At 41.0% G+C, this 120533-nt stretch overlaps 5 protein-coding genes across 10 annotated transcripts; 2 read left to right on the plus strand and 3 right to left on the minus strand.

Annotated features, from left to right (window-relative positions):
• Nucleotides 1-7364: 7364 nt before the first annotated feature.
• On the minus strand, nucleotides 7365-42110 carry ndrg2 (NDRG family member 2). 3 transcript variants are annotated; one of them, XM_073474934.1, is made up of 17 exons: nucleotides 41821-42018; nucleotides 41644-41698; nucleotides 17904-17986; nucleotides 15410-15451; nucleotides 14459-14564; nucleotides 14236-14356; nucleotides 13708-13770; nucleotides 13364-13424; nucleotides 13157-13243; nucleotides 12924-12980; nucleotides 12358-12461; nucleotides 12234-12272; nucleotides 12087-12138; nucleotides 11893-11940; nucleotides 11759-11794; nucleotides 11303-11354; nucleotides 7365-10466 (listed from the first exon to the last, which is right to left on the minus strand). In XM_073474934.1, the coding sequence occupies exons 3-17, from the start codon at nucleotides 17973-17975 to the stop codon at nucleotides 10303-10305; spliced, it is 1104 nt and encodes a 367-aa protein (XP_073331035.1). In that variant the 5' UTR covers nucleotides 17976-17986; nucleotides 41644-41698; nucleotides 41821-42018; the 3' UTR covers nucleotides 7365-10302. The 3 variants fall into 3 exon arrangements, with proteins under 3 accessions (XP_073331035.1, XP_073331034.1, XP_073331033.1); XM_073474933.1 differs by having other exon boundaries at nucleotides 41644-41829; nucleotides 41903-41924; XM_073474932.1 differs by having other exon boundaries at nucleotides 41644-42110.
• Nucleotides 42111-60765: 18655 nt separating this feature from the next.
• Nucleotides 60766-72719, minus strand: LOC141003682 (heterogeneous nuclear ribonucleoprotein C). 4 transcript variants are annotated; one of them, XM_073475102.1, is made up of 10 exons: nucleotides 72620-72719; nucleotides 70034-70067; nucleotides 65282-65331; nucleotides 64466-64737; nucleotides 63590-63662; nucleotides 63431-63478; nucleotides 63164-63324; nucleotides 62968-63081; nucleotides 62388-62536; nucleotides 60766-61830 (listed from the first exon to the last, which is right to left on the minus strand). In XM_073475102.1, exons 3-10 carry the CDS (start codon nucleotides 65284-65286, stop codon nucleotides 61729-61731), a joined length of 924 nt encoding a protein of 307 aa, XP_073331203.1. In that variant the 5' UTR covers nucleotides 65287-65331; nucleotides 70034-70067; nucleotides 72620-72719; the 3' UTR covers nucleotides 60766-61728. The 4 variants fall into 4 exon arrangements, with proteins under 4 accessions (XP_073331203.1, XP_073331205.1, XP_073331204.1 ...); XM_073475104.1 differs by lacking the exon at nucleotides 65282-65331 and having other exon boundaries at nucleotides 61636-61830; nucleotides 72620-72705; XM_073475103.1 differs by lacking the exon at nucleotides 70034-70067 and having other exon boundaries at nucleotides 61636-61830; nucleotides 72620-72689.
• Nucleotides 72720-80361: 7642 nt separating this feature from the next.
• On the plus strand, nucleotides 80362-88473 carry LOC141003813 (uncharacterized). Its single transcript, XM_073475278.1, has 7 exons — nucleotides 80362-80570; nucleotides 82281-82382; nucleotides 83399-83488; nucleotides 83719-83793; nucleotides 85535-85605; nucleotides 85688-85859; nucleotides 86003-88473. The coding sequence occupies exons 2-7, from the start codon at nucleotides 82314-82316 to the stop codon at nucleotides 86213-86215; spliced, it is 690 nt and encodes a 229-aa protein (XP_073331379.1). The 5' UTR covers nucleotides 80362-80570; nucleotides 82281-82313; the 3' UTR covers nucleotides 86216-88473.
• Nucleotides 88474-91363: 2890 nt separating this feature from the next.
• Nucleotides 91364-96380, plus strand: LOC141004091 (uncharacterized). The gene is made up of 5 exons (XM_073475587.1): nucleotides 91364-91619; nucleotides 91752-93221; nucleotides 94069-95008; nucleotides 95112-95279; nucleotides 95858-96380. The coding sequence occupies exons 1-5, from the start codon at nucleotides 91364-91366 to the stop codon at nucleotides 96378-96380; spliced, it is 3357 nt and encodes a 1118-aa protein (XP_073331688.1).
• A 1485-nt stretch (nucleotides 96381-97865) lies between these two features.
• LOC141003885 (uncharacterized) lies at nucleotides 97866-104582 on the minus strand. The gene is made up of 5 exons (XM_073475359.1): nucleotides 104490-104582; nucleotides 100271-100680; nucleotides 100128-100193; nucleotides 99054-99182; nucleotides 97866-98441 (listed from the first exon to the last, which is right to left on the minus strand). Exons 2-5 carry the CDS (start codon nucleotides 100650-100652, stop codon nucleotides 98161-98163), a joined length of 858 nt encoding a protein of 285 aa, XP_073331460.1. The 5' UTR covers nucleotides 100653-100680; nucleotides 104490-104582; the 3' UTR covers nucleotides 97866-98160.
• Between the last annotated feature and the right edge of the window lie 15951 nt (nucleotides 104583-120533).

Below are 120533 nucleotides of genomic sequence, written 5' to 3' on the forward strand. Positions count from 1 at the left end.
CTGTACTGTACTTCAGTAAAATGTTGAGGTACTTGCACTTATTGCACTTGCACTTACTTATGAGTATTTCCATTTTGCTACCTTATATTTCCACTCTATTTTGGAGGCAAATATTGTACTTTTACTCCAATACATTATTTTAATAACTTTAGTTACTGGTTTTAGATTACATGCAGCATCAGAGCCAAATGAGTGCATGTTTAACGTAACTGATTTTATCGACAGTCAGATAAAAAAAACACTGATTCCAATAATCAGAAAAATGCAGCATATCAGACCTGATAATCGGCCCATAGTATACAGAATATGCATACATGTAAATATATGTGTAATTTACTTTTACTTGTTCATTTAATATCAGATACTTTAAGACTTTTACTCAAGTATTTTTTGCATGAGTAACTTTCACTTTTACCAAAGTAATGTTTTAACGTTTACTTAAGTAAAAACTTTTGGGTACTTTTTACAACACTGACTTTATAAGTGCTAAACATTTTAATTGTGAGTGAGACCTGTTGAATATAGTGTAATTAATTCAGATGTGTGCTGCAGACACGTGTGTGTGAACAACACATTCATTAGTGAATTCAATTTATTAACTGTATGTGTAAATTGTGCACTGTTTTAAAGACACAATTTCAAAATGTAGTTTTGATTCCATTTCTGTTTTGAACAGATTTGACTGTTTTTTCCACAAAATGGATGAATCTGACATGGATACCAGTAATGAAGAACTGGATAACAGACTCAGAACTTTACTCACTGCTCACGGTTTGTTGTCCCCCAACAACAATGAAGAGCAACTTCTCAACAAGCTGAAAGGACTGGTTACAAACATCAAATGGAGCCCAGCTGATGTTAAAGAATTGTTTGTTGCTCTTCTGCAGCGATTTGAGTCAACAGCAAAAGACAGATCCCATCTCCTGTCATGGCTGTTGAAAATGTTGCACTGTATAGAGATTAATTTCATTACTCCCAGCTGGAAATATCAAAAAGGAAAGACCCTCATCGACCTGGTTCGAGATGAGACGGTAACAGACCAAAACCTCAAGAAATGTTTAGCTGCTGACGCAGAAAAGGAACTGGATGAAATCCTTGATGAAATCCGACAACAAAAGCAAAACCAAGTTGATGGGCAGCTGTTAGATGAAGTGAAAGACATTGTGTCCTCTGTTGTTCAGGATCTTCAATCACACAAGGATGGATCACAGCGGACTGGCTTGAAAAAAGACTTGCTGAAGCTCTGTCAGGCAGTGGAAAAGACTCACTTCAGACCACGGCTGACACAGATGGTGAGCTGGTGTATTATGGCTCTTTCTAAAACAGGACGGTTAATTCAGGTCGGCACTGGAGAGGGGAAGTCGTGTATCGTGGCAATGTTTGCAGCTTATCGAGCTATGAGAGGAGAAAGTGTAGACATTATGTCCAGTTCATCAGTTCTTGCAGAAAGAGATTTGGATGAATGGAAAAAATTTTATAAAATTTTGAACATCAGTGCCTCCTGCAACACCAACAAACAAGGCAAAGACCAGTTAAAAGAGTGCTATAGGTGTAAAGTTGTTTATGGTACTGTAGAAGAGTTTGCTGGAGACTGGCTTCGACACCACTTCAAAAGAGAGGACATATTTGGGAAAAGAACATTCCAGTGTGCAATTATGGATGAAGTGGACTCCTTGATGCTGGATAAGGGTCTCCATGTTGTCTACATAAGTAGCGAAATGCCTGCTTTGCAACATCTCAATCCACTCTTGGCATTCATATGGGCCACTGCTAATCAGTACAGTAAGATTGGCACAGGGACAACTGTGGGGCCGAAATCCCCCTTCCCTCATGTTGTGCTTAAAAACATAACAAAGGGCAAAGATATTGATGAGTTCACCATCCTTCAAATGGCGGAGGACACAGGTATTCTGGCAAAAGGTTCAGTCAAGGACCTCAGAAAGAATCCAAGCCTTTTAACTGAAAAGACTAAAGGTGTTACTGTTAACCAGTTAGCCGAGTTCTTTAAGACAGTAGAGAGGAGATTCCCATCGTGCCAGTTTGTTCTGCACTGCATGAATGATGGTTCAGTAGAGGAAGTGAACAAAGGGCCACAAAGAGAAATGGCTGAAAGACAGAGAGTGCCACTGCTTTTAAGTAATGGAGGCTTCTGTCAGTACATGTATACTAACAGAGAGAGTATGCTGAGTGATGCAGAAGCAGAAATACAACGTGGCATGGATTTCACACCATGTGAACTGAGCCAAGACAAATGTAAGTGCTATGTCCCTGGCTTCCTCTCAGATCTAGTCAAATCTAAACTAAAGGTTTGGATTAAAAATGCGTTCTACGCACAAACCATGACAGAGGGTCATCAGTATATCCTCGAGACACATGGGATAGTGCCTGTCGACTACAGCTGCACAGGTGTTGTTGAAAACAACATGAAATGGTCAGATGGGCTGCAGCAGTTTCTTGAAATAAAACATCAGTTCAAGCTGAGTGACATGACAGCCATCACAAACTACATGTCCAATGTTGGCTTACTTCAAAAGTATGGAAATCAGATCTTTGGAATCTCCGGGACTCTTGGCCAACAAGTAGAGACTGAGACCTTGCAGAAAATCTATGAAGATATCGAGGTCTGTCAGATACCTACGTTCAAACGCAGAAAGCTGTTTGAGGTTGAAGGAGTAACTGTCAATGATGAAATCAAATGGATTGAGAAAATCTGCCATGTTGTCACCAACCACACTCAAAGAGCTGTGCTGGTCATCTGTGAGACAATCAGTCGAGCAAAGGTTCTTCACGGTGCTCTAGGAGATAAAGTCCAGAACAAAAGGCTTTACATAAGCAACAACATGGACAATACTGCAATCTTTGCAAAGAAGCTTGACGCAGGAGACATCATTATAGCAACAAACCTTGCCGGTCGAGGGACAGACCTTCAGGTTTCTGACCAGGTGAAGGAGGCTGGAGGTTTGTTTGTTGTGCAGACCTTCTTGCCAAAGAATGCTCGTGTAGAGGCGCAGGCATTTGGTCGCTCTGCTAGACAAGGATCTCCGGGTTCTGCTCAGCTCATCGTCTGCACCAGCCATCTGCAACAACAACTCCAACAACTGCTGGTTTTGAGAAAAAAACAAGATGTTTTGATGATGAGGTTCAGGTTGAAGCAAAAAAGCCCCAGCAATGTACAAACTGAAGAAATGTCCTCAACACTGTCAGATATTTTGACTGAAAACTCCAATTCAGAACTAAAGATGGTTAAAAAGATCAGAGATGACTTAGTAGCTGAAAGACTAACCAGCTACGTAGAGTGTGACATCCCAAAGATAAAGAAGAAGGAAGAGCTATTTAGTCAGTATCTGAACGTACTAGATGAAGTGTACAAAACCAGTAACAACATGCCAGCAGATTCAGAATTGTCTGCACTGAATGAGTTTTGGGGTATGTGGCTACTCACAAGCTTCAGTGAGAAAGAGTCTATCATGGACTTAAAAACCAAACTAACCAAAGACCTGAAGACAGCCAGGGAAAAACTGAAACAGAAAGAATCACCCTCATCAAACCTGCACCACTACACTGCATTTGGCAATGAGCTGCGCAAAAAGGGAAATCTTGTAGAGAGTATCAAGATGTACACTAAAGCCATACAGCAGGACAAGTGTTGGGCAGCAATTGCATATTACAACCGCGCTTTTGCATCTTTAACCCAACAAGACAGGCGTCAGCAACCAGACTGCATTAATCAAGCTCTGGAGGACTTGCAAAATGCACTCAAGTCAGTTGAGCTCTACTGCGAACAGATTGAGTTGGTTTGTAGATACTGCAGACAACAAATCAAGGGCCTCCACAGCAATTCTGACACCAGATTTGAAAGTCACATGAAAACCAGACTTGAAGTGTTGCTGTGTTTTAAGGAAAACATTAACGAGGCCATTGGGAAGCTTGAAAGGGCCAGGGTCACTGGTAGGGATGTTCAACTAAATGAGAAGCCAGTTTATTTTCTCATTTCAGCAGTGCATTATATTCCCATGGCAGCACGTGCTTTACGATCATTGAATACAATCCGCTCCAGAGACCCTGTGAAGATGCGCCAACTCATCAGTCATCCCTCCTTTGACATTTCCATTGAACTGTCCTGTCTGAAATCTCTGGGGCTGACTCATGTCTATACCTTAAACGTACTGTCCTTTTTCTCTACACTTTTCTCAGAGATAGCCCGCCGTGCCCTGAGTCTACTTATTGCCCTGTATAAAGTTATTGACAGGTTAATGAGATTCATATGGATTGGAAAAACTGTGTAAGCCACAAACCTTCAGGAACTACAAGTTCATGTTTTTTAGTTCATCTTTTTATTTTAAAGTATATTTATCACTTTTGAGGAAACTTCTCACACAACAGAAAACCATGTAATCCTAACTGAAGAAACAAACAAACAAAACTAACATTAAGGAGTGCATGAAAGAAAAAGTTTCACTTTGTGACATGATGCTAAACAGTGCAGGTTCCATGTCCTTTACTTTAAAGTACTTAAAATGTTATGTTTTCATTAATTACTGTGTTACAACCTCAGAGATTGTATGAACATTTTTTTTAAACATGTATGCACTCTAATCTCTCACTGTTGTGTTACCTGTGAGTGTGATTGGCTGCAGGTCTGTTTGCCTATTGAGTGAATGATGACTGATTGTGAGTGTAGGTTGTCCCAGGGAGCTGATTGGTTCCACCCTCTCAAGCCATCAGTTTAAAGGCCGGCCCCTCCCAGTTCCTGTGGGCTCTCCTGTCTCTCTCTTCCAGCCTCCTTTTTCATGTCGTGAAGTTTCCGAAGTTTTCCCACAATTAGGGCCCCAACCTGGATTGAATGTCCATGAGGTGAGGTAAATGTGTGAAGTTTTGTATATCTAGTGGCCTTTTGTTTGTGCGTGGTGGTCATCTCTTCATTAGATAATTTGTCGTTGTTGCTGCCTGTTTGGCTGGGTTTTGGTTTTGAGCACCCTGACTAGAAAGCCGCCGGGTAAGTTCTGGAGCTTGCCACTTTATTATTTTGCCTTTCTTATTTTTGGTGGTAATCCTGAGTGGGGGCACGCTTCAGTGTATTGCAGTTGACTACATTCCTGGTCTTCATTGATACACTGAGTTCAGCTTTGAAAGCTGCCTCGAGCTCGGCAAGCCACTGAAGACTAGCTAGGTGAGTTAGCCATCTGAGTAGGCAGTAAGGGGTTGGGGTGTCTCTAAGCAGCTTGTTTCCCTTTATATATTGTTTTATATATACTGTATTGTTTTCCCTAGACGCAGGTCATAACAACTATCAGTTCAAATGAACAATTGCTAGGCAAATAAGTCTTAATATTACTGATATATTTTTTTCTAAGTACTTTTTACATTTTGACCACATGTGAAGTGTGCCACTTTAAAGGCTTGCTGTCGTATCTTACAGTTGTCAATTTTTTTTTCTATCATGGTTATGATTGGTTTTGATTTTCACAAGATCAAATCTTTTATGTATTAAAATGACAATAACAAAGTAATATTGTGTGATGATAATGAACTAATGTTGTCTTTGCTCTGATCTGTTATCTGATATCCAAAATAATGATTGACAGGATGTGTATTCAGTGATTTTTTTTAAAAAAAAATTTTATTACTGTAACTAAATTTTACTACAAAATCTCTTTTATTTTATACATTTTTAAGGAATTCTGTATAATAAAAATCAACTTATCACCATATGAATCTGGTGGTTATTATCCTTTTTTGAAAAAACATCATACTTACTCTACACTACACAGCATTTGCATATGTGACAAATCAATTGCAAAATACTACTGTCTTGAAAATTCTTTTGAGGAGTAACTTAAGAACTTTTAAGTGATGGGGAAATATTCACAGCAGGAACACAGCAGTGAAAGGTGAAAAGGACTTATTAATCACTTCATTACTGCCACTGTGTGGTGGAATGTGGACTTGACATTTGCCTGCTCTAGACACTGGATTAATGACACTTTGTAGGTTGTTCAAAGTTATATGTTGAGCCCGGCATCATACATTTTTGTAAGATATACATTAATATTGAATTTATCTAACAATGCTGCATATATAAATGGTTACAGTTAGTATGTTTAAGGTAATAAGTAGGGTTAAGAGCTAGCTGATTTAGTCAAGGTTAATAAAAAACTTAGACAGTGAAAAAGGCAGTTTTCTTTAATTAGATGACGTTTCAGCCTTTAGACCATCTTCAAGATCAAACATCATCTAATTAAAGAAAACTACATATGGAGTCAGAGTGTGGGATACTTTTTTCACTTTAGTCTACTTTCAACACAGTAGCAGTATCAAGTCTTAAATTTGACACTGGTGGAATAAAGGTAAATAATGTTCCATCTCATTCCATTCAATCATTTCATAAGATTTTCACTTTTTGTTTGTTGAGCAAAACATCAATTACTTGGATATTAAATGTTGAGCTCATTTGATAAAATTGTGTGAGAGCAGCAGTTGTCAGTTGCCAAGGGTATTAAAAATTCACTGCAAATGCATTTTTTGACTTAAAAAATATATGAATTTACAAAGGGCCAAAATGAAATCTACGGTAGCATTTAGATTTTCTTTGTATTGGTTGTGAATGCTGAGTCAGCAACATATGGTCGACATTTTTTTTCTTCTACTTTCTTTGGCACCGAACTCCTTTGACATTTTTCAACATAGAAATTCCATTCGAACATCTAAATATTTAGCTCAATTAGCAGATGATTGCTGTTAGTTTTCTCATTGATATCTTTCATACTTTCCGAAATATTTAACATTTTCTGCGAACATTTTCCCCATTTAAAATGAATGGTGGAATGTCCAAAAATCCTACATTTTCACCCTTTTTCAAGCATTTTCAACTCTTAACTTCTCATTCCTGCATTCAACTAGAAACGTCATTCAAACTTTGATGTATTCTACATCTTGTCTACATTGAAACTTTCGTTAAACTTTCAAATCCCATAAAAACTTTTCAAATTATTCATCCTTATTTGAAGCTTAGTTATAATGGACGTCAATTAGAAATAACTTCAAACCCACTCATTTTCAAGCTCTTCCCAGTCTTTCTATACATTCACATAAAAACTCCATTCAAACTTTGAAACGTGGACGAGGACTTTCTCATGTTAATTCAACTTTTTCATATCATTCATAATTTTTACACAGTAACAGTTCAAAATTCAATTTTTTGTCGCCATAAGCTAAGGACTAAACTCCAAAGAAAAGAGGTGTGTCTGATTCAAACAGAATAGGAAGACATTTGGCATTATATTTTTCTTGCGCTTTGAGGTGCTCATAAACAATATTTTCCTCACATCAACCCCTTTTGAAAAGACAACACAGGAGACAGAACATTTCTCTTAAGCTTTTATTAATATTTAAGTTTGCTTTTTTTTAGGATGTCCATTGTTTTACACAGAGAAATTAGCCACACATGTAAATTTGATTGTATTCTCTTTACCTTTAATCTTTTTTTTATTATTATTGTTAATTATATTATTCTCCCTTATCTGCGCTAATGCTAAAAAAGTTACACAAGAACTATCACACGGTTAACTAACTTGTGAGCACATCGGGACGGTAAACTAACACTTCACAGAGATAAAACAAACAAACAAAAATTAAAATAAAATTCCAAAACATAGAGGGGAAAGAAAAATATGATCGAAGTAAAAACCAAGAGACGAACAAAACACGAAATGGACAAGCATTTACAATCACACAGCCCTGCTCTAAACTCTTCACAGAGAAGTACCACTCCTTTTTCCTTATTTGGCAATTTAATGCTCTAGGCTCCACCCATTTCCCTTATTTGGTAGACGTTCCCATGCCCGATTGTTTAAATTTAAGTCTGAGACGAGCCAAACATTTACATTCTACACTGGACAGCAACACAAGTGCCTAAAACATTTAGCACAAATCATTGAAACATCAAGATTTGCATTTGCCTGATTAAATGCAACAATAGTTAGCATTTTAGCAAGTTGCAGCAAGTGATGGTCCAGAGAAGAAAGTGCCTTAAAACAGATTACTGTCGCCATCGTCACCACCATCATTAACACCTCCCGAGTAACCGGTCTATTCAAAGCTCAAATCTGAGACCCTCCGCTGACTTTCCTGTCACTGTCGTCAAGATCACTGCTCCGTCTCTGCTTCATCAAACGGGTTCGGGGAAGGAGCGCTAGACAGCGTGTGAAAGAAACCTGCAACTGACTCGTAAAACTGATACTGCTTGTTAAAGAAGAACAAAATCATCGGAAACACAAACGCGTGCACACAGGTGGCACGCTTACAAATGCACATGCGCTCCAAGGACATCGGATGGGGTCCAAATATGGGTCCTTTGAGAGTACGGTCAGTCCAATGGCTACACGTCGCAGGGCAGTGGCGAGCTTTGTGTTGAAATACGAACTATTTCAAAGGAATTTAAACTTTACAAATTTAGCTTACAGCATTTCTGAAGGCAGAATTTTGACAAAAAGGACCTCGTCGTATTTTGAGGCTCTTAGTTTTGGCAGTACGAATGCTTATTGGCTGCATTTCCAAATCAGTTGATTGAAGGTGCAGATATTGGCTGATCATTTTTCACTCTCAAAACTAAAAGGCTGAGGCTTTACCAAAAAGGTGCCGCTCTTACGGAAACACCTTTTTTTGTTTTTCTGAGCGTATTGGCAGTGAAGGGGCTGGTACATTGTCATCGATAAGTCACAGGGGGGTTTCGTTGGTCTCAAAACTGAAACTTTTCCAATAGGACCCTGGGCCTCCGTGCTGCATTAATTGTGCTTACAGGATACAATCGCTTCCATACACCTGACGTTTACTTCCTCAGACACACACACACATGCAAACGAAACTCTTTTGTCCCTCGGGCGCGTGTTCATTCTTACCTCGCATCGCACAGAAACTCAAGTATGCTAGCTGGGTTTGTTAGGAGGTATCCATGCATGGGCAAGGCTAAGAGCTTACAAACCCCAGATGATAAACACAGTGATCCCTTCTGGCCACGCCGAACACTTAAATGCAATATCCACAATTAGCATGCTACCGATGGAGTAGTACACCAGCGTGGATATTACACAGTGCGAGACCGCCAGCAGTATTGGAAGCACTATTTACTGTGCGACTACTGTTAACGATCGGGTGCTAGCTAGCGAAAGCGCGCAAACACCCGCAATCTTACCTACGCTCACCTTCTGACCGTCGCGTTCACCAAACGCTCCGAGCGAACAAAACAGCACACGCACGCACGCCCAAATCCACACAAATCATTAGCAGAATATAAAAGAAAAAATAATATCCAGTCAATATTCACATGGGCTGAGACCAGGCATGCAACTTCCAAACAGTCCAGAAGAAAAAATAAAAATAAAATTATAAGCTTCCTGCCCACTTCCTCAAATCCAATGGGAAAAACAAAAACAGTCACTTAGAGACGGGGCAAATGGAAGACATAACGACCCGGCGACATCACGGAGGAAGTAGTCACTAAAATGGCTCTCATTGGCTGTTACTGTAGCACGTGACGGTTCAACCAATCAGTAGCTGCAGCCCCTTCGCTGAGGCAGGCAGGTTACGAATAAGAAAATAAAAATCAGATTAATGAAAAATAAAAGTGAACACAATAAAAACTAGCTTAAAAAGTAGTAGACACACATCGTTATAAGTATCTCTGCTATAGTACTTTTTTTTTTTATCTATGTCGTTTTAAACTCGTCGCGTAATAAAGAGAAAAGTGTTACTGTTTTTTTTTCTATTATCATCATCATCATTAGCTTCATCATCAACAAACATAATCATCATCATCAACAACAATTACCATTTTTAATTATTACTATTGGTTAACGCAAGGTGTGTGTGGTCTCTATAGGCCTCCGTATCTAAATTAAAGGGCTCTATTGGCTGACACAGGCGCCAATGGAGGGAGGGAGAGAGGACTGGACGCCATTTTTCCCCCATGCCCTCCCCTTTTTTAATCAATCTCTTTAAGCTTATACATCTAATGTTTAATGTAGAGCAGCCCGATCCACTTTGTTTGCAGCTGGACGGGGGGATGTGAGGAGAGGGGCTGGGCTTTAAATGTGGAGGATCTCATCTTCCTCTGTCTCCCTCCCTCTCGTCCTACTCTGCTCTCATGGGGAATGATGGGAGTTGTTTAGTGACAAATAAGTAACCCATTCGTCTTGTTCCTGCATTATCGTCACGCTTCATCTTTCCCTTCCGCTCGCCCTCTTCTCTTTCACTCTTACACTCGCTCTCATCTCTCTCCTGCTCTCTGTATCTATGGTTTCTCCTTCAGCAGGACACCTCCATCGTTTGGGAGGGGCTGGGCGGCATCTGGCCGCCCTGCGAGCCCTGGGACAGGGTGCGGGAGCGAGAGCGCGAGCCATCCATGGAGTAGGAGGAGGAGAGGGAGGTGGTGCGGGAGCGGGACAGGCGGGTCATGCAGGACGAAGCCACTGTGGAGAGACGGAGAGAGAAGTTAGCGTATTAGCTTCAGCATCTCACGGATAAGGCTGCTGTTATTCTGTATCTGTCCTATTGGCGACTACGGTGGCCCTGAGAGCTCAAACATTGACTGATCATCCATAGTCTTGTATAGGTCTCATTTTTTGTGTAATGTTACAATCTGCTCACATGTTGCCAATACAAAAGTGATTAACACATGTGAAATGACACATTTTGGCTACGTGTGTCTTAGTTTCATAGTTTCTTTGCACATGTTTTCTAAAAGTTGTACATTCGTTGATAAACCGGTGAAGACGTTTTCTTAACTTGCTTGTGTTCTGTCTGTTCGCATGTGTCCAAACCCAACAATGTGTTAGCTTGTCTCTCAGATATCCTGCTCCAAGCTGTTCTTTAATAGCAGTAGATGAGTTTCCTGAAACAGCTGGTCATCATAGTTGTCAGTAAACATTACTCAAACAAGGGCAAAACAATGACGCATCTGTTGGGGAGTGTTTACAGCTGCAGATTAAAACACGCTCGGTGCTCTGGTGAGCAGCAGGATGGAGTATGTGGGACCGAGTTTAGCTCAAAAACAAAGGAAGCTCTATGGCACAGAGGGATTAAGCTATATCTGGCTTCGGCTACATGAACAATACTTGTTAGCGGGACAAATTCATTGTTGGTTTTGGTCGTTTGATGGGATTTGTTGACAATACGAGAAAAATAGAATTGAAGGTTGGTGACACATAAAAAGCTTGTTTTGAGCAAGACTACAAAATAAAACACATTATTTACAGTAATGACGCATGTTTGTGACAAAATCCTCCTTTTTTGTTGGGTGACTTACTGTAGCCCATTCCCTGGATGAAATACTTGAAAGCCTCAGTCAGTTTGGCCGGCTGCAAACACAAAGAGAAGAGATGCTGTTTTACATTCAGTACACACAAACCACTTATTATTACCTGAAGTAGGTAATAGTGCAATCTGGCGACCCCTGATGGCCGCAAAGGGTTACAGTTTTAATTGAATCCCTGCTAAATCAATCAAATTTGCACTGTTTTGTGGATTGAGGAGATAAATAAAACCTCAGTAGCGACTTATGTTTGTTATTCTGTGTTTTTGATTCGTCAACCACGTCCACAAGAGAGAATTAATGCATTAATTTGGACAAACTGGATGCTTAAGTGAGATTGAGAGCACCTTGTGATGGTTAATTCATCTTTTAACACAATAAAACGTGCTTGTCGCGGCGTTAACATCCGTGTTTGAAGCATCAGTAAAGAGGCTGTTGGTTCGTTGTTACCTGGGTCAGCTGAGGGAGACCACCTGCATCAGCCATCTGTGGAGGACGGAGAGAGAAGAAGAAGAAGAAGAAGTGCGTGAGAAGATATAATGTGAAGAGAAAAATGAATCAAGACAGAAAGGAGGGGTAGTTACCTTTAGGAATGAGGTTGTTGTCGGGTCCATTTTGCTGTTGCACTCCACCTGGTGGTCACAGAGGGAGAAACAGTAAACGTCACAGCAAGATGCTCTTGAATAGAAACGACAAAACAACTTGCAATGTTTCTTAATGAACCAGAAATAAGAAAAAAAATGTTAAACTTTCAAGTTAAAAGACATTTTAGACTTACAGCAGCGTCCTCATATGGAGCCTGATCACCCACCACCAACATTACTGGACACCTGATGTCAGAAGAAGACAAGAACAGTGGCTATTAGAGTTGTTTAGATATAGAATATAAGAAAGCTTGAAGATGAAAAGTTTAGAGGATATTTACTTGAAGGTGTTGTTGCGGTCAATGTTCAAGTCTCTGCGACTGAAGGGGGGAATGAAAAGAGAAGATTATGTGGGTTGTCGTCTGATGTGATGTGCTCATGCAGTGATGTGCGTGGTAGGCGTACCTGTTGTAAGTCTTCCAGAGGAGCTCTATGTTGACCAGATTAGAGGCTTTGGAGATGCGCTCTCTGTGAGACTGCACGAGGTCTGTGTTTGATGACAGCTCCTCCTGCGAAAACAAGAAAATACAACTTTTTTAGTCAACTGCAACCCGAAAAACAAAGAAAATGATGCAGAATAAGTGGTCAGGTAGGAGTTTTTTCTTCTTATGTCTTCATCTTAATCTTCTAAATCTAGATTTTTTTATTTTATCTGTGAAAACACATGAAAAACTGTTGTTGTTTTTTTTTTGTGTGAAACCGAGTGAAAAAAAACAGGAGAAGGAAAAAAGTTAAGGAACTAAGAAAGATTATCCCTAACTCTCTGGAGTTGTTAAAAAGTCTGATAATATTCATGTAGCCTCAACTTTACCTGCAACCCTGCAGAAACACCAGGTTTACACTGCGCAGCATTCAAATGTCGATTTAGACTTCAAGTGTAAACACCACGAATGACGCTTTAAAGTTGGTTTTGATACAATTCTGACACACATGTTGCATATACACTTAAAAAAACAACATTGTGGCTGTACCTGACTGAAGAGGTGGGACAGGATCTGTTCGGTGAGGGAGGACGTCACGGAGCTGAGCTGGAGACGCAGAAATCAATAAGTCAGTTTAATATGACGTAATCAATGCTCCTCGGGGACCGTACATGCAGTCCCATAATTTCATATCCACAGCTAATCTTAAACTGATGGAGAACTCCCAGCAGGACTAAGCAGATTAAAACATGTTTGCGTGACTCAGAGGGAGAGAAACGAACCTTCTGAGCGGCCCAGTCTATCCATCCCCGGGCGTTAGTGTCGATGTTGACCAGAACCAGACCCTCCACTGAGTCTGGGTTTGCGAGCTGGAGGCGGAGAGGAAGCAGCAAAAGTTACAGAAACGTGTTGTGCAGCACAGCGCGATCGACAAATCAATGAAGTGCCATTAAAGCTGCTGAGAGCTTCGAACTGACGATGACACTCACTGCGAACTTGGAGAGGATGTACGCTCCCGCTCCCACGCCCACTCCGATTACAGTACGGAAGCTGACAGAGGGACAAAATTAGACAGTTACTGACACAAACAGTAGATATAAACACACAGTACACCCAAAACTAATGTTGTTAGCAATGTTGCTCGGCTAATGTTGCTAACGTTACTCCCAGTCTGGGAGGAGCGGGAGATGAAAACATAGTGCCTCAAGGGGGAAAACAGCTGCAGCAGTGGACAGTACGAGACACCTGATGTGTGTTTTTGAGCATAATGTCTCCTCACTGACTGATGATATCTGTGATATGACACATGATATAATAAATACTGTTTACTCACTTGAAAAACTGCAGGACGGCAGGGATCATCTCTGACACGGTGTCCATGGAGGGATACTGGTAACTGCAACACAGACATTTCATTTTTTAACGTGTGTTCACTCGGCTGAAGAGGCCTTCACACCCATTTTACAACTATTGCAAATTACAGAAGCGATGACTTTAATTTTTACAAGCAAAGAGAATAAACTTCAATTTCCAGAATCACCAGCAGGAGTTAAGGGTCACAGTGGAGATGCTGTGACGATAGGTGCAATAAAATCCTCCTGAGCTCATAGAAATAATCATGCAAGTGCTTGAGAAGTGCAGAGGAGGAAGGAATGAGACGAGCGTAAAGAGACAAAAGGCCGGATTTTTCTTTAAACCTCTGACAAGAGCGTATTAGAGGCCGGAAAGGAGGGAGATGTGGGAGATGGGAATATTAAGTATTTTTGGGAGGGATTAGGTTTTAAGCCTGCTGCAGAGGATTGTTTCCATTTCTCAGAAAAAAGGTTACTTCAGGGCGACGAACACATATATAACGTCGTACCCAGCGGGGTAGGCGGCGGCCCCGTCCTCCTGCCCCGGAGCGTCGATGTGAATCAGGGTGAAGTTCTTCACGATCTCCTGCATCTCCTCGAACTTGAACAGAGGGGAGAAGCAGCTCTTACCTGCCGGACGAGGAAGAGATTCAATCAAACGCAGCAGGTGAGAAACAGTCGTGAAGAAGAGGAAGAGTTGAGAGGAAGAGAGAGAGAGAGGGAGTTACTCACTGTCCAGACCCACGTCGTGGAAGGTGAGGATGGCGGGCCTGCGGGTGGTTCGTGTGCCGTGGAGGGTCACGTGCAGGACGCCGTGTGGGGTCTCGATGCTGTGCTCCTGAACGCAACACAGGCAGAGGGTGATGTTGACGTTTGTGTATCATTAAATCATTATTCTCCTGCTTATTTTACATTTTTGAAGGCATTATATCTATTTTTTCATTTTTATTCTGAACCAGTGTTTGAATCTCAAAGACTCCTTCAGTCGTTGTTAAGTATTTCTGTTCCTGCTCTGTGCACGAGTGCCTGAAGCTTGTGTTTTCTGACCCTTTTCCTCAAGAGCACCTGTGTTTACCCTGAGTTTGATGATATAAAGAACGTCCCCGAGCACCATCACCTGTTTCTCAAACCTTTTTTTGCGGTGAGGTTGTTTCCATCAAGATGAAAAAGATGTTAAAGTGAGAGTTTTTCCTCACAGGCTTCACAGGTGGAGGTAAAACATTTGTGCTTTCTGTCTGTCTGGTCACCCTGAATATACAGCTGCTAACATCTTCCAAAGACAGATTTACTGCCACAATCTCAAAGCTTACTCCTGACCATTTTGAGATCACAGTCACACATGAGCATATATATATATATATATATATATATATATATATGTTCCTACTTCTGAATGATGAAAAAGTCAATAATAATCTTGTAGTTAGGCAGCAAATAATAAAAAGGTGTGTTTATTACTTTTAATATGAAATAATGAAAAATTAATTTTTTTTTTATCAATTAATTTTGACCAATAAGTGGATCATTATTTGTAAATGAGGTTTAAGAATATTCTACCAAGCTCTTCTTCTGTCCTGCCTAGTGTGTATTTTGTTTGCAGTCCATATCATACAACTCAAGACATCTTCAGTCTGTAAACCAGAATCACGAGAGAGAACATCTTTTTTTAAATGGATTTTTCACCTGTCCTTGGTCCAGGAGTATCCTGGCAGCCAGCTCGGCATCCTGTAGGAAATGAAGAAATGAAGTGTTATTATTAATGAGACTGGAGATGCCGCTTCACTTTCGTCTTTTGAAAAACATAAGAAATGACGAGTAGGGCTGCAGCTACCAGGTTAAACTCTCACAAAGCACGAAGAGGAAAGAGTCCAGAGCTCCTGTTCTGTCAGACCAACAGTTCATAAGAATAAAAACATGACGCACAACTCTTCAGCAGCGCGACAAGTGTTATTCACCAAACATTTTCAGCTTTCTTTCCTTCATCAGTGTGCTGCCCAAGGCCAAAGATAATCACTTTACTGTCATGTATTACATGGACAAGCAGCACTGTCTGGAAACCATCAAATTTATGCCACTTCCGATCGACAACAGAATATGTAACCTATAAAAATCTTTGCATTTGTAATCCGACTCGCTTTATTCCCTCAACATTAGCATTAAAATGGATTCCGTCTCTTCCTCCTCTCTTTTTATTGTCTTCAAATGAAAAACAAAAAGCATATGTGACAGAAATTTCTCCGCCTTTTGTTGCTTCACGGCACTTTCATGTTAAGTGCGGCCTTGTTTCCTAATTAACACCCACAGAGTGAAGACGGGGCGACGTTGCGCTGCTGATACAGCAGCAGAGGAGCTCTTCAGAGGCAGCAGGTGGTTCTGGCTGCTGAGGATTATATGGAGGAAGTCTGTCAGTGGGAGGTTTTAAATGGGACATTCATTCACAGCCTTGGATCCATTCAGCTCGTAATGAATTAGAGGCATCGCAAGCTTTAAAGGAAATTAGCGATCTGGAAAGTTGAAGTGGAGGTGGGCGTGTGGAGACGGGTGTCATCGCGGAGGAGCACGCGGGGAGTCCTTCTGAGAGGGACGGCCCCTGGCTGGATCAAAGATCACCAGTTTATAGAGTCTAGCAGCGAGGGGATGGATGTTAAATGCACGAGGGTGGAGTCCGGAGGTCGCAGTGAGTGATGGAGGTTCAGGGTTAAACGTAGAACCTCCCAATCGTTATTACATTTCCTCCTCAGAATCAGCCTCCACGCCCCCGCGGGTCGTGTTGCAGGCGAGAGTGATGAATTGAGAGCGGACATGATTATTTGTCACCGTCACAGATTCACTCACGAGCTCCTGCCCTTCCGTTTCCTTTTCTTTATCTACATACATAAGATAGGTTTTAATGTTTCATTCAACTGCCGCTGAAGGAATCCTCGACCATGTGTTGTAGAGACGTTGTGCTGTATGACTGAACGCCATCTGGATTTGAGTTATCGTAACATCGTGATATGTCTGTAGTGAAACGCTGGTATGATGTCGATATGACTGTTGTGGTAAAAATATTCGAGACGCCGAATCTGGAGATGAAGCACCGCTGCAGCCTTCGCTTGACAGGCGACTACTCACGCAGCCTGTTAGAGGATAAAGACACGATATTCTTCATATTTCTGTCAACAAATCCCATGAAAAGAGCAAATCCCAGTGATCTCTGTGAGAAGTAACACAAATTTTAATCTAAAAACAACTTCTTTTGCAACTAAAATTGAGATCTTATGCGTCAAACGCTCCTTCAGTTCCCTGCTTCAGTTCCCCCCATATAATCTCATTTTCTATTGTATAATAAGCTTATACAGAGGCTACGTCTACTGCTACGTCTATCGAATCTTCCAGAAAACACCTCAAAGACGACTGGATAATGTTAAAAACTTCACCTTTGGACACAAAGGGTTTTTATCCCATTCAATAAATCAAGACAGTAGTCCAAAGATGAATGAATTACGTGCAGTTCTGATAAAATGCTGTGCTTTTGTCCCTCTGTAGCTGTGCTGTTTTTGTCTTAGTGCTGCGTTTCCCTGTTTGTCCAGCAGGTGTCAGCAGTGAGAGGCGGACCGCTCCGCTCTGCAGCGCTGCATCTGCACGGCAACATCAGCGCAGCAGAGCAGACGAGCTGCTCGCGCTCCCTCGGGGCTTTGACGTCAACCCCAACAGATCTGAGCCGGCGCTGCAGCTGTGCACTGACACACACACACATGGTCGTTCACACACACACACATGTGTTTGAGACACATGTTGTCACATGTAGGCTTTGTTCAGACTCAAAAGTGCACACACACACACATATATACACACACACACACGTGCGTGGCAAGGACTCAAATGTTGACACGCACAAACCGACCCTTGTGTTTTGTGTCTCCTGGGACACATGGACACACACACACACACACACACACACACACACACACACACACACACACACACACACACACACACACTTCTGGCATTCATCTGTGGTTTCAGATTATTCACGTCACACACTGACATCCGTGCAATTAATGTACTTACGTGTGCTCATGTCTGTTTCTCCATGCTTGGAAACATTAAAGTCAGCCTACATGTGTGTGTTTGCATGCATCCGAGTGTGTGTACAATATATAGTTGTGTGTGTGTGTGTGTGTCGCAGTCTGACCTTGGTATCAGCCTGACCCGTGAGTAAAGGCTTCTCCTCCGTGATGGCGATCTCCTGCATTTCTGTCGTCATGGTGTCACCTCCTGCACAGGTAGAAGAGAGCGGAGCATGAAGGTCTGCTGTTTGTCCGTCCTCTGACAACGAATGCATCACATTCCTACTGACATGTCATGAAAAAACACGTGGGAGCAGATGCTTGTATGCACGTACACACACACACACACAGAGTGATTAAATACTGTATGTTTTTCCTGTGGGACTCTTGCTCGAGCTGTGGGACATCATGGAAGTTAATTAGCAATTAGTGCCAGCAGAGACGAGCAGGAAAGGATTGTGGGGACAGAAAAGGAAAGCGAGGTAGACGAGACACATTTATACTAAAAAACACACAACAGATGCATAAAACTGAAATAGCGAGACGTTGACACTAAGCAAGATGAAAGTGTGATAATAGCCCAGGAAGATGAAGGTGGGTGAAGCAGGGAAGAGACATGATTGTGACAAAATGACAACCGCCCGAGGGGAGGACTGACTGTGACAAATAAGAGGCAACAAAGGCGACACTGTGTTGACATGGCACCTTACTTTCACACACCTTTATGCCCACAGGGTGCGTTACTGCGAGTGCATCAGAGGAGCTAAGAAATTAAATTGCTGCGCCCGAGGGCAACAAGGGTGGTGGTGGTGGCTCAGAGAGGTGGAGGTGGAGGTAATTTAATTTGGCCACATTGATCCCTTCACAGGTCGGAGGGAATTCAAACTGGAGCCTGAACTCCTGCAGACATGCCGGTCTTTACGTGTTAAAGTGCAGCCATGCAGGCCAAAGAATGAGTCACTCACAACTGCGTTATATATTTTGGTGCCCGTCATCGGACATGAATCACTTTTGGTAGTTTCAGATCTATCGTCTTTTTTATTCTACATTTTCTTCTCCTTTGCTAAAACCTGGCGCCCTAAATACCCACAATGCAACTCGACTGGTGATTCACGTGTTATGCTAGCAGCGGCTAATGCAGCCTCAAACCGAGGTATGCCGACAGCACAGTTCGAAAGAAGCTTGCATACGTCAAGTTAAGTATTTTAAGTAGTTAAAGGTGTTATTGATAACATTAACGTCACGACACCGCTGTTGTTCGAATCATCAGTAGTTTTTGTTCAGTCCTGCACACAACCAACACACACACGGGCGGAAACATACAACCAAACAACCAAACTTTATCAGATTTTGCTCCTTCTGGAGGCACAAAAGGCTCTGTAAAACTTTTTTCACAGATACAGTAGAACTCTCCGTAAACAGACTTCAAAGAATCAACACTTTCAGAGTGACGTGGAAAAACAGTCATTCAAAAACAAGAACGATGTGAAGCAACTAGATTACGGAGGAATTTCTGATTTCTTTATTCCAACGCTCAAAGTGTTATTGTGTAAAATCTCCCAACCTGAGAATCCCAATTGTCGTACAGCGGCTTCTTCGAGCCAAAAAGACAATATCAAACCTAAGTGGGCAAGCGCAGGTTGTTATTGTGTCCAGCTGACAGCCCGATCTGACATTTAAAGCTGAAATACGGGACCGTCTGACATCACGAGTAAGTGTGTGCACAATTCATGCTCCCATAAACCGATGACTGTATTCTATCTGCAGATTTGGCATCGCAGGATTACATCAGAGGTGTGTGTGTGTGTGTGTGTGTGTGTGTGTCAGTGTGTGTGTGTGTGAGTATGAGTGAGTGAGTGTTTGGGTGCGTGTGTGCACTCATCAGAAAATGAACTGCTGCCCCAGGGGGCCTGTGTCTCTCTGGGTCCCAAACGGAAATGATTAGTCACCACAGCAACCCCCACCCCCTCCAACACACACACACACACACACACACACACACACACACACACACACACACACACACACACACACACACACTGCTTCCATTGTTCGCCATCCATCAGTCCTGCCCTCCCTCTATGTTGTATTTTCCAGCGTCTGTCTGTCATGTGTCTCCATCATCTTCTCTGTCTTCTTTCTGTCTCTCTCTCAGGTTTTTCTGTCTACTTCAGGCTTCAACTCTCAGTGAAAACAGCAGGTGCGTGTCATGTCGTTGGTGCAGGATGTCGGACTTTCCCCACCAGCACAGAACCGAAAGGAAATAGTTTGGGCAACAAACAAAAATAAACAAAATTAATCATCTAATGGCGGAAATCCTGCAGCCAGATTGCACCCGAAATTTAATCAAGTGATCTTTGGGGCGGACGGACATCAAGCCAAATCCATTTTAGTGCAGAAACTAACTATTTCATTATCAGTTCATCCATTAAATGGATCATAGCAGGCACGGAAGAATCACGTCTGTCCATTGTGACAATTCTAACATGTGGTGCTTTTAGAAATTAAGATATTTAGATATGTATGTCTGACCAAGAGTCCAAAACTTCAAGATAATAGTTTTATGATCATATGATGAAAGAAAAAGCAGCAAATTATCACAGTTAAGAAGCTGGAGTGTGAAAATCTTTGGCCATTTTGCCTGAAACAAGAATTACTTGATGATCTTTCACTGACAAACTGATTAAATGAGCAAAAAGTTGCATCGCTAGTCGACTGAGAAGGGTCGAATCGAAATTTGACTGCCAACACTCTTTCACTCCTCGTGAAATCAATACACCAAACACTGACGGGTGAAGAATAATTCTGTAGCTCGATACAGAGGTAACACAAGAGGCCACAACAGCTGTTTACAGGGATAGGGTGTCTTCGCCTACAGAGCCTCTTCAGGAATGTGCTATACATAGCCTGAGAGCATGTGACACCAAATCTCTACTACTATTACAGTTACAAAGCATTCGGGAATAAATACAGGAGGATAAATGATGCATTTTGATCTGTCGTCCTAATTTTCCTTCATTTTCAGATGAATCAATAATGACAATAATCCTAAACTGGAGTTGTGTAAACATCTGAAATACTACAGGATCTTTGATAACGCTAGTACGCTCAATCCCGATGACAAAAGACAATAATAATGAGACAGATATAAAATCTTTTGGTTCTGATTGTTGTCTCCTCCTCATCCCCCGCCCCTCCCCCCCGTCTCCTCCATGACCAGCAGGCTTATCGAGCCTGTTTCTGGACCGCGGCTTTGCCAAGGACTTTGGTGGCTCCGCTGCAGTTAACATGCCTTCAGGATCCAGCACATTCAAACATGCACCAATGCAAAATGTGCATGCGAGCACTCGCGCCGGACACCCCACACATGCAAACGCAACTACGAATGAAGTGACATGCATTTTCACTTCAGGCGTTATTAAATCACGGGTGACTGAAATGAGTGAAACAAGAGGGCTGATGAACTAGAAACTTATGCTCACACATTTATTAAGAGTTTTTTGGTTAGACAGTGAAAATGTTGGTTGTTTTTTTTGCAGCATTTAACACCAGAAAACACCAAACAATCCTCAAGTAACTGAAATATCACAACAACAGTATCTGATTATCTAGAGCTGGTCTGACTTCAGCATCTTGCTCAAAGACACTTTGTCAACAGACCCGTCAGCTGATGACATGTCGCCTTGAACCTGACCTCTCTGGTTAACCGTCACTCTCTCCCTGACAATGTAGACCTTTGAGCCCCCTCACCCACTATTTTTATAGGTCTGAGATGTCCTGACTTGACTCTAGAATAAATGTGTTTATAGGCTCCTCTGTGTATATTAATAGGTCTCTGGTTTAACTCCATGAGGATGTTTGGGAAGGTTCAGCTGCAACAGGATCTCTGGAGTGTTTCTGTTTTTAACATGATATCCACCAGGAATCTACACAATGAAATTCTTCTCTATTCAGCTTTATTTAGCTTAGTAAGACCACCCGATATAAATACAGGAAGTTACATATCATTTCTGATTACTGTTCTTTTTTCTTCTAGTCTAGTGTGAAAAATGCCACTTTTCTCAGATTTTGAGCATTGTTTTCTCCAACCAGCACTCCAAAACATAAAGATAGTTAATTTACAATGATTTTTAAAAAAGAGAAAAATAGCAAATCCTCACATTTAAGTATCTGGAACCAGTAAATATTGAGCAGTTTTGCTAAATATGTTACTTGTTTGATATAGCAAACTTATTAATAACTTCACTTGGAATGCCAAAGGAAATATCTGGCTATTCAGTAGCTTAATGCTCCACTATGTTTGCTAGCTAGCTGCTAACTTTGTCAGTCTGCAGTTTAACTTTTTCACCAAAAGCAGCTGCCTGCTATTGGAAACAATGCTGACGAACTGGTAAAAGCAAATAAAAACAGAAAAGTTGCGGGATGTAAAACCAAAACAATTTGCTTAAAGAAGCTAAAATGCTCAGCAGAACTGCAAAGTATAGTTTACTTGGGTGGGCCGACCAGGTATGTTAACATTCTTTATTTTCTTTTTCTTATTATTTATTATTTATTTTCTAATCCATCCATGAGAACGACGCCATCTGCTGTTATAACAACAGTATTGCGTTTGAAAAAATCCTAAACACGAGTGTAGAGTTTGAATTATTGTATGATTATGGGACAGTTTAAAATTTGCTAGCGCTCTCGTTAGCTAAATCAACTCTATGGACTTCATCAATGCCCTGTGGGAGTCCTGTATGATAAATTATTTAGTGTTGTAGACTGAATATTGGTGAAATATCACAAAGTGGCCAAAGACGTGTGCTGCTAAAGCCTGCAGACAATGTGGTAGAAAAGTAGTCACGTGACCAAAACCCTGCATTAAGCAGCATTGATATTAGTCTCACATAACTCAACTATTACACTTAATCTGCTGTCTCTTGGTTACATACACACCCCCTCTCTCCTGCACATACACAGTTTCCTAATGCTGTAACGTTTTAATCGGCCTAACTCCCTCCATCATCCATCATCCATCTTTCTCTATCTCTGCCTCTCTGCGAGCCAGAGTGTTTTTGAGCGTGTAATAACTGCTAAACTGCACAGGAGGCACCGTCTGTCACCATTGGAAAGAGAAGCGCAGAGATGGAGAGAAAAAGACAGATTTGCATGGAGAGCAAGAAGGGAGGGAGGCTGAAAACCGGGGAGGAGAACGTGTTCCTCGCTGAGAAATGGAAAGAAATGAAATGTTTCTGATTTGAATCTACTCTGCTTCCACGTTTCAGCTGTCGGACAACAGTTGTTCGGTTCATCTGTTGCACCGAAACAGGTTCAGTGTCTCAGATATCAGGCTGCGTCGGATAATCACTCCAGCTAAATTAATCCAAGCTTGTTTTATGCGCATTTGTAATCATGCACAGCACTGGCAGTTCAGTCGTTCATTGTTATCAGGCCGTCTCATTCCAACATGTCACAATCTGTTTTCGTCAATCCTTCCCATCATTCCTCTACCCAACCCCCCCTTTTTTTCCCTCCTCATCCTCCTCTCTCTTGCTCTGTCACGCTGACTCCATCTCTTCATCCTTTGATGCGCCGCAACGTCACCACCCAGCAGCTCTGGGTTCTGGCTGCCAACAGCCGCTCACAACTCTCCGCAAGCTGATTTGAGCTACGTAAGACTGAGCTGCAGGTCTGGTGATGTTTCAATGAAAAGCCAGAGCGGGATTGGCTGCTGCATGATGATGATGATGCTCTAATGTTTGACTCAAGCTCATAATTTCATGCTGGAAAACATAGAAAGTTGAGGTTGTGAATTATAAAAAGAGAGAGTGCTGTTCACTGTTCACTGCACCCGACAATAACAGAGTGATGAAGCCAAACTTCATCAATAAAGATGTGCACTTTATCCTGCAGCATACTTAATTAAGGGTTTATAAAATGGATTTTTGATGTTTAATAATTTATTAATGCTTTAAAGATACGCCAGAGATCACTCACGAGGATTTAGTAAAACATCTATAAACTATGCCTGATGAAAGTTGTACCAAAAAGGGTGTTCTCGGAGGAACTGGTTCGTGATACGATAAATCCAGACAAAAACATGAGTATTTTCTTGGCCTGTTCATTTTCCCAGGATCCGTTCAAGATTCTTGGAACCTCAGTGAACCAACCTGTGTTTCCACCAGTTTAGAGCAGAACCGTTGTAATCAATGCAGGGCACAATGCAAAATGACCTGAAACATATGGCACACCCACTTTGGTTTGCACTTCAGGTCAAAGAAAACCTGCCAGTGACCCAGTGATGTTGGTTCCCAGCTGGAACCAACATCACCGGGTCGAAAAGCTCTGAACGGTTCAAAATTAGGAGCGTGAACTGGAAGTGAACCATTTTGGTGGTAACGGGGTAAAGGGGGGTCACTTGGAAATAGTAGTACAAAGCTTTTGTTGTGGATTTGGATTCCTTCGGTGTATTATTGTGTTTTTATGACCAAGAATATGTTGTGAGTCTCCTCGTTGATGCTCTTTCCATCACAAAGAGGCATTTGATTAAAATTTGAAGTGATACAGTGCTGTCGAGTTTGGTATTGGATTAGGCTTGACTGTTGGGAGCATTGGGAAAGATCTTTGGACATAGACTTTTTCCCGTTCTGTATGAAGCAGCGCTGCGTAAATACCTACAGCTTCCAAGAAAAAGCCACAAACTCCATCTCAGAGTCCGACACCGACTAAAGCCTTGCCTTCTCTCACCAAGTTACTACCTTCAACAGCCTTACGAACTCATCTTAGTATTTTGTGAAGTTTAGCTTGCTTTAAGCAGTGCAAGTGGTGACTGACTGATTCATGTTGAGACCATTCCACACTGCAAACCTGAACTCTATGCTCGACTTAACTGGTACAAGATACAAACCCTGATATATACTCGCTGTTGAAACTCCTTACATGATACCGAAGATACCACTTGGAGCTCAATATTCGAAGCGATATGTTTGACCTGTTGATGAACCTACTGCAGTATAAGACTACATATACCATGATAGAAGATTGGATCCATACTGCCAACCCCAAGAGCCGACTGCCATGACCTTACCCACAGCTCCAGTGATCAGATGGGAAGGCTGGCGAGAAATTGAAGCCAAGATCTTTCTGAACAAACTGAATCAAAGCAGAGTAGCGATAACTGTTACAAAGAGGCAAATAGCGCCTTCCCTGCTGTTACATTTCGATCGTGTTGACCCTCCTGCGCAAACAAAAATAGGTGTTCAGTGTCTTGCTACAGTAAAAGAAACTCCAGCGAGGCCAGACAAGTCAGCCAACAGCAGTGCATTTCTATCTATGACACAGCCCGCTGCAGCAAGAGGAAGAAGCATCTTTTTGTTGCCAGCAATGTTTGAGACATCAGAGCTTGTATTCCTGCCATCACGAAGTGGCATTTGTTACTATTTTTTCTTGCACAGGAAGAGAAACGGCTCCCTCAGACTGGAAAATTGCAAGAGAAAACTCATACAGAAATAAAAGGGCTTCAACTTGAAATTGCACCTTGTGCACCTTGTTTTTCTCTAATCAACCTCTAGATTGTTGTTGGCGGAGCTGAAATAAAAAGCGGCCATCAAACAGGAAAACTTTCTCTCCCTCCGTCGCCATCTGCCCTCCTCCTCTTTATTTTAATCTCTTTCTCACAGCTCCGCACTCATCCCCATCTCTCTCCATCCATCTTTTGTCACGCTGCTGACTTTTCATTCTCTCTCTCTCTCTCTCTGTTTCTGCTAGTCATCGCTCCTCGTTCTGTCTCACTGCGGGTCTTTGTCTCATTTCTGCCATCCTCTTTTCTGTCTCTCCCTCTTTCTTTTCCCTCCACCCCAACAGCAAGTGAAAAGGGAAAATGGGCAAACAGTTCTGCTGGCAGACTTCTTTCATTTGCTCTCTCTCTCTCTGCTGCCAACCAGTATTTGCAGCTCTGAACAAAGAGTCGCACTCAGACACTGAGATACACACACCCAGACACATAAACAGTGTGCTAAAGTAGGGCACTGAGCATTAAGGTCACCTATATCGAGAATGTAGGGCTGAAGGCTGAAAGGTTAAACTGGTGGCATTCAGAGGACAAGTGAGTGGTTGTGTCAATGTGTGAAGGCGTTGGTGTTGAGGTGTTTACGGCTGGATGACATCAGAGGGAAAACAGAGCAATATATTTAATGGTTGACCTCATCAACACGTTTCAAACTAGTTGGGGCATGAGCAATGAAAGACTGGACAGTTGTTGCTCCAAAAACACCTGTTTGGATCATTCCACAGGTAAACAGGTTCATTGTTATCAGGTGATAGTGTCATGATTGGGTATGAAAATGGCATCCTTGAAAGGCTCAGTTGTTCACAAGCAAAGACGGATTGTAGAAAGGATATTACTACATGGGCTCAGGAACATTTCATAAAAAAACGTGGTTAAACACAACTTGTTTGCAGATGATTACATTCTGTTTTTATTTATGTTTTAAACAGCGTCCAAAATTTTGAAACAAAGATTGTAATTAAAAAGTAAGAAAATTCTCACCAGGACTGGTGTTATTTCAAAGGTTTCAACAGATTTTTCTTACTTTCAAAACCCTCTTTTGTGAGGATGTCAAGGAAAAAAACAACGGAAAATATAGTCGCATGAACTATGAAAAATGTATTAAAAAAATCTATAACTGAAGGCCAGTACTGTACATCTGTATCGGATACCAGTTCCAGCTCGGGCTATAATAGCATCTGTATGACTAATGTGGTAGCACATATTTACAATTCCAGCAGACACTGATGAATCCAATATTTACTCTCCTTTTGGCTCCGTTTTTGGTCTCCACCAACTCCAAAAGAAAAAAATACTTTTGTCTTTAGCATCTAAATGCTCCACAAGTTTTCCAAACTTGCTGCAGTGGGCACATTTTAGTCAAAAAGTAATGAGATTCAATACCCAGCCCAGATGATACCCAGTAGTCACTGGAGATTTACATGCAATCGCTTCCATCACAAGTCACCCTGCTGACACACAAACACACACATTCATACACACAGCAGAGAGACCCAGGTGTTGAGGACGTAAACACTCTCAAGACCGGATCTGTTCTCTGTCCTGAAGCAAATCATGTTAGTCTGCAGAGCTTCACCGCTGTAACACCTGGGTACCCCAACGTCAGCTTTATATGCACAGCACAGTGATGTGAGGTCTGCGTTCAGACTTTCTGCTGAGGCTGACTTTTCTTTTGACAGTTCAGCACTGTGACACTGGATGGTATACACATGGAAATGGACAGAAAGTCAGGCTTTTTACTGCAAGCTTCTTAGAGCACTGGCTGGAGGAGTCATGTTCTCTCTTTCTTCACTAGAAGTTACGATGATGTTTTTTTCAGCTTCTAGTTATCTTCATGTCTACTGTGAATATAGGCATAACATGACATGTTGACGTAGTATGATGTCAAGAAGTCACAGAATTAAAGGCAGGACTACTGACGATGTGTTTGAGGAGCAGTGCACAAGAACCCATATATCATGCTGAAGGAAAGGATACAAACAAAAACGCATTAGGTTTACAGGAGACGTTGGCTTAGCTTAGCTTAGCTTAGTATAACAACTGGAAGCAGGGGGACACAGCTAGCCTGGCTCTATCAAAAACATCCATCAGACTATTTCTTGGCCAGGCGCAGTGACTTTTTGGAGTCTTGTCCGTAGTTTTCAGATTTAAACTGACATTTCTTTGTACAGCCCAAAGTTTTGGAAGACTTCACAACGTGCACATAATGAAAGAGTCAAGAGAAAACTAACTAGAAAACAGTAGCTACAGGCAGTATGTAGTTAGACTTGCATACTGCCCCTTTAAAGGAGTTATTCGTTTGCTTGAGTGTTTGGTGGTAAATTCAATTTGTGGTTTAAAATGTCAACAAGAATCAGACCTCACATCAACAACTACTGAAGTGTGGTCAGTCAGAACGTCAGGGTGTTTTGGTTTGGGAATCTGTTGCCATGTCTGCTGGACAAAACAGTCCGAGAGCATAAAAACCGAGAGAAAAATGAGCGACAAACGTCTGGTGAGAAAGGAGACACAACAGCAGCCACCATGGAGACCCGGAGAGAGGCCAAAGCTCCCCTCGTCTCCTCTCTGAGCCAAAGCCTTTGCTCACTCACCCCCCTTCAAATCTCCCGTGCTGCTTCCCACGGCGTTGGATGGGCATACGTGGATCACCTTGGCTCTCCCCAAGAGACGCAAACAAATGAAAGAGCGGCTTAGAAAAAGCCTGTTTTCTCTGCCGGTCTCTCGGCAGATCACTTTGGCCTCTTGTCTCCTCAAATCCTCCGTCGTTCATCACTCGGCGGCTCAGCTCAGTTCTCCTTTTCATTTTCCGAGCCGCCTATTATTCCCTCCATCGTGATATCACCTCCACTCAGACATCCAGTCTCTGGGTGTCTTGAAAAGTGAGAGTTCTCTTTGATTAAAGGTCGTTTGTTGGAAGAGCAGATGACCCATCGCATCCTCAGAAAGATCATTATGAAAGGAGAGTAAGGAGTCTGTAGTTATTAGTTATAAGTCGATCAAAAGAAAATAGATTACCTGTAGTTTTATATGTTCTACTAAAGTTGACATGTTGTATTCTAGCCCTCAAATGTCCAATGAACATAACCCATAGGCTTGAAGCTTAGACCCTGTTTATACAGATGTCCCAAAATGATTTTATCAAATATTTCAAATTTCCAGCTGTTCCATGTAAATCCAGTCTTCTATCTTTGAGTTTTGGACTTGGTCAGATGCAAAAAGCAATCTACAGACATCACCTTAGACTTAACTGAATCCTAAAATGGGAACTTGTGCATTTTTAAATATTTCTGAATGTTTTAAAGACAGAAAAAAGACATTCAGTAGCTAAATGTGTTACTCCATCTCACCCCTTCCACCACTGTTGTACGAATCATCTGCTCCCTCAAGTGGTTGCCAGTTTCTTGCACTACGTAACGTTGCTAATGTTAGGCAGTAAGTAAGCTATGCGCATACTGTAGAACTGAGGCATTTTTATCTTTTTTTCCACAAACTAGCAACTAAGACTAATCATTTTTAAAAGATAATTTGTCTACATAAAAACGTTATCAATATGGCCTTTAAAAAGGTAATAATTTGCTTTATTTCTTACTTGATTTACTGGCAACTACGTGCAGCACAAACATGGACTTCCAGGAAGTCCAATCCACAGAACAGAAGAGCGAATGTGTTTCTTGTTTGCTGCCTTGTTCTCTCTGTTTATCTATGAAATTCAGATTCTCTCTCCTCCAGCGCGATCGGCCCTCACAGCCTACAAAGGCTTTTAGTTTGCTCGCTCTATAGCTTTGAGAATGCATCAGAGTGAAGCACCGAGCCAAACCAGTAATTACCTCGACTAATTATGTAAAATGTACAGAAGACAGCGGTTCAGTTGTTTCAGGTCAGATCTGTTGGAGTATATTCAGCTACATGAAAACCATCGACCTGAAAGGGACTCAGACGGTTGAATCGATTGTTTCGATTCAGCTCGCAGACCAACAGCCGAGCACATGATCACAGACGCACAGAGATCCATGCAGTCACACACACACTAACACTAATTGACCTTCAAGCTAGGGTGCATTTACATGCTGGAGCCATTGGCTAAAAGCTTATAGAGATAAATGGCTCGGTGATGGGGGCTGGATTGTCGCTGCAGCTTCTCTCAAGGCAGCAACTCCCAAAACATGCAGTTTTATTAACACAGTGCCTGCATTAAATATACATGCTGGATAGCTATTTTCCAGTGGTTTCTTGTATGCATATTTACTTTTTACAAAAGTTACATTAAGCAATCATTATCTGTACTTTCTAAACTTTAGGTTTCTGGGGCATACTCTTATCAGCAGCCCCTTAATCTTGTACTGTGGGTGTTTTCTTGACATCTATATATAAATGTCTATAAGTCTATAAATGTCAAAATTAAATAAAAAGTTGCTTATTTTGTCCTAACAGTCCAAAAACCATAAAAGTAATACATTTATCTACTGCTACATGACCCAAAGTATGTGGATAGCCAAACATTATACTCATGTGTGATTGCTCAACATCTTATTCCATAAACCATGGGCATTAATACGCTGCTGCAGCAATCTTCTTTAGGTTTTATAACCTAGCTGCAGGGATTTGCTCCCATTCAGCCGCAAGAGCTCCAGCGAGAGCGGCCACTATGTCCTGCGATAAGGCCTGACTCACAGCCGGTGTTCCAGTTCAATCCAAAGGTGTTAGGATGTGGATGTGACCAGGGCCCTTTGCAGACCAGTCAGAGTCTACAACAAACCAAGAAACCTAGAAAAGAAAGGAAGGCTCGTTACGTCACTGAATCTCGCTTTGGTGCCAGACGGCGGTGTAGGCTGTGTTGAAGTCTATGGGGGACACACTAAAACCCAACATGATGAAGAAATGCCTCCAGAAAATGAGAGGACACACTTCGGAGAGTAGGTTATTAACTCCATGCATCTCCCATAGACTTCAATACAGGCAACACAGTCTGGCACCAAAGCAAAATTCAGTGATAAAATCACCCTTCCCTCAATTTCAGGTTGCTTGCACCAAATTGGTAAAACCATCTCTTTATGGACCTGACTTTGTGCACAGGCTCACTGCTCTGTCAGAACAGGAAAGGGCCTTCCCAAATTGCTACGAGCAGAAAAGTTGGAAGAACATTAGAGTTCAACAGACAATGGGCTTTTGAGGGAGATATAATAAGATAGTTTGGAGCAGGAAAAGGGGTTATGGCCTACTCCAGCTGCACCTCTAGGTCCAGCCCCAACCCCAACCCCTAACCATTAGGTCCAGAGAGGAGGAATTGGACCACCCATGTGGCTCTGCAGTGAGCACTACTTGAACTAATTGTACCATATCACCCCCACAAAAAAGTTTTAGAAACTGAATAACTGAACACATCAGTCAACTAATAATTGCCTTAATAGATAAACTAGATGCCTAGATGTTGTATGCCTCCGCGCACCAGTCAAGTTCCTGTTCCTGAGCTGTGACTGACCCTTTTTTGCAGAATATAACCTCCAACCTTTTTTTTATATCAAATGTCATAACTTCATCATTTTATCCTATTAGACATTTGTGCAAAATGTTTTCATAATTAGTGTATGAATTCTGGAGATATGGAGAAAAATATGTTTTGTGGAGGTCACAGCGACCTCAACCTTTGACCACCAAAATCTGATCAGATTTCCCTCAAGGCTTCCTTGAGATATTGTGTTCACAGGAATGTGACGGACGGAGGGACAACTTGAAAACATTATGCCTCTGGTCACGGCTGTCGCTGAACATCAAAGTCAAAGACATAAATACTTAAATAAATATATAAATCGATCATGTACATCCCCTTGTGACTGGTGCAGGCTGTGCAGCCATGTGTCACTCCCGGAGCCAAGATCTGCCATAAAATATCATTATATACTGCAGCATTAAGATAGCCCCTGTCCAAATTATGTAAAGATGGCATTAAAACGGGGGTGTCCATATACTTTTGGCCACATAGTGTACAAAACAGAAAAGCCGCAAATCCTCACATTTTAGAAACAGGAACTACTCTGTCAATTTTACTTGGAAAATAACTTTAAACTGAAAAATACGGTGCATGTTTGGTCACAAGCCTTTTTCGTCTTCTTCAGCGAATTTCCGCCTGCAAGCTGCTCCAAGCGTCTATACATTATCCCAATGAGTCACGCGGATCATCCTACAGCATGTATAGTGCTGTTAAATGAACCACATGAAGATGGCCGCCCCATGCTGCCACCACTCAGCCTCACTGGTCCAACCTGAAATGTAACAGACGTGCTCTGTTTACACTTCCTGTCTCTACCATCAAATGTTATACCTGCGCCATAAAAAACACTTACAGGACTAAACTAAGTCAAATGTTATGAGCTCAAATATGAACAGCTAATGAGGGGATTACCGTGTGGGTGATAAATTAAATATGTATAAATGAATAATAGATCAGATGTCCAGACTCAAAGCTAAATGGACACCAAGTATCTGCTCCTCACTGTTACTGTGTCTGATTGTGAGCTTACGGCTGATAGAAATGAAGCCATGTGGAGTGAACGATAGGAGCTATTATTACAGCAGGCGCCTAATTGCTTTGATTACTGTATTCACTAAACAGCTGATTGATAACTGTGAAAAATCAAGTAGAAATGAGTCGATGTCGCTCATCCCCTTCAGTTTATTAAAGGCTAATTGGTTCTTCTGGATGTCTGACGGTAAATACAGAGTGGCATTTCTGCTTACGTAAGGTTCAACATACGCAACCGACACAGGAAATATCATTAAAACACAACGTGACTTCAATACCAGAGCTCCGTTCATCCTGATTAGGTCTCAGATCAGATCGGTTATCGATTTAGCTCGTGTCTGATGAAAGTGCTGCTAAAAGTTTTTAGATTTCAAGGCAGTTGGACAAAAAGCTGAACAATTCACACATTTTCAAAAATAGTTTATTTCCTCTAGTCTCTCAGCCAAGAAATACATCCAACTGAGCCAAAGTCATCCTTTAATTCTCCTCTTTAAATATTACTTTCATCAGAGAGCTTGTCCAGATTTTTCCAGGACTCTTTATTAGAAACTTGAGTTGAGCTTTTCCATTGGCTTGTATTATTGTTGGTTTTTAATTTATTGTATTGTGTGAAGCAATTTCTAATTTGTAATCCATCCACCGTCTCCTCTAAATGGACTTTCAATCATCTCCTTATATAACAACTTCAGCACATCTACATCGAGTCTTCTCGTAGAACATTACGTGTCCTTTTTGCAAACACTGAAGCTGTAGTTGTTCCTGGGAGGGCAGTCTAACTTTCAGGTATCTGTTCGTACATATTTATCGATTAGTAGCCTACAGGCATTTTTTTTTTTGCAGTGGACCTCCATCATGGCGGCAGCCCGTGTTGCTAGGAGATCTGCAGACACACTACTTTGTATAAATACGCTTCACATGGATATTGTGCGTACCAGCGGGGGACCAACATGTTTTGTTTTTTGCTGCCGTTTATTTTCTGCCCCGCTCAGCTCTTCCTCTGCCTGTGGATCTATTGACAAACACTCAGGATTATGTAACCGTGCGCTGTGGAATGCTCCCTCGGTGAACCAAAGCGAACAATGTGAACCATCGCCTCTGACGGCACCAGACTGAATGCACATTCGGACGCATTTAGGATCGCTTTCGAGTCAAAATCACAGTGACAGAGCGTAACATCTTCACCGCACCGTTTAGCTTTATTAAAAAAAAAAAAAAAGATACATGTGTATACTCCACTCTACACTTCCAACCTGAGAAATATGAATGGAGTTTAGGCAGAGCGTTTGTCTATAAATAGGGTGTTGTGAAGAGCTGGTGGACTCGTGGGAACAGACAGGGCATTGTGCTTCCCGGCCTATCTGTATCTGGCCTCTAGCCATCGGGAAAAGGACTAAACACCCCCCCGCAAGCACACACTGGCCTAGATGCTACCGTGTACTAGCGTAATCTCAAACACCTACACATTATAAAATCCATACGCACCGACCCAGATGCTGACACTCTTACGCTCCAGTACACCTACACAGAACATTAAAAAAAAAAAAAAAAAATCCACATTTTAACAAAAGCCCAGACTGATATGCACTAGACACTACCACTGGCCAAGAGTCTGATGATGACAATTCAGATGAAAATTTTACTCACTTTTACTGACTAGACTGATCTCGAACACCAACGCAGGGAGCAACATTGTTCACCGTTGCATCAGTCATCAGCTAACCTGCTCTTCTTCACTGTACGTACAGTAAAAAACACATCTGAGCTCATGTTGCTGCCAAAAATAACAGGACTCTTATCAAAATAAGTGACCTGCCTTCAGTTACAGGCACTGTGCTTTCATTTCCCCTGTGCATTTTTATTCACCGCTTCTAGGAATCAGTCTGATTTGTTTTGTCTGTCACATGCTGGCAGAGATGTAAATGTAACTCTTTTTATTACTTCTATATACGCTATTAACAAAAATATAGCTCTTAACACAGCCAGTAGATGCAGGTCTGAGTGGGAAAAAAAACATTTCAGCTGTTCTCGCTGTGCTTTGGTTTCCTTCCAAACAATTCATTTTTAGTAGCCTGCGAGCACAAATTTCAGTGTTTGTTTTCTGTTTTCAATGGTCTCTCGTGTCATGTTGGCCAGGGTTTGAACACACCGGGCTGAATCCACTGTCAACAGAGAAGAATCAATGTTTCTGTTGGTGCCAACATTAGAAAATGCTACACTGGCTACATTCAGATGGGCCAGCATGGATACAATTGGAGCGTGTAAATGAAGGCTAGGAGGAGGGTTTTTTCTTATATATATATATATTCACACAACTCACCTATGAATTTTCATATATCTAGATACAGATTTTATTACATTGAATTGTAAATAAAATGTCAGAAAATAGTGAAAAATGGCAATCACAGTCAAAGGTGGCATCTTTAAGTCCTCGCTTTTTGTCAAAAAACTTTAAAATAGTCACATTTGAAAGCTGTAAATCAGTGAATTATTTCCAAAAGTTCATCTAAACTATCACTGTATTGGCTGATTGGCCATCATTGGAGGTGTTCAGTAAAATATATCCAAATATGGGATTACTACAATCTTATAATAACATTAACATTAAAAAATTCTGTTACAGGACACATTTATAAGAGCTGTTGTATGCAAGAAACAGTGATATGTTTGTGTAACTATGGAGTCATAAGAAAAGCTGTGTTTCTAATCTCTTTGGCAACTAGGGGGCATTGCAACAAGCTGAAAACACAACAACAAACTGTTTAGACATCCAGCATCCACGTAGCTACAACAGCATCTATTCAGAGTTGTGTTGTGGGTCACCTGATGACTGGCACTGTTAACGATTATTTTCTGATTAGTTGTTTGGTCTGTTAACATGTCAGAATCAGTGTTTCCCAAAGTCCAAGATGGCCTGTCTTGTTTCATCCACAAACAAGACATTGCTGTCCTTGTAGAGTGGACAGCGACTTAGATAAGATATTTATGAGCATTAATCTTGATAACAAGTCAGGTAAAGCAATAAAATACCACACTTCATCTTTGTTGCGTCCATAATGTTTCCAAATTACGTCTTGAAAGCCCATGAACACAACAAAGTCTGAAGAACGACTTCCCAACTCAGGAAATTTGACCATCAGAGGAGCATGTGAATGCACTTTTATCTCTGTTTTGGTCTCCTCCAACTCCTGGGTAAAAAATGTGGCTGCTAAATGCCCCGCTGTGTTTACGAGATAACTTTGTCTTTGCCTTCAATTACTGGACAAGGAACACAATTGATTAGAGCAGAGTTTGCACGAGTTAAAATGTTTCAAAACAAGAAGCTAAAAGATGTTAAAGCGTTATGTTATCAGTGTTCACTGATAATTTCCTGTGGGTTTCTCGTGACTAGCAACACCTTTTCCATTACATATGGTGATTTGATCCATTTTTAATATAAAAATATGGAAAGGGCCGGTTTCAAGAATGTACTTTACCCTCTTTTTTGTTTTAAATCATCACTGTTGATGCTCGTTCCAATTGGCAAACTAATTAAACTGCCTATCAGCCCTCCATCACGTTTGAGAACGTCTGCGATTAATGAACAGCCATACTCAAACTGAGCTGTAAACAAACCTCTAACTCTGGAGAGGCAATCAGCCCCGAAACACCATCAGCACTGAAACCCCATCAAACACAATAACACAGTCCACTTATACGACAACAATGCTTCACATTTAATCAGTGGCTTGCTGTTGAGATGCAGAGCTTGAGTCACAACACCGACAAGTTCTCACAAACCCAACAGCTGGCGCGCACTTAGAGAGGAGACCATTTCAGCGTCGTCAACACCTCAACATAAGGATAAAGACTATTTCCAAGCAGTTGAGATGACAACAGTGTTTGATTCCCTGATATTCTGGGACCTGAATCCACCTCTGAAGTATTGCTTGGAGTCCAATTATAGCTGTTTACTGGCCTAGTTTGCTAGTACCCACACATTCATCTACCTTTCAACAGTGTTATCAGTGTCTTTTATTTTCCAGCAGCTATCAGACCTCAGTGCCATGCACACTAAGATGATAAAACATGTAGAATGGGTGGTTAATTAATCACTGTAGCTCATTTAAAGTCAAGGAAATCACTCAATTTTTCAGTATTTTGTATAATAAACTGTTTAACTGTCAAATTCAGAGTGTGCTCATAAGTAATTACTCCTAATTTTCATTTTATATCAATAATCGTGAGGAAAGAAGTGTTGCTGTTGAAACAAAATCGACCAGAAATCCCCGTTCTCCAACATTGAAGGTCAGAATCAAACTATGATTTGAACTCTAGTACCTCACCACTGTACAACCATGACCGCTCTAACAGGTCAAGCATATCGTCTTTCCCCTGCAGTCACTACTGATGGATAAGCAAACACTGCGGGAGTAAATGTTAATATTGGTAGAGTCAACAGACAAGGTGACAGTCTGAATACGCTCAGGTAAGTTTCCCCCCTCACGTCAATAGAAGAGGAAGTGCATTTGTGCTTCGGCATATGGAGTAAATATGCAACTGCAATGCTAATGTTATGCTACAGTTTCTATTTTTCCCACTTTAATTTCCTCCTCACACTTTGTATGTTTTGGAAATGATTCTCCTGCCAAGGCAAGAACCATGGAGGTTGTCCTAATGTACAGTAATATCCAGTTACAGCAAGTAACTCGGCAATAGGACAATAAGAAAAAAACACCATTAGGAATAAAGAAAAATCAGTTTAAACAGTTGTACATGGAAGCAGAGAGGTTTGCGATCATGGTTTTAAATTGTTCATATGTTATTTGAGTATTTGTTTTGTGAAGTGTTGAAGATTATTCCAAGAGCTCAAAACTGGTGAAATTATTTTGATAATGAAAAACTTTATTCAGCACCATTAGCAGCATTAAGTGCTTTACAAGAAAAAAAAAAAGAGTTGACTCTGCCTGTGGTGCAAAAGGTCAAACTGTCAATGGCGATCCGAATGAAAACAGACAGTGTCCAATGATGGTACAACGAGTCTGTAATGAGGTCACATTGGTCAATAGCCACCATAGCAACAAGGTCAGTGGCTCAGAGTAAGATTGGAAATTACGCCAATGGCTGACAGTCGTCAACCACTGGTTTAAAAGCCCCACCCACTCCAGGTCCACATATACTACAGCACACATCCAGTGTCTGAAATTTTCTGTTCGCTGATTAAAATCTTGTTTAAGAAAATAGTAGTTACTGGATGTAACTCCAGTTCTATGAGTACATGCGTAGTCCTCAAAAAGGCTTTACTATTGGTTAAAGCTCCTGTTGATAAGTCAGATTTTTGAGTCTCATTCCTGACTTGTCAAATACAGACGCTTTGGGTTTCTTGTAGAATACTGGCCGCCATCCAAAAGTGTCTGAGTATTTGATGACTTGGGAATGAGACTCAGAAATCATTTATCTTACCAACAGGAGCTTTAACCCCATCGAAGTTCAGCTGAAATGATACCGCTCCAACAAAGATATCATCATCCATCGCAATGTTTCACTGTGGACATATGCCATATGCCATTTTGGTAGACATCGCCCAAACCTAGTGCAGAGGCAATGAAAGATGGCTTATTGGGTCACTGTGTACAGTTTTCACTCAGACAAACTTTCTTTTGTCAAAAGAAGTGACATGCAGATCACACTTTATCCTTAAAGTCATCATGTATGGATATTTGTGTTTTGTCAGTGGGTTCAGAAATGTCTGCAAGCTCCATCAGAAGTCTCTGAAGCAAACTGTTCCAGTCTGCCACAGTTTAATGATGTCAACAAGTTGATCTCTTTGGATTATTAGTCTGGCCAGAACACAAACACTCGGGGATGTAGCATCAGACCGAAGGACAACTGGTACAGCTGAGGGGTTTATTTTTGGCCCTGACAAATGCATATGACAGGACTGCAGAAAAATGACACAGATCACCGCTGTGACACCTCAACAGCCATGCTCGTTCAAAGGAACAATGTCCTCGCTACAACCTCGGAGTACTGGAACGTCCACGAGACTTTCAAAGACTTGATGTGAGCAACTTGTTAGGTCTTGTGCCTTGAAATCAAGTTTTCTTGAGTTGGTGGGAAGAAATGTCAGGATAAAGTGAAGTATTTCTGCATGTGGCAGTATAATAGCACACAACTGCCTCATCCTGTTGGCATCCTTCTGTATTTTAAATACATTTACTGTATTGTTTCTGTGTTCAAACTGCTTATTTAGTCTAATCAACAGTACAAAACCCCAATGGGAAAAAACATTCATTAATCTTTTCATTGCCCTAATAAATTCATTAACAAAGGGTGGAGAACAATAATGTTTTTATTGATTGAGTTGCTCATTCTTATACTTTCTTAATGCTGAGAACCTCACTAGGTCTATGTGAAGAACAGGCTTTGCTGGTGAGTCGGTGTTACACGAGACTGCTTATCGATCTGAATCAAATTAAAATAAAAAATGCACAACAGGACAATCTGATCTCGAGAGCGACCTATATAAATACCCCATGATTTGTAATTTCCGATGCTGGAACAGGTCAGAGGGAAAACTAACATGTCTTCCCACCAACATGATAAGCTTCAAACATTAAAACAACAGAGACGCTGTTTGTACATGAGTGTTAACTAGTGGGAGGAGGGTTCAGGTCATCTTAATCAAGTAAAATGAGCACTACAATGATTTCAAAAATATCTATTCTAACGTAATAACATCCTGCAGTCAGAGTCGTACTTGTAAATACAGACGAATACAGAAAAATGTAGGCTTAAAAGTTCAATTTAGAGCATTCATTTTCAGGGGTTTTGGTGTTGGTTCATGGAAGTTATCAGCTGGAATGCATTAATAAAAACATATTGTCATACATTTTCTACTGCAGATTGTTCTGGTTTTATCTGCTGAGGTAAAAAAGATATCTGTGTCTGGTATGTCTGTCTCCATCTCCAATACAATAGAGGTGAACATAATTTTCTTTGTGCTGCACAGGGCATTGAAAAGTGACATTATGAAACTGGCGTTCCAAATTGAAGTTCACATTTGGGTTTTCTGCTTTCTGCAAAGAAACTGTCCCAAAGGAAGCTGCCCACAGTCAGTTTGTGAAAAGACACAGTGCCTACGAGATTCTTTCAAATATCGTTTTTTAACCCTTGAAATTCCCTTCACCACGGTTGCATAGATTGCTGCAGGAGTCCTAAAACCTGGAAATAAGTTATTATTTTTGCACTTCTGGTTCCCTTGTCTCGAGGTTAACAGGTTGTGGGTTAAATGCCTGAAATGAGGTCTGTGGTTTAATGGCATAAAATACATCAGTAAATACGACACTTTTAAAGCATTTATGGGTCTCAAAAAGGGTAGGTGCTAATAATGACAACAATGGTGGCTAAATGAGACTACAAAGGTTGTTGGGGACATTAAACATCATCACACCGAACACGGAGACTCATCTACTCACTAGTCCGTCTTTAGAGGCTGACTTTAGTTACAAACTATTCTAACTCTCACTTTTATAACTTGTAGATTGATCAATTTATAGTAAAGTGTGTATTGTATAGTATAGATGGACGATTAGTGGTGGTGATGAACTTCTGACGAGTTCATTAAGGATTCAAAAATCACAAAAGTGGTGTTCATCTGTGAAGATTATCTTGTTGAACAAAATGTGTAAGTATAACAACCTTGTATTTGCCACAGAGCTTAATTTATCCAATAACCTAAAATCCAAGGAAAATCCCTTCTGCTTTTTGTCGAGGGAACCAGGGCGATGCTACCCACTCAGCAAAAACATATCCAAAAGATGTCAATCCAACGTTTTTGCCAACATTGAAAAGACTTCCAACGGAGAGCAGCAATGAAAGTTTTTTTAACGCCTATTTTAGACATCTTTTCAACGTCAGTCGCAGACTTGTGGTTCAAAATTAAAGTTTTCATGACAGCCAAATCTTACACATCAGAAGCTACAGGTTGGATTTGAACCCCGAGCCTCAACCACAGTAGCCTGCATGAGGCATGTACTTTACCAGGAGAACTACTCATTCATGTTTGGTCATCCAACCGTGGAATATTAGCTTAAGCGATGAAAGTTGGATGACCAAAAGAAGCTATGTAATATATGTTTTTGCTTCCTACAAAAACACGTCATCCTTCAGCACTCTTTAAAGGTAAAAGCAGAAATCTCAGAAGAGGCAGATATCTCAAAACCTCATCGGATAAAACCACAATCACTCGTGGGCGAGCTGACCCTTTAATATCCTACTAAAAAACAATGTTCCCGAAGAGTTATTCAGTGTGTGGTCACCCGTTGTGGTACGATACTGAAAATTCATTTGTAATTAACAGCCACAAAATGATGGTAACACCACACCCACCAGCAATTCCAACCAAGAAAGACAAACAGTAGACTGTGTGTGTGTGTGTGTGTGTGCGTGCGTGCGTGTGTGTGTGTGTGTGCGTGCATTTCCATGTCTCACCACAGTCTATACTTCCAGAAAAAAAAAAAAGCTCGTGGAGAGCCTGTGCGCGCGCGTTTGTGCACGATCCTGGAACAATGTCTACTTCAGAGGGGCGTGCGCGCGCGTCTTATCAGCAGGGGCTCCACTTCACTCACAGAGCGGTGGGGCCGCGAGTCTCCGAATGCGGTATGACTCACGGAATCTGCGCGCGGGAGCTTGCTTGAGTGCGTGCAGCTTGCAGCACAGTGAAAAAAAAAACCTGTCTGTGGAGCAGAGTGTGTAAGAGAGAGAGAGAGAGAGTGTGCGTGTGTGTGTGTGTGTGTCCTTGGTCTGGCACGACACACTGAAACAAAACATTCCCCCTTTGCGCGCCGGGCTATAAGATGTTCCATAAGGGAGACTCTTACGAAACATCATTTCAGGACATTTCTGCATTTTGATTTTCCTCTTTCGGGTTTTTATCCGAGCCAGCACAGGGCCAGTGAATGCACACACACACACACACACACAACGGACACACCTCCATTTGACATTGACACACATTACATCCCCTAGTCTGGCGCGCCAAGAACCACAACACCCCCTTTTCTCGAGCCCCACACCCACTGGGCAGCTCCCCCTCCCCTTGGGGGGAGACAAAAACAAGCTTTCCATGAGGAAAATCAGAAGTATCCCCTGTTTTAAACAACACAAAGGAAGAGCGGTGACGCGTCTGGGCTGGGAACACAAGGATGGATGGATGGATGGGGGTCAGGTTCATGTATGATTCAAGTTCATGTGGCAGGAGGATGTCAATAATGGCCTATATTTTTGCCCCGCACGAGGTTTTTAGCCATGCCAGTGAGCTGTCATGCCTGGGTTGGTTATCATAGTTGGAGGAGGGGTGGTGGTAACAAAGACCCGCTGGCTGTGCCACATGTGCGCGTCAATAACACGCACTGCCCCCCTATCACACCAGACTCCATGCACGCATATACTAATTTAAATCGTCATTTCTATACATTGGCGCTTCTAAACATATATAAATATTAATTTCCTGCAGAGTTGAGTGTTTTTGGGTGTTTCTGGGTTCAAACAGTGAGGGGGGGAAAACACGGGGGGCACTGACTACTTTGCATTACGCGTTGCTAAACACGAGGAACAGCCTTTTTTCATCCCTGCACAGAACTCCCCCGAGAAAAAAGCACATTTATTTCTTCATTATATTGCCTTGTTGCATGAGTGCTGAGACAATGACAAATCCACACAGGCTACTCCCTGCACTTTTCTGCAGCAGGACACTTTAAAATAAAGGAGACATATAAATAAACCACAGCTCAGAAGGTTAAAATGACGGTGAACTCACCTTTAAATCAGCGGATGGGGAAACAAGAGAAATCTTCACACAACAGCAGGGACTTCTGCAAATAAAAAAATAGGATAGGCAAGTCTCGTTCTCCACTTGCGAAATTCCTTCTTTCCAACCTGTCCCTCCAAAATCTTTCCCGCTAGTCTCCTGTTATTTCACTTTTTTTTCCCTTGCCTCCACCTCCTGTATTTTCCGCTGTGCCTTCCTTCTCCCTCTCAGTTTCCCCCGGTGTTGTTTTTTTTCTGCTCTCTCCAGCAGGAGCGACACTCGGCGCGGAGGGGGAAGAAAATATGGAGCGGTCAATCAAAAGGCAAGATGGAGCGGTGCAGCTTTTTTTAGGGGTGTCGGGAAGTTATCACCCAATGAAGCACTAGTAAACACGGGTGAGGTTGCTTGCTTTAATCCAAAATACACGTATGATGTTATATGATACACCTTGCAACAGCTCCGGTTCGGATCAAACTAAATCTCCACGCGACAGGGAGCAAAACAGCGTCGCCCCCCCCTCTTCTAATGATTCGCTTTGGTACAGTCCACCCTCGTAGAGCTCGTGCAGAGCGTCGAGCGTAAACAGCAGGTAAACAAACACACCTGGAGCCAAACACAGGGTGAGGGTCCAACATGGAGGTGGTCTGGTGGTCCAAACCCTGGCTGGGGGTCACTGTGAGGGGGGAGTCCAGGTCCCAGTGTCCCCTGGAGGAGGAGGTTCTCCACCAGTCAGCTACATCTGGGGGGAAAAACATGTACAACAATCACAAATCTGATTGTTTTGGTTAAATCAGATTTTTTTCAAGGGGCGGGGTTACGAGCATGAATTTGTGACATCACAAATAGTTTGGACGTTTATTCGTGTATTCATATATTCTGGTCTTTTTAATGAGGGAGAAGGAGTGGGTGGTAATAAAGTGAGTACAGAAAATGTCTTTCTTTTATTGCTCTGTATAATTTAAAGGCAGCTGACAAAATATAATTACGCTAGAAAGCATTAAGTTAATTTATTGTATTATTTGCGTTTTATAAGTTGGAGAATGACAGAAATAAACTAAACTAATCTTCAATCTGAAAAAATGCTAATTAATAGCCTTTTCTCCCTCACACACAAGATAAAATAAACTTTTTTAAGTCCAGGTGGAACATCAAGACAATAAAATGAAATAAAACCATGTCATTAGAGTAAAATAGTTAAGAAAATACCATAATGTTGACTCCAGTGATGTTGATAGTGTGGCCAAATTGACCCCTATTCCCCCCCAACTCCCTCGCATATAAATTCCCATGAAGTTCAGTGCATGAACACCACACATGGCCGCGCAGAAACCCAAAAGTTCCCATGCTCAAGTAACACCACCGGTCCCAGTGGTTTTAGTTTGTGGTAATTTGACAAAACCTTAACTTTATTTAGAGACCTGCAGCATGTGAACACAGTATACACTCACTCAGGTCCCCTTTTCAGTGTATCAGGCACAACATTGGACACCATGGACATTTCCTGCCATATCTGGTAGGCTAGATAAATATCAAGAACAAGAAAGTCCGTACACTTGATGATAATAAAATTGTGGGTAGATTATCATCAGTGTTGTTTGAATTAAACGTTAATGGGTGTTTTTGGACATATTTGAAGTTTTGAAAAACATAAAACTTTAAATAACCATTAAATAGATTTTATTTGACCTGTGGACGTGTGTTCGATGTTCCCCTTTGGCAAAAGTTGAAAGACATCCGAGGCTTTAGTTGGTACGTTCAGTCTGACTGCTTACTTAAACGTGGATTAACAGGCATGATAAAAGCTTTGTGTGATGCACTGTGTATATACAGAGAGTTAAAGGTAACCCAAAGAGACATACGGTATGTACGTATTTAGTCGTGTCAACATTTTCTTCGTTGATGGCACCAATATCCATCTTTATGCCTTGAAGCAGCGACCTTGCTGCGTACTGTTTTCTATGCAGGAATACATAACGAGCTCTTTAACACGGCAGCAGAGGGGGAGAAATAAAGTTGACACTTGTAATCCCAGCTGGAACCATACCACACTGTACTCCAAAACCCAGAGCAGAGCTGCTGAGAACCAGAACATCACTCATCGGCTCTGTGGTTATATAAGCCTCGTTTCTCCCAAGTGACACACATGCTCTCGTTTGTATTGCCGCTGGATGACCACACTTTTTCCCTTATGTGCCTCTCAGCTGTACTTAGACTGGAAAAAGACAACAAAATGAATTCATAATGGGCCGTGGTTCTCGGCAGTGATTATAGTGACCTCGGCATTTAAATACTGTGTTTAAATATATGGATTTTGCAGGAAAGCTGCTTATAGTCAGAATCAATGCGGGGTTGGACTAAAACTAATGTTATCTGCATCATAGTTGGCAGTTTAAAATCTCTCCCCAGCCCCAAATTATCCACCTTACATAATGATCCTGCAGCTCGTGCCTCTGTCATGTTGCGGCGAGCCAGATATTCGTCCCACCCGAGCACACTGACGTGCGTTTGAACAAGTTACAGTGTCACTGTGGATTCAGTCCAAATCAGCACATACGGTACGAACACCCTCGCTTACTTTAACTCACGCTCGCAGTCTTTGCACACACGGTCACGGTTAAAAAAGCAGCTTTCCCTCCAGCTAAAGTGATTTGTTGAATTATGTGCTCCATTAAAAGCAGAAATGGTCCATGCATAGAGAGACTTGCAGACATGCAGCAACTGCTTGAACAGTTTCACTTCTCTATCAGTGGTGGTCATCGCTTATCTTGGCCCACCAGCTGGGCAGCCCGGCTGGATTAAAGGGCTTTCAGGTGACGTAACGCACCCTCTGGAGGCCGTACTTGAAGTCCAACATAAGCTGTGAATGTCTGATTGCTGGACAAGACATGACTCAGCATCTTTGACGGGCGTATTTGATCTTGCTTATGATTGTTGACCTGAAACCGATCGTTTCATTCAACCGATTATTTTTGAATTAGCTTGTTAGCTAGCTGCAGTATCGCTACGTACAATTTTGATACATCTTATTTACACATTATTTTGTAGAGTGAATCTCTTAGATACTTATATTTACTCAAAATGCTAATGTTTTCCTTCATAGAAAATAGCCTTTATATAGTTAGTTTGCTATATAGGTTTAGCTATCTACCAAAACAGCAAACTATGTGGAAGTTGTGCAAATAATTACATTTAAACAGTGAGTTTAGTGTTTTTATTAAGACTGTAAAAGTATAAAATAGTACAGTACAATCTGCTTAAAGGTGGTACACATTAACTAAAATAATCAACAGTAAGTGAATAAATAACAATGTTGACGTTTCTGTACTGTGTTGAAGAGATACCTACTGAATTTAGCATGCTAACCTGCTAGCCGCAGACCTGAAAACCTCTTTCTCCCGCCGATCCAAAGCTCCTGTGCAAGTGGCGTAAACACCAACACTCCCTTGGTAGTCCAGCTAGCTGCACGGCTAACTGAGCTAATTAGCTAACAGTAGCTGCAGTCATGGATGTATAAAAAGAATACAGTTAGCAAAAGTTGGCGATTGGGGCGTCCATTATATTTTAATGTATGATAATGTATGATGTAGAAACGTACTCTGTACATGCCACTCACACGTCTGTACGGCAAATATGAAGCCACCGCAAGCAACTAGCCTAGCTTAGCATGAAAACTGGAAACAGGTAGAAACAGCTAGCCTGGCTCTGTTCAAAGGAGACCAAATCAGCAAACAAGCACCCCCTAAAGTTATCTTGTCTCGCTAGCTAGTTTCGCTAGCTTTATGGGGGTAGTAACTCCCTTGAGTCTCTGCTGGTTGACTGGCAAACGCTCCCTGTCAAGAAATTGTCCAAAATGGCAGATGATCAGCTAACCCTGAAAGCAATTAAGCACATATTTGACACAATTTAGAATTTTTCTGGAATACAATAGTATTCTGTATGTGTTTAAATGTTTTTGGTGATTTTAATATGGACTCATAGGAGTCTTGAGCTAAGACAGATCCACATAAACAATGCAGGAAATGTGTTTCAAGTCTCTGCTGAGTAAATACACAGTTGTAGTCAGACTGAAACAAAATTAGAAGTGACGTGCATTGTTAAATTTAGACATGTTGTTTCTGCTCGGCTCTGCCTCCTGATGTGCATCTTCAGCTCCGACACTTTCCTCAAAGCCACAACGAGCCGCGCCATCATCGCCGGATGGCTGGGATTCGTTCGGCAAAGATTTGTGAGAGTTTACCTCCATCTGTCCTGAACTCTGCGTGACCTGGAACAACCCCAGCCATGAAATCGGGCCGTGGTGCACCTGTGCTCCACTGAACAATAAGTCTGTCGGTGAGGTCATGGCAGGTTGAGCGGCTGATGGAAAGCTTTTTCTTTGAAACTACAAGTCCTGAAATATAATGTGTGTGTTTGTGCGGTCTGTGGGGATTTTTTTGGCACACCTCGAGTCAGTTAGCGCTGGAATAAACAGACAAATACCTTCAAGTGTAAACATGTCATTTAGTGGTACAGAGGACTTTGTTTTGTACTGCTGCCAATAAAAAAGGTTTGCAAGAGGAATAAAGTAAGAGCTACCGTAATAACTTAGAAAAACAAAATGTTGGACACACAATGAATCACAGGACACGCAGAGAACAATCGGCCTGGGAAGTGTTTGTTTTCTGATAAAATATTGGCTGCCGAGCTACAAAGATAAGCCAAGGATGTGACATTACACTTAACTGGCACTGCCTGCAATGTTATACTGAAACACAACCTAACACTGAATAACCCAAACACAGGAGTTCAAGCTGCACCTGATTCATTTTTGCATTTTGAAAAAAACACTTTATATCTCATTTGGACTTCCAATCACACAGGATGCACCTACCGCCCACCCCTCTATTATAATCAGGCTCACCCTCTGCATCAATCAAATTCCAGCGCGCGTGGTGTAATTCGCTATAGTGCTGTTAAAATGATGAGATTTGAGATTAATCACAATCGATCCTACGAGACGGCGCCACGGGAGGTTCAGGTGGCTGGTCATGTAATCAACCGCAGGGCAGGAAAAAGTGACCGTCGCATGTTTAATTTCAGCACCAATCCAGCAGTGGGTGTATTAAATGAAGATTGAGCACTTTCATCACCTGGTTTACGAGCTCAGTCTCTCTCATGAGATTCTCTGCCCACATTTGTCACTCGTCAGCAAAGGGAAAACATAAAATATTCAGATTTGAACAGTTTTATTCTAACAGTTTAAAGCTGCAATAACATTTTATGCCACTAGGGAGCAGCAGAAAGAAACTGTAAACACAATATTGACATATTCTGTGTTGTGTTTCTGGCCATCGGACAACAGTACATCCAATAGCCACTCTCCTTTTTGCTCTATTTTTGGTCTCCACCAACTTGGAGAGTTCCTGTTTCTTTAGCTGCTAAATTATCCACTATGCTAACTAGGTATAACAACATCTTCTGTTGTTATTGCTTTGACTGAGCGACCACTAGCAGCGGTCCAAATGTGTATTCAGTGTCAAATTTAAGGATCGTGAAAAGAAAAACGGGATCAGCCTTTAAAAATGTGTAATTTTGGAGTGGTTGTTGAACATAATGTCCTCCTCAGGTTGTCAAAACCCCCAAATTCTCTGAAACATTCCTGATCACATGACCTCCCAGTCTGCAATAGTACATATGGCCATGTAGCCTCTCCCTCTCTTCCATCAGCTCCTCAACTGCAGATGCCCAGACTGAAAAATGAAAGACTTCAGACTGGTTCCATTACTTTTAAATATTCCTTTGAGAGCAACAGGAAGAACAATCGGTGATGTCGAGGCTTTCGATCTTTTGGATTTTCAGCTTCACGGTCCAGTTAAATGTCTGTATCATGCCTTTTTTACGAGGCACCGAGATTCAGCTGGCTGGAAGCTTTTTTCTTGTTGTGGGGATGCTGAGCCAGACCTCTTGGTCCTGGAGTTTCAAACTTTTATCTCCTCCACCTTCATCTCCTCCATGTCAGCTCCTCCTCAGCATTTTTTCCCCTCCCTCTGCTCTTGTTTTACAAAAAGATCTTGGTGAATAAAGACGCTTTTGATCTGCCTCTCCCTCTGCTCTCCCTGAGTTCAAGTCAGACTGGGTAATGTGCGGCAGCTCCACTGGTGGCCCTGCTCGGCTGAACCAGGCTCCTTTTAATAACTGCAGTTGACCTCGTGACCCTCTTTACAAACACATCCTCCCCACGTTTACCCTCCACAGCCGACCTCCTGCTGGCAGCAGTCCACCAGGGTTAATGCTGAACTGAGGAGGGTGGGGGGGAAAAAAAAAAACATAGACGTTAACGATCCAAAGCCAGTCTGGTTTTCTTTCTGTTTTCCAAATTATGAGTTAACTCCTTCTAAATGCATATAACAGCTTACATATGGCCAGGCATTCCAACGATCTCAAGAGAAAGAACAGATGTAGAGCTGAGGAGATCTCAAGGTATGACTTTTCTGTAAAGGCTTTCTGTGAGCTCAGTAGTGGCACATAAAGAAGTCATTTTTCTCTTAACTTCGTTTTGTTCTCCACCAACAACACCATTATCTGCTTCTTTAGCGACTAAATGCTCCACTGTTTCCTCTTGGTGTCGGCCTACTGGGCAGGTAGTGAGGAGGTTTTTCACCTGAAAACATTGGTATCTGAAGAGAGGGTACATTTAAGGGCACTTCACCATGTTTTCTCCACTGGAAGGGTACATTTAAGGGCACTTCACCGTGTTTTCTCTCCGCTGGAAGGGTACATTAAAGGGCACTTCACCGTGTTTTCTCCACTGGAAGGTCACCTTAAAGGGCACTTTACCATGTTTTCTCCACTGGAAGGGTACATTAAAGGGCACTTCACCATGTTTTCTCCACTGGAAGGTCACCTTAAAGGGCACTTCACCATGTTTTCTCCACTGGAAGGGTACATTAAAGGGCACTTCACCGTGTTTTCTCCACTGGAAGGGTACCTTGAAGGGCACTTCACCATGTTTTCTCCACTGGAAGGGTACATTAAAGGGCACTTCACCATGTTTTCTCCACTGGAAGGGCACATTAAAGGGAACTTCACCATGTTTTCTCCGCTGGACGGGTACATTAAAGGGCACTTCACCATGTTTTCTCCACTGGAAGGGTACATTAAAGGGAACTTCACCATGTTTTCTTTCTCCAGGGCACCCTAGAGGGCACTTGATCATGTTTTAACCACCAAAGGGGCATCCAAGAGGGCACTTTCACAGCGTTTTTTCTAACATGGGACTACCCCCTCCCCCGCCTTCCTTGAGTCCACTAGTGGTAGCACGTCACTGTCATCCCACAGTCCACTCACACAGATACATTACAACACAAAACTTGCCTTTTAGGCGCTGAGCTTATCCAGAGTGATTAACAGCGTCCACATTTACAGACCCACAACACATCCTCACACCACTCTCTGATAATGCTGGTGAGATTAAGCCATTAGCCAGAGTGAGTTGTAATTGCAGTAACATGCTGTTACTGGAAGGTGAAAACCTTGTATATCCAATTTTGGTGATTTGCACGTTTGAGCTTAAACAGAAGGATTCCTTCTTATCTGTAGATTAAGAGAAATCCAAAACTCTTCGGTGCAGGGAGGCTGTTCAGAGCTCCATAGAGAGCAAATATTAGGAATATAAGATGAACTTTTAATGAACCAGCCTGTAGACTCTGATCTCATCATTATTAATAGGGAAGTGTCACTTAACAGGATCATGCAGTCGCCTTGTAACTGGACTGGAAATAGACACAGTCACTGTCAACCAGAAGGAAGATAATCACGCGTGTTGCTCAAGGACACTTTGACTCGGCACATTGTCCTCTGATGGACACATTATCTGTTCCCTGATCGATCCTGCGATCTGATGTGTACACCCCCAACACTGACAGACTTCTTTTTACTAAACCCACCATCCTGTTCTGCAAGTCTCTCCACCGAACTTAATCTGATGCAAAAGAAATAAAATAGCGCAACAGAGAAAAATAAAGCTGCAGTAGTTGTGCGTCTTAAAGCACAAGTAGATTTCATTAATGCCGGTGGAACTAAATAGTGAGGAATGTTATAAATGCTCTAACTGCGTCTTTATGTAACAGGGTGAATTTGCAGTGAATCACTCATGTGACCTCAATATTATGAGTTTTGTGTCTTTCTGATTTACACGCCTTTTCGTTTCGCTTACAGAAATATACGCACACATGTCCAGACATTGATAAAGTACGTGTAAGGTTTCGATTCACGTAGTAAATTATGTTTCATAGGTGCCTCCTTTGATTCGATTCATGATCTCATCTCAGACAGATGCAGAAGGTCTGTTTTAACACCTGTACGAGACGCACCAGGCGTGTAGTGTGTTAGACAGAACTTGGCCAAGTAAAAGACCTTAAGCAAGACTGAAGTAGTTCTGTATATATTCTTTAAAACTGGAGTTTGCAGGAAATGAGGTAGAGGAGAGACACACTGGCAATCAATCCACTCAACCATCTTCTCATCTAATTCACAGTGCCTGTTCCACGTTGATGTAATTAACTGGACAATATCACTGTGATTACTGCACTTTTACTAATCAAACATGTTCATTATCCTGATTATTCTGCATTTGAGGTGGATAAAAAAAAACTGTGCATTGAGAGCGATACTTCAGCTCACCTTCTCATTATTTTCCTCTTTCATCTGAGAATACTAAAAATAACGCTCTCAGCTAATTTGACCGAAACTGAACCAAAAGCCGGCCCGCTCATCTCACATATTATATTTACGTTTTACGCCTTTTCTAAATGTTTTCGCTCCCTTTTTCTCGTCCTCCACATCATCATCTCATGTCACTACCCCCTCGCCTCATCCTCAGGGTCTGTATAATCTGTCTACCGCTGCTGAGACACACTCTCACAAACAGACTCGTCGTTATCAAGTGTTGATGATTTGTCTGATGCTAAAAATCAAAGGGAACATCAGAAATAGCTCCGCTGCAGCGTGCGAGGCAGACGTCCTCTTCAGCACCGTCTGAGCGAGTAAAGAGGCTTTGGAGAGAGTTGACGTTTGTGAGAGAAAGCAGAAGATGAGGGGGGAGGAGGAGGAAGGAGGACGAAGATGAAGAGGAGAGGAGGAAACAAGCAAAAGTTACTGCATCTCCCCGGGGATTATAGTAGTCTGCTGTTACTGTCTGTCAGCCTCTGTAGCAGCAGCAGTGTGTGCATGTGTTAGTGACCGTCTGTGATTTGAGACAGCTGCAGAAAAGGGGGGGCTGCAGTTTTATTTTCCTGTGGCGGTGTGGAAAAAAAGGGGGTGTGTCCCTGCACCCGATTGGCCCAGTGGGCCGATTCCAGTGTACGTGACATCACAACTTCCAACCTGACCTACTTAAAGTGGCCGTGACGTCACTGCTGTCTCTTTCACTCTGTCTCTCCATCCCCTTCCTCCCTCTCTTATACAACTCCTTCCTTTGGCCTCTTTTCCTCTTCATCTCCCCCTCTCTTTCCAATCCCTACTTTTTTTTTTTTTTTTTAAATGTATCTTCTTCTTTTCTTCTTTTTTTCCCCCATCATACAGAGACACAGGAATGGAGTTGAATAGGAGGGAGAGAGCGAAGAGGCAGAATCATCCGCCGTTGCCAATAACCCAATTTCTGCAGATTAAAGCTATATCGATGAATATTAATGTGTTGGAAAGCAGCTCTGGCCCCGATGACATGACAAAACGGGGGAGGCAAGCTTCCACCATATGGACAGAAAGGCTCCGTGGGACCAAAGAAGAAGAGTTTAGCGCTGATCTTGGTGGATATTTGCAGATCGCTGGTGTGAACTACAGCGAGTGACTTCAAACCACATAATGTCCATCAGTATATGTATTATCTGTTGAGTTTACATAACACATCTATTATAGTTCAGCTGGTATGCACAGCTCAAACACTGACTGTATGAAAACAGGATTTCAGAACGTGTCCTCAGGCTGTGAAAATGTGGAGTTGATGCTGAATTTCGGCCCCAGTAAGCAGAGATTTAATGACTTGCAAGTCTTAGTCAAAAACTGGGCCAAGTGCTTCAGTTGTGAAGAAGCTGGCTGTTTTACAGACTTTAACAACATCCAATCTGCAGTTTAAAACATGAGATAGTTTCCTTTCATGTTCAATTTTGAAATGTTTCACAAATTCAAACTGAGGCAACTAAAAACTAATTCATTACTTGATATTTCCGTGGGAAAAAAGAGGAATTATTTCAATGATACACTGGTTCTCCACAGTCTCACTGCCATCGCTGTCATTTAAAAGTAAAAAGTAATTAAGTACACCTACACAATATTAAGTTCTTACCACACTTATTTGACAGCTAAAGTTACTTTACAGATATTACATGCAAAACGTGTAAAAATCATGCGTTATTGCACATTAAAAAATATCTCAACATTTGAAGGCTACTTACATGAAAAACATTGAAAAAACAGATAAACGTTTTTGCGAAATTTAGCGTAGCTTAGCATAAAGACCTAAAAGAGGCGGGAACAGTTCGTCTGGCTCTGTCCAATGTTTGTTTAATTTCTACAAAAAAAATGATGTGTTAACATTAAAATTTGCTGTCTAATAAATGTCAGATTATTTTTGTTGCCAGTCAATCAATAAAGCAATATAGTGTACAAAATACAGTCAACAACAGGTCAGCGTAGCTTAGCATAAAGACCTGAAAAAGGCGGGAATAGCTCGCTTGGCTCTGTCAAAACAGTACAGACGCTAAAGAGGCATCAGTTTGAATAAGCCAAAATGTTTCTATTCCATTAAGTGACATTTTGAAAGCAGGATTTCCTCTCCTCATTCAGTATTTATATGATATCGCTACTCTTCTTAAGTACCTCTGATGTATTTGCCACCAGCAGCTGCAGCATCAGTGTGGTGTACATGTGTAAATGTATTACGGTGGAAAACAGATGTAGCGGCAGATTTTTTTTGTGTTCCCGAAACGCGAGCAGATTATCTGCGAGCAGCAAGGGACGCTGAGGGCTGATTACAGCAGCGGGGTCGGATCTAATCTGAGGCTCCAGTCAGATCAGACAACAATCGGCCCCGAGCGAGAGGCAACGGAGGGACGGAGGGGAGAGTGATAGCGTTTAAGAGCAGGAGGAGGATGGAGATGGAGGTGGAAGAGTTGGGAAAAGCAATGAAGTGTGGCGAGAATGGAAGGATGGAGGGTCACAGGCAAGGGGGAAACAGTAAATGGAAAAAAAATAATTGAAGGTTTCACAGATTTAAAAAAGATAAAGGAAGACAGCGAGAGGAACACGTGAGAGAGATAAGAGAGGGAGGGAGGGAGTCCAACTTTTCCTCCCTGTGGTGAACATGGCCAAAGGGAGAAAATGAGGCAGGAGGCAAAACAGCCGACGGCAACAATTCCTCCTCTCATCCTCCTCCTCCTCTTCCTCTCTTCTTCCCCCTTTGTGTTCAGTGGAAACCCTCTTCCTCTCTCATTTATATTCACACCAGCTATGGGGCTAGTCACAGGGCAACCACTGCACAATACTATTCACACACACACTGTTACAGTCAGGCTCTTCTTTGTTACGGTTAAATTAAGTGCAGCCGAGTGCAGCCACTACAGGCTGAACCAAAAACGAGCAACTTTGTTTTGGTGTTTAACACATTAACACATTGCATAAGACAAGAGAACAAGTAAAAGTCATTGAAAATATTGATTGAATGCACCACAGGGAGGGAGTTTAAGGTCGCAAACAGCTGCCAGAATCTGATGCTATTAGTCAGAAATGTAATCAACACCAGTTTTGATGTCAATTGATTAATTGTTAGATCATTATCAAGCAAACATGCAAACAATTAAGATGGACCACAACTAGGATATACTGCAATGTGGTGAGTCTTTTTGTGGATTGTTTTGAACAGTTTGCTGACACAAAATCAGTGTGAACCAACCAAACCAACCACCCAAACCAACCAACTACCAGCCAACCAACCACACCACCAACCAACCAACCAACCACACCACCAACCAACCAACCAACCAACCAACCACACCACCAACCAACCAACCAACCAACCAACCAACCAACTACCAACCAACCAACCAACTACCAACCAACCAACCAAACCAACCACCCAAACCAACCAACCAACTACCAACCAACCAACCACACCACCAACCACACCACCAACCAACCAACCAACCACACCACCAACCAACCAACCAACCAACCAACCAACCACACCACCAACCAACCACACCACCAACCAACCAACCAACCAACCAACCAACCAACCAACCAACCACACCACCAACCAACCAACCAACCACACCACCAACCAACCAACCAACCACACCACCAACCAACCAACCAACCACACCACCAACCAACCAACCAACCAACCAACCACACCACCAACCAACCAACCAACCAACCAACCAACCACACCACCAACCAACCAACCAACCAACCAACCAACCACACCACCAACCAACCAACCAACCACACCACCTACCAACCAACCAACCACACCACCAACCAACCAACCAACCACACCACCAACCAACCAACCAACCAACCAACCAACCAACCACACCACCAACCAACCAACCAACCAACCAACCAACCAACCAACTACCAACCAACCAACCAACTACCAACCAACCAACCAAACCAACCACCCAAACCAACCAACCAACTACCAACCAACCAACCACACCACCAACCACACCACCAACCAACCAACCAACCACACCACCAACCAACCAACCAACCAACCAACCAACCACACCACCAACCAACCACACCACCAACCAACCAACCAACCAACCAACCAACCAACCAACCAACCACACCACCAACCAACCAACCAACCACACCACCAACCAACCAACCAACCACACCACCAACCAACCAACCAACCACACCACCAACCAACCAACCAACCAACCAACCACACCACCAACCAACCAACCAACCAACCAACCAACCACACCACCAACCAACCAACCAACCAACCAACCAACCACACCACCAACCAACCAACCAACCACACCACCTACCAACCAACCAACCACACCACCAACCAACCAACCAACCACACCACCAACCAACCAACCAACCAACCAACCAACCAACCACCACCACCAACCAACCAACCAACCAACCAACCAACCAACCAACTACCAACCAACCAACCAACTACCAACCAACCAACCAAACCAACCACCCAAACCAACCAACCAACTACCAACCAACCAACCACACCACCAACCACACCACCAACCAACCAACCAACCACACCACCAACCAACCAACCAACCAACCAACCAACCACACCACCAACCAACCACACCACCAACCAACCAACCAACCAACCAACCAACCAACCAACCAACCACACCACCAACCAACCAACCAACCACACCACCAACCAACCAACCAACCACACCACCAACCAACCAACCAACCACACCACCAACCAACCAACCAACCAACCAACCACACCACCAACCAACCAACCAACCAACCAACCAACCACACCACCAACCAACCAACCAACCAACCAACCAACCACACCACCAACCAACCAACCAACCACACCACCTACCAACCAACCAACCACACCACCAACCAACCAACCAACCACACCACCAACCAACCAACCAACCAACCAACCAACCAACCACACCACCAACCAACCAACCAACCAACCAACCAACCAACCAACTACCAACCAACCAACCAACTACCAACCAACCAACCAAACCAACCACCCAAACCAACCAACCAACTACCAACCAACCAACCACACCACCAACCACACCACCAACCAACCAACCAACCACACCACCAACCAACCAACCAACCAACCAACCAACCAACCAACCAACCACAGCACCAACCAACCACACCACCAACCAACCAACCAACCAACCAACCAACCAACCAACCACACCACCAACCAACCAACCAACCACACCACCAACCAACCAACCAACCACACCACCAACCAACCAACCAACCACACCACCAACCAACCAACCAACCAACCAACCAACCAACCAACCAACCAACCAACCAACCACACCACCAACCAACCAACCAACCAACCAACCAACCAACCAACCAACCAACCAACCACACCACCAACCAACCAACCACACCACCAACCAACCACACCACCAACCAACCAACCAACCAACCAACCAACCAACCAACCAACCAACCAACCACACCACCAACCAACCAACCAACCAACCAACCAACCAACCACACCACCAACCAACCAACCAACCAACCAACCACACAACCAACCAACCAACCAACCAACCAACCACACCACCATACACCTATATTTTTCCAATATTTTGTCTTAATTTTCTGGAATTTCTGCCCAAGTTGTTCAATGTGCAAATTGAAAATGTGCATAAAAACAAGTGGATGGAAACCCACCACCAGGTGAAATCTCACAAATACAAACACCTACAAACAAAAAAAAGGTCATTAAATCAGTGTATCAGTAATTACCAGATTCAATGAAAAGGGATTTAGGTGTAAATTGACATTAAAACAGGTCTAAAAGTCCTTCTTGCCATTGTTTCTTCTTTTACACACATTAAGGCATCCACACACACACACATGTACAGTCGGCTGCAAACTGAGATACACTTTTCACCTCCTATGTTAACTCGTATATCAGTCATCCTGTGTTTTCTTAGCTCTCTCTCTTCTCGTAGATTCCTCTGACAAGCTCACATGAGCCTGGTTATTTTTATGGCTCTCTTTCATCGTGTTTTTGTTTCACGCTCCTTCTCTCTCCGCTGTCATTCACACAAAGCGCTCCCAGCAGTGACACCGATAAATCACCCTGGAGGCTTACAGCTCCATCCCTCTATCTCTCACTCCTCATCACCTTTCCCTGCTCCGTGACCTCTCTGCAGCCCTGTAAGTCTCCTCTCCCTTTTATCTCCCTCCTCCTCGTCTCTTTCGCACCCCTCTCGTCCCTCGCTTCCCTCGTCTCGGCCTTGACCTCCTTTATCTCCCGGGCCTCCATCGCCTCGCCCACCTGCGAGGCTGAATCACCGAGTACATCATACACTTCTGTTCGTTTTTATTTTTACCACTGATGTTTGGATAGTTGACATTGATTTCAAGAGACATATTTCTCTCTTTTAAATTAATTAAAGCATTGACTAGATCAGTAGGATATTCTCCACTTACACACTATTCTCTTGCTAGCTACGATTTAGCTGAGAGCACTGGTACCAGTCTAATGTTTGTACAGTAAATACAGAGCTACAGCCAGCAGCTGTTAGCTTAGCTTAGCTTAGCATAAAGTCTTGAAATATGGGGGGACTGGGTTAAAAAGCTAGCTTGACTCCGTCAAAAATCCGCCTACCGTCCACTCTTTGTGCTATGCTAAGCTAACCAGCTGCTGCCTTTAGCTTCATTTTTACATCATAGGATCGTAGCTCAATCTGACCATCTAACTCTTAGAAAGAAAGTGAATAAGTTTAATTCCCAAAATGTTGAACTATTCCTTTTTTGGTTAGGTTATTCATAAAACTTTGGTCAGGTCTGTGGTCCCTGAAAATGAAATCTCACGACACAAAATGTCTTTAATTAGCTTGATTAGCTTCCGAAAAACCAAGATGTTCGAGTCACTAAACGCACCAAAAACTACAACAATCACAAACTGCTCTCGCTGTGGCCATTCAGAAAATAAACATTATGAGGCCATTAGTGGCTTCATTAGTCACACAGGTGTAACTAATAACATAATTAATGGCCTGGCTACAGTTAGTTGTGCCAGCTGAGCCGGCGTGATCACAGAGGGTTCAGCTGGCACACCTAATGGAGTGCAGCCACTATTAAACATCGTTAAAGCTTGTCCAAATGTCCCTGTTGGGAATCAATAACGGTTTAAATTATCTTATCTAGAGGACTTACAAAGACTGTATCATCCTCTGAAGGACAGTTAAACAGCGGTCATTGTAAGCTGTCAGACTTTGCCGGAATCAAACCTGTGACCTCTCACTCACTTTCCTGGACACTATTCATAACTGTCGGAGCTGCTTATTCACAGAATATTTTCCATTGTTTCAATAAAGGGTTTCTGTCCTGTGAAAGCCATTTATCTCCGAAGGGTCAGCTTCACACGAGTAGACACAGAGAGGCCTGTTTTAAGCCTAATGACAGATAAAGTGCTTTTATACGGTTTATTAAGCTTAATAATACGAAGAAATGTATAAACCTATTAAATAATAACATGTGTGTTTTGATTTTTGTGCAATTTAAAAGGCTTATAGTGAATTTTTTGCTCTCAGAAAGGGCGACAATGTACATGTGTGTAACTGTGCTGGAAAAAAATTGTGTGTCTGCTCCACTGTGCTACTGAGCTTTGATTACGCTGGACTGGGCAATCTCCCCCATGTAACAGTGATCACAACATAGCTCCCACTGCACTGTACTTTCATTAAAGGAGACATGCTCATATTCAGGTTCATCATTTTATTTTGGGTTACTACTAGAATAGGTTTACATGCTTTAACGCTCAAAAATCTTACACACAGAAGCACTGTATTCCCCCTCTGTCTGTTTTAGCTCCTGTCTCTTTAAGGCCCAGTCTCCTCTGATTGGTCAGCTCACACACGCCTGAGCCAGCACCGCTCACTTTGGTGTTTTCGGCTTCCAGTTAGTGTAATTTCTACCGTGACTAGAGGCATAAAATACGCAAAGGTGTGACATGGTGATGTAGTGTGATGTCACAAAGTCACAGAATTAAAGGAGGGACTACTGGCGAGGCGTTTCAGGAGCAGCGTTTTCTGTGGGAGAGAGGAGCTCCCGTTGCCGTGGACCTTGGGTTCTTTAAATTTCAAGATATTTTACATCACAAAAACCTTTACAACACACTGAAGGAAAGAACAAAAACAAAAAGGTATAGACTATAAGATGTGAATGAGTGTTTTACAGTCAGAAGTGCATCTGATTGAGGTTTGTTTGGCCTTCAGGGACAATTTGACGTGCGTTTTTTAACAACACCTCACTCGAAACACAATTAGAGGTAATTGCTGTCTTGTCAGAGCTGTAGGTAGCTAAGTGCCTTGCTCAAGGGCAGCTAAAATAAAAGCTAATTTAATTATAAGCCTTCCTTTTTTCACCAGCATCCAGTGAAGTCATGTGGGTTCACACTTTATTTTCAAAACCTTAAATTGATTCAACGAGAGGAAAGGGTTTGCATTCAAAAACACTCATATGATCAGTGCTGGTAATGAAAGAAGTGACTCATTGTCCCGACTGCCGCAGAGAGCTTAAAGGAACAGTTCACCCAAAAATTAAAATTCAGTCATCCTCGTCAAACCCCTAATGCTGACGGATAATCTGGAGAAGTTTCGTAGTCCACAAAACATTCCTGGAGCTTCACAGCAAAACATTGTTGCAGCATTCTGCTAAATGTAGATGGGGACTTGTTATAAAATGTCAAAAAACAACCAAAAAACACCCATAAAATGACCCCGTGCAGCTTGTCTGGACTCCAAAACACCCTTTTTTAAAGCTGAAATCTTCACTATAGCTTCTAAGCTATAAGTGTTAGCTTGGGTGCACGAGCTCTACTGTGCATCGAGGGTGAATTTATCCTTTACTGTGACCAATTAAATGTAGGCCTACCCATACAGTTTTTCAAAGACGTGGAACACCGCACAATGCAACCATATTTTCAGTGTTTACCAAGAAATGAAGCAATAAAACGTTGCAACAGGAACAACCACCAGCGCTCAGACAGTGTTTAACCAAAGGTTCTGCTCTGCAATCACTCACTTTAACTGTTACACACCGTTTCCACCTCCTTCATCCCCCCCAGCGCACGCCACAAAATCTTTTCCGCTCTTCCTGTCTTCTCTCCATCTGTCAGCTACTCCTCCATCTGTTTCCAGTCTTCTGCGGCCTGTTCATCCATCCATCCACCCCTCCATCATCCATAGTCTCATTATCCATCCCCCTCCGTCTGTCTGTTGTCCCCTCGTTAATCACAGCTCACCCCGAAGACGGCTGCTTATTGATTAGTTATCCATCTTTTCCTCTTTGCATTCCTCTTTATTCCTGCCAGCTCTGTGTTCCTGCCTTCATTAAGGAGCTCAGCGAACTCCCAGCAGGATAATGTATATTTATAAGGAAGCTATGTATTGATGTGGTTTGGTCAGTGGTAATGAAGTTACGGACAAACAAGCCCGTTCTCCTCGAGTACATTTATTTTAATTCTTCCTGTTGCAGAGTGAACGGAAATGTTTACTCCTCCGAAGTTTACGGGAAAGAAAGAGTTTTTTAAATTAGGTTCAAGCAACTTATAAGGGTCAGACCGCACAAAACAACAAAAGGAATCATATTATCACTCGTCCATGTTTAATGCAGAGGCCTTCAAGCTGTTGCACCTTCAAGGAAAGATACTGCCTGAGGTGAAAGGCGATTAAGATGCTTAAAACGTAGAGAAATCTGCGTCAAAACTCACACTCCTTCTCTGAGTCATCATAAGTCATCAGTCAAATCTGAACGCACAGGCATGATACACATATTTTTAGATGCTGTGTGACTTACAGTTTACACATGATATAATTACCTACAATGTGTGTCTGGTAACACGCCCATAAATCTGTTTAGAAATGAAAAAAAAAGCTTTCCTTATCCCCGCAGAACTTGCCTAAGAATCATCACATTTTTAAGTTTTCTTCAGCATCAGAGCAATGAAGCGGTAGTTGTCTGTGAGTCCAGGGGTACTTTGCAAACAGGAGCTGCTGATAGCTAATTCGGCACGCTTTTAATATTTTAGCTTTTGCCTTTACAGTGGACAATCGGCTTTCAATAAAGGGTATTTTTGCAGAAAATTTAAAGACAAATATCTCCAAAACTATCTGCATGGCTGGAGCTAAAGCTGCATGAGAAAAAATACCGACCCAGAGTTTTTGACGAGGTAATAAAAGCGCTTCAAGCTCAGTCCAGCCTCAACCTGTCAGCTCTGCATTTAAAAACGACACCCACCCAATATATATTTTAATCACGCTCTCATGCCATTGCCACCTTAAAGGCACGCAAACCTCCCACGGCCTCACGCTGCACCCGAAGGCATATTTTTGAATTGTACCAAGAAGCTCGGACAGGTTTCAACTTGGAAAACATGTTTATTTACTTTCACCAGTGCAGTCGGATGAAAAAAAAAAGAAAAACATCAACAGAAACAGACAATCATGGAGTAGCACTGCATTACACAAGTCAAGGTCAGGCGAGGCTGCAAAACCTCAGCAACAAACAAAACTATTTTTCAGAGCGAGGAGGATTTTCTCTGAGCGTTTGTGCAGTCCGGTGAGACGTTTTGTACGTGCTCATGCTGTCTGATGAGCAGAAGGTGAAGACTTTCTGTGATCAACAGAAATAAGTGCTTGTGGCCTCTTTTGCGGCCAGTTGTTATGATACACTGCCACCTGCTGGTTGGGAGGCAGCTGTACAGCAGCTGGATCAGGAATATATTTTAAAATGTTTACATTTTCAAGGCAGTAAGTACCATGTCTGGTATTTTGTTTTTAATCCGGATTTATTTCAATGTCAGCCGCTGCCGGGTGGTTATTTGTTAATATCTGGGCATCAATTCAACACAGTCATCTAAAAAAAAAATCTAAAGAAACATAGTGACAGGGCCTTAACTGTTTTTTTCTTTTAGTATACTGGCCCTGAGTTCAAACATACAATATTAGAAAAATGTTAAGTTTATCCTCAATTGAACTTGAGTTCTGTCTAAATGTCACACATCAGAGTTTGGATTCATCCAACGAAAAAAGGTCCATAAAAACGTAAATAACACAAAAAAAAAATCTGAACATCAACTTGAAAAAAATTGGAAAATCCAGAAACAAATACTTGACATGTTTATGAATTTGCATATGTGCGTGAGAGAGAGCAATTATCTACAATACACTGTGTAGAAATGTCCAGTCAATTCAGCAGATATGAGCACATGACCACTGTGTACAAGTCTGGTGTGGAGATATACAATCATACACAATTTGTTTTGTGTACACGTGTGTGTGTGTGTGTGCGCGCGCCTGTGTGTGTGTGCCTTTGTAGTGTTTAGGAGTCGTCTCCGTTGGCGCTATCGCCGTCGTCTTCTCCTTCCTCCTGCTCGCCTTCCTCCTCCTCCTCCTCGTCCTCCTCTCTCCCTCTGCTTTTCATCTGCAGGGCAGGAAAAAAGTGCAAACAGGACGAATGAGCTCATCACATGGAGGAAATCTGAAGATGTCACAGACTCTTTACAGTCAGAAGCTCTCTAAGTGCTTCCGGTATTGATCTATAGGGGTTTGAACACACTGTAATATTTATTATTCTTTCATGCCTGATTTTTTGGGGCAAAAATAAGCCTGCAGACGACCTGTTACTGCCCCTATTAGCTGGAATGGGTCCACATCATATAGTCTTACAGGGTCAAGTTCAAATTTAATAACAAAATCACTGAAAATGAAAACTTGACACGTTTTTCTGAGGAAATATCCAGGCGCCTGGCAAAGAAAATGCCATTTTGTGACCTCAAAATACCCCTGCTTGACAGTAACGGGCAAAAAGTCATTACAGTCCTTTATTTTCTTATTAACACTCACTTTGTGCATATAAGGTAGTCAGAAACAATTGCCTTTTTGGTAAACCCTTATCACAGAAGAACTGTGAGTTATTAGTATTTAAAAATGATTAAAGCAATTTGCTTCAGAAGTCACTGCTTCCCTCCCTGTCCTCACCTCGTCATCGTCCTCCAGCAGATCTCCCTCGTCCTCGGAGTCGTTCAGCTCCTGGCTCTCTCTGTCCCGCTTCAGGCTGTCATCCTTCTTGCTGGAGGTGGAGGAGTTGAGGGAGGACAACTCGCCTGGTTCTGGTTTGCTCTTCATCTCTGAGGAAATGGAGGGGAAAATAATGCGCTATGAAGAGAAAGAGAGAGGCGGATGGGAATCGAGGGCCCTCCAACTTACAGGGGAGGTGGACAGGGAGGCAGGGGTATCCTAGCTGCTACCAGTGCTAGTTAACTTGAAGGACATGGAGATTTTATATGGTGGTAGAGGTTTTTTGAAGGATTACAGTCCATTTAATTGGATGAAATATGTAAATGCCCCTTCATGACTAATCTCAGTGCAGCGTGAGTCACAGAGAATATGTTGTGACTTTTGAAAAGGGTGAGAAAAACAACCTCCTGTTATACATTTGGCATTTGCAGTGACGTATTTTGCTTCCTTTGGTATTTAGCAATCCCACGTTAGCAAGTAATAAGTAAAGTTTTGAAGGAAGGACTTTCTTTTTAAAAGGATCTGAATACTTCTTCCCTACCTGACTTCTTACTGTGGTCCTTCTCCATGCGCTCCAGGCTCTCCAGCAGGTAGTCCACCTTGTGTTTGATCTGCGTGAGCTCTCTCTTGATGGTCTGCAGGTCGTCCACCTTCACTGTGGGGAGGACGAGCAGCAGAAAAAAAGTCATTACCAGCTTTGTTGACAGCTGTGATCGTGACACAACCGTGGTACCTACTCGTACGGGAGGACCTCTGGCTGCTCTTGGAGGAGGAGAAGCTGGTTTTGGTTCGTCGGCTCCCTCCGCCGCTCAGACTGACCCTCGGACGCTTCGAGGGGATGACAGCACGGGACAGTGGAGGAGGAGGAGGAGGCACCCGGGACTGGTAGGAGTACATCCTGAGATACAGGGATGCAATAATAAAAAGACTACCTGCATTTTTTTCAGGCATTATGAGCAGCAGAATAGGTAGAAGGTTAAAAATATAAAAAATAAACAGCTTACCTATCGTAGTAATCTCTTTGAAAATCATAGTCCAAGTCAAGAGATGAACTGTGGAGAGAGCAGAGACGAGACGGCAAAGATTAAATACAGCAAAATGCACACACGATGTACTCTGCTGACATTTCTACGTTGTAGCTGTGAGAATCAGCGCGCTCACACCTGTACATGTCTCCCGCAGAACGCTTCACTGTCTTCGATCTGTGAGGTTTCGGCTCGCCTGCCAGGTTGATGTCTGAGGGACGGAAAACATAAGAGTCAGGGAAGGAAGACTTACAGTTTCCAGGACTGGGACCGAACTGTGCCAGAGCATGTCATGAACAGAAAGTGTGAAATCTTAATTAACACAATTTATCACTCATCCCTCTCCACCTGATGGTGTGTTATTCTGAAGGCCTAACGCAGGTTTTACCCCCGCCAGGTGGTACTTGCAAATAATTACTCACATTTATTTTAACCTGCGCTGAGCACCAGACAGGTCGGGGAATTTGGATCGGAAACAGCTGTTTCTCTGTCTTTACTTTGAAGACAGATTCTGGTGTTGTTAAAAATCACTTGCACAAGAATTCCTCCTTTCAGTGTTGTTAACTTCCTGGTTTTAAGCACTAGAGGGCAGCACAGAGGCTGAAAAACACAAATCAGTCCTGGGTTTTGATTGAAGGTGAACCAACAACTGTAAATTGTGACAGATGTGACTGCGAGAGTGAATATCTCTGCAACAGTATCATGGCCTATTTGTGGTCTTTTCTTGTCCTAACCCCAATGCATGCTGGGATATGATAGTAAAATAGTCTATAATAAACAATAACTATTTGAAAAGAGTACTTAGGAAAAATAAAAAGACGTTTGCTGTGGTCAAAATCTTTCATTTCCTTGCCGAGAGGTAAGCTAAGATCAAAACCCCAGCTACAGCTAACAGTTGGTTAGTGCGGACGACGTTGCCGAAATCTGGAAGAAGATGAGAGGTCCCGTTAGGAATGAATGAACTTTGGGTCGACTCACATACGCTGTGAAACGCTGTGGAACCTGGAACCTCACCTAGCACCTGTCCCACGATCATGCGTCCGTCCTCGCCGGCCACGGCGGCCCGGGCGTTCCTCTCATTGGAGTACTGGACGAAGGCGTAGCCCTTGTGGACGGAGCAGCCGACGACCTTGCCGTACTTGGAGAAGATGGCCTCCACGTCGGCCTTGGTGACCAGCAGGGTGTTGAGGTTGCCGATGAAGACGCGGGAGTTGAGGGAGCGAGGGTCGGTCTTGTTGGTCACGTTGCTGCTGGCCATCAGGCTGGAGTCGGAGGACGACGACCAACTAGACAGGAGGGCAGAGAAGGAGATACGAGATCATAGACAATATTAAGAAGACAGGAGGGGGTAGAAGAAAGGGAATGTGTTTTTCTTGCACTATAATTTTGTGTCTCTGCACCGAGGTCACTGTGAGTTTTGACCTTCAAGATCTTTGATACTGGGTTTTAACCATACTGCCTTTGGTCTGAGCATGTGTCCAATTTACAAGTGAATGTCTGTGGTGTTGATTTTATGATTTAATCGTCTATACAATGCCAGAAAATGTCCAGAGCCAACAGTCCAAAAACAAAGATAATATTCAATTTAGAGTCGTGTAAAATAGAGAAAAGCAGCATTTCTTCCACATTTGAGCAGCTAGAACGAGCAATATGTTGTTGTTTTTCTCTGGTGAACTGATGCAATCATCACATGCGTCCTTATGAAAGCAAAATGGCATTATAATCAGTCATATACACATAGAAATTCAAGGTGTGACTCCTACTTTCTACCCTCTACAGTACAGGTGAACAGACAAAGTGTGATCGGGTCATGAAGCAGCCAGCACTCACTCCATTGTGTCTGTACTCGGCTCGGTGGAGGTCTGCCTGCCTGTGTGAGTCTGTTGGAGAGAAGAGGGTCGTCGGAGAGCTATGAGTCGGTGACTGTGTGGAGACATCTACTACACCTCCAAAAAAAAAGATTGCCTTTTTTTTTTTCCCTTTGGATTATTTGCAAACCCAAGAAGTGGTTAAAAAGAGAAGGAGGTGGTAGATAAGATGTTTAAAAAAAAAACCTGTGGGATAAATGTTTGTTATGACAGAACAAGATATTGCATTTGAGTGAGGAAGCTGCTTTCAACAAAATTTCTATTTTTTTGTATAAACTGTTACTGTCTGTGTGAGTCTATAAATCAGCAGTAAATACAACTCTCCTGAAGCTTATAATCAGTGTTTGCTGCGACTTTGTGCTTGTGGTTTAACGTCTTGATTCCTACTGTGGACCTCGGCCTCACGTCGTTACGTCTGACAAATTGTTACAGACCTGGGATTTGTATTTACGACGGTTTTCAGAAACTGTGTGGGGTGCTGATTTCTCCATAATGTTGCTTTAATGGCGGATCGTTTTGCAAAAATGCTTACTGAATTTCTGCGCAAAAATATCATGAAAAATGATTAATAATTAAGGAGCCTTCATATTTAAAGGATAACTCCACCAATTTCCCACATTAAAGTGTGTATACAGGTCTTGAGGAGTACTACTGCATGTGTGAAAAAGTAGTATAAAGCCTTTTATAGCTCCGGAGAAATAATCAAATTCCTACAGTGATGTCACTCAGTGGCTAAGTTGCATCGTGGGTAATGTAGGCGCCAGGTTTTGAAAAAGAAGAATGTGCGGTATCTATTCTGATCGCTTGTTTTTAAACTCTTCATAATGGGTCCAACAGTGTAGTAGGAGCACAATGCTAGACTAAATTACCCACAATGCAACTAGACACTGAGTGACATCACTGGAGGCAATTTATCAGATTACATGCAGCTTCCTCTGGAGACACAAAAGGCTTTATACTACTTTATTCACATATGCAGTCGTACTCACACACTTTAATGTGAACAATTGGTGGAGTTACACCTCATGAAAAAAATAAAACAACATATAATGTTTGTCTATTTTAGGGTTAGAGTTAACTACTCGTTAAATAAAAAAAGGTAGCCAAAACAGTAGAATTGCTTCACGTGTAACATTTACAACAACGGTTATGAGATGCCATCAGAAGTGAGTAACTCCAGTGTACCAGGCTTCTGGTGGGTGTGATCATACTTTTCATGTTCATCCCTTTGGGTTTCTTTCAATCAGTGTCTTGTTCCTCTTTTACCTTTCAAACAGTTTTGCGTTTGTCCAAAAGTCATGAAGATTTTTAAACACCTCTCTGCTGCTTTACATAAATCTAGTGTTAGCAACGGATGCGCCAGGAACTCGGGCGACAACTGTGTCAGTTGTGTAAGTGTGTCAGCAAGTGTGATTAGTTGCAAACGCTGCAAAGTTATGTAACATTGCAGGGGGGCTTGAATGCATGAAAAATGACCATCATGCAGCCTCAGAGATCAAATATCTGCTCCAGGGTCTTGCTATAAGGCGTTTCTGTTATTTTGTCCACATCCTGCAGATGAATACATTCTTCTTTTAATTTATCTGTGTGGGATTTTTTTTTCTTCTTTCAGCATCAGGATACATAAACACTAGCTTTATTTATTGGCCTTTTGTGTGCCTGCCTTGTTTTTCAGCTAATTCCCTCTCAGTCCTGCATGCCGTTCGTCTTATCATCAGCCACTTCAGCCATTACAAAGCCACATCTCACCTGCCAATATGCAACGCTGCTGCCAGCTGGGCTAAACTGTAACCCAGCGGCAGCCTCTCCATCTCTGCCCAGTAGCTGCTAGCAGGGGATTACACAGTAAGCAGCCGGCTGTCTGGCCAAAGCTTAATGCTCTGCTCCCCGCTACATGATTTGGCCGGGTTGGCTCTATCTCTTGGCGAGCTGACAGGGTGTGTGGCGGTGGTGGTGTGTGAGGGATGACTATCACGGGCCGCTTGACAAATGCTTCTGATTCTTTGTGGCGTGTTGGGGTTCATGCAGGTATATGCAGGGTTTATGTGCTTTTCATGACTTATGTTTACCACAACCAATCAGGCTTTTTTTGTTGCAAGTTAAGAGAAAAAATAACATTTACTGGTGTCGATTAAAGGGGCACTATGTAGTTTTAGAGAAGATATTCAAACTCGGAACACTCAAATTTACAATATTAATGAGGTGATAATAATAATTTGCATAACTGAATAAACAAACTGTTATCCCCAGAATAAGGTCCCCGAACACTGTTTGAAGCTAGAAAGGTGGCAGGGTCCGCCACATATAAAGAAAGTAAAACAGTATGAAGTTGTGTTGTCCTTTGAGAGAGTTTGTTTATTTAGTTTGTTTAAGCATAATAAAAAAAAATCAGTCAATGCAGATCTTTCTCTTCCCCAAAACTACAAAGTGCACCTTTAATTTTCACACTCTGGTTGGACAAAATAACAGGAACATCTTACATGCATCAGCCCGTTGCATAAAAACATACTGAAGCCCACAACGATCTTTCAGTCAGTCAAGATCTACTTGTAAACACTCGTCCTGTTTGCCCGCGTGCTTTTCCTGTGTTTGACACACAAGACGTCCACTTTTTGGGGAATTTTCTTCATGCAGCATTACATGATTTGTCAGCTGCCTTTAAAACCCAGTTACAATCATAATTAAGTTACAGTACCACTTGGCAGTCAGACTTTGACATTCATCATATTTATTATAAAGTGTTTTTTGCAACTTCTGGGAAGTGAAACAAGGCCAGATGGCAGAGATTCGGACATGAGTCACTGTTTTGATGACATGACTTGAGAGTCGAGCATTATGGAGGCCTGAAACTGCCAAAATTAAAAAATTAATAAATAAATAAATGGCTGAATAAATAAATCAATAAATATGCCATTAAAGGCACCACAAATGAAACATTTATTAATTAAAAGAATCTGACATACATTAAAACTTGTTCTATTTTTTTTACTTTGTCTTAATTCCTCTTTAGTTTCAATAATTTTACCATTTTATTTATTATTTTGTTAATTATTTAGTTTATTTACGTATTTATAAATATATCATACTGCAAAATGCAGATGGAAAAAGAATACAGAAATATGTAAAATAAAAAAATAAAAATCTTAAAGAACTAAATTAACACATTAAACGGGAAATCAAATTGTGATGAATACAAAGGCAAATAAATACAGAAGACAATTACAAAAGAAAACCAATTGTTCCATTTTTTAAATTAATTTAAAGTTTACTATTAATATCACTTTAGTGCATTAAATACACATAATTTATTTATTGCTTTATTTTATTTTTCATAGCTTTGATTTTTAGCAATTTTAGTCCTCCATAGGTTTGGACTTACAGGTGAAAGACTCATGAGTTGAATGACTTGTCTGTGTTAATTTCATGTTTTCAGTTTAGTTTTCTTTTAGTCTGGCTGTCAGTATTTCACTGTTTAAAGGAGATGGGGAGGGAATATTTTTGATTGAGAAGAAATTAGTAAATGAATACGCTTTTATGAAGTTATTTGTCTTTTGTTTGATTACAATAAATTGGCCGATAACATCATTCTTTTCTCTTTATAAAGACCAGAAACTGCAGGTAAGACTGCTGTATCTTCACTTGCCCATGATCTATGTAGTCCTCACTGTGGCCCTTCATGTTTCAAGTGTCCATTCTTTCAATGACATATTTACAGGCTATAACATCAGGCACTTTTCCATCCTCTGCCTCATCTGGGCTTCATTGTGCTATGAAAACCTGAAAATCTTTAGTTTATACTGGAGAGTGGGCTCATTGGATCAGTAGTGTAAGTGTGTGTTTTGGTGCTTCAACTGTGAAAAGACTGCGACTGCAGCTCTCAGGACTCGAGACAAAAAGATGGGCAGAGCAGCTTTGTACAGATGTTGGTTTGTGCGTGTGTACTTTATAGATTTAGGGAAGAAAAATGGAGGAAAATAGGATAAAGATCTTAACCTTTGAGGTTTAATGAGGTTTTTAAGAGCTCAGTGTAGCTGATAGTGGATGTCTGTTGGTTGTTTTTGATGAAAAAATATATCTGGATTTGATAAAAAGGTGCAAAAAAGGTCACTGTGTTTAATCAAACAGATTAGTGATTACTGGAAAGGTTAGTAATTCATGGTACTCAGCAGGCATGCTGATTTTAATGGGTGCTATGGTACTATTGGGGATGATATCATTGTTATTAAAAGCAGGTATCTTTGTGTTTCTGTGGGTAATTTGACTCCAACAAATGACATGCACACTCAAAAAAAAAAAAAAAAAAAAAGACATTACAAAGCAAAAATCAGGACTTATTTTGCCTTTGTCAGCGCCAGTCTTCAATCCAAGGACTGGATGTTCATGGGAGTGTTATTCAGCAATTAGCTACCAATCAGGCCTCTTGTAATCAAAACTGATTATGCATTGGATTATCATAAATTGGGAACATGTGGGGAGCTCATGTCAGAGGCCGCTAATGCCAAACAGTTAATTTTTCTACTTTCAAAGCACAAAAAAAGAAAATAAATAAAAATAACACTACATGCTACTTGCTCTAGGAAAGTCCAAAAGGGGGCTAAATCACAAAAGGGTGAAAACAAAAGTGTAAGATAAAAAAAAAAGTGATGCAAAAGTTGGAGGTGGAAAAAAAAAGAAAAAAAAAAAAGAAAAAAAAAGAAGGTTGAGATCAACTTACGATTCGCCGCCGTTCAAAAAAGTGGCTTCAAAAACTAAAGAGGGGGAAACAAAAAAACGGAATATTAGAAAAGAGGAGCTTCTAAAAATGAACTGTTATCACCACAAGCAGGGCGAGCAATGTATGGAAAGAAAAGAAAAATAGATCTGCCAAATGAGAATGCCCTTTATTTCACCAGCAGAACCAAACCTGATTGTTTTAAAACAGGGGTGCCCAAAACTAAAAGTTAATGATGGACCACTGGTACTAAGATCACTTAATTGCCTGACTTCCTGTGCCAGGTGTAGCTCTGATAATGAAAAAAAAAAGACATTTTAGAGATTTTTCTTATTTAAAGAGCAATAAAACAGCATTAAACGTATCATACATTTTGAAAAACAATATTTAAAAATAATTTCTTTTGGGCTAAAAGCATCTGCTGGGCAAAACTGAACTTCGTGGTGGGCCAACTTTGAGCATGAAACAATAAAATAATAATAATAAAAAGGCCCAATTAATTTAAACATGCAAAAAAGAGAAAGAAATGTAAGGCCTTGCTTTTTTTTTTGCAATAAAGACAACGAGAATGTTTCCAGCACTGTAAATGGTGAACGCTTCCCTGAATGTGTGGATTTTATTTTAAGAGGTATTTTCAAAATAAGCAATTAAAGGTGCTCTATGTAGTTAGAGGAGAAAGATTGAATGTTTTTTTAATGTCTAAACAAAAATAAATAAACAAACTCTTTGTTTTCATGTCTGAATAAACAAACTGACCTTAAAGGAAAACACAATTTCATACTGTTTATATTTGGCGGACCCTGCCACCTTTCTAGCTTCTAACCTGAGTTTCTTCTGAGAACAGCTTGTTTATTCACTTACAGAACAAAATAAATATTCAAGTTTGTATTATTACCTCATTTATATTTTAAATATTAAAACTCTGAATTTGAATTTCTTCTCCAAAACTACATAGATCTCAAACTAATAAATGCCTGTGCATAAAAAGATTTTCACCAAGAAACTTCAGACACGCGACTGCAAAATAGAAATTGTCTCTTTTTTGACAAGCAAACACTAAGTTTAATTCTCTAACGACTAATTAAGGTATTTATCACACAAAATCATTCTCTTCTGGCTGGTACCGGTTTGCTTTACCTCCAGTGCTTAAACGCGTCAGATATTGACATTTAAACTGCAAATTTGATCTTGCTTTTCAAAATAAAACCAATCACGATCCGGTATGAGAGTTGGCAGGAGACCATGGCACTGCCAGGGGATGTGCAAAGTTTAGTTTAGCAAGGAGCGAGGAGTTCAACTGGTCATAATGGGTTCAAAATGAGTCTTTTAAATCTTTTACACTGCTGGTTGTCTGTAAAACTCAATCTTCTACGCAATCTGACACCAACCAGTACGACCAGGACAGTGTCAGACACTGGCGTCAGCTTCTAAGTGCACGTCAGAGCATCACCAGTCTAGGATAGCTGGTGGCTCCCCGCTCTCTCCTCCTGGCTGCCCCCCTCGTAGGGGCCAGAGTACAGGGTCGGCTGCAGAACAGCGCCCCTGGAGCCCGGAGAGACTCCTGCTCAAGGACACTTACAGAGGACACACTTTGGGGCCAAAAGGGGGGTGGGGGTACAGTTAGGGGGGTCTGGCAGTTTTGAGGGGCCAATGTCAACTACGAGTCTACACTGTCTGCAGCACTGTCAACCTTTGTTGCGCATGAGATGAGGAGATTTTTCAACAGATATTTAGAAAACGTATTAAAGAAAAGGAAGAGAGACATGTAGAGGCCTGTTTACAGCTCAGCGCAGCCCCTCTGTAGGCCTCCCTCCCGGGTCTAAGCAGCTCCACAGCTCAGAATAAACTGCAAATAAACTTAAATGATAATATCAGAATTACCAAAAGCACAAATTATGTCACACAGAAATCCCAGGTCCATGACTGCACCCACTTCTCATTGAGGGAGGGAGGGAGGGAGAAAAAAAAAACATCTTGCCTGCAAAAATTACATCATTCCTGAGAGACTTGCTGCAGAAAACAAGCTGTCTGAGCAATGCCAAAATCACAAGGAAAATGGGGGGAAAAACACGTCTCATGAGTCAATGTCAACCACTGCACGTCAAGTTACAGGTGGGGGGCAAAACACAGGACGAGAATAAAAAGCCTTTTAAAAACATGTTTCCAGAAAAAGGGCGACCCGTTCTGAACACTGTCCAGAAAAGACTGGAACAATCTTCCATATTTCTCTCCTCGAAAATACGACCACAAATCAGATTCAACAACAAGGTAACACAGCAGCAGCAGCAGCAGCCCTGGAAAATGGACGTCTCATTTGAAAAATAAAGGCAAAAATGTCGTCGTGAAAGCTACTTAATACTAGTTTTTTGAGGGTTTTTTTTCCCCCCTGTCTTTTTTTTTTTTTGTCTGCGCAGCTCACACTGCCATCACAAAATGTACGCCACTAAAAGCCAAACACAGTCTCGGGAACACCAGCCAGGAAAAATGCATTTAAAAATAAAAAAAACAAAAAGTCCAAAAGACGGGCTCAGAGTCAGGACAAAAATATAAAAAAAAATAGGGAAAAATCTCTCGGTTAAAAATACTCACCAGGAGCTTAATACTAAAAATGAGTAAAATTCAACGCTGTTTTTACTTGAGTGGGTAAAGATCCGGCTCTGCAGGCTGATTGTATCACCTTGAAACCAGTGGACACGAAATGGCGTCGACTCGTACACACAACAGAGGGGTGACGCCCACTGCCGGCGTAGCTGTTTTCTGATTGGCTATTCGAACGGCGCTGTGTGGACATACGCGTCAGGGATTGGCGGAGGCGTCTGCCACTCCGCCTCGAGGAATGACGTCCCGTGTAGTACACAACACAGACAGACAGGCTGAGTTAGAAACTAGCAACACGGCTACAGCAGCTTCACTGTTGTTCCCCAAAGCTTTATTGATCTGTGACGCGGAGACACACACACAGCTGCGGACGGACGTACGCGCGCTGCGTCCAAGGCGCGTGGGCGACAGCTGACAGAGGAACAGACAGGGCAGGGTGATGACGTCACCAGCTGCAAACAATGCTAACAAACAGTTAGCATTTGATGCTACATTGTAAACATGTGATAGAATGTGGAAGAACAGGCTGTAGCTACTCCATCAATGTGTTACAGTCAGTGTTGGGCAAGTTACTGTAAAAATGCAATATATTACATAGTACACATTACTAGTTACCTTCATTTTAAAGTAATATATTATGCTACAATATTACAGTCTGCGTAGAGTAATAAATTACTTACTACACTACTTTTAGTCACTTTAAAAAAGGCCAAATAAGATATAACAGTTAAATAGCCGGGATCTTTTTAAATAAGTTAAATAAGGATTAAAGTCTGATATATTATGAGATAGGAACGTAATGTTTACAAGTCAAAACATCAAAACCTTTCATTTTCATTCACATATTGTGACTTTAACATACTAAATATAGTTGTAATTCACCAATGGGTTAATGTTTATTTTGTAATGTTGATAATTCAATTTAGATTTTACACATTTTGTGGTTAATTATTGTTTCATTAGAGCCCACACACACACAAAAATGTACACGTTTGATATATTTTAACCAAAACAGACTTTAATGCATCCCCTCATTTAAACTCAAACATGATTACATTTTGATTGGCATGTGAAATCTCACACACCTGTCCATTTTCTTACTGATAAACAACATCGTGCAGCAAAAAATGTGACTTCCAACAACAATGTCATAAATAACAATCACGTTAATCTTCTTCTAGCACACCAGTGACTGAATGTGTTTTGACAGTATATCAGCAGGGTCACCACGTCAGTTTCCGCGACAGAGAACCTGAGAAGTAAACAAATATGGGTTTAGTAAAACATATTAGGCGGATGAAAAGAGAGAAAGGTGTGTAAAGTACCTGGGATGTCAGTCATCCTCCTGCGGTTTCGAGGCAGCGTGAAGTCCAGTCGTGGGGTGGACTCAGGTGTTTTCAGCACCTCCTCCAGCTTACGTTGCTCCTCACTTTCCTGGTGGATCAACAGATAGCAGGTTAACAAATCCAGTTGATCATTTTGTCCAGAATTGTACTTCACAGCAAGGGTATAGGAAATAAAACCTGTGAAGGGGTTTGTTGATGTTTCCTTCTGGCTGCGGGAGTGTTCGGGCCCAGAGTCTCTGCTCCACTTTTCTGTCGTTCCCTCTCTCTCTGCAGGAGGATGGCCTGCCGTGTGGTCCTGTACTCCAGAGAGAAGTTACTGACGGTTCTGCAAAAGTCCTCCGCTTTGGTGTCTCTCACCATGGTTTTGGAGTAGCCAAGGAACAAGAGGAAAGAGTGGAACCTGGAGAAACAGAAATGACGAGGAAAACAGCAAGTTTAACTGCGACGATAAGAAGGAAAACTTTAACAGTAAAGGTCGACAAGATTCAAAAAGACTCAAATTTTTATTTAATCAAGAAGCACTTGTGAACTAAAATCAACAAAATGAAATAAACCATGCGCTCGCAGCACACCTGTTGATAACCCGGCGATGGACGGCTCTCAGGACCTTCAGCCTCTCCTCGTACTCTTTCAAAATCTTCGGCAACCTGTGACGTAGCGAGCCGTCAGGGGCCAAGGCCTCATCTTCTCCTCCTCCTCTCCTCTTCTGCACCTTTCCTCCTTTCTTCTCTGCCTTGTCCAAAATCTTGAGCTGCTCCCATGATGCTTTGCACTGGGCCTCTAGCTGGGAGAAGTTGGACTGGACGAGGGAGTAGTCGCACTGAAAAGACGAGAGCGAGAAGGATGTTTTGACTTGTTTTGGCTACCCTGATGCCTAAAAAAATGAGTAAATATATCCAAATAATTATCCTTCAGACTCAGATGCAGTGCAGCATACACCCTTGAGAGACAAACACACACACACACACAGGGGGAGCCACGCACCTTGCCAGCTTTAGTAACAGCAGTGATGTCAGAGTAGAGGTCAGACGACTGCGGGTAGAGCTGCATCAGTAGCACACAGACGTGGTGCAGCAGGGGCTGGCGAGTGTGCGTGTCCCTCACCTGGGACAGCTTCCCCAGGTAACTCAGCTCAAAACCCCGGGCCTTGGCAAAAGAAAATGTACTGTGAGTCTCATCAATGCGCAAAAATGTATTGAAGAGGGATAATAAAAGCCAGGCTCTCACCTTGCATCCATTGAGAAAGTTACCGATCGCTAACACTGTTGCTAGAATACATCTGAAGGTCTGGCTGGCTGAGAGCTGCTCCATGGCCAACTTTAGATGGAAGAGAGGCTCTGCAATCTCCTGTTGAGAGGAGGGAAACAGTCAGAGGACAAGCCATCAAATCATGAATGTATTACTTAGATGTGGATACAGCGGTGCAGCTCACAGACCACCATTCTGAAAGAGGATTAAATTATTTTATCCCTGTTCAAGTTAGCCGGGTGCTAAACCAGAAGTTAGTCATCAGAAGGCTCTAGTTTAGATTTTTGGCTTCAAGTGCCACTGAGCTGCTTTCATGGAAATGAACGAGGCTCAAGGTTTCTTGATAGGTCTTTGGCATGCACCGGGCGAGCAATTCTCATTGGACTGAATGGGCGCCATCTTTGGCTTCACTATCTAGCTCTATTTGTGGTCGATGATGATAATGTATAATGCACGCAACAGGATGATTTCAGGATAGTGGTATGAAAATTATTTTATACCATAATGTTAGTAGCAAATATCAGTATAAGATGGTCAAAGCTTAAAAACGTGTTTTAGCTTAAACATAAATTAACTACCTAACTACCTGTCACTTACCCTTTCTAAGGAGTCGTAGTCCAGAGCGAAGGCCCACAGCTGAAGCCTGGAGTTCAGATGAGGGATTTCCCCCAAAGTGAGCAGGCAGAGCTCGGCTGGGGCCAGAGGGGAGTGGGGGTTCTGGGCCTTGGCTTCCTTGATCAAGCCAAGCTCCTCTTCTGTTGGGATCAGCGCTTGAAGCCGCTGTTTGAGAAAGGAAATGTGGAAAGAGATGAACTCACACTGCCGGACCAGTTAGGACTTTCTGCTGTGTTTGTCTTCATCTGCATTGTGCCCATGTTTCATTTTACCATAACAAAGATAGCCTCTCCAACAAAAGCAAACTTTAGAGGTGAGGCAAATGCTGAAGCTCAAATTCTGGAGGACACAACCTTTACTGTACCTGAACGTCCTCTCTGTCCAGCACACTGCTGTCCATGCTGTAGATAGCAGGAGGGAGGAGGCGGGGAGGGGGCAGGCTGCTCAGGGCGATGGTTATGATATTACTCCGCTTCATCGCCAACACTGACACTGATGGCTGCTTCTGTGTAGGGATATAGAGAAGAACTTGAAGATACTAGGTATTTCTGTAAGTACACTTTAGAGTCTACTGAAGAAGTAATAAAGACAAGATTTCTGCGGCATCTCTGAGGCATCCCATGAGGCGTCTTACCTGCTTCCCAGAAACCACATTAAAAATGGTGCTACCGCCTTTAGATTCAAACAGGTACTCCAATTTGTTTGTATCCAAATGGACTGGCTCGAGTCCGGCCCAAATAGTCTGTCTCCCAAAGCGGGTCATCCTCGGAAGGGGGGCTAAACTCTGCAGTTCCCTCCAGTGGAGCTTCAAGGTGCGACATTTGATGGTCGCACCTGTATGGGAGGCTGAGGGCAAAGGTGGGACAGGTGGAGGAGGTGGAGGAAGAGGAGGGGGTGCCGGAGGGCCTTTGAGGCCTGGTGATGATTCATTGGTTGAACCGGTTCCCTCGTCCTCTGTGCTGTCTTCCTCGTCCCAGAGGTCTGAGAAATCCAAGGTGTTGAGGCAAAGACGAGCAGCCGGGTCTAGCAGTGAACTCCAGGATTGGTCAAAATCCCAGGTCAGGGGGTTATCCTTGGTTTGGTCCGACTCCTTCATTGGTCTTTCAGAGCTGTCCGTGACTCAAAAACAAGTTCTGTTGATGTTCAGTGGCATTACTTTGACAAACCAGGTTGTAAGTTCTTGAGAAAAACTGACTCCAAGAAGCACAGTCCTCATATTAGATAAAACAAGACCTTCATGGATCCAATCAGATTCGTTGCATATTTGCCTTCGTCCTTATGTTCCACACAGCAGCTGAACTTGTTCCCTTCTTCGCCTCTTGCTTCTGTGCAGTCAGACAAACTCTCACTCACTGTGTATATGCATCTGAATGTCTGTGGATGCTCAGCCTCACTTGCCGACCACAGGACAAGCACATAAATCGCGCAACCAAATCACAATCTTTCGAACCACCTCTGGGTGTTCTCGCGGCACCGTAACCTGCAATTGCCTTGGGTGTAGTGTTTGTCCTTCAAATCTAAAAATGACGAGTCGAGACTGACGCTTTGATCCCAAAGTCCATTGTTCTCCTGCGCCAGAAACCTGTGACCTCAGTCGAAGAGAAGGAATTCGTGTGAGTTCTGACGGCTTGTGTTTCGTCCTGCATCCAATTCTGATGAGAAAATCCAAGGAATGCCTTTCTGCTGTGCTTCCAGAGTATCTAAATGACGTGCGTCTGCAGCTCTGCCTTGACTTTCATCTCTCTCCCTCGGTTTCGCTCTCTGTAACTGACAGAGAGAGTTTTAGAGGAGAGAGAGGTACATTGGTCCGTTGGTGCATTAGTTTTGGTTTATTTGAGTTGCACCCTTTCCCTTAATTTTCTTATCAAGCCTGCATCTCCTGTTTGTATTGGTACTTGTGTATACACAAACCTCTCTATCTGCCACTGAAGATCTGTTACTTCCCTCCTCTTCTGCCTCCCCTTCTCCCCTGTGAGAGCATAAAAGAGCATGAATGACCTGCCTGCCTTTTTATTACATGCACGCAACAGACTTTTAGTGTGTATGCTGGCGACACACATGGAAGACACATGCAAATCCTCATCCCGCATTGTTTCTTTGTAAGGAATATGAAGAAACATTTGCCTGATGGACGAAAAATTATTTGCATCTTAGACGTCTTTAAAAAAAGGAAGAAATATTCTTTAATAAAACATCAGGCTGCAGTTCAGTGAGTGTTAAAGTGTCTGTTGAATCCAAGTCCAAAACAGCCAGTATACAGTTATGCTCACAGAGGTCATTTCCATGGTCGACATGCCGCCATAATGAGGATCCCTCCCTCGACCATTAGGTCTCCCCCTAATTACACTTTATCTCGTTCAGTGAGGCTCATGGGACGTTTAGGCCAAAGTGAGCTCGATTTGGAAAGCTTAAACTCTTTTGAACATTTATTTATCAACAGGGTTTTCAAGCCTGCTGCAAAAGAGGATTTAGACAGTAAATGCTCTTTTGCAGAGGGCACACCTGGGAGTGGTCACGCAACTTCGACTTCAAATTCGTACAACTGTAACAAGTGTTATTCGGAGTTTTTTTATTTACTCACTAATGATAATCCATTAGTGTTCAACTACATGAAGGGGAAGGTTGGGCTGAATCTAACTGAACTGATGTGCAAGCTGTCCAGTATTTTGATTTTGAAACAGATTCCCCATGGGAGCAGATGTTTCCGGGTTATTCTCTTTGATAATCCTTGTGTGTGTCTGTGTGGTAATGGTGATGTACATAACCACTGAATAACCACCGAATGAACTTCAACTCTGTCTGGGCCTTGACTGTACAAGATAAAGATCAGGGCAAAGATTACATGTAAGCACTTCCAGTTAGCTTTGAGAATATTAACGGTTTAACAGACTTGAATTTTTTACGACACAGTAGTTCTGCCTGTGAGTCAACAAGAAGTAAAATTTAAAATATGTGCTTTGAGCAACATCTTGAGTTGAGTTTAACCACTCAATACACACCTTTTTCTCTTCGCAACTTAACGTCTCATTTTCCTGAAGGACAATTACATACCGGTGTACCACACAGCTCGGTACCACACATTCACTGCAACAATGCAGTGGCAGACGTGACCGGTGATGATATGTACGTAGGCTCCCTCTTTTGAACCTGGTGATTGGTGGGTTCATAAAACCACTTTCAGATGAGGATCCAGTGGTGAGAACCAAGCCAGAGGTAGACGAATACTAAAAATAAGCTTTTCTGAAGGTGGGTTGTGCAAGTTTGGGTTACAACCTGTAACTGGAATTTAATTTTAATTGTGAATACCTGCATGCACCACTAAAGTACCCTACCAACTAAGGTCCTGAAGTCTGGCCCTTCTTTATGACTCAATCTTGAGGCCCTGTTTTGACTTCACTTGACTTGATATGGATGTAAATATGCTGTGAAAAAGACATTTTGGAGAATAAAGCACTTTGTTTATTGATTAAACCACAGATTAGTTAAAACTTAACGTTTAATGTTGCTACTTTATGTTTGTTTAGGTTCAGTTTTCCATTTTTCTGTCATCACAGCTCTGTTTAGCTCTTGGTTTAGGCAAAAGAAGCACTTGGTTATGGTCGGAAAGCATCATGGTTTGGCTTAAATTAGCCTACCTGTTTTGGTCGCCACAAATATGGCTGGGAATGTAACCAGGTCTCCTTAAAAAAACACCCGGTTTTGTCGCCACAAAAACAGGTGGAGATGATCCGCCTTCCCATAAAAATAGCCAGCTATGGCTAAAAAAGGAGCAGAAAAAGAAGTACAAGTACTTCAAATTTGTACATAAGTACAGTACTTAACTAAATGTACTTAGTTACAATCCATCACTGCAGGTATGTCATCCCTCCTGTTAAAAATAACTGAAAATCCCTGACTGCAGAGGCCAAAGAATACAAGATGTGTGAATATAGGCCTACTTCTTTGCCAGTGATAATATGTAACTAAGTACTTTAATTTACTCAAGTACTTTGCTTGAATACAGTTTTGAGGTACTTTTTGAGTATTCCAGCAATTTACAATTACGCTCCGGAGTGCGTTTGTTTGGTCATACATGTGCCCAAAAATTGTGCCACTATACATTATCATTGGTTGCACCATCCATCCATCCATCCATCCATCCGTTATCTGAAACCACTTATCCTTTTCAGGGTCACTGGGGGTTGGAGCCTATCCCAGCTGACATTGGGCTACGGTGGGGTACAAGTTGGATAAGTCCCCAGTTCTTCACAGTCGCCAGTTCATCACATTGGTTGCGCCATTGGCTTGAAACCTAGCTGTTGATTTTTTTAAACCAATTGATGTTATCACAGTTTCTTGTTCACTTTTACCAAAGTAATATTCCATCACGATATATTTACTTTAAATCAAATGCGACTTTTGAGAACTTTATACAACTTTCTTCAATGCTGCCTTTTCTTTTGAAAGTCCCGACCGGAAGTCCCGCCTTTCCGCGTCCCCGCGTTGTTTTGGGAACGCTCGCTCGGTGTCCCGGCGAGCGCGCGCCTCCCTGCCTGTAGCTGCCCGTCATCGCTCGTGCTGACATCACGCGGAGGATTTGCTACAATGTCAAACCCTCAGCAGCAGCGCGAGCTCATGGCTTCCCCGCGCCACGATGAGAAGCACCGCCGCGTCCTGCTGCTCATCCCCTGAACGCACCACCCCGCACACTCTTCATGGCTTCATCCCACGTCCGCGGACAGGATGCGTTTGAGGTAAAGCGGGTCACTCTGTTCCATTTTCTTATGGCTTAAAATCCAGACTTCTCTTCGCTTTCTGTGCGTGTGTGTGCGTGTGTGTGTGTGTGTGTGGCGTTAGTTTGACGTGTCTGACGTCATGAGGAGACACGGTTTCTGGACGGTGACGGCATGTTCTCCCCTCGCATCTTTATCTGAAAACTTAGCATTGACTGTCGGAGGCTATTACGTAATGGGAGTGCGGACAGTGCTGAGCAGATGTTACAGTGAGATGCTGTGATGACAAATCTCTGACAGCACGACCCCGCGACTTGATCGAGACAGCATCATCTGGACCAAGTGTTCTTTGAACCAAGACGAGTTTATTCACACAGACAAGTGGGATTATGCACCATTATCACTGGCACAGCTGCAGGGGAACTGGAGGAATATTACCCGAAATTATCAATGAAAAAAGTTTAATAACTTTAATTGCTGAGCATGAAAGGCTGATTTTTTTTGTTCATTTAAAAAAAAAGAAGAAAGAAACTATATTCTGACCATTTTATTTTTCAAAACATTACTTTTTTATTTAAATCTAGACTTTCTGAGGAAAAATATTTTTTAAATCAGTGATGTATTTACTGAGTAATTCAGTGTTATTGGTCAAACATAACAATAAGAAATGACTGTATAGTTTGGCAAGGGAAGTTGTTTGCTATATATATATATATATATATATATATATAGCAAACAGTTTTCGAGCAAGTCGAAATATTTGACTTTTACTATATACATATATATACATATGTATATATATATATATATATATATATATATATATATATATATATATATATATATGTATACATACATATGTGTGTATATAGTAAACACTACTATAGCAGTGTCCGCACTATATAGATAGATATATGTATATATGTATATGTCTATATATACCTATACACATATCTGTACATAATAAAAGTCTAATATTTCAAACTATTTCCCCTTTATAAAGGGTTTATAATTTGTAAGCAATGACTGTATTTGTTTGTGAATATGCGTGATTATAGGCCTACTTCTTTGCCAGTGATAATATGTAACTAAGTACTTTAATTTACTCAAGTACTTTGCTTAAGTACAGTTTTGAGGTACTTGTATGTTACTTGAGTATTCCAGGAATTTACAATTCTAAAAAGACAGGGCTGTCAAGTGCCACTAAATATTCTCATTGGTTCAGCTGTTGATTTTTTAAACAATTGAGGATATGGCAAGTTCTTGTTTGCATGCAATTTATCTAACATATCTAAATCTAATATCACAATATTTTCACTTGATATTGTTATGGCGACAATCTGACTATTGGTACTTTCACATACTATTAACACAATGAGACTTTTTGATAAATAATCATCAGTAATGTGCATATAATGACTAGTAGAACAGTTTGGTAAGTTAAGAAAATGACATCACTTTATTATAATGCAGCTTTTCTGACCATGAAATAACAACGTTAATACTATATCACCATATAACAACATCCAAAATCTAAGATGAATAGTCTCATATCATGATAACGATATCATATCAATATGTTCCCCAGCCCTAAGAGACACAATTGTTACTAAACGGTTCATGTTATTCGTAAAAACAATAAACAAGCCTCCTTAACATCAATCCTTCTATGTCAAGTTAACAGTTAACGTTGCTGAGCTACTTCCCCTGCATGTGTCTGCGCCCCGGCAGGTCTATGTGAGCGTGTGAGCCAGGTCAGAGGTCATGCTGCGGAGGGAATCTGACTCCCACGGCCTCTTTTCCTCCGGAGAGACGTCTGACAATGACTGCGAGGTGAGGTCGTTTATTTATAACTGTGCTACCTGCGTACCGCGGGGGAATGTGCATATGATAGAAAAAGCAGGCTTGGAATCACATTTTGTGATACAAAGTTGGATATCACACAGCTGCACGTAGATATTATTTTTAACGATAGAGCATCAATATTTTCTAGATTTGTCAAGAAACAGGAAAAAAAGGAGGAAATCTCCATATTTGAGAGGCTGAAAACGGCGTCCTCTGCCATTTTTCTGAATGAGAAATTACTTCAGTGATAAAATGATGTATTTCTGGCGATTGACTAATCGATCAGTTGACTAATCGTTGCAGCTCTAGATACAGTACATCCACCTGGAACATCCGGTGGTCGGGACACAAACCACCTTTTTTTTTTAATTATAGCTCTGATGTTATTTACTTCTATGACTGAGTCACACGGATTTGTCAGCCCTCGTAACTTAACCATCCTCCACTTTCAAGCGGTTTGAAAGGCGAGTGGGTGGGTAAAGGTTAAAATCTCACCACTGAGCCACTGACGGGGATGGAGGAACACTTTTGCTTGTGATGTGCAGAGCTGCAACGACTAGCCGATCGACTGTTTTTGATTATCGATGAATCGCTTCAGTCGTTCTTGTCAAACATTTGCTGGTTCCTGCTTCTCAATGTAAGGATTTATTGCTTTTTTCTATCATATGTGATAGTAAATGAAGATTCTTTGGGTTTCTGACTGTTCCTTGGACAAATAAAGCAATGTGAAGACGTCAATTTTGGTGTGGGGAATGAACAATTACTCATGAAAAATAACTGGCAGATTAATCGATCGTGAACATAATTGTCAGCCAAAGGAATATCTCCATCTTCATTCTCCACGATGCTGTTGCACATTATATAAGTTGGCGTCCATCCCTCCTTTCCTTTCAACTGACTTCGTTAATATGCTGCTGGCTGAAGATAAAAGGGACGAGAAGCTTCACACAAGTCAACAGATCACAGTTGTTTATCCTCTCTCTGTCTTTGTCTCGCTGTCTCAGATGGGGGCGAGTTGTGGAGAGGTGGATGTAGTGTGTCTGTGCGAGGCCGGTCCCTGTACACTTTATTCAGAAGCACACACGCCTACGCCGGTGAGTGCTCAGGCTTCCCACTTAAGTGTCTGTGGCCATCCATCGCTCAGAGTGTTTCTTCATCTGTAATCGTGCTCTAAATACATGCCTTTAACTTCCTGCTGACCTCGCTGTGTCCCTGCCGCTGTCTGCGTGTTCTTCACTGTATGTTCTGAAGGAGCTGTCCGTGGTGTCTATTAGTTATATTTAACGAACAATTAACGCTGTCTCTTCTTTCCCCGTCTGCTCAGGACACACTCCTGTGTGAACACTGTGGTAAAAACAGAGTAATGATAACCAGGTACTCCGAGGGATACGGCACAGAGGTAATGCACGACATATGTGCGCGGGCAATTCAGAGTCTGAAGGTTTTTGTATCAGTATTGGCTTTTATTTTGGCAGGCAGCTGTGGTTCTGTAAGCCCATAACAAGGCTCCAGCATGTGAGGCATACATGAGTAATACCTGGGTTCATTAAATGCAGGCTCAAGCTGATGATATGTTTTGACACTGATATAATTTTCAGCAGCTCAAAATTTGAGCATAATGACTCTAAAAAACTAAAATACTGGATGTTTCTGTAACTGTGTGAAAATGAAGCAACAGCCAGGAGATGATTAGCTTTGCTTAGAGTAAGCTAAGCCAAGAAAGAGCTTGTAATCTGCTGTAAAACCACAATGCAACTGGTGTTGCAGATTTTTGGTAACATTTTATAATTACCGTCATTAATAAATGTTATATTTATAGTTAATTAAACTTAAGTTAATAGTTATTTTACTGTTAACAAGCAATGAAATGATTTATAAACCATCTATTAAGCAACTGTGTATTGTAAAGTTTCAAGTGATGTTTACAATAGGTTGTGAATGTTTAAAAAAGTACTGTGCAGTTCATCTATAAACATTATAAAGTTGCAACTGATGTTTATAAACCTTCACAACTGCTTAATAAATGGTTATAAAGCATTTCGTTGTATGTTACCAGTGAAATAACTATTAACTTAAGTTTAATTAACAATAAACTTACAATTTATTAATGATTGATGGCCAAAGTGTTACTATTTTTTTTTTAAACCCTCTGAATGAGCCAGGCTACTTGTTTCCCCTTCCAGTGTTTGTGCTAACTGAAGCTAAGCTAACTGTCTCCCGGGTGCAGCTAAAAAAAATTAAAGAATTAGCATAATTGCCAAAATGTTAAATATTCCTTTGATCGTCTAAATTGTAATGGTAAAATTTATGCTTAACATTTGGCCTACATATCATTACATATACTGCATAAATATGTATATATATATCTATATATAGATATAGATATATCTATAAAGTGACAATATATATTTATAATCACCTGTATGTATTGTTTGTTTTGTCCATTTATTCATTTAAGCCAAACTTCTCAAATGTTAAATATAATCGAGACACAAACAGTCGTTAAACCTTAAAAATACCATATATTGGAAAAAAGTATCATTTAACGTGATTAAAGAAGAAGTCAATAAGACTCAATAAGGCTGAATGTACAACCCTATTGTCACTAGTACACAATTACTGAATGAGTGAATGATCGAGAGTAACTTTCCTCCCTGTATCTACACAGTGCTCATCAGTTAGCGATACTGTGTGGATAATAGTAATTATAATTGAATGTGAGATACTAAGGACAACCAGGCAATGGAAAGCGACCATCACATTAGTTGTCTTTGAGCTCATTAGTCATGTGTAGAGGTGTCAGCTGAGTAATGCTCAGTAACAATGGTGGTCACAAAAAGTGACGCATGAAAACACTCACACAGAAAAATGCCATCATCAAGTGTTGTGTTTGGTTTTTACAAATAATGGCGGTCGATGATGATTCACTGGGGGTTTCATCCAGCAACTACAAAATAAAAGCCCCCGTTCAATAAATGTGGACGGTGTGTGTATGAAAGGCTTTTGCATTCTTCATAAAAAGAAAATATTGGTCGTACTTTTTTACAACAGAATCAAGCATATTATGTATTTGTCTTTTGTCATTTTGTTTTTATGCTTTTGATTACGTATCGTATATTTAATGTTTCCTTTCTCTGCAGGAGGAGTGCGTACTGTCCGACCCTCAGGGGGAGAGCGATGCAGATGCTGATATAGAGGACACAGACTGCAGGTTCGATGTGCACAAACACACAGCATTACACATGCATATTCGCTGCAATTCTTGACCTCGTGCCTTTAATTAATCGGCTCAGACTCCAGGAGCCAGGTTCTCTCCAGCGAATCAGCTCGAGGAGGCGCAAGCGCCCGCGGGTAGCTCGGCAGGACACCACCGAGAGTGAAGACGACGGTGGGCGGAGCCACAGGTCACATCGCTGGAACCTCAGGCTCAGTCCTGACAGAGCACACAGCAGGACCATACTGGAGGTAAAAACACAGCGATGTAAAGGCTAATTAAATCCTGTACAACTGCTCACACGGGCACAACTTTAATACAACAGAGAGGCTTGAGAGGAGAGATGGAATGGACTTGTCAAACTCATCTCATCTCTTTCCTATTTGTCCTCCAGGAGAGCATATCACAGGTCAGGCCACTGGTCATCTGCCGGCCAAACGTCGAGGGGCAAAAGAGTCCAGTGGAAGTGCCCCGAGGCTCCAGATGTCTCATGTCTCTGTGGCCGTCCTCCTTCCCCCTCCCCCTCATCCTCCTCCTCCTGCTGCCTCTCTCCCTCTCCCTCGTCATCGTCATCATGTCTTTCTTTCTCCCGTGGGCCAGAGCTTGACCCGGCATTTCCTTTTCCGAGAGGATAGTTTCATTCCAGAATTCCCAAAAATGTCCCAAAACTCCCACATTGTAGTGGATAGCACAAAGCGGCGACAAAAACATGGTGCTTTACGCAACATAGTCGACTAGCTTAAAGGGACAGTTCACCCGAGAATCAGAAATGCACATTTTTCCTCTTACCTGTAGAGCTATTCATGTATCTAGATTGTTTTGATGCGAGTTGCTGAGTTTTGGAGATGTCTGCCTCCTCTACTACAGGTTAGAGGGAAAAATATGTATCATTTGTTTTTTGGTGAACTGTCCCTTTAAAGATTTTCAAATAGACCCTCCATATTTAAGAGTTATGTTATGTTTTTTCCTCTCAGAATATACTGAAACACATTGTGGAAAGATTACAAACAGCTTGACTTTTTAGGGGCCGGTATCCTTTAAGGCTCGATGGAAAACCAGAGAGGCAGCGGTTCGTATTTCACCGCTCTCTGACCGTTTACATCCAGAATTCTGTTCAAGCTGAAAACAACATCAACTCGGAGCTTTGCTTTTGCCTCATAAAATCTCACCTTCCGTCTCACTTTCTCACCCCCTCGTTGGTATAAATAGACCTCTCGTCTCGCTCCTTATTCTAACGAGCCACAGGAGTGATACGTGGGGGGGGGGGGAAAGGTTTCAGGGCTGCGCAGGTACACTCAAAAAGGAAAAATAACAGGCTCAATAGGAAAAATGCGGAAAATAAAAAGATGAAGCTGCTGAACTATGCAATTCTCCTGTTCCTACCACGGCTTCTTAACTGCTGTTTCCTATTTCCTTGGCACTGTCGTCACCTTCTTGGCCCTCGCCCTTTTCTCTCAAAGGAAAACACTTTTATGAATGCAGGGACTTCTAAAATAGAGCATGATCTAATTTTAAAAGCAATAGCAGGAGAGATCAGATACAGCGCCCATCGTGTATAATCCACAGCACATCTGTTGGTTTAATAAGGGTTACATGTATTATTTTACTTGTTGCAGATTGATTTAGAAACAGGTGGATCCTTCTTTTTTTTTTCCCGGCTTCACTTGTGTATGTTTTTAGTAAAATAAGCCGACCTCGAGATAGAACGAGCTTTAGTGAAACTTAATTATCTTAAAGCAATTTAAACACAGTTTAGACATTGCTGTCATGTTTAATAATATTTATGTTGTTTTCTATTTATAAATTATTATTTAAGAAAAGAAGTAAGCTAGACAATCAGTCATGCTACTTGTTCCAATTGGAAATAATTGGAAAAAGCCATTGTGCTGTGGCTTTTCTGTACTATATGTTTGATGTTATGCTGTTTTTGTATGTTTTTAAAGGTTTTTTTCACACCACACTGAAGTTGCTTGCATCCTTGTAGAGAAATGTTGATTTCAAATCTTAGGTTGTTCTGTATGATATGGCGCCATATTGCTACTGCGGCAGAAAAACAAAAAAAGCGGATCGACATCACTTTAAAACGTGAAAGTTTATTGTTATATTGTTTATATAACAACTGTTATAGCAAGATTTTCACATTATTACATCAGACAAACATAATGAGAAACTCTACTTGTTATAACAATATATTTATCAATAACAATGTATTTTTCTTTGCTAATATAACGTCAAAATATGTTTTTATAACATTACAATATCTTTAAACATTTAACATTATAACAAGATGAATAGTACATTGTTATAACAAGAGTTGTTATTACGATACACTATTTATCTTGTTATAACATGAAACATTTCATGTTATAAAGTGCCAACTCATATTGGTATAACAATAAACTCTTGTTTTCATCTTTTATAATATTTATCTTTGATAATATAATAGCAAAATATGCTTTATAACAATGCCAGCTGTTATAACGTGAAATGCATTACGTCATCATGTTATAACATTAAACATTCAATTAAAGAATATCAATAGTATATGGTAAAAAAAGTTTCTTGTTATGACATAATACGCTTGTATTTTGTAATAATGTGAAAATATCTTGCTATAATGGGAAAACACATTTTTACAACAATTTAACTTTTCACGTTATAACGTGACACTGATCCATTTTCTTTTTCTGTTGTGGCACCGATATGCTTCCGTAGTATGAGTTATTTGATTAATGTTTAATAGCCTTTTTTCTCTTCCAGCCTGTTGTGTTGCCTGTCTTAAATCTTACATTGTATTTCCATGTGTATGTTCACCTCTGTGTTTCATGGGGCCATAGAAGTTCAATAAAACTAGATTGTATTTTGACAAAAAAGCTTCCTTTTTTGAAGACAACAGCAGTGAAAGAAATGGCATTTCTCAACATGTCGAACTACTCCCTGAAGTTTTTCTATATGGGTTACATTTCAGAACATCAGTGTTCGTAGGACTTTAAAAAAAACAAGAGTGAAGGCTTTGCTTCTTCTTCTTCTCCTGTTATGAAGAAGAAGAAATGCAGTAAGGCCTCGTATCCCAGCAGTGTTTGCTGCTCTTGAGGAATGGGCCTGGGGGGTGGAGGGGTGTGTGTGGGGGGGGTCCCATAACGAGGTTAGCGCTCTTCACTCTCTCCTCCTCTCACTGCGTGCGTCGTCATGGTAACAATCAGCACTGCAGAGGAAACAGACTTTTCATAAGTAGATTGTGAGCTGCTGCCCAGAGCGAAACACTCACTGTACTCTGTGAACTCAGCAACATCTGCACATCTGTACACAAACATCTGTCTACTTTGTTAATGTTTTCGCAAAGTGGGACCTCAAGAAAAGTTGTTTTCTGTAATTTACTTTTATTTTATTCTTAAATATCCAGTGGAGCTGTGCGGTGGCTGTATAAATCACAACTTTTCCCCTTGTAAAAGGCTTTTGTGAACAGGCAACAACACACACAGGAATCATTTAGTTCAGAACGTCTCGAAATGTAAAAATATTTGACTCAAGGTCTCAATTTATTTAAATGCATTCATCTTCGCTTTCTGCGTGGGGTTGAATAGCAATCTGACTCACTTGCCTTGTCTGCCTGTTTAAGCCTCCCTGTATGTATGTATGTATGTGCAGTGAGCATGTGTGTGTGTTTGTGTGATGCCTCACACGTGAATGGCTGTGAAAAGAGCACAGTCATTGTGTCCTCAGGTAGGAGTGTGTTTTGTTGCCCACCAGTTTCATTTCCAACTCACCCACTCACAGTGCTTCAACTTCAAAGCATTTCAATAGAAACTCGTCCTGTATTATTGATATTGATCAAAGCGCTGTTATTAAACAGCATTTTGAAGGCAAGATCAAGATTTACCTCGAAGTTAATGGGACTAACTTGAATCTGTATTTGATCCTTGAACAAGCAACTGCCCACCTAAAGCATATCCTGGTTATAAAACTCTAATAATAATAATAATAATAATAATAATAATAATAATAATAATAATGGGTCATCAACTACATTCAGCAACAGAAAAAATCGCAATATGCATGGATGAGAATGGCGATACAAGTTTTAACTTATAAGTCAATTTACAGACATAACAGAAATTGTAATTGACACTGGGGCAGATACGATACTCCATACCAATGACTGTATCAAATATGGCCGGAGCTTCCAAGTCTGAAAATTTGAGCCAATGTCAAAGTGCCATACTTAGTAGGAAAGGTCACTCATTTATTACCTCAGTAAACAGTTTCCTAATGAGTTTATGGTCTCAATCGCTAACTTCAAGTCCTCCTCAATACAGCATGATGTTCATTTAGTAAATTATGGTCCAGAACAGAACAGAACAATTTTTGGTTTCAGATGATTATCGACAAATAAAACCATAATCATGAGTATTATATTAAATTTCTGCCAATAAGTACTCCTAAATCCTACACACTGGACCTTTAAAGAAGGCAGCAAATTAGTAAGGACTTAAGAAACAAACTTGTGGATTAACAACCCATGCAACCCAATCCACCTGCCAACAACATTTGAACAATGTGGTAACACAAGGAGACTGCATATTTGTGAAGGTCCATTGTCAGCTACTTGCGACCAGTGAAACTGCTCTTTAAAGTCAAGGTTAGAACGCAAACCAGTCGTTTGCTTATCTGTCGGCACCAAAGGGGACAGGTGTAAATGGTGTTGTTTTGTTGCCCCCTTGGCCTCCTCCTTCCCCTCAAGCCTCTCAATCCTTGACCCAGATTCCGCTGTTTTGGACGTGGAAGAGCAATGTGACCCTCTTGGCATTTAATACTGATCCCACAGTCATATGGTCCAGAATAAAGATGCCAAGGCCCCTCGAGATGTCTTGGTTCACAGAGTTGGATGGGCAGAGGTCCAGCTGCCTCCAGGTCTAGAATATTCCCTTATTTATTCCTTGCTTGCAATCTTTACAGTAAAAACATAAGAAGTGTAGAGGTGATCACTGCAGGGAAACACTGCAAAGTGGAGTTATTTTTTTAAAAAAAAGGATAAATTGCATGGCCTGTGTATGATATATGACAAAAAAGAAAACTCAAAACAGGAAAGGATAGGACACAAAACAATCTAACTGTGGAAAAGTAAAAAAAAACATCATATATTTAGCTCATCAACCCATGACGAACCTTTGTTGTGTCTTCGACAGCCAAAGCAGTCTGGAATTTCTATTACCCCGTGACATAGTACACTGAAAATAGCAGCTTGTTTGGTTATGGGTCGTCATACCACTGTGAATGTTTGAGACATTCACATACAGTTGGAGGAGAGAGACACAGGAGGAGCAACAGACAACACAGCTGGTGTCTGCAGACAGTGAAAGAGGTAAAGGTCCTTGTAACAGCCACAGCAACATCCAAAACAGTCGATTCCTAGTGGATCTACATCATTTTCTCTGAGCATTTTTCTTCATAAACAGTGCAAAAAGTAAGTGATCTCACTGTTTTGAGGGATTAAAGGGATTAGTGCAGATTAGAGTGATACTGGACAGTAATGGCAGTATCTAATCCGTACTCCAAGGAGTGGGAGGAATGGAAGAGCGGGATGGAGGAGAACAGGAGCAGGAGATGGAGGGAGAGGGTGAGCCGTTGGAGTAAAGTGGAGGTGAGCGATGAGGAGGAGGAAGAGGAGGATGATGGGCAGGGAGAGGAGGCAGAGAGCAAGGACTGTAGGGAAGAAGAGGTGAGCGAAGATGAGGAAGAGGGAAAAAATGGAGCTATGGGGGAAGAGACGGAGGAAGAAGGAGAAAATGAGGTAGGGAGGGCGATTAAGGAGGTTGAAAAGGGAGATGAGAAGGAAGACAGAGAGGTGATAGAAGCAGATGAAAATGTGGATGTGGAAGAAGTGGAAGAAAATGCGATAGAGAGGGAGTTTGAGGAAGTGGATGAGGAGAAAGAGGTGAAGGAAGCAGAGGAACTGGAGGACGAAAGGGAAAAGATTAAGGAGAGCAAAAATAAGGACGAGGAGGAAGACAGTGACATGAAAGAAGCTCAAGAAATGGAGGAAGAGGAAGAAGAAAGAGAGACTGAGGCAGAGAGGGAGGTTGAGGAGAACAAGGAGGTGGATGCTGAGGAGGAGAAGGAAGAAATGGAAACAGAAAACGTAGAGGAAGAGGAGAAGGGAGTAGAGGTACTGAAGGAAGAAGGGGAAAAGATTCAGGAGAACAAAAATAAGGATGAAGAGGAAGACAGTGACATAAAGGAAGCTAAAGCAATTGAGGAAGAGGGAGAAGGAGAGAATGAGGTAAAGGAAAACAAGGAGGTGGATGCTGAGAAGGAGAAGCGAGAAATGGAAGGAGAAGACGTGGAGGAAGAGGAGAAGGGAGTAGAGAATGAGATGGAGTGGGAGGTTCAAGAGAATGAGGAGGCTGAGGAAAAGGAAGTGATGGAAGCAGACGAAGTGGAGGATGAGCAGGAAGAAGAACAGGAGTTCAACGTGAGGGTGGATGAGGAGAAGGACAGACAGGACAGTGAAAAAGAGCAGGTCAAGGGGGAAGATGATGAGGATGAGGAGCATCAGGAACAGGATGAAATTGGAAATTACCTGGCAGAGCAGTTCAGAGAACAGTTGAGAACTGAGGATGAGAGCATTCGGCAAAATCAAGAAAGTACAAGCCAAGAAGATGAAACGGTCAATGAGGAAGAGAACTTGCAAGATTCAGTTAAATCCGATAATGAAGATTCTGACTTCACGGGATCTGAGGATGAATTTTACAACTTTCAAAGAACGCAGGATGAAGAGAGAGCTGGTGAAGAACAATACAATGATCTTGAGGAACTGGAGGATCCTGTTGGAGAGTCGTGGAGGAGTGAAAATAGCCTCTCAGGAGAGTTGACTTGCATTGAGGAAAGAAAAGAACAGGAGGATGAATGTGAGAAGTCAACACACGAGGAAGAAACAGTCACAGAATCTTGCATAACTCAAGACAAAGAGTTTCAAGATGATCATGAAAAGCTTGAAGAGTACGAGTCTACAGATGACGAGGCAGCAGCATTCTCAGCGGACGACGACGAAGACAATAATGACGAGGATGTGGTAAAGATTTACTACAAAAAAGCCTACCTCACAGATTTATTCAGCACCTTGACGGAGTTCAGGAGCTCATCCCTTCTCACTGATCTTACTTTGAGCACAGACGATGGGAAGAGTTTCCACGTACACTCCCTTGTCCTGGCAGCTGTCAGCTCCCTTATCCGAGTAAGTCTGAGCAGAAGCAATGTAGAAAACGAAAGAGAAGATAGAGGAGTCCACAGGTGGACCTTGTCTCTGGGTCCAGAGGTGGATCGTGTTGGATTAGAGGCAGTTGTGGAGTTTGCCTACATTGGTCTCATATCATGTCTGAACAAGGATACTGTGAACCAGATTACGGCTGCGGCTCAAACACTGGGTGCCCCCAGGGTGCTGGATCTCTGCAAAGAGGAAGAGGAAAAGTCCACAAAAACTGGAGAGCAGAAGAAAGAGGAAAGACCGTCAGCTGCAGATCAAATGATGATCAGTCTCCAGTCCATCAAACAGCTGTGGATGGACAGAGTGGGCTGTGATGTCATTCTGGAAGCTCTTGGAGGATCGTTTAATGGTGAGTAGAACATCACTGAGATGTACAGTTACATAAAAGTCAACTCAGTCGCTAGAATAAATGTCAGCAATGTACGTTAGCAAAATGTTGAAACTTTACACTTCTTTATGTTGCAACAAAGGTTCAATTTTCAATTTGATCATGTGACAAGACTGTGCTTATGCTCTGGTTAGGTTTGGGCAAAAAACAAACAAACAACCCACTTGGTAAGGGTTAGGAAAAGATCATGTTTTAGCTTAAAACACCTGCCTTTGTTTTTGTTGCCACAAACACGGCAGGAGATGTCTTGACTTGCCATTGCAAATATCCAGTTTTTGATGCCAAACATGGCTGGAGATCTCCATGTCAAAATCTCCTTAAAAATACCCTGTGTTGTTGCCACAATCACATCTGGAAATGCCCCACTTTCCCATCAAAAATTCCCACAAAAATGGCAGCAGATTTCTTGACTTCCTGTCAACATTATCTGTTTCTTGCTGCCACAAACACGGAAAGAGATGCTAGGACTTTCCGTCAAAAATGCTCAGTTTTGTCGCACAAAAACGGCAGGAGATATCCTGACTTGTCATTGAAAATATGTAGTTTTTAAGATCTCCTTAAAAATACCCTCTTTTGTTGCCAGAAACACGTCTGGAGATGCCCCAACTTCCCGTCAAAACACGGCAAAACATAGATTCCAAAACATAAACATAATTCATCTCCACTTTAACCTAGGTTCAAGAGTTGCAATAATGATCTAATTAACAATACCTAATGGAAAGATGTTCCATGATATATGTAAAAGAAAACAAAGGATTGTTGCGATTATCATGTGTTTAAACTGTACTTACTACCATCCTCCCTTCAGTGCACAGAGTCATTCTGGCTGTGTGCAGTGACTTCTTCCGCGGCATGTTCACCTTGGGGATGAAGGAGTCCCTTCAGCCCTGTGTGACCCTTCCCTTCCTACTGGCGTCAGAGCTGCAGGTTCTGATTGACTGCTCCTACAGTGGGGCCCTCCCCCTCAGCTGGAGTTGTGCCTTCGAGATCACCACCACCACTCTCCAGCTCCAGTACCAACCTGCCCTCTCCATGTGCCTTACTTTCCTGCAACAAGAAATAAATCCTCACTCCTGCCTCGATGTTGCATCTTTCGCTGAGGCCTATGAGATGGAGCATCTTCTTGAGGTTGCGGAAGATTTTGTCTTGCTGCAGTTCCAAAAGGTGGCGTGCACGTCAAAGTTCAAAGACCTGCCGGCCAAGCAGCTCCTGAGGTACCTGAACAGTCACTCGCTCTGTGTTCCATCTGAGCTTGTTGTATTCAAAGCAGTAGTGGCATGGATTCAAGCAAAGCCAAAGAGAAGGCTGAGGCTTGCTAAAGAACTAATGAAAACCATCCACTTTCCTCTGATGACGTTCAAGGAATTCAAAGAGGTCCAGTCTCTGAACATGTGGTCTGATCACAGCCTGGCAGAGCTCTATGAAGCAGTGTTTGAGGATTTCTGCTCGAACGAGACTGCACCGCAGAGTCAGTGCCGCATCTATCTGCCGAAAGAGAGTCTGGTCTTGATTGGAGGTGACCAGACCCTTGAGGACTTGGGCAGCCGCAGCATCAGCAGAGAACTCTGGTTTGGGAATTCCTTACAGAACCACACAGGGATTAGAAAGGCCATGGAGTGGAGAAGATTGGGAGAGATGCCAGATCCAGCGAGGTTCAGTCATGAGGTGGCTGTACTCGAAGGGCAACTTTACGTGTTCGGAGGCAAGAAGTATTATGGCACCGACGACACCCTGAATTCTGTCTGCAGGTGAGAGAGGCTAATCATGGATCTCAACTAAAGACAACCATTTACAGCTTTAAAGGCATGTTTCAATGTCTCTACCCTCATCTCATTTTACCATTCTTTGTAGGTATGACCCCCTTCAAAACAGCTGGGAGAGACTAGCTGAAATGCAGGAGAAGAGATGCTCTTTCTCCGTGGTTGTGCTGGATGGAAAGATATATGCAATCGGCGGTCATTGTGACCTGGACTATATAGAGGGTGTGGAACGATACTGCCCCATTGCAAACTCTTGGAGGTACGTTGGAAGGGATATTGATTTTTAAAAGTGTTTGCTACCAGACATTATAATTTGCTTGCTAAACACTTTACATTAACATAAAATCAGATGCAGTGGAAAAATCCAACATTGTTTACAAGATCAGACCCTCAGTGTATACAGAAAGCTGACTGTCCAGAATCGTGGCCTGAAACAAACATGACTATAAATATGCTTTAAAGAAAATTAACTAGAGTTGTTGAGAGGCTGAAGATTAAGTGTAGATTTGTAGGGATTAGAGGAGGACAGATAGGAGATAAAAGGGTTTTGGCAGGGGAAGATACAGGCCAACCACTAAGTCTTAGCTAGAAACCGGAGAGGGCTAGCTGGTGATTGAATACTCCAAGGTGATGAAAGGACAGAATAAGTGTGAACAGTAAGATAATTCTGACTGTGGCAAAGAGTGGTTTGAGACTACCCTATCAACGCATATTATCATTAGCCACTACAACCTGAAACTTTTTTCTATTTTCCATAAATCCTCAATTATGTCACACTGTGTCTCAGACTAAACTAATTTTACATTTTCAGATATTAAATGTATTTTTCTCTTCCAGCTTTGCCTGCCCCTTGGATCTGCCTTTGAGTGCCCATGTAGCAAAAGTTTTACATGGACAGATCTTTGTTTCCGGAGGGCTGAGCAGCAACTACCAATGTCTTTCATCCATGTTCCTGTACCACCCAGAGACAGGAAGCACTTACCTGGCAAACATGGCTGAACCTCGAGCTCATCACTGCATGGAGACCCTGGGTGAATGTCTTTACGTAGCAGGTGGAATCACCACAGGTAATCTCATAAATATTGTTGACCAGCTAGCTTGTGAGGTGTACAATCCAGTGTCCGACTCCTGGACTGCCTTCGCATGTCTGCCAGTGCCACATGTAGGAGCAGGAAGTGCCGTATTAGAGGGAAAGTTTTATGTGCTTGGTGGATACACCCAGGAGGACTACAGGGACACAAAGTTGGTCCATCGTTACGATCCCACCACGCAGAGATGGGAGAACATGGGCAAGATGCCGGGACCGAACAATGACATCCGTGCGTGTCTGCTGCGTTTGCCACAACACTTCCGATTGTAAGACATATCTGGTGACATACACCAACTCGACTGTTGTTATGGTAACACTTTCACAGGTCCGGAAATTTCATGGTAAGTAGGTGGGAATTACGAAGCAACATAATTGAGTTTTGAATTTCTTTGAAACTACCCCCAACCTACCACAATAAGTACCTCAAAATTGGTTGAAAATTATTTTTTTTAACAAGCATCAATTAATAGCAATATCAATAGCAGGTAATTTTGAAATACATTTCAGGGACACTTCCAATTGGTTTCTGCTTAACTTTCTGCTGATCACTACATTTTAATTTTCTATACATTTCTGCATATCCCTTCAGAAGGCAACTACATTGAAGTGAGTTGTTGCAGCTTAATTTCCAACTAATGTAACTTTAGTTCCTTGACTCTTGATGATGAAGTTGTATTTGTTGGTTATTAGCAATTGATGGTGGCAAAAATGGACATTTAGGAAAATTGTTCCAAAGTTGGACTGATCTGCTGAAATGACAGAAAAGGGTGAAAATGTAAATGGTTTAAAATGTACTTTAATGAATTATCTAAAGTTGCTGCAACAACTCACTTTAATTTAGTGGCCTGCCGAGGGGAAGTTAGACAGAAACTAGCTGGAAGCAGAATTAGCAGGATGATGATTGGTTAAGTTGAAACCAATTGGAAGTTTCCTGGAAGTGTATTAAAAAAATACCAGTTATTTATTAAAATAGCAGAACATTATTATTACTCAATAGTGTTTTGGTAATTTCCAAAACATTTGGAGGTTATTAAGGTAATAAGGGGATCATTTGAAAGAAATTTCAAATATGTTACTGGGTAATTACCACCTACTTACCATCAAATTTGGGTACCTGTAAAATGAAGTTTTATCATTGTTTTGTATAAGTTTAATAATTTTGAATGGTGCAATAAGCCATTCTGGAGGATGATATTTGCTAGAAAAAATATACATGCTTTGGGTTGGTGGGTGAGGCCATCCACCAATTGAAAGCATAAACAATCACCCATCTTCCACATTGCACCTTTATTTTTGCACTGCATGTTAATGACAGTGGTATTCTTGTGATTTAGCAAACATTCGTACATTGTTGATGAGGTAAAGATGTATGTCTCTCAGCAACTTGATGTTTGTTTCAAGGTAAATTTATCTTGCATAGTAAATGAATTAACTTTAGGTCATGCCAGATGTAGGATATGTATGTAATGTTATGCATTTTGGTGCTATACTGTATTTTCCAAATTATAAATGGTTTTCAAAAGGTGCTTTGGTAAAACTGTTAATGGTTTTTAATTTGGGAATGCATGTCAGTTATTTTCAAAACAAAACATGAGTACAAGTTTTTTTTTACATGCATTACTGCAATAGACGACTATGAACACAGGAGGGAGCTGCTCATACTGTATTTTCCCTGCATTTAGAGGCAGGCTGGTGGACACAAGTTGACATTGCAGGAGGTGCAGAGAAAGGAAGAGAGATAATGTGACTGTTGACTGAGTTTACTGTTTTGCATTTATTGTTATGGAGAAGGCTCACACATTTACATTTGCATTAAAATCTACTTGAAAATTAAAAACATGCATTGGATTTTTTTTTTAGTTTTTTTCATTGACATTTTGCTGTAAATTGAGATTTTTATATAATCTTTAGAAAATTGAGAAGGTAATGTTAGCCAGGATATCTATACGGTGTGATATCGTATCAGTATATGCTTCCTGACAGTGCTACAATGTAAAGACTTGATTTCACAGATTTCACACTATTGTTTACAATAGTAAATTATCATCATTTACACTGGGAAGACAAGAAAGCCGCTGAAGGTCGTGTGTCCATTCCAGTTGTCATACACTCTGCCCTCATCCCACAGTTCGATGTGCACCTTATCACCAGCAGCCAACTGCAAGACAACAGAGTTACTGCCAATGTCCGAGCCATCAGCCGAAATCTCATCATAGGTCGAAATCTGACGGACGCCGTTTTTCATCAGAATGGCCCCCGCTACGTGAGTGTTGTAGCCATAGGTGCTGAAGGTGAAGTAATAGAGACCGTTCACTGGAGCTGTGAAGATTCCTGCAACAGAGCAAAGATGCAAGGTGAGTTACTCGGATAAGAAGTAGATTTACGTTTTATTTCTTTACAAATTCTTGAAGGCAGAGCTACTTAGAAGGGAATTAGTTAAATATTACTAATAAATGAATCATCTGTAAAGATCAACCGAATATACACTCAAGGCTACAGTAGCTGGAATGTATGCTATGATGTTCCTTACTCCAAGCAGTTTTTAGGCATTTTTTGTTCCATCTGATTTTTATTCACTTTAAACATGTTTTTCATTGCATTAAATAAATCCTGCACCTCTATGGAAACAGAACAATCATGGCTGCAAGAATGGGAGAACTCAATAAAGGAAAATGTGATTAGGCAGTTTTAAACTTCAACCAGCACTAGAAAACACTAGAGAGTCAAACAGTATCACAAATTCTTCCTCTTTGTTTGATCTTGTTTGAAATACCAGAAGCATGAGTGTGAGAGTTTTACAGCTTCAGGACATTTCATGTCTACAAGAAGAACAACAATTTTATCTCAAACAACTACTTCTACTACACAATCATGTGATTCTGATGAAGCAGTTTAATGTGGCAAACCCTTAGCAATATGTAGTAACATGAAAATGACCTGTACCTGTATTTTGGTCATAACCACCAGTGTTTGAGAATATCCTTTTGAAAACCAGAGTCTTATCTGTGCTGGGTCCTCTGTAAATCTCCCCTGAGTTTGCCAAACAGGCCGAGAATGCGATCTGAGGAGCATCTGTGGACGGACAGTTACATGGAGACATCATAAAAGTTGAAGTATGATTCAGGGTGATAACTCTCATTGATTTACATCTTTTATATACATTTTCTAAAAAAGCCCTTAAAAAAGGTGCGATACGTAAGACCTGTCAAAGTCATTCTGCTGGTAACTGTAGCTGCTGTTAGCTAGTTAGCTTAGTTAGCCGTGCAGCTAGCGGTAAGGATTAGCAGCTCTGGTACCAAGGGACTGTTGGGGTTTACAACGCTGGCACAGGAGCTTTGGCTGGGCCGGGCCAGGCTAGCTGGTTAGCATGCTAACTTCAGTAGATATCTGTGACACAATATGTAGCTATAACATCAGAATTGTTATTTCCTCACAGTCACTAGATATTTTGAGGGTTTTTTTCAAATTTTTTCAACTTAGATTTTAACAAACTGCACCTTTAGTTTTAGAAATGAACACTCAGACAGCATTTTCTTCACAGATCTATCATAATATATATTTAGAGATTTACTGTATATATAAAATTTCAAATTTGTTTTGTTGTAAAATATTTGACTTTGGATACCAAGAAACTTAAACACACAGACTTAAGCAGCGTGGGATCATGGGAGTTGTTGTCTTTATTGTTTATAACACTATTGCTGATGGAAATCTAAATGTCACTCAGGCAGAAATGTTCACAAATGGGTTTAAATGTTTTAAACTGTTATTCACATTACGTTTACTCTCGCTCCCCAGCTTCCTTCCTCACTCTCTGACTCTCTTCCAGAAGTTATAGCCACAGGCGACAAAATGAAACGCAGTTTACCAGTTACCCAGAGTTCCGGGTTTGAACATTGTTGGAAACATTTGGGATAGCAACGCAACAAAATATATTATATGTCTTGTCATTTTAGACATTTCCAAGCCGAAATGTTACATATCACATCTTTAAATACTGTAAGTTTGATCATTTACCTTTAGCGCTGCTCTGTTTCAGCTTATCAATCTCCTCCTCTGTGGCATTCAGTCTCGTTTTCAGGCCTGTACAAGTTTAAGAAACATAATCAATGCCAACAATCCAAATGCGTTTTTTTTTTTTATCACTATTAATCTTGTACCTTCATTCTCTTTGTTCAGTCTGTCCACTTCAGCTTTCTGTCTCGTCAGCTCGTCCACGGTGGTGTTGAGCCTGGCCTCCAGAGCGTCGACATCATTCTGCCATCCGCTGACATTTTTCAGTTTGTCCTCCAAGTTGTTTATGAATTCGACTTTAGCTTTCAGCCACTCAAAGGTATCCATGTAATCTCTCTGTTCAAACCCTGGCTCCCCAAACGAGAGTCCCAGGATGGTCAGCAGAAGCAAAGCCCTGAACTCCATTTCCTCAGAATTTGAAACCTCTTGGATATTTTCCTCGCAGTGTGTGGAGGGTGGGTTTTCCTCTGTGGCTTTATATACACATCTGCTCTCGTTTAGGCCCTCAGGGAGTCCAGTTCTGGTCATGTCCCAACAGGCCTGCGAGTCTGATTTCCTGAATCATATGAACAGGGAATGTAACATACAAAGAGAAATTAGCTAAATGAGCTTTTACTACATACAGTGGTCAGCAAGGCCACCAAGCATTTCATTCTACACCATGTTGCTGGTTTATATAATAATGTAAAAAAACAAAACTACTAATTATCTGCATTTATACAACTGAATTTGAAAAAAAAATCAAACCCTAACCTGCTAAAAGGACTTGTTTTTTCAGCAACAAAGCAATTAAGTGTATTTACATTCAAAATGTAGCACTCTATACAGCAATTTTCATTCACTTATCCAGGTCAGATAAGTCCTGAAATGTAAACGAGCCAAAACTCATTCATAGCGTTGTTGCTATGCATTCTAATGGTGCTCAGACTTGTTTCTTGTTGTGTGATGCTCTCCTGAAGAGGTTTTGACGATGACACAGTCACGACAGACAGCGAGAGGTGCCCACGTGACAAGATGTCTGTCTGTAAAACCTTGACTACTTGAACCGATACAGGAAGGGATCAGTCTAAACAGTGTTTCTCAAACTTTGTCAGATCAAGGACCACTTAACAAATAAAAAAAACAAAAAAACTCATGGACCACCTAGCATTCACTTCCCAACAAAGGTGATAATTCTCATGCCCGGATGTCTTTGGTAATTAGACTCTGCAGGGAGATTTAGTGATGGAGCAGGTGTGTTGCTGTGCTATTGGACAGATATGACCTGCTGATGTAAACATCTGATAATGCCGGCAGGGATCATGAGAGAGCGTGCGTGAGAGGAGAGAGTGACAGGGTGGTTTGAGAAATAAACGAAAGGCCTATGTGTGCAAAAGAAAGTCATCCTGACGTGATCATTTACCCTATTTGGAAGAAAAGAGTTCATTTCTGAAGGTTCAAAAGTTGTGTTTTGACTTTCTGGTTCTCTATTATCTTTGCAATGTAGATATAATAAAGGTGAAACATGTTAACAGGCCTCTCAGGTGACAGTAATAAACTGTCTGATGTGAGCAGGGATGCAAAATCACATGCAAAGAGCCAGCAGACCGTGGCTATTTGCATCGGCCCTGTGTCCTAGAAATGATATTTCTACACAACTCATTTGCACCTGTAAATATGTTCTGAGGAAAGACAACAAGAACGCTGAAACAATGACGCTCTCTGTTAACATAATAAGGAATTGTTAATTAACGCACCTGACAAGTGGCAGAAATGATGAATTAATTTGTTTTCAATCGATATAGACAGTCTTGCAATACACTGTTAACATGCAGCGACTACAGCATCATTCAGCGTTTTAATGGTTTTAAAAGGTCAGCAGTGCACCTACTTGACCCGTCTAACATTTCCATGATTGGTAAGGTATAATGGTAGCGAGCCCTTTTCTTTCAAACTTCATTAATCCACATCATTTCTACCAGCTGCATTTTGTTTAATGTGCATTTTGTTTGCACAATACACAATAAAAGGGCTTATTTTTGTCAATGGGGAACAGTTTCCTGGTAATGATAAAGATCTGGAGTCTGTGTTTTTTTTATATTCAAATGCTGACATCAGAGGGTGAGAGGAATAATAAAGTGTTGTGAGCCGTCTCCATCGGCACAGAGGGGAGAGAGGACAGAGCAGAGTGAAGCTGAGGAGAGCAGGAGAGATGTCAGATGAGGTGAGTTGAGACTCTGCTGTATTATTTGAAATTTAATGTTAAAGGTGCAGTATGTAGTTTTTGGGAAGGACTCTTAATCAGAAGAGAAAGATCTTTGTTGACTGATTTATTCATGCCTAAACAAACTGAATAAACTGTCTTAGTTTTCATGACTAAATAAACAAACTGACCTTAAAAGGACAACACAATTTCATACTGTTTTACTTTGTTTATATGTGGCTTATTTTCCTCTGAGAACAGCTTGTTTATTCAGTTGTGGAAACAAATAAATATTTGTTTGTATTGTTGTAAATATTAAAATTCCAAGTTTGAATTTCTTCTCCAAAACTACGTACTGCCCCTTTAATGTCTGTATAGGGGTCGACATTTTTATCTTTCCATCCCGGTGCATTTAAAACCAAATTTATACAATGATATTAGTGTTTTCAGGTAATACTAAAAAGTTTTCAACAGCTTGTTTGTATGTTTTTAAATCCTTTTGGACCAGGGATGTTAATTCATCGATCTGTCTTTAATTGATTAATACAAATAAATATTTATAAAATCGACAATCAGATATGGACACAAATGTAATGATAACATACAGAATACTGGTTTTAGGAATTAATTGAAATATTTAGTGGCCTCAAAATGGGTTGGATTTTGTTGGGCCAGGCGTTAAAAAGTGACAGATGTTAGCTAATTTTTAAAGATGATTATATCAATAACAATAGAAATGTTTTTTTTTTAATGTTTTTGGTATATATTGTTAAATATGTGCACAATATGAGTGCAGATGTGTTCAGGAGGTGTTAAAAAAAGTCATTTTCCATATTAGCTCAACTTTAACTGATTGTTTTGTGTTATTTATTTATTTGATCATTTAAGTCACTGTTCTGTCCTAATGTAGCCGACTCTAATGGAAAAACAGCCAACATATTTCATATTTTATTCATGATTAACCGATAATCAACTGTTAAGACAGCCGGTTATCAAATAAAGAAATAGTTTAAACCCCTATAATGCCGTCAAATACAATCCTCGTTCAGTGGTATTACCTGTACAGAGGGTTGTTGTTTCATCAGTGGATTGTTTTTTAACTTGCTGTCCAGTTTTTATTACCCAATTAATACGTCAGATCAAAACACTGTGATTATCCCACATAACTGGGATTATTAACCCCAATAATGAGATTATGTCTCCGCCCCGTGTCCGTTTGTTGACTGATTGGTTGGTTTGTCAGCAGGATTACACAAAAACTACTGAGCGGATTTCAACAAAACTTAGACGGAGGCTGGGTGTCGGCCCAGAATAGACCCCAATAACTGATTTGCATATTTAAACATGATTCTCACTCACTCACTCACTCACTCACTCACACACACACACACACACACACACACACACACACACACACACACACACACACACACACACACACACACACACACACACACACACACACACACACACACACACACACACACACACACACACACACACACACACACACGTGTAAGTAATCCATCTTAAATTTTTCATCCCATTTATCTGTAGTGTATCTTGTGAAAAAATATAATGGTAAGTGAAACACTCTGCATTGACGTCCACTTTTTAATAATACAGAGTCACATTTACATGGTACAGTGTTGTGTGGAGGAACCACCTGTAGAGCACGAGACAAGGTGCAACACTGCGCTCTGGTGGTGAGAGATGGTAACACTGGCTGGTGCCAAGATTATTAGAAACAGTATCAGCTACAGAAAAGAGTGTGGACACAGTGTAAAAGCACAGGTTTCCATTTTTCATGATTGTCTTAAAATAATGCAACCTGAAGTCCCCAGAATAAGTGTCAAAGTTACTGACTTTCCATCTGACACTTTTCCTTTAAAAAAGGACACTGTGTAGTTTTAGGAGAAGAAAGTTAAACTCAGATTGTTAATATTTACAATATTAATGAGGTAATATTATAATAGTTTTTTTCCATAAGTGAATAAACAAGTGGTTCTCAGAGGAAAATAAGGTCCCCAGAGCACTGTTCAAAGCTGGAAAGGTGGCAGGGTCCGTGTTACAATTGTGAGAGAAGGGTAGGACCCAAGTGCAGAAACACTTTATTGAACAAAAGCAAAGTAGCAATAAGTACAAATCAATGAAAACACAAGGAACAAAAAACTAGTACATACCATGAGGTCAAACAGAGAAATGCAAGATAACACTGGAGGATGCTGGGCTGAAAACACAGGAGACAACAGACAAGACAAGACAAAAGACAAGAGGGAGCACAAAGACTATACAGACACACTAACGAGGGGATGAGGTGCAGGTGGAGTGAGGCGGGGCGAGGACAGGTGAGGGAAATCACACAGAGGGAGGAGCTGAAAAGCAACACGCAACACACGAGGGCACAATTTCAAAATAAAACAGGAAATAACAGAACAACAAAGACCAGGATCATGACAGTCCGCCAAAGATAAACAAAGTAAAACAGAATAAAACTGTGTTGTCCTTTAAGGTCAGTTTGTTTATTCAGTCACAAAAACAAAGTTTGTTTGACATAGAAAAAAAAATCAGACATCAAACATCTTGTGATTAAAATTCCTTCCCCAAAAACTACAGAGTGCACCTTTACAAAGTCCTTTACAACCGTGTCGGTTCATTTTATTTGTAAGATCTTAGGGCACAGAACAATAAAAACATCCAAGCAAAATAATTAATTGCAGGACTGTTGTACTGTATTGATACTCTACAGGTGTTTCTATTATTTTGTCCAGGGGCTCAGTGTGTTTTATCATCTGTATTTTAGTCAAATTACACATTTTAATGCATCTAACTTCTGGTTTTCTTTTCTTTTCAGGCCTGTTAACTGGACATATAAGAGTTTCACTGTTTCCCTACACCTGTTAAAAGTGTTTTATTCACTGCACACTCACATATCAGTTTCATCTAACAGAGCAAAGATGCAGTGGAGTCCGGTTCTGCTCATTCTGATGGGTAAGTGGATCTTACTTCCAGCTCTGCAGTAGTAAAATAAATGGACTCAGAGCCCCATTTAAAAAAGAAAGGATGCTGTAAGTAGTCAGTGTGATCGGGGTCATCCTGATTTCACTTTAATAAACAGATGCTTGTTGTGTTAGCGGCTCCAACACTGCAGTATTTCATATTGTTTTAGGTCAGTGCCTCTTCTTCGTGTGTCCCCTCCACGTCTACCACTTTATTGAAACACAAAAGACATGGGAAGAAGCCCAGAGCTATTGCAGAGACAAATACACTGACCTGGCCACAGTGTATGACATGAAAGACGGACAGAGACTCGATGACTCAGAGAAGACAGAGGAAGCCTGGATTGGGCTGTACAAGGTCCCAGGAGGAGACAACAGGGCGTGGCACTGGTCTCTGCCAGGGGTGGAGGTCACTAAAGAGTTTTGGGCTGACAAGCAACCAGATGATTACAGTGGTCCACAGAACTGTGTGGCGATCCTTAATAATGAATGGTACGACAACAAATGCAGTCTCAGGCTTGCATTCTTCTGCTATGATGGTGAGAATATGTAGCTAATAATCCACATTCAAACTTTATTCACCTGAACAGTAATACTTAAAAAAACAGTATGCTATAAGACTGAATGACTTGATAAGATGCATATTTCCTCAAGACATGTATGGTGATGCAAGTTTTTCTGTTCACTCCAAAGACAAGAAGTCATCCAATGAACAATACATATTTCACGATCATAAGAAGACCTGGTCAGAGGCTCAGAAGCACTGCAGAGAAAAACACACTGACCTGGTCAGTGGACTCGATCAGTTACGAGACAAACAACTCAGAAGTGAGATACAGAAACACTTTAACTTGACCTGGTGGGTCGGCCTGTTCAGAGACAGCTGGAGGTGGACAGATGGGAGTAATGTCTCTTTCAGAAACTGGAAGTCATTTAAAGATGACAACAGTAAGAAATGTGCTGTGACTCTGCCAAAAAGTGGAAAATGGGACTCTCGTGAATGTGGTGACAAAAATCCCTTCTTCTGCTATAAAGGTGAGTTTTACAAGGGTGTATTATTCTTATTCATGCATTATTTTTTTCAGTGGTGAATTTTCAGGTGGTATCTGTATTTTTGTTGTTGTTGTCTATTTCATAAGAAGTGATCATTCTCATTTTTTTAATTACATCCCAATCTCCAGAATAAATACGGGCAATTTACTTTTCTGCAAAACACAGAACTTTACGTTTCGCAAAAAGTGTTGTGACACAGCAGTCTTGTTAAAAATTGTCCCAATAATATCTTGTGGTTACGCGCTTCAACATGTTGAGACGCCATCGTGACCAGTGGTCTCCTGTTTGCCACAAATTTCCAGAAACGTCAAATATAAACATTTCATTCTGCCGACTTGGCTGTAATTTAACAGTTCGATTGATAACCTTGTCCTGTTTGTGTTAGTATGGAGGACTAAAAGTGCCAAAATCAAAAATCAATCATCATTAATCATTAATCAATCATTAAATGCACCTAAACAAATAAATAAATGAAGGAAGGCATTAACTAATTTACAAAATAATATAAAATTTACAAAATAACTGAGATGGAAAATTAAACAGGAAAGTAAATGATTATTATCAGTACAAAGGTAAATAAATGAAGAGTGCCTTCATTTATTTTCAGTATTAATTTTGGTGCATTTACTGGTAACGGAACATTAATTTATTTGTTAAACCATTTATTCATTCCTTCATTTATTTTTGATTTTGGCACTTTCAATCCTCTATATATCCTACTAGAGAACCATATTACAACACTGCTAGCTCTAAAGTAAAATCTTTTTTAGAAAATCCACATTGGATCCCAGTTTTCTAAACAATTCAGTGAATAATGCTGCTTTTGTGATCTGTGTATTTCTTCCATGATACAGAAGAAAACATGATCCTCATCAAAGAGAGAAAGACGTGGGAGAACGCCTCACAATACTGCAGAGAGAATCACCATGACCTGGTGTCCATCACCGACTCCTCCCAGCAGAGATGGGCAGAAGAGAAAGCCAAGAACGCCGACACTGACTTCGTCTGGCTGGGAATGCGCTACACCTGCGTTCTGGATTTGTGGTTCTGGGTCAATGACCAGCTGGTCAGCTATGAGAACTGGGCCCCAGGTGAAGAGCCAGTTGAGAGGTGTGATATGGCTGTGGCCATGAGCAAAGGACAAGAACATAAGTGGTCCGCAAAGGCTGATAGTGAGATGTTTAATTTCATCTGTGCTTTACACTGAGTTACAGCAAGTGTACACAACACTAACAGTGTACAGTTGTTGCCATCTGTTTTTCTGGGTTAACTGAATGGTAACACATTTATTAAAGGGGCTCTATGTAACAATTTGAATGTTTTCTGTGGCCATATGTGAGCGGATTGTAACGTAGTGTGAAAAATGAGACCCTCCCCGTCTCTCAGTTGCCTAAACGAGCCTGTGGTCGATTTGATAAAGTCGTTTAACGCTGCTGGACTGTGGATTTCTTTGTGAACAGATTTTTTAACATCATGATAGATTTGTTACACTAAACCTCTCCTGAAGTGTGAATCTTTTATCAATCCTTTGATTTTCTTTAATAATTATGAGGTGTGGATCTTTTATTGTTATTTAATCTTTTGTTGTTAATTAATTTCTTTGGTATAATAATTATGAAGTGTGTATCTTGTTTTTTAAACCCGCATGCAACTGATAAAAAAATAATAATACTCAGACCACATTTTGTACAAAAAATGCCATAAAGATACTTTATATTAATATTCTTTTCAACTTTCACTTGGTTACATTTTCCAACCAACATCATCCTGATAATAACGACCAAATATTCATTATTTTTCAGGATTTTAACCCTTTAAATAAAAGTTTGATTACATGATGCCACTGTTTTTTCTAAAGAAAAAAAAAACACAAAATAATGTTTGTTCCCCACAGAATGAGAGACTGATGACATGGGATGTATGTTTTTCTGCCATAATGACAGTGGGATGAAGAAGAAAAAAAGGCTAATGGTTCATGATGTGTACAACAGTTTCAGTTGTCTGTCTGTAATGTACACAGTGTGTTAAAGACATAAAATATGAGCTGAGGTTGAAATTTAAAAGAAAAAAAATAATAAACACATTTGCCAAAATATATGTAATATGCATTAATACAGCCAAAATGATCCAACAATGAAATTTAAAAAGCATAAAATGTATCAACAGTTGCACGAGGGTTAAAATACTTTGATTTTAATCATTTTTTGTATATTAAAATCAACAAAATGTAACTTCCTGGAGAAAGATAGTTGATTGTTGAGTCTCATCCCCAGGTTGTCAGATACTGGTGTTTTGGGTTGGCTTTAATGTATGTTTATGAGGATAAATATGAAAACACAATCTACACTATGTCGCTACTTACTCTCATGAAAATATTCTAGTTTTTGGGTCGGATCTGGTGATGGTTACAATATGTAAAACCCTGTTTTTGTCATGATTACATTTTAATGTAAAGGGTTAACTGATTTTCTCTGAATAAACTGTTAAACCATGATGTCGGCCTCTCTTTCACTGACTCGATTGAACTGTAACATTTAAATAGCTCATTTTTGAAAACCATAGACTACCCTTCAAAGAGAAATATCTTAATAGAAATAAGAAGACGTTCATTAAAAAACAGAAACATTATGTATCCTAGAAATTCAGCAATATGTTGATTTTAGGTGATTTCTCCATGGGTGTGGTTTTTAAATGCAACTACATAACGAGGACTGTGTTTGAGGTCACGAGCAGATGGAAATTGGTGTTTTAAAGGTCAACAGGCAGCTTGTCAAAAAGGGTTGAAACCTTTAGTAGAAAGTCTGGTAAAGTGACACCTATCAACACTAGAGGGCGCACCTGAACCACCTCTCCTGCCTCTCACCTGCCACTGGAAACAGGGTTAATGTGCCCATGATGGTAATGAACAGGGGCGGTTCTGGGATCGGACCTTTAGGGGGGCTCAGCCCATAAAGACAACATGACATGCATACTGTGTATATGAGCTGTTCAAGTGTTCAACCCCCTTCACTCATTTTAAGAAGTGTACACAATGTTATGGACTTCATCATCAAGAGCAATTTGGGGTTCAGTATCTTGCAGTATCTTGAAGAAAAGAGTTCATTTCTGAAGGTTCACGAGTTTTGTTGATCTTCTCTCTCTTATCTTAGCAGATATACTAAAGGTGAAACATGTTTACAGGCCTCTCAGATGACAGTAATACACTGTCTGATGTGAGCAGGGATGCAAAATCACATGCAAAGAGCCAGCAGACCGTGGCTATTTGCATCGGCCCTGTGTCCTAGAAATGATACTTCTACATAACTCATTTGCACCTGTAAATATGTTCTGAGAAAAGACAACAAGAACGCTGAAACAATGACGCTCTCTGTTAACATAATTGTTAATTAAGGCACTTGACAAGTGGCAGAAATGTTGATACCGAATGTAATTTGTTGATGAATGTTGATTTGATTTCAACCAATATAGGCAGTCTTGCAATACACTGTTAACATGCAGCGACTACAGCATCATTCAGCGTTTTAATGGTTAAAAAAGGTCAGCAGTGCACCTATTTGACCCATCTAACATTTCCATGATTAGTCAGGTCTAATGGTAGTAACCCCTTTCTTTTCAAACTTCATTAACCTGCATCATTTCTACCAGCTGTATTTTGTTTAATGTGCATTTTGTATACTTATTACACGATGAAAGGGCCTATTTTTGGGGAACAGTTTCCTGGTAATGATAAAGATCTGGAGTGTGTGTTTTTCAATATTCAAATGCTGACATCAGAGGGTGAGAGGAATAATAAAGTGTTGTGAGCCGTCTCCATCGGCACAGAGGGGAGAGAGGACAGAGCAGAGTGAAGCTGAGGAGAGCAGGAGAGACGTCAGACGAGGTGAGTCGAGACTCTGCTGTATTATTTGAAATTTAATGTTAAAGGTGCAGTATGTAGTTTTGGGGAAGGAATCTTAATCAGAAGAGAAAGATCTTCATTGACTGATTTATTTATGCCTAAACAAACTGAATAAACTCTCTTTGTTTTCATGACTAAATAAACAAACTGACCTAAAAGGACAACACAATTTCATACTGTTTTACTTTGTTTATATGTGGCTCTTTTTCCTCTGAGAACAGCTTGTTTATTCAGTTGTGGAAACAAATAAATATTTGTTTGTATTATTGTAAATATTGAAATTCCAAGTTTGAATTTCTTCTCCAAAACTACGTACTGCCCCTTTAAGGTCTGGTTAGGGGTCGACATTTTTATCTTTCCATCCCGGTGCATCTAAAATCAAATTTATACAATGATATTAGTGTTTTCAGGTAATACTAAAACGTTTTCAACAGCTTGTTTGTATTTATTAAAATCCTTTTGGACCAGGGATGTTAATTCATCGATCGAGCTTTAATCGATTAATACAAATAAATATGTATAAAATCAACATAATGCCGTCAAATACAATCCTTGTTCAGTGATATTACCTGTACAGAGGGTTGTTGTTTCATCAGTGGATTGTTTTTTAATTTGCTATCCAGTTTTTAATACCCAATTAATACGTCAGATCAAAACGCTGTGATTACTGTGATTATCCCACATAACTGGGATTATTAACCCCAATAAGGAGGTTATGTCTCTGCCCCGTGTCCATTTGTTGACTAATTGGTTGGTTTGTCAGCAGGATTACACAAAAACTACTGAACGGATTTCAACAAAACTTAGACGGAGGATGGGTGTCGGTCCAGAATAGACCCCAATAACTGATTTGCATATTTAAACATGATTTTCATAAAACTTGAAACACACACACACACATACAAAAGTATCAATGTAAGTAATCCATCTCAAATTTTTCATCCCATTTATCTGTAGTGTATCTAATGAAAAAATATATTGGTAAGCGAAACATTCTGCATTGACGAACACTTTTTAATAATACAGAGTCACATTTACGTGGTACAGTGTTGTGGAGGAACCACCTGTAGAGCACGAGACAAGGTGCAACACTGCTCTCTGGTGGTGAGAGACGGATTGTTAGAAACAGTCGGCTACAGAAAAGAGTGTGGACCCTGTGTAAAAGGACAGGTTTCCATTTTTCATGATTGTCTTAAAATAATACAACCTGAAGTCCCCAGATCAAGTGTCAAAGTTACTGACTTTCCATCTGACACTTTTCCTTTAAAAAGGACACTGTGTAGTTTTTGGAGAATAAATTTAAACTCAGATTGTTAATATTTACAATATTAATGAGGTAATATTCGTTTTTTCCATAAGTGAATAAACAAGTTGTTCTCAGAGGAAAATAAGGTCCCCAGAGCACTGTTCAAAGCTAGAAAGGTGGCAGGGTCCGTGTTACAATTGTGAGAGAAGGGTAGGACCCAAGTGCAGAAACACTTTATTGAACAAAAGCAAAGTAGCAATAAGTACAAATCAATGAAAACACACGGAACAAAAAACAAGTACATACAATGAGGTCAAACAGAGGCCGTGTCCAAATTCAGGGGCTGCAGCCCAGGAAGGGCGCATTTGAAGGCCAATTACGTCACAACGCTGCGCGAAGGCTGTCCAAATTCGAAGGCTGCTCCACATGCAGCCCACAAATGCAGCCTTCCCCGCCCTCGTTTAGGAGGACGCACCGCTACTATCCTTCGCGGCCTCACATATCCCAAGATCCTTTGCGCACCGCTGCTCAGTCCCGAAACAGAAGAGGAAGCAAGAGAAAATGGCGACATCAAGTGGCGCAGACATGACATTTAAATTTAAGTAATGGGTTTATATTCGGTTTTTACTCATTTGAACATCCAACGCCAGATATGTTAAACTACAAGAGACTATAAAACCTCCAAAGTTTAACTTTCAGTTAAAATACGTGACGCTGGTAATGCTATGGTAAATATAGTTGTTATTCACCAATGGGTTAATGTTTATTTTGTAATGTTGATAATTCAATTTAGATTTGACACATTGTACACACACAAATAAATGTACACGTTTGATGGATTTGAACCAAAACAGACTTTAATGCATGAACACCTGGTGACGCAACCAGGAAATACTCCGAAGGCTGGACCGTCCCATTTAACAGCGGTTGACGTGGCCTTCAAGGTCTCTCCGAAGGCCGCGGCCTTCGTGGACCGCTAAGGCCGCGGCCTTGAAGGCTGCAGCCCCTGAATTTGGACACGGCCAGAGAAATGCAAGATAACACTGGAGGATGCTGGGCTGAAAACACAGGAGACAACAGACAAGACAAGAGGGAGCACAAAGACTATACAGACACACTAACAAGGGGATGAGGTGCAGGTGGAGTGAGGCGGGGCGAGGACAGGTGAGGGAAATCACACAGAGGGAGGAGCTGAAAAGCAACACGCAACACACGAGGGCACAATTTCAAAATAAAACAGGTAATAACAGAACAACATAGACCAGGATCATGACAGTCCGCCAAAGATAAACAAAGTAAAACAGTATGAAACTGTGTTGTCCTTTAAGGTCAGTTTGTTTATTCAGTCACAAAAACAAAGTTTGTTAGACATAGAAAAAAAAAATCAGACATCAAACATCTTGTGATTAAAATTCCTTCCCAAAAAACTAGTGCACCTTTAAAAAGTTCTTTACAGCCATGATTTTAGGTCCAGGAACAATAAAAACATCCAAGCAAAATAATTCATTGCAGGACTGTTGTACTGTATTGATACTCTACAGGTGTTTCTATTATTTTGTCCAGGGGCTCAGTGTGTTTTATCATCTGTATTTTAGTCAAATTACACATTTTAATGGACGGAAGGGGAACTTCTTGATGTGAACAACTATTAAAACTGCTTATACTATGATTTTACTTACTAACTTCTGATTTTCCTTTCTTTTCAGGCCTGTTAACTGGACATATAAGAGTTTCACTGTTTCCCTACACCTGTTAAAAGTGTTTTATTCACTGCACACTCACATATCAGTTTCATCTAACAGAGCAAAGATGCAGTGGAGTCTGGTTCTGCTCATTCTGATGGGTAAGTGGATCTTACTTCCAGCTCTGCAGTAGTAAAATAAATGGACTCAGAGCCCCATTTAAAAAAGAAAGGATGCTGTAAGTAGTGAGTGTGATCAGTGTCCTCCTGATTTCACTTTAATAAACAGATGCTTGTTGTGTTAGCGGCTCCAACACTGCAGTATTTTATATTGTTTTAGGTCAGTGCCTCTTCTTCGTGTGTCCCCTCCGCGTCTACCACTTTATTGAAATGCAAAAGACATGGGAAGAAGCACAGAGCTATTGCAGAGACAATTACACTGACCTGGCCACAGTGTATGACATGAAAGACACACAGAGACTCAATGACTCAGTGAATACAGGGGAAGCCTGGATTGGGCTGTACAAGGTCACAGGAGGAGACAACAGGACGTGGCACTGGTCTCTGCCAGGGGTGGAGGTCACTAAAGAGTTTTGGGCTGACGATCAACCAGATGATTACCTTGGTTCTCAGAACTGTGTGGCGATCCGTAATAATGAATGGTACGACAACAGATGCAGTGAGGAGCTTGCATTCATCTGCTATGATGGTGAGAATATTTAGCGAATAATCAACATTCAAACTTTATTCACCTGAACAGTAATACTTAAAAAAACAGTATGCTGTAAGACTGAATGACTTGATAAGATGCATATTTCCTCACGACATGTATGGTGATGCAAGTTTTTCTGTTCACTCCAAAGACAAGAAGCCATCCAATGAACAATACATATTTCACAATCATAAGACGACCTGGTCAGAGGCTCAGAAGCACTGCAGAGAAAATCACACTGACCTGGTCAGTGGACTCGATCAGTTACGAGACAAACAACTCAGAAGTGAGATACAGAAACACTTCAGCTTGATCTGGTGGATCGGCCTGTTCAGAGACAGCTGGAGGTGGTCAGATGGGAGTAGTGTCTCTTTCAGAAACTGGAATCTGGAGTCAGTTAAAGATGACAACAGTAAGAAATGTGCTGTGACTCTGCTGCCAAGTAGAAAATGGGACTCTCGTAAATGTGGTGACAGAAAACCCTTCTTCTGCTATAAAGGTGAGTTTTACAAGGGTGCATTATTCTTATTCATGCGTTATTTCTTTCGGTGGTGAATTTTCAGGTCGTATCTGTATTTTTGTTGTTGTTGTCTATTTCATAAGAAGTGATCATTCTCATTTATAATAATTAATACGGGCAATTTACTTTTCTGCAAAACACAGAACTTTACGTTTCGTAAAAAGTGTTGTGACACAGCAGTCTTGCTAAAAATTTCTGCTTTCGTTGCCACAAAAATGTCCCAATAATATCTTGTGGTTACACACTTCAACATGTTGAGATGCCATCGTGACCAGTGGTCTCCTGTTTGCCACAAATTTGCAGAAACGTCAAATATAAACATTTTATTCTGCCGACTTGGCTGTAATTTAACAGTTTGATTGATAACCTTGTCCTGTTTGTGTTAGTATGGAGGACTGAAAGTGCCAAAATCAAAAATAAATAAAGGTAAATGAATAAAGAGTGCCTTCATTTATTTTCAGTATTAATTTTGGTGCATTTACTGGTAACGGCATATTCATTTATTTGTTTAACCATTTATTTTTGATTTTGGCACTTTCAATCCTCTATATATCCTACTAGAGATATTACGACACTGTATTACGACACTGCTAGATCCAAAGTAAAATCATTTTTTTAGAAAATCCATATTGGATCCCAGTTTTCTAAACAATTAAGTGAATAATGCTGCTTTTGTGATCTGTGTATTTCTTCCATGATACAGAAGAAAACATGATCCTCATCAAAGAGAAAAAGACGTGGGACAGCGCCTCACAATACTGCAGAGAGAATCACCATGACCTGGTGTCCATCACCGACTCCTCCCAGCAGAGATGGGCAGGAGAGAAAGCCAAGGACGCCGACACTGACTTCGTCTGGCTGGGAATGCGCTACACCTGCGTTCTGGATTTGTGGTTCTGGGTCAATGACCAGCTGGTCTGCTATGAGAAGTGGGCTTCAGATAAAGAGCCTGTTGAGAAGTGTGATATGGCTGTGGCCATGAGCAAAGGACAAGAACATAACTGGTCCACAAAGGCTGATGCTAATACGTTTAATTTCATCTGTGCTTTACACTGAGTTACAGCGAGTGTACACAACACTAACAGTGTACAGTTGTTGCCATCTGTTTTTCTGGGTTAACTGAATGGTAACACATTCGTTAAAGAAATGAGACCCTCCCCATCTCTCGGTTGCCTAAACGAGCCTGTGGTCAATTTGATAAAGTCGTTTAACGCTGCTGGACTTTGGATTTCTTTGTGAACAGATTTTTTAACATCATGGTAGATTTGTTACACTAAACCTCTCCTAAAGTGTAAATCTTTTATCAATCCTTTGATTTTCTTTAATAATTATGAGGTGTGGATCTTTTATTGTTAATTAATTTCTTTGGTATAATTATTATGAAGTGTGGATATTGTTTTTAAACCCTCATGCAACTGATAAAAAAATAATAATACTCAGACCACCTTTTGTACAAAAAATGCCATAAAGATACTTTATATTAATATTCTTTTCAACTTTCACCGGGTTACATTTTCCAACCAACATCATCAGAAAAAAAAAGGCTAATGGTTCATGATATGTGCAACAGTTTCAGTTGTCTGTCTGTAGTGTACACAGTGTGTTAAAGACATATAATATGATCTGAGGTTGAAATTTAAAAGAAAAATAATAATAAACATCTTTGCCAAAATATATGTAATATGCATTAATACAGCCAAAATGATCCAACAATGAAATTTAAAAAGCATAAAATGTATCAACAGTTGCACGAAGGTTAAAATCCTTTGATTTTATTCATTTTTTATATATTAAATCAACAAAATGTAACTTCCTGGAGAAAGATAGTTGATTGTTGAGTCTCATCCCCAGGTTGTCAGATACTGGTGTTTTGGGTTGGCTTTAATGTATGTTTATGAGGATAAATATGAAAACACAATCTACACTATGTTGCTACTTACTCTCATGAAAATATTCTAGTTTTTGGGTCAGATCTGGTGATGGTTACAATATGTAAAACCCTGTTTTTGTCATGATTACATTTTAATGTAAAGGGTTGACTGATTTTCTCTGAATAAACTGTTAAACCATGATGTCGGCCTCTCTTTCACTGACTCGATTGGACTGTAGCATTTAAATAGCTCATTTTTGAAAACCATAGACCCTTCAAGAGAAATATCTTAATAGAAATAAGAAGAAGTTCATTAAAAAAACAAAAACATTATGTATCCTAGAAATTCAACAATATGTTGATTTTAGGTGATTTCTCCATGGGTGTGATTTTTAACTACATAACGAGGACTGTGTTTGAGGTCACGAGCAGATGGAAATTGGTGTTTTAAAGGTCAACAGGCAGCTTGTCAAAAAGGGTTGAAACCTTTAGTAGAAAGGCTGGTAAAGTGACACCTATCAACACTAGAGGGTGCACCTGAACCACCTCTCCTGCCTCTCACCTGCCACTGGAAACAGGGTTAATGTGCCCATGATGGTAATGAACAGGGGCGGTTCTGGGATCGGACCATTAGGGAGGCTCAGCCCATAAAGACAACACGACATGCATACTGTGTATATGAGCTGTTCAAGTGTTCAACCCCTTACACTCATTTTAAGAAGTGTACACAATGTTATGGACTTCATCATCAAGAGCAAATTGGGGTTCAGTATCTTACTTAAGGACACTTCAGCATGCAGCTGGGGGATCTGGGGATTCAAACCAGCGTCCTTGCAATTACTAGACGACCCGCTCTACCTAAAATCCAAATGCGTTTCTCAAAATTTTGGGTTGGAATTCATGCTTTTAATCACTATTAATCTTGTACCTTCATTCTCTTTGTTCAGTCTGTCCACTTCAGCTTTCTGTCTCGTCAGCTCGTCCATGGTGGCGTTGAGCCTGGCCTCCAGAGCGTCGACATCATTCTGCCATCCGTCGACATTTTTCAGTTTGTCCTCGAAGTTGTTTATTAATTCCACTTTAGCTTTCAGCCAATCAAAGGTATCCATGTAATCTCTCTGTACAAACCCTGGCTCCCCAAATGAGAGTCCCAGGATGGTCAACATACAAAGAGAAATTAGCTAAATGAGCTTTTACTACCTACAGTGGTCAGCAAGGCCACCAAGCATTTCATTCTACACCATGTTGCTGGTTTATATAATAATATTAAAAAAAACAAAACTAGTAATTATCTGCATTTATACAACTGAATTTGAAGAAAATCTAACCATAACCTGCTACAAGGACAACAAAGCAATTAAGTGTATTTACATTCAAAATGTACCACTCTATACAGCAATTTTCATTATAAGTGTCCAGGTCGGCCATTTCTGGGGTCTATATTTACTCAACATAATATTTATTACTGATGCCTCTATATGACCTACATAAGCATGCAAGACCATAAAGTCATTAATGTTATTCTTACTGTCACTGGGTCGGATTCCAACTTATCCAGGTCAGATAAGTCCTAAAATGTAAACTAGCCACAACTCATTCATAGCGTTGTTGCTATGCATTCTGATGGTGCTCAGACTTGTTTCTTGTTGTGTGATGCTCTCCTGAAGAGGTTTTGTTTGGATTTTGATGATGTCACAGTCACGACAGACAGCGAGAGGCACCCATGTGACGAGATGTGTGTCCTTAACACCTTCCATTTGAACCGATACAGGGAGGGATCAGTCTAAATTAGTGTTTCTCAATCTTTTTCAGACCAAGGACCACTTAACAAATAAAAAAAAGAAGAACTCGCGAACCACCTAGCATTCACTTCCATGTCTTTGGTAATTAGACTCTGCAGGGAGATTTAGTGATGGAGCAGGTGTGTCGCTGTGCTATTGGACAGATGTGACCTGCTGATGTAAACATCTGATAATGCCGGCAGGGATCACGAGAGAGCGTGCGTGAGAGGAGAGTGACAGGGTGGTTTGAGACATAAACTAAAGGCCTACGCGTGTAAAAGAAAGTCATTGTGACTGTAAATTGGGTTGGAATCATTAAAATATCTCTATTTGATTGAACCTATGGGCCAAACCATTCATCCTACTGATTATTTAACCTATTTGAAAGAAAAGAGTTAATTTCTAAAGGTTCAAAAGTTGTGTTGATCTTCCCTCTCTTATCTTTGCAATGTAGATATAATAAAGGTGAAACATGTTTACAGGCCTCTCAGATGACAGTAATACACTGCCTGATGTGAGCAGGATGCAAAATCACATGCAAAGAGCCACCAGACCGTAGGTTTGTTTAATGTGCATTTTGTTTGCACAATACACAATAAAAGGGCTTATTTTTGTCAGTGGGGAACAGTTTCCTGGTAATGATAAAGATCTGGAGTCTGTGTTCTTTTTATATTCAAATGCTGACATCAGAGGGTGAGAGGAATAATAAAGTGTTGTGAGCCGTCTCCATCAGCACAGAGGAGAGACGACAGAGCAGAGTGAAGCTGAGGAGAGCAGGAGAGACGTCAGACGAGGTGAGTTGAGACTCTGCTGTATTATTTGAAATTTAATGTTAAAGGTGCAGTATGTAGTTTTGGGGAAGGAATCTTAATCAGAATAGAAAGATCTTCATTGACTGATTTATTAATAAATGATTTTAAATAAATGTTTTTTTTTCATGACTCAATAAACTGAATAAACAAACTGACCTTAAAAGGACAACACAGTTTCATACTGTTTTACTTTGTTTATATGTGGCGGACCCTGCCACCTTTCGAGCTTCAAACAGTGTTCTCCGACCTTATTTACCTCTGAGAACAGCTTGTTTATTCACTTATGGAAAAATAAATATTTCTGAGTTTGTATTATTACCTTATTTATGTTGTAAATATTAAAATTCCAGGTTTAAATTTCTTATCCAAAACTATGTACTGCCCCTTTAATGTCTGTATAGGGGTCGACATTCTATCTTTTCATCCCGGTGCATCTAAAATTTAATTTATGCAATGAAATGAGCATTTTCAGGTTACAGTAAAAGTGCTTGTTTGCATCTTTTTGGACCAGGGATGTTAATTTATTGATCTGTCTTTAATTGATTAATACAAATGAATATTTATAAAATTGACAATCAGATATGGACACAAACGTAATGATAACATACAGAATACTGGTATAAGAATTAATTAAAATATTTTTTTGGATTTTGTTGAGCCAGGTGTTAAAAAGTGACAGACGTGAGCTAATTTTTAAAAGTGCTTATATCAATAGTACAATAGTCCTTTTTCATATTAGCTTGACTTTAACTGATTGTTTTGTGTTATTTATTCATTTGATCATTTAAGTCACTGGTCTGTCCTAATGTAGCCGACTCCAAAGGAAAAACAGCCAACTTATTTCATATTTTATATTTTATTCACGATTAACCGATAATCAATTGTTACGGCAGCCGATTATCAAATAAAGAAATAGTTTAAACCCCTAGTTTGGAACATAATGCTATTAAATACAATCCTCGTTCAGTGATATTACCTGTACAGAGGGTTGTTGTTTCACCAGTGGATTGTTTTTTAACTTGCTATCCAGTTTTTATTACCCAATTAATACGTCAGATCAAAACACTGTGATTATCCCAAATAACTGGGATTATTAACCCCAATAATGAGATTATGTCTCTGCCCGTTTGTGTCCGTTTGTTGACTAATTGGTTGGTTTGTCAGCAGGATTACACAAAAACTACTGAACAGATTTCAACAAAACTTAGACGGAGGATGGGTGTCGGCCCAGAATAGACCCTAATAACTGATTTGCATATTTAAACATGATTTTCATAAAACTTCGAAACACACACACACACTTTTTTTTTTGTGTAAGTCATGTATCTTAAATTTTTCATCCTGTTCATCTGTAGTGTATCTCATGAAAAAATATAATGGTAAGTGAAACATTCTGCATTGATGTCCACTTTTTAATAATACTGAGTCACATTTACATGGTTCAGTGTTGTGTGGAGGAACCACCTGTAGAGCACGAGACAAGGTGCAACACTGTGCTCTGGTGGTGAGAGATGGATTGTTGTGTGTAATGTATGTATGTACATATATATATACATACATATATATATACACATACATATATATATATACACACACATATATATATACATACATATATATACACACATACATATATATATACACACATACATATA

This window comes from Pagrus major, chromosome 10, assembly GCF_040436345.1.
Source record: "Pagrus major chromosome 10, Pma_NU_1.0".
Taxonomy (NCBI): Eukaryota; Metazoa; Chordata; class Actinopteri; order Spariformes; family Sparidae; genus Pagrus; species Pagrus major.

Coding starts and splice junctions, on each gene's coding strand:
- ndrg2 (XM_073474932.1), bottom strand. CDS start 17,975: ATGACGACAGAAATGCAGGAGATCGCCATCACGGAGGAGAAGCCTTTA. Junction 12,273..12,357: donor CTCTGGAAGACTTACAACAG/GTACGCCTACCA, acceptor TCCCCCCTTCAG/TCGCAGAGACTTGAACATTG. Junction 10,467..11,302: donor CATCCAGGGAATGGGCTACA/GTAAGTCACCCA, acceptor GTCTCTCCACAG/TGGCTTCGTCCTGCATGACC.
- LOC141003682 (XM_073475101.1), bottom strand. CDS start 65,388: ATGTCTCCACACAGTCACCGACTCATAGCTCTCCGACGACCCTCTTCT. Junction 63,479..63,589: donor TCTGCGGGAGACATGTACAG/GTGTGAGCGCGC, acceptor CTCTCTCCACAG/TTCATCTCTTGACTTGGACT. Junction 62,537..62,967: donor GGACCACAGTAAGAAGTCAG/GTAGGGAAGAAG, acceptor CCATTTCCTCAG/AGATGAAGAGCAAACCAGAA.
- LOC141003813 (XM_073475278.1), top strand. CDS start 82,314: ATGCTGCGGAGGGAATCTGACTCCCACGGCCTCTTTTCCTCCGGAGAG. Junction 82,383..83,398: donor CGTCTGACAATGACTGCGAG/GTGAGGTCGTTT, acceptor TCGCTGTCTCAG/ATGGGGGCGAGTTGTGGAGA. Junction 85,860..86,002: donor ACAGCAGGACCATACTGGAG/GTAAAAACACAG, acceptor TTTGTCCTCCAG/GAGAGCATATCACAGGTCAG.
- LOC141004091 (XM_073475587.1), top strand. CDS start 91,364: ATGGGGGAAGAGACGGAGGAAGAAGGAGAAAATGAGGTAGGGAGGGCG. Junction 93,222..94,068: donor TCTTGGAGGATCGTTTAATG/GTGAGTAGAACA, acceptor TCCTCCCTTCAG/TGCACAGAGTCATTCTGGCT. Junction 95,280..95,857: donor CCCATTGCAAACTCTTGGAG/GTACGTTGGAAG, acceptor TTTCTCTTCCAG/CTTTGCCTGCCCCTTGGATC.
- LOC141003885 (XM_073475359.1), bottom strand. CDS start 100,652: ATGACCAGAACTGGACTCCCTGAGGGCCTAAACGAGAGCAGATGTGTA. Junction 100,194..100,270: donor ACTGAACAAAGAGAATGAAG/GTACAAGATTAA, acceptor AAACTTGTACAG/GCCTGAAAACGAGACTGAAT. Junction 98,442..99,053: donor TGGTTATGACCAAAATACAG/GTACAGGTCATT, acceptor GCTCTGTTGCAG/GAATCTTCACAGCTCCAGTG.